This window comes from Arachis hypogaea, chromosome 5 (assembly GCF_003086295.3).
Source record: "Arachis hypogaea cultivar Tifrunner chromosome 5, arahy.Tifrunner.gnm2.J5K5, whole genome shotgun sequence".
Classification (NCBI taxonomy): domain Eukaryota; kingdom Viridiplantae; phylum Streptophyta; class Magnoliopsida; order Fabales; family Fabaceae; genus Arachis; species Arachis hypogaea.
Genome location: NC_092040.1, coordinates 35018404 through 35134613, shown reverse-complemented (window position 1 = coordinate 35134613; position 116210 = coordinate 35018404). Strand labels below are relative to the sequence as shown.

The following is a 116210-nucleotide window of genomic DNA, read 5'->3' as shown; positions in this document are numbered from 1 at the left end:
GATACAACATTTTACCTCTTAGCACCTTGTGCACAGTATCCAACTAAACGTACCAAATTCTTATGAGATAAGCCTCAATATAGTCTCTGAAGTTGCACTCGAGCCTCAAAGTAGTCCATGAACTTAAAAGTTCCTCAGAGTCATCCCCGAACTTGCACTCCGGGACTCAAAGTTGTCCTTCCGGCAATTTCAGTACACGTGGCGCAACTGGAAAGCTTAGCTGGCAGCGTTGGTGACACGTGGGACTCACAACGGCTAGCTGATGTGGCAGAGTAAACTCTTCCGACTCAATTTGGTCCCTCAGGGTTAGTTAAAACCCTAATCCCCAAATTTGAAGGCCACATTGTTCACTCTGCTCTCTTCTCGTTGGTGCTGTGTTCTTCTCTTCTCCCTCTCTGAAACCCGCCGATTATGGCTACCACGAGCAATGCAGCTGGGAGCTCGAACAACCCACGATCATTTGGAAGCATCATGAGGAGAATGAACAGAAACAGAGAAGCTCGTTTGCCAGAATGGTGTGCCTGCGGGTCGAGACCGGTGCTCCGGTGGTCAGGGACGGATTCTAATCCAGGGAGACCGTTCCTGGGTTGCCCAAACTACAATGTAAGTGTTGTTGTTGTTGATGCTGTATTGGAGGATATAAATTTTGCTGATTGAATTTTCTTTGATGTGCAGACCGTTGGGAAGAAATGGTGTGGATTGTTTTTGTGGGTTGATAAAGTTTTGGAAGATGCCATGCCATGTGATGATAGAACAAGACATTCAGTTGATGATGAAGAATGGAAGATGAAGATGGCTTGGAAATTTGGTAAATTAGAAGCTGAATTTAGGGTTCTAAAAATGGGGAGAATTTTGATATTTGTGTTCATGTTGCTGATTGTAATTGGTGTTCTTGTATTAAAGCTGGATAAAGAGCAGGGTCAACTATGTCTAGCAAAAAACAAATGACATGCATGTTATATGCATTCCTTGTTCATGTAGTTGTTCCTATCCTTTTGTTTGAAAGAAATGAAAATTAAGGTGTTTGATTATATGCATACTTCTGTTCCTGGACTTCTTTTCAATGAAATAGAAATGGACAGCACTTGAACTAGTCTTAGATTTGTAACAGATGATAATATATAAAGAAAAGGCTGAGAAACTCAATTGAATAAAATCATAATTAATAATTCATATTCATATTGGTAATGTTTGATTCAAAAAAGGCATTATAAAGCCAAAACACTGGCAAAATAGATACAAAAAAATAGCCTGCTTTCCCTAAAATCCCCAACACTGGGACAATGTTTTAGGCATTGTAAACAACATCAGCAAAATAGATACAAAAAAACAGAAAAAAACAGCCTGCTTTCCCTAAAATCTCCAACACTGGGACAATGTTTTTAGGCATTGTAAACAACATCAGCAAAATAGATACAAAAAAACAGCCTGCTTTCCGTAAACATAATCATTCTAATCTTCATTTTGTGTGTCTGGGTGCCTTGAATCCAGGATTGGGCACAAACTTCATGAAATTTGCAAGCCTTGTAGCAGTTCCCTGTGTTGCACCTTGCATAGGGTTAGGTGGGGGATTCCTTGATGTATGACTACTTCCTGGAGGGGTAGCAGCAGGTGGGGTGGTTACTGGTGGATTGCTACTTCCTGAAGCTGGTTTTTCACAACCCTTGGCTAACTTTCTTTTTAAAGGGAGCTTTGGCGGCCTAACAGGTGAGGGTAGAACCTATCAGCCAAGAAATATAACATAGTTAGTAAACTAGGTAAGAATGTGAGTATGATAAATTTAAAATCATATAAGCTCGTGAACCTGTTGAGAGTCATCAGTTGCTTCCGAGGGTGGTTGACTTTGGTCAAGATTGATTTCGGTTGGGGCTTCTGGGACAGGGGCAGCAGAGTTGGCCTGACCTTCACCACCATTAGCAGCAGTGGGTTGTGCAGCGGCAGCCTCTGCAGCAGCAGCTTCTGCAGCTGCAACAGCCTCTTCGGCAGCAGCCCTCTTTGGACAGTTCCTTCTCGTGTGTTCTGCTTCACCACAACAATGACATCGACCTTTTTTATATATTCTTTTCATCTTTGTCTTTAACTTCTTACTCCCACTTGGCTCCTCATCAGCATCTTTTCTTCTTTTTTTTCTTGAGTGGTCCGGGCTTGTTTCTAAATTTTGGTGCTTGTGGTCTGTTATATGGTGACTTTTCCCATAGTGCTTGACCTGGAATCGGATTGATATGAAAGGCATATGTGTTGTTATATGCTTCCATGGTCAACCACTGGTGACAGTAGTCCTCCGGTCTCTTACCAGCCCTTGCCAGTGCAGCACACGCATGCACACATGGCATCCCTAAACAACATTCACACAACAACGAAGACAACAACAGTAAGCCTACAACAAAGGTTGATAATGATAATAAGACTAAGACAATGAATTTAAAAAACAGTACTACTCAATTGCCAGAAACCACAAGTGCAGAGCCTCTTTCCCAAGTCCACAACCATGTTGGTCGGCCAGCCATGTACTTCGAACTTCTCATAATCTGCATCACCAGACCACATCGGGACCCAATTTTTTGATTCCTTCCGTATCTTTTCTAACCTGCTGCGTTGTATAGGAGGTAGAACTCCAGTGTTCGAATTCAGCTTCACCTTATTCCTAGCTATCGATCTCATTGCATACATTCTGACTTCTTCCAAGAGTGTGATAATAGGCTTAGCTCTAGCATCTTTGATCCTGGAGTTGAAGACTTCACAGGCATTGTTGCAGATGTTATCTATTTTAGGTGCATTACTGAAGAATGCCCGGCTCCAAGAGTCTCTAGGCCACTTGTTCAAATACTCCCAGGCTTTCTTATTTACCCTTTCAATCTTTTTGATGATATCAAGGAAGCCATCTTGGCTAGTACACCTTGCACAATCCCAAAGTAGCCCTCTAAGCTGGAGATCCTTCCATTGCTTGTTGAAGTTCTTCCACAGATGCCAAACACAGAATCTGTGATGCACATCTGGAAAAACCTCCTTAACTGCATTTATAAGGCCCTGTTTCAGATACCAAAGAAGGGGTCAGATAGTTGTTATCGGGCAGCAAATCTGTCCCTACAGTTATATAAGTGACATCAAAATAGTCCCTAGACTTGTTCAAGTGACATCAAACTAGTCCCTACACTTATGTAAGTGACATCAAACTAGTCCCTACACAGCACTATTACAGAACATTATGTAGAACAGGATAAATGAGTAACAACAGATTGACAGAACATTATGCAGCATATAATCAGTCCAGGGTTAATTCTGCATATATAGACAGCAGCCCAGTGTATTAACATCAGATAGATAACTACAATAGATAGGTTGACACTAAATAACTTAGAATTCTTAAGTCACAACCACTGTATAAATAAGTCACAATAGATTAATTCAGCAACTATAGACAGTAGCCATGTGTTATTATCATCATGTTGAAACAAACCCAATAGGTAAATAATAAGTAACAACAAGTGACTTGTTATGACTAAGAAGTATTAAGTCACAACCAGTGTATAAACATCATTTTAAGTCACAATAGATTAATTCAGCATATATAATCAGCAGCCCAGTGTGTAAACATCATTTTAAGTGACAACCTATAAATATTGCATACCTTCTGCATATCTGAGATAAAACAGAGCTTGTTCTTCTTATAATCTCCTAGGTCTTGATGGAGTAATTCCAAGAACCATCTCCAGTTTTTAGTGTTCTCAACAGGGACAATTGCATAGGCAATAACATATATATGATTGTTTGCGTCTTGGCCAATTGCAGACAATATCTGACCACCATGCCGGGTCTTCAGAAAAGCCCCATCCAAGCCTATGAGGGGTCTGCAACCAGCCAGAAATCCTTTTTTACATCCCTCCAAACAGACATACATCTTCTCGAAAATTGGATCATCATCAGGGTTGGGCTGAGGTATAACTGATGAGCGGATAATTTATACGCTTTTTGGCATTGTTTTTAGGTAGTTTTTAGTAAGTTTGAGCTACTTTTAGGGATGTTTTCACTAGTTTTTATGTTAAATTCACATTTCTGGACTTTACTATGAGTTTGTGTGTTTTTCTGTGATTTTAGGTAAATTCTGGCTGAAATTGAGGGACTTGAGCAAAACTCTGAAAAAGGCTGACAAAAGGACTGCTGATGTTGTTGGATTCTGACCTCCCTGCACTCAAAATAGATTTTCTGGAGCTACAGAACTTCAAATGGCACGATCTTAACGGCGTTAGAAAGTAGACATCCAGAGCTTTCCAGAAATATATAATAGTCCATACTTTATTCGGAAATTGACGATGTAACTTGGCGTTGAACGCCAAGTACATGCTGCTGTCTGGAGTTAAACGCCAGAAAAACGTCATGATCCGGAGTTGAACGCCCAAAACACGTCATAACTTGGAGTTCAACTCCAAGAGAAGCCTCAGCTCGTGGATTAATCAAGCTCAGCCCAAACATACACCAAGTGGGCCCCGGAAGTGGATTTATGCATCAATTACTTACTCATGTAAACCCTAGGAGCTAGTTTATTATAAATAGAACATTTATCTATTGTATTAGAGGTCTTTGATCATTCGGTCTTGTGACCACATGGGGGCTGGCCATTCGGCCATGCCTGAACCTTTTACTTATGTATTTTCAACGGTGGAGTTTCTGCACACCATAGATTAAGGGTGTGGAGCTCTGCTGTACCTCAAGTATTAATGCAATTCCATTGTCTTTTATTCAATTCTCTTTTATTCTTATTCCAAGATATTCATTCGTACCCAAGAACATGATGAATGTGATGATAAGTAACCCTCATTATCATTCTCACTTATGAACGCACGTGATTGACAACCACTTCCGTTCTACATGCAACAAGAGCTTGAATGTGTATCTCTTAGATTCCCCAACAGAATCTTCGTGGTATAAGTTAGATAGATGGCGGCATTCATGAGGATCCGGAAGGTCTAAACCTTGTCTGTGGTATTCTGAGTAGGACTCTATGATTGAATGACTGTGACGAGCTTCAAACTCCTGAAGGCTGGGCGTGATGACAAGCGCAAAAGAATCAAGGGATTCTATTCCAACCTGATTGAGAACCGACAGATGATTAGCCGTGCTGTGACAGAGCATAGGAACGTTTTCACTGAGAGGATGGGATGTAGCCATTGACAACGGTGATGCCCTACATACAGCTTGCCATGGAAAGGAGTAAGAAGGATTGAGTTGAAGCAGTGGGAGAGCAGGCGTCCTTGAGCCATACAGTACCTCCATATGCTTATCTGAAATTCCTACCAATGAATCTGCATAAGTATTCTTATCCCTTTTATTATTTATTTTCTTATTTCTATTTTCGAAAACCCATGAACCAATTTAATCTGCCTAACTGAGATCTACAAGGTGACCATAGCTTGCTTCATACCAACAATCTCTGTGGAATCGACCCTTACTCACGTAAGGTTTATTACTTGGACGACCCAGTACACTTGCTGGTTAGTTGTGCGAAGTTGTGAATTGAATTTTAGACACCGTGATATTGAGCACCAAGTTTTTGGAGCCCTTACCGGGGATTGTTTCGAGTTAGAAAAGAATGAATCACAATTTCATGCACCAATAACCCCAACTGTGACAGTGGATCCTGGATTGCTCTTTAGTAGTGTCAGCCCATAATCTCTCACCATGCCATATTGGGCAGCTGCATCACCGTACACAACAGATCTAGCATCTCCTAAGGCCCTGGTTAGTGAAGACTTGTTTAGTTCCAGATCACATTTAGTCTTAAAATATTGTGCAGCCTCAGAGTGTCTCAGATTCGGATATTTTCTTAGTTTTTTCACCAATTTGCAGGCTAGCCACTTCCTATTAGCTAGTCTGTTTTTGGTCTCTCTTGCACAGGTGTGGTCATCCATGAATGTCTTGATCTGCCAGCAGTTGTTCTCAGTATTGTTAGAGGCATACACAAGCCAGCCACAACTCGCATCCTTACACACAGCTCTCATCCTCACGTTATCATTCTTCTTAAACCAAATCCTTCTACCCTCTTGTATGCAATATTCACGCACAGCCTCTTTGAACTCCATTTTTGTAGTGAAAGTCATTCCAACCTCTAGCCTAAGCTCTCCAAACCTCCCTCCTTCTCTAAATGCAGGGAATACATCATCTGAATCAACTTCCTCCAACTCATCCTCAGAGTTTGGAGGAGTCTTCATTTCTTCCGAGTGCCATGAGTCTCCATCATCAGAGTCATTATAAGGATCATCCTGCACATCATGATAAGGAGCAACTGATGATCCAAACTTAGGAATCGGTCCAAAAATGATTTCATCATCCTCAGAATCTGAGTCTGCACAAATAGGACCATCATCTTCAACCATAACAGACTTCTTTCCTTTTATAAGTTTCTTTCCTGGCTTACTTCTCAATTTCACATTACTCTTTACTGCTGACCTATCCGGAGGCAAGTCTTCTTCACTGGACACTTCATCACCACCAGGCCTATATGCTTCATCCTCTGCACTATCGTCACTGTCATGGCTGTCTGAGGATCCCTCTGAACTAGACAAAGCAACAAAGGCTGTCTTGGGCTGTTTTTCTTTACCAGTTGTTCTTGCAATATTTCCAGTAGCAGCAGCTCTTGTCAGTGGCCTCCTTCCACATGCTGTTGCTGCTATTTTTACATTCTTACAGCCTCTCTTTGTTTTAGTCTTCTTTGTTTCTTTTCCTTTGGACCAAGATTTCGGAATTGTTGTGGGTTGGAGCATTTTTTTGGTGGGATTTTGGGCTTGCTTTTACTGGGTTGGGCCATTCTTTTTGGTGGTGGATTGGGCTTAGGTCCAAGACTTGCAGTGGGTTGGGGGGAAATTTTTCCTGCTTTGTTTCGGTTACTAGCAGCCAATGAGGTATGTGGCTCCATTGGTTTTGTGGATTCAGTAGTATTCTTTGGTTCAGAAGTTGGATTGCATGGTGTTGTGCTGGGAATTGGTTCAACTGTGGCATTGGTGGTGAGTTTTGGGGTGGGGATAATGGTTGGTATCAGCATCAGCTCCTTGCCAGAAACCACTGGTTCTGCTTCCTCAATATACACAGGCTCAGATACTCCATGTTCGTAGTACACATGAATAACCCCCTTGTTCTGCTGAGCCAGGTAACACATCTCCATCAGCTCATTATCATCTGCTATTGCTCTTAAACCAGTTTGCATAGGCCGATTAGGCACCAGCCACCAACTTTGGCTAACCTTGTCATACCCAATTTTCTTGTGATAGTCTCGGACGAAGAATACATCCAGCGTGTCTGTATCAATATCCGGCAACTCACAAGTCTCTCCACCGTTGTAAGACATACTTCCATCGGCCTCTGTGATAAACGACCCTCCATGGTGAAATATAATCGTAATTAACGGATCACCCATCTGCCAATATTTACAAAAAAAAAATTAATTGATCACACCCAAAGAATGGATAATGAATAATACAATTTTTGTCTTTGTTCCAACACCTATTATTATGTTGTGCTTTTCATGTTTTTTATTTCTAAAAGACATAAAATTTACAATTCATATTTTAATGTTTAAATTTAAAATACTAATAGATATGCCTTAAACAAGATGTATTAAAAATATATATAAAAAGAAAAAAGTTTTCCAAATCTCAGTTCAGTTAGCCTTGTTATTCAGGCTCACACTTGGCTAACTACACTGAAAAAATATATAAAACCAAAACCAAAAATAACGGGGGCAGCAAAATAATATTTTAGATGCCATAACCATTAGAATGGATGCACAATTGTAGCATTACTTTATTAAGAAAAGGGTTGCCAAAACCTAGGCAGTTGCCAAAGTAGAATAATTATTTTGATAAGAAATTATTTGTAGAATCTATCTGAACAAACCCGTGGAATTTCAGAAAAATATTCCAAAGACTTAGCAGCCAATATTTACAAAATTAATTTTTTTTAGATAGTCTGTACAAACTCAACCCAAAACCAAAAAACAAAAAACAAAAACCTTTAATTCATTATCCATTCTTTGGATAATGTCTACGAATCACATGATTTTATCAAATCACAATAATTACACTTTAAACTACAACAACTATGACACACAAAAGAGCACACACACACAAGATAAACCAACCACTCCTAACACTACTCATAGAATAGAATAATGTATATTATTATAAAATGGCATACACTAATTTTATGATTACTTTTGCATATATTGGTGTATAAAGCGGCATGCTTCCAGAAATGGAAATCAAAAAGAAAAATTCATACACTAATTTTATGATTACTTTTGCATATTTTTAGTGGTTTCTATGTTGAAACTATATACTTAAACTCACCATTTTTAGCTAAAAAACCACAATAAGAGGGATGACTTAGGAATGATACAATGCCCAACTTGATATGGAGGTTGCAAAATTCTAAACCAGATAGGTACAAGTGTAGAATTGATATAAATTAACAAGGCAATTCAAACCCTGCTACATCAAAGTTCAAAAAGTTAACCTTGGTCATTAAAGACAATCAACTACTATTATTGACCTAATTTCTAATTATTGTGGAATAAATTTTTTGGTTTAAAAAATTCGACTGAAAATTGTAAGGTGAAAATTATGAGTATTGAAAGTGCCAATCGCCACATATTCTAGTATTAGTGATAAATGTTTACTTAGTTTTACATAGTTAAAATGGACTCTCATGCTTTCACCAGGTTCTTTCCTAATGGAGGTGCTAGCTTTAAGTCATGCGATCATATGAGGCTAACTCATAGCTTATTATCAATTTATCAGAGTATTTTTGACATTTTTAATAGAACTCTAGAGATATATGATAATGGAGCTGATATTATATAAGTGCTGACTATATTTGTATCACAGGAACCATTTTCAAACACTAACTAGGTGTGCTTAACTATGAGTGAAGCTATTTATTTTTGGATAAGTATGGACATTCGAAACCAAAATGATTGATGAGGAAAATAGAATCAGAAAAAAGACAAAAGGATACAATTGTGCCTATATGCCATAAATAAAATGTTTGAAAAGAAGATCATTAACAAAAACCAATGTACCTGAACCTGCAATTCTTGAGCAGAAAACTCCAGCAAGGCACCTAAGAGTCTCCTCTTGAATATAGACAATGCTTCCTCACGCCTTCAAGACATTCAAAAATAGTAATAATATACATTAGGACCTTTTTTTCTATTAGAAAAAGTGTAGTCATTGGAAACTTTTTGGCAAAAAAAAAAAGTTTCCAAAAGTCTTCTATGAAAAGCTAACCAGTATCATAATTGTGTATTCCAAGAGAAAAATAGTTAAATGAAGCACATAAAGAACAGAAGCACATTTCAGCTAAACTTCAGATAATGGCTTATCATCATTTAAAACCATTCATGAATTTTCTCTTCTACAATTTTCATCATCACTCTCACTAATCAGTCAAGTTCATAATCCATTATCAGAGTTACAAAAAATTTCAACTCCCTAAAAATCTTTACTTCTACTGTGGTCATGCAAACTCTGTTAAACAAATACATTGATCAGAGTCATTCTCCTCAAACACATTAACAGTTTGGAAACTCCTCCACTAAGAGCAGTAAACCCTAACACATAGAGAACACGTTTTCATATCATCAAAACACAAGAAACACTCCTACTCTACAATTTTGCTTGGCCAAACCACTACGAAAGCCAGTAGTGATCAAACCCTAACACAGAGAAAAGAACAGAGGCGTTCATACCCACCAATTACAATCGAAAAAAAGGCCTGAACTTTGTGAATATTAGATGAACAACAACATCAAAAAACAGAGGAACCACATTTTTTTTCCATTTTTGGCTTACCTTTTTCAGAGAAACAATGCTGCCCAACTTTGTGTATGAAGGAGAGGAAAGCAGCGATGCTCCAAAGCCAACGTCTTCCACTGAAATCGGTCCGGTTAATGGAGGAGCACATGCGCCATTGGAAATTGACGGAGGGAGAAGAAGAAACCACACTCTATGTTGTGTTTGTTTTGTGTGTAGAGAGGAGGGAGACAAAACGTTATGGAAACGTTGAGGGAGGGACGTAGTGAGCGTGAAACGACATCGTTTCATGTCATTTTGGCGCCACAGCCAAAACGACGTCGTTTCTGTGAGTCCCAGGTGTCAACGACGCTGCCAGCTAAGCTTTCCGGTTGCGCCACGTGTGCTGAAATGGTCAGAAGGACCACTTTGAGTCCCGGAGTGCAAGTTCGGGGATGACTCTGAGGAACTTTTAAGTTCAGGGACTACTTTGAGGCTCGAGTACAACTTCAGGGACTACATTGAGGCTTATCTCAAATTCTTATGCCTCACTTTTCCAATGGCCTCAACCTCCACCTTAAACTCTTTCTCTGCTTGGCCTCTACGAAAATAATAGAATAGCCACAATAAATTTCAGTTGGCCTTTAATTTCCTAGGTGATGAGGAAGAAAAAGCACATTATAGATGTTGCATTATAGGTTATTTATTAAGAGAAATTAAGGCTGCATATGGATTGGATAATATCTGCATATCCGTAGTAATTATCCATATCTAATTCGAATTTTACGGATATTATCCGATTACAGAGCCATCGGATCCGATCCGATCTGCACTATGGTAGAATCGGATTGCAGATTTGGCAGATATCTGCGGATCCAATCTGTAAATCCGCATATCCGTACGTCTCATATAAATAGCATAGTTTAAGAAAATAAACCCTAATGTAATATGAATTTTAGTGTGTTGTTTTATGAATTTTATGATATTTTATTTTAAATTGTTTATGTTGTACTTTAACTTACAATAATTAAACTTAGATCTTGTGTTATTATTTCTTTTGTTATTCAAGAGAACTTTTATTGATAATATTTTAGGAATAAATAGGCTTAAACAGGAGAAAAAATAGATTTTCTAAAGCAAAAAAGGACTTTAAAATAATTTTTTTGAATTACGTGGATATACCCAATTTTTGATCCGTGAGCAGTCCTAAGAGAAATACTAGGTATTCAAGTATTTTTTAACAAAATTTTTAACCAAGTCTGCACTTTTTCTTTTTTTCTCTCCTGCTTCATTTTTTTCTTTGTCTTCCTCATTTGTTATCATCGTTGTCATCTTTCTCCCTTTTTTTGCAACTTTTTTTTTCAACGTCATTGCTATCGCTATCGTCATCGTCATCGCTAAAGTTGGAAGTGAGTTGAGTTGAGTCGAGCTGGATCAAGTTCAAGTTCGGTTCACAAAAATTGGGTTTGGCTCACGGCTCGACTCATTAACAATCGAACCTATTTCTTAAACTCAAACTCGACTTACCGAAAGCTCACGAGCTGGCTCGAGCTCACGAACTAGTTCAAATAATAGGAACATAATCTATAATTCTATATCAATAAATTATAACTTATATATTTTAAAAAATATTTAAACAAATCAATTTTATATATTTTTTATCTATCAATAAATGTTAAATTTTTTATTTATGTCTTTTATTAAAATTATATATAAAAAATACATATAAAATTTTAAATAATTAAGATCATTAATATATATATATATATATATATATATATATATATATATATATATATATATATATATATATATAATAGAGCTAGCTCAGCTAATGTGCTGAGCTTATCCAAACTCAAGTTTGACTCATTTAATTTATGAGCTCAATTTCAAACTCAAGCTTGGCTCACTAGTTCATGAGTTTAGTTTATCGAACTATTTAAGAGTCGAGCTTGAGTTGACTCATGAGCTGACTTGACTCACTTCTAGCCATAGTCATCGCCATCGTTGTCTTCTTCTTCTTCTTGATGTTGTTATTGATGTTATTTAATTCTTTTTTCTTTTTTTTCTTTCTCATTCTCTTTTATTATCATTATCATCGTTTTCGTCGTCTTCATCTTCTTATTCTTCTATAAATGTTAAGAAAAGTAGAGCACATAAATTTTCATGCATATTACATAACACATAAATTTTAGTATACATCACAAAATTTTTGAAGGATTACATGTCTAAAATATTGACATCAATCAATGAAATATGCACAATATATAAATTTTGTGTACAACACAAAAATCTTAGTACATAACACAAAAATTTTGATGCACAACACCATATTTTGAAACACTATATATTCGGAATATTGACTCACTTAACAAACAAAATACATTTGTAGCAAAATTTATGTGTTATGTGTAAAAATTTTTGTACTATATAAAAATTTTATGTGCTATATGCAAAAATTTGTATATTATACCAATGAAATACGCATAACGCATAAATTTTGGTATACATTACAAAGATCTTGGTGCATAACACAAATTTTAATGTGCAACACATAAATTTTTGAAGGATTACATACTCATAATATTGATTCACTCAACTAACAAAATATATTCACAGTAAAAAATTTTTGTGCTATGTGCAAAAATTTGTATACTATATCGATAAATTTGTGTTATGTGCAAAATATTATGTACTATATCAATAAATTTATGTACTTTTCAACAAAAATTTGTATGTTACAGAAAACGTAGAAGAGGAAAAATGGTACATTTATCTGACGTATGCTTGTTTTTTTTTTTTGCACTGATAAAAAATAGCAAAATAAATAATTAATTAAATAAAATTATAGATATTAAATATATTTAAAAATAAAAATGTATAAATGTCATTAGAAAAAAAACTTAATGGATAAAAGTTTTTAAATAACATACAAATATAAATTTAAACTCTCACCATTATATTTTATAATATAAACAAATTATATATTTATATATTTTTACTTCATAGACTTAGGTTGGCCTAACAGATTAAACAGGCTATTTTATATGTCTGAGCTTAGCTTACTTAAAAATTTAAACTTTTAAAATAGTTTAAACTTTTTCTGTCAGGTCAGCCAGACTAAACTAAACTAAACTAAACACAAGTTAGACTGTAGGCTCTTTAGCATGTTGTCTAACCTTTTTCACCTCTACTTCTAAGTAGGGGTGGTCTGCTCTACTCTACAATAATTCGCATCGAACTCGCCCCTCTTCTATCCGCGGATAGTAAGAAGTTAAATCCTACCCCGCTCCGCCTCTATAATTATTAAAATCCAACAAATAAAATTAAATTTTAAGATTTATATAACTATCATTACATACATAACATAAATTAAAATAAAAATTTAAATATGATAAAATATTATTAATTATTTTACTAATTATTTTATATATATTACATATATTATATACTAAAAGTATATATATTTATATATATTATATATATTGGGACGGATAGGAGCAGGTTTAACCTAAACCTAAACCCACCCCTACTCGCTCTGGATACCCATACTTTCGGGTAGTTTTGCTACCCCAACCCTTAAGGAGAATAGTAATATATAACAAAGCAAAACTTTAACGTAGTCCAAGCAAATCGGCTACGTTTTAAAGAGAGATTAAAACTAAGAGACAGAGACTAGAAGATAGAGATTAAGAAATCTCTGTATTGTATTTAGTGTAAAATATACTGGATTGAGTTATGTCTCAACATCATGTTTGATTTAAGATAAATAATTAAATGTGGAGACTAAGAAAGTAGATTTGAAATTTGAAAAGTTAAATAAGAGTATTTTTTGAAAGAAATATTATTAAATTTTCAGTCTCTGTCTCGAAAAATTTTAATTCTCTGTGTTCTCATTTTCTAGAGGTAATGAAAGAATTGAAATTTTGTGTCATGGGATTGAAATTTTAGTTCCAATTTCTGGTCACCAAACATAATACTCAGTCCTAGTCGGTTGTGCCTGAGCGTGACAGACGACGGCAGAAGAGCGGTTGAGCAGTCGAAGACCAGTGACTGACGACGAGCTCGAGCAAAACACACCGATTGTTGAACGAAGAAGAAGAGTGGACAACCGGACAAAGACATGACGGTGCCTGAGTGTAATGACCGACGACACTAATTCTCACTCCTTGCGGCGGTGCGGGAGATTCTGTGACCTAGGATTGTGATTTGAGGTGTGTGCGGGGGGGGGGGGGGAGGGGGAGGGGGAGGGACTGCAGTGTAGAGTTATGGGAGGTATCTAGGGCTTCACTGAGATGAGAAGAACCGGGCGCTTTCTATGAACAACACGTAAAACGACTTCGTTTCATGAGAACCGGTCGGATCTTGGTTTGGTCTGACTGACCAATTTTCAGCCAGTTCAGCAATTTTCAATCGATTTTGAGGATAGTGATTTTTGATGTTGATCCGAACTGTAATAATATCCAAGTCATAGTTGGATCATTCGGGCCACTATTCCAATCCGATTTTTAGAACTATGCTTATAACACTGCCATTATGTTCAGTTAGTACTAATTAAATCAACTTGCTTTTAAGTAACTGTTACAAAAGAGAAAAATAATTAACTAACTGCTATAAGAGGAAATTAGTAAACTAATTGCTGTAAAGGGAAATTAACAAACTATCTGAAAACTATGAGTCTATGACATAGTTTGAGAGGACTTGATAAGAAAAGGTATAACTTTATAAAATATGTACAAAATGAATGCAAATTAAATTTTAATAGTAGTTTCTTAAAATTTTAACAAAGATTGAAGATAAAAATAATGTTTTATCCAATAAATTAAGGCAATAAATATTATTTTAATTATAAATAAATTACTATTTTAATTTAAAAAATTTAACTTTTGACAAAATATTGTTTGAGAAAAAAAAAGATATTTTAATTGTTTAAAAATAATACTAATTTGGCAAAATGTAATATTTTTTTATGGGTAGAAAATAACTTAAGCATTTAGACCAAACTTTTTTTTTGGAATATTTGAAAATACATAAAAAAAGAGAAAATAATTTGATTTTTAGATATTTTTTCAATTTTTTTAATTATTTTGCCCAAAAGGGTTACCAAAAATAAAATTTACTTAATGTAAAATTATCAAATTTAACGAATGAAGACTTGTAAAAATTGTTTGAAATTTTTTATATATAAAAACCTTTTTAGTGTAATGTTCTAAAATGATATTTCTCGCTAAAATCCAGAAATATGAAAATAAACTTCTGGCATTTTGCGAGATTTTTTTTAAAAAAAGCTTGAAATTTTCTTAGTTCTGTTGTGATAAACACGATGATGTGGATGACCATTTAATACATGAGTGACTGATTTTTTCTATGAAAAAGTGAAGCTCCCAAGTTAAATTGAGAATTAATGAAGTTTGAAAATTCAAAACTTCACTCATGTATAAATAGAGACTTAAGCCTCAGACAATATCATCAATAACAACGTTCTCTCTCTTATGTTCTCTTTCTTTATTTTACAAGTATTTTAAATACTTCATTCTCTTACTCTTTATATATAATATTAGTAAATATATTAATTATCTCTATTATATTGAGATAGTAATTGTGGTGAATATTGTTATCTAATTATTCTTCCTTATTTTATATTACCTCTTATTTATTTATTTATTTAGTTATTTTACAACACGTTATCAGCATGAAATTCTAACGAAATTTTAGGAAGACTCCAGGTAACAAATTTTCATTATGTTGAAGCTCTCATCTTAAATTTAATACTCTAGATATATTTCGAAATAATTATTTATCATGGATATAGATGTTGAAATCCAAATTGATTCAATGGATTTTGGAGATACCATTGAGGCTGAAAATAATACATCCCAAAAGGATAAAGCCAAAGCCATAATTTTCCTTCGTCGTCATCTTGACGTATGATTGAAAAATGAATATCCCATATTAAAAGATCCTGCAGATTTGTGGAAAGACCTTGAAAAAAGGTACAATCATCAAAAGACGGTGATACTTCTTCAAGCCCGATATGTTAGAGAAAACTTTCTCGACCTTCTATGCCTCGAATGTGCTCCTACAGCAGTAGTATTGAGAAAAAAATTTAAATTTTTTTGAGCTAATCTCTTGCTTTCCTGTTGCTGAACGCAACAATGAGTTGCTCTTAAGAAATCATGAAGCGCGCCCAGCTGGCACCACCCCATTTTCTAAAGCAAATGCGGCAAATTATAACCCCGGAAGAGGTAAATGGCAAGATTTTGATAATAAGAAAAATTATGAAAGGAAAAAAATTATGTTCACAAGAAAAGATCTCACCAGAAGTGGGATAAAGAAAGAAACAATGGGCAAAGTATATCAATTGAGGATAAATATTTCCATTGTGGAGGAAAGGGCCATTGGTCACGTACCTGTCGTACCCCAAGGCACCTAGTTGATCTTTATCAAGTATCCTTGAAAAAGATGACAAAGGAAAGGAAACAAATTTTATTTCAAATGATGAAAATTTCACCATTCATTAATATGTATCTAATTTCTTTAAGGATTTTGAAGGAAATATTGGCTATTTGATCAATGATGGAATAGTTTGATATATGTATGTATTTGTTAAGTATTCATGTGAATAATTTTACTGTGCTTGTAATTCTACTCATTTTATTATTATTATCATTTGTTTTTGAAGAAAAATGGTAAGGACATATTCTGAACATATTTGCCATGCGGATAGTGTAAGTTCACACACTATTCTTAAAAGTACTATATATTTTATCCATCTTGTGCCAAAAAAAGAATATGTTAATACTATTATTGGCTCAGGCAATGTGATAGAAGGCTCCAGAAGAGCTACAATTTTGTTTCCTAGAGGAACAAATTTTATAATAAATAACGCACTATTGTCTACCAAGTCTCTAAGAAACTTGTTGAGTTTCAAAGATATTCGCCGAAATGGATATCATATTGAGACTATGAATGAGGAAAGTCATGAGTACTTATATATCACAACTCATGATTCAAATAAAAAGGTTATATTAGAAAAGTTGCCCTCACTTTCATCTGGGTTATATTATACCAAGATTAGTGCAATTGAATCACATGCCAAACCAGAAGTTTACCAGCCCAAATGAATTCATAACTTGGAATGATAGATTGGGTCATCCGGGAACAACCATGATGAGGAGAATTATTGAAAATTCTTATGGAAATTCACTAAAGAACCAGAAGATTATTAAATCTAGTAAATTTTGTTGTGCTGCATGTTCTCAAGGGAAGTTAATTTTAAAGCCATCACCAGTAAAGATTGGATTTGAGTCCCCTGAATTCCTAGAAAGGATTCAAGGTGATATATGTAGACCTATTCATCCACCATGTGGATCTTTTAGATATTTTATGGTCCTGATAGACGCATCTTCGAGATGGTCACATGTGTGCTTATTGTCTTCTCGCAACCTGGCGTTTGCGAGATTACTGGCTCAAATTATTCGATTAAAAGCACAATTTCTAGAAAATCCAATCAAAGCAATTCGCCTTGATAATGCTGGTGAATTTACTTTCCAAGTTTTTTATGCTTATTGTATGGCCAATGGAATAAATGTTGAACATCCAGTAGCTTATGTTCACACACAAAATGGATTAGCAGAATCACTGATTAAGCGCCTCCAATTAATTGCTAGACCCTTGCTTATGAGAACAAATCTCCCAACCTCGGTTTGGGGGCATGCTATTTTACATGCTGTATCACTTATTCGTTTGAGGCCAACAAGTTACCATCAGTTCTCTCCTATGCAATTAGCTTTTGGCCAGCAGCCAAATGTTTCCCATTTAAGAATATTTGGGTGTGCGATATATGTTCCCATTGCACCACCTAATCGCACCAAAATGGGACCCCAAAGAAAATTGGGGATATATGTTGGATATGATTCTCCCTCTATAGTGAGGTATCTTGAAATACAAACTGGAGATGTATTTAAAGCCCGGTTTGCGGATTGTCATTTTGATGAATCAAAATTTTCAACATTAGGGGGAGAGAATAAACTTCCTGAAAAGGAACTTAGTTGGAATGCATCATCGTTGATGCATTTAGATCCTCGATCAGGACAATGTGAACTAGAAGTTCAAAAGATTATACATTTGCAAAGAATAGCGAATGAATTGCCTGATGCATTTTCCGATACAAAGAGGATAACTAAATCTTATATACCAGCAGAAAATGCCCCAATTCGAATTGATGTCCCAGTAGGACAAGTAGCCACTGAAGTAAATTCACGCCAGAAGCGTGGCAGGCCTGTCGGTTCCAAAGACAAAAATCTTCGAAAAAGAAAAGAAGTAAATACAATTCCTGTTGAAAAAAACATAGCAAAGACACATGCAGTTGTCCAAAATTATGATATAGTTTTAACGCCAGAAGACGTTCAGGTACCTGAAAATTGTGAAAATGACGAGATCTCGATAAATTATGTCTTTACAGGAGAGAAATGAGACCGAAATAAGACAATTGTCAATGAAATATTTGCATATAATGTGGCATTAAATATCATGCATGAAAGTAAGGATCTTGAGCCAAGATCAATCGAAGAATGTCGACAAAGGAATGATTGGCCAAAATGGAAAAAAGCCATGAAGGCTGAATTAGACTCACTTGCAAAACGTGAAGTCTTTGGACCTGTAGTCCGTACCCCAGAAGATGTAAAACATGTTGGATACCGATGGGTATTTGTGAGAAAATGAAATAAGAAAAATGAAGTTGTGCGCTACAAAACCCGACTTGTGGCACAAGGTTTTTCACAAAGGCCCGGTATAGATTATGAAGAAACGTATTTTCTTGTAGTGGATGCGATAACATTGCATTATTTGGTCAGTTTATCTACATATCATAAACTGCATATGCATTTAATGGATGTGGTAACAGCCTACTTATACGGCTCATTAGATCAGGATATCTATATGAAAGTCCCTGAAGGACTAAAGATATCTAAACCAACCAATGAATATTCGCAAGGGTTATACTCAGTCAAATTGCAAAGATCTTTATATGGTCTAAAGCAATCTGGACGAATGTGGTATAATCGTCTTACTGAGTATCTGGCCAAAAATGAATTCAAAAATGATGATATTTTTCCCTGTGTTTTCATAAAGAAAACTGCATCTGGATTCATTATAATTGCTGTGTACGTTGATGATTTAAATATCATTAGAACTTCTGTAGAGATTCCAACAATTATAAAAACTCTAAAAGAAGAGTTTGAGATGAAAGATTTTGAAAAGACTAAATTTTGCCTCGGCCTGCAGATCGAGCATACAAAAGGTGGGATCTTTATTCATCAAACAACATACACAAAAAAGATCTTGAAAAAATTTTATATGGATAAGTCACATCCATTAAGCACTCCAATGACCGTAAGATCTTTAGATGTGGAAAATGATCAATTCCGTCCTAAGGAAGAAAATGAAAATATCATTGATCCTGAAGTACCATATCTTAGTGCCATTGGAGCGCTAATGTATCTTGCTAATAATACATGACCTGACATATCATTCGCAGTGAATTTACTAGCAAGGTATAGTTCTTCTCCAACCAGAAGACATTGGAGTGGAATCAAGAAAATCTTTCGATATATTCATGGAACGGTTGATATGGGATTGTTTTATCCCTATGGATCCAAGTCACAATCAGTTGGCCATGCAGATGCTGGATACTTGTCTGATCCACATAAAGGGATATCTCAAACAGGATACCTGTTCACATATGGTGGTACAGCTATATCATGGAGGTCCACGAAACAGACAATAGCAGCAACTTCCTCTAATCATGTCGAAATACTAGCGATTCATGAAGCTAGTCGCGAGTGTTTTTGGCTCAGGAGTCTGATCCAATATATTCTATCATCATGTGGACTGATTGATCATAAGATAGCTCCAACTGTCTTGTTTGAAGATAATACAACATGCATTGCTCAACTTAAATGTGGGTACATCAAAGGTGATAGAACAAAGCATATTTCTCCCAAATTCTTCTTCACTCATGATCTTCAAAATCAAGGGACAATTGATATCCAACAGATCTGTTCAAGTGATAATCTGGCAGATTTATTTACAAAATCACTCCCAAAATCCTCCTTTGAAAGATTGGTACATGAGATTGGGATGTGCCGATTTTGAGACATTAAATGATGTCGGCAAGAGGGGGAGACTGTACTCTTTTTCCCTTGGTCAGGTTTTTTCCATTGGATTTTTCTTGACAATGTTTTTAATGAGGCAGTCCCCATCACTAAAGGATATTATACGCTTTTTTCTTCACTAAGGTTTTTTTCCACTGAATTTTTATTTGGTAATATTTTAACGAGGCAATAATTCTAAATAGTCATCCAAGAGGGAGTGTTGTGATAAACATGATGATGTGGATGACCATTCAATACATGGGCGGCTGATTTTTCCTATGAAAGAGTGAAGCTCCCAAGTTACATTGAGAATTAATGAAGTTTGAAAATTCAAAGCTTCACTCATGTATAAATAGAAGCTTAAACCTCAGACAATATCATCAATAAGAACATTCTCTCTTATATTCTCTTTTTTTATTTTACAAGTATTTTAAATACTTCATTCTCTTATTCTTTATATATAATATTAGTAAATATATTAATTATCTCTATTATATTGAGATAGTAATTATGGTGAATATTGTTATCTAATTATTCTTCCTTATTTTATATTATCTCTTCCTTATTTATTTATTTAGTTATTTTACAACAAGTTTTAATGTGGCCAAATCCACCACATGCCCATCCCAAAAATGTTTCTCCATTTTTTTCGGTAGATTGAATTTGAAAAGAAAGTTGTTTTTCGACTTTAAAAAAAGAATTCTTTATTTTTTTTAATTCCACAACATGTATATCTTTTATAATAATCACTAATTTAACACCAATATTTTCTTGACAAGCATACTTAGGTTCATTTTATTTTGTTAATTAAAAAATAATTTAAATACACATTTAATTAGTAATAACTATGTTTTCATATGGATATCCAGAATATTTGGTATATATATATATATATATATATATATATATATATATATATACACCAAAGCTTTGAAATTTATTCCATTATTTTTTTGACTAAATTTATTCCATTTGAAAATCATATTTCTAGCGGTTTTTTAAAATATTTTTTTGAGTATTTTGTTGTATTTTGTTAAATTAAGGGTAGGACAAAAAACGAGTCAAATTAGTTCATAAGCCAACTCGAACTTGACTCGTTAATAATTCGATAAACTAAAATTTTGAGCTAGAGAGCCAAATTTAAGCCTGAAATTTAATTTATAAATTAAATGAGTTGAGATTGAGTTTGGATAAACTCAACTCATTAACTGGTGAACTAATTCGATTATATATATTTATATTTAATCTATATTTTTAATATTATATATATACATATAAAATAGTAATATATAATTATATGTATTAATGATCTTAATTATTTAAAATTTTATATTTAATTTTTATATACAACTTTAATGTTGAACATAAATAAAAAATTTATAATTTATTGATAGATAAAAAATATATAAAATTGATCTTTTTAAATTCTTTTAAAATATATAAGTTATAATTTATTGGTATAAAATTATAAATTATGTTCGTATTATTTGAGCTAACTCGTGAGTTCGAGTCGGCTCGTAAGTTTTTGGTAAATCGAGGTTGAGTTTAAGAAATAGACTCAATTATTAATGAGTCGAGTTATGAGTTAAGCTCAATTTTTATAAATTGAGCTTAAACTTGGTCTAACTTGCCTTAACTCGACTCACTTTCACTTTCAGCCCTTAATCAAAATACTTTTTTTTTTCCTCCAAAAATTATCTAAAAAAAGATTTTTTTTTTTTATTACACGGTGTAGAGTGCTAATTACTAAAACAGTTGAGGAGTGAGGAGTGAGGACTGACGAGAGAGTCCGAGGCAAGGGTAAGAGACTAAGAGCAGCTGGTCTCCCTTGGTGTCGGTTGTGGTGGCGATCAGATTCAGTTGGCATCAAATTGATTTATTAACTGTAAGCAAAAACATGAATACCTGCTCAAGAGCTGCTTTGGCGAAGTTTGCAATTGTAACTATAATTGCAATTTTATGCGGCCTTGGGTTGGGGATGGGTGCGGCGGAGACACAGAAGGCAACGATATTTGACATCAGCCACAGATACGTGGCGGAGATGCCATCGTGGGAGTCATCGGAGGGAGTGGGGCAGTTTGTGTGGCTTCAGCAAAGCATGAAGAACGGGTCCCTCTCCAACGGCTCCCTTATGAAGCTTCCCACTCACACTGGCACCCACGTCGACGCTCCAGGTCACGTCTTCGATCACTACTTCCATGCTGGCTTTGACGTCGACACTCTCGATCTGCACCTTCTCAATGGCCCTGCTCTCTTGCTTGATGTTCCCAGGGATCAAAACATCACCGGTACCAACTCACTCTGCCTTCTCATTCACCCGTTTTTCCATTTCCGTTCCTGACTCCCTTCTTCCTTCCCTTTCAGCTCAAGTTATGAAGTCATTAAATATACCACGCGGTGTACGTCGTGTGCTCTTCCGTACATTAAATACCGACAGGTATCTATCTAACGTATGCTGTGATGTACACCAAAGTCACACCCAATATGTATTTATACCTGCGTTATTTAATACATGTATTTGTGTGTATTTAATACATGATGACTGATTTGGTTAATTTTTGGTATGTACATAGCATTTTTTATTTCCATTATTGTAACTAGTGCACATAATGGCTTGGGTCTCGTATCAAATGAACAAGTCTCTCTTGTTTGGTATTGTACGATCTTTATGATAAAGGGGCTATCCAGTAGGGGCATATGCTTGATTAGAACTGGACTTGTTTCAACCTCGATCATCAAAGCAACCAATTTCTTTTTTACTGTCTCCAAAAATCATAAAAGTGGAACTAAAACTTCTTAAATTATAGGAGGCTTATGTTTCAGAAAGGGTTCGATACAAGCTATGTGGGATTCATGGTGGATGGAGCAACTTGGCTTGTGGAGAACACGGACATCAAACTTGTTGGTATGGTGTTAAATATAGATTTGGGGTTTTATCACCAAGGATCCTTTTTTTTATTATTCTTATTTTTATATAATTTTTTTACATACATGACAAGCAAGGAGATATCATTTCCTAATTTTAGTTGCAGCAGGCATTTGTGTACCACAATTAATGGCAATGGTGAACTTAACCTGCTCTAATCTTATGTATTAAAGAGGCATCTGAATTCTAAGGATATACCAAGTGGATACTGCCTACGAGAATTTTAGGATACAAAGTAGTTGTACAAGATTACTATCTTGATATTTGCCTTTATGCTGTACCAATTGGCATCTTCAGTGCATTTTTAGAGCTTTGTCTCCATTGAGGCTACTCTTTTCAAACATGTATGATTTTTTACTTTTTTTGCATAAATGCCATTACAGTGACACATCTTTCTATGATGCCATGTAGGAATTGACTATCTATCTGTTGCTGCATTTGATCACTTGATCCCATCTCACCTGGTTTTTCTAGAAGGCAGGGTAAGAGAAGTCCTGTCTTATTATTGTTTGAGCAATGACATGTGTTAGTTTTATTATTAGTTTATTGTCCCACCTTAGTTCTTTACAGCTTATCAGGTATCAGTAATTGGTTGTACTCAGATTGAACCTACAATGTGGATGTAGCAATTGAATTTTTTATTTTTATTTTTTAATTTTTTCATTATTGCCGAAGTATACTTTCCTGAATTTTAACTTCTGTCATTGCCTCCACAACAATTCCAATTAACTGTTGATCCGAACTTTCGTCAAGCGTTGTTATGAGATACTAATTTGTTGCTCCAGACATATTTCACTGTTTAATTTGAAAGACCGCTCAGTGTTGTGATCAGATTAGTTTGTGCATTTGGCATTTCCCTGTATGAACAAAGATATTCTTTATCTTTTGGTGGAACAAGAACTAACAGTTTAAATTGCCTTAGGAAATCATTCTCGTGGAAGGCCTGAAACTTGATGATGTCCCTGCTGGAATATATTCACTGCATTGCTTACCGCTTAGGTTGGCTGGTGCTGAGGGATCACCAATACGGTGCATTCTGATCAAATAATATGGTACATGTGAATTTGAGATGATGAAACCTGTTTATTGAATTCTAACGAAAGAATTGCATTCTTCTCATAACTTCTGAGTCAATGGCTGATTCATGGTCAAAACTGCTGCAGGTAACAGTGCATACTGCATACCCAAATGCCAGGAGATGTTGATCATTTTTGGTGTATGTTTGGAGTACGATGGGTGCAGCAACTTTAGTAGCATTACATCAATTGTAGTTTTCTTAGACATGAGTAGGTTCAAAATGCAATAAAAGCTCAGAAATGTCTATATTGAGAAAAATAGTATTAACGATTTGTGTCAAGGTGTTAACAATCTTATTTGGCTTTAATATATAGAAACATGCAATGGCAATCCTTGTACAGTTCCGCTGGAGATCTTGATACCAAATAATTGGTGGCCAATGCTTAGTGGTGAGGTGAAACAATGTTAAATTTTATAGAAGTACATTATTATGATCCCCCCCCCCCTTTTCTCTCTTATGATTGGTGTGAGCAGACAATTACCTAGAACATAGTGCTAGCTTTGTGTTGTTATTTATTTATTTTGTAAAAAGTTTCTTGCAACCATTAAACCTTACACTAATCTCTTTCAATGGCATTATTGTTCTTCTTGGGAGTAAGATGGTTCCTTTTTATACTTCTGAATCCGATAGAAACCATTAATTTTATGCAGAATTAACGGTAGAATGTATTCCGTTGGTTACATGACATCTTGATCTTGTCATGGACACCAAGTTTTACGTACCTGATATTAGAGCTAAGGAATTTTAAAAGAAAGTCAGTTTATAGTTTAACATAGAAAATATTTATTTATTTTTTTAAAATTTAGATCTACTTTGTTTTTATTATCTATAAGTATCGTATGATTATTTCTATAAATGAAATGTTTTTTTTTTTTAAATTTAGATCTACTTTGTTTTTATTATCTATAAGTATCGTATGATTATTTCTATAAATGAAATGTTTTTTTTTTCTGTCAAATAAAATAAACCGAATTCAAATTCGCTAACTCATGGTTAGACTTGCAAGTTTGATCGAGTCTATTTAAAAACGAGCTTGAAATCAAGTCAATTTGATTCTACTATTTAAAAACGTAAAATTATATGATTCTACGGATTAATTTGAGAGTTTGACAATCATGCTAATATTTAGATATAAAATACCAGAAAGGAACTCAGTATTTGGAATCATTGATGTGCTAATTGTATATAATCTCGGTTGGGTTTCTCATTATTTCCCAATTGGATGAGTTTCAAGTGACGATGAGGATAGAAGGCTTGGTTACAAAATATTACCAACAAAATCCATGATTCCAAATAAGTTGTAAAAAAAATGGAAAGAATTGTAATAGTTGGGAAATGATCTTGGAGATGAAATTAATTAGTTCTAACTTCTAATTGTCAACAGACTAAGAAAAACAATTCATTCTTTGTCATGTATTTTGTCATATATATATTTTTTCGTATTTATATTATTATATATCCATCACAAGGTCTGCATTTGCTGACAAATTCAACAAATTACAAAAGCGACTAATTTGCATCTTAGATTTTGGCCGTAACCTGCTCCTTCATTTCGAGTAAAGCATCTTCAAAGCACTTGGCAAGAAACTCTGGGTCGGGAATAATGTCTTTGGCTACCTGAACTTGCATGTCTGCCCGTCCGGCATAGCTCACCATATTCAAAATGAGTGCCTGCATTATACCAATAGAAATATCAACCATTCACAAACACAACATTAACAAAAGAAAGATACTATTCACATACTAAACACTCTTGACACTCGTATAAAAACACGATTGTTACTAATTAATTGTGTATTTAAATTATTTTTTAAAGAAAAAAATGTGTGTTTGAATGTTAAGAAAACATTGGTGTCAAACAGTGTTTATTATAAGGTGGAAACTTAAGTACAATCAAGACGTTAGATGAAAATTTAGTCAAATCATTTAAATCATTTAACAACTTCACGTGAAGTTGAAGAGTTTAGAGGGCCGTACATGAGGCAAGGCAGAATTATTTGCCCGCAAGTATGTTACTGGATTTTCTACCATCATGATATCTTCTTGCGGTCCGACCACGTTTGAGATTGTGAAGGTAGTGTTACAGAGAATCCGGTAATTTAGCCAGCTAGCAAACTGCATTGTATAAACAGCAAACAGTAGTACATGATAGCTGTCCCTGTAATGAGCACAAGTAGCAAAAAGTAGACAAAGGGGGAGAAATTAATTAACCTTTGGACCAAGAGTTGACATTACTAAATCTCCAACTTTGTATGAGAAATGGGCCTCCAAAGACTGTTTCTTTCTGTCGATCATTGCTTTAGCTCTCTTGAGATATGCTAGAGGATCTGAATTGTTGCTTCTGTGATAATATACAGGCAGGAGAAGCATACCGAATTTGTTACCCCACCTTGCTCCTGAATTGCTTTTCATCAGATTGGATAGTTCCTGATCATTTTGATCCACCCACAATATTATTATAGCCTGAGTAGCAGCAACTAAATAAAGTGAAATTGGGCAGAGTAGCTAAACCTGCAGTCCTGGCTGTTTTCTCAGATTAACCATAGCTAAACCTGTTAGCTGAATCCCCTCTTGCACCCCTTACAGAAAGGAACTTTTTAATTAGTTGTCATTGTGTATTGTTGGATTCTATCTCCAAGATAAGAATACAAAAATAGAAAGAAGATAAGTTTTAGAGAGATTCTAGTTTCTTTCATGAGATTCTATTTTTTATTTACTATCCCTATCTCTATAACCAAATGAAGTTCTATCTGGAATGTCTGTGTATTTCTACCTAAAAGCAGTGGAATATGAAAAGGAAACATGTTGAAAATAGCGGTTTAAACAATTATACAAGTGACGTGTACCATTGGGTGCTCGGAAATCCAAGTATCTTGATATCCCAGATGATATAACAGCAAATAGAACATCATTTATGGTCTGCAAAACAGCAAGTGCTCGAAATATTATATCTGAATGTTCATAGTGGTCATATACATAATAAATTTATGGTTCATTGGTTATTATGGGTGTTGACAAACACTGCATTATCGTATATTCCCAGTCCCCTGTTCAAATCATTCATCCAATAGTAAAATCTTTAAGTCTGCACATTTCTTAAAATTTGTGTACAATATAATTAAGATTTAAAATTTAAAAAAGGTTGCACTTCTTAACTTTTCCAAAACACATTAGCATTTACTAATTTTTTATCACAAAATTTTTAAATTAGAGAGATCTAATCTAAACAAGGATTATAATAAAAACTTGATTGAAAATGTTTAAACAACAGATACTAGATTAGCATTTTTTGTATAATATAATAATTTGATTAAAGATTTTTAAATTATAAAAAATAGAATTAAATTATAGAGAACTTCATAATAATATTTGATTTTTTTTTTTTTGCAAATTGTAATGGCTTGCTTATAAATTTTAAAAATTGTAAAAAATTAATAAAATTATAGAATTGTTCATAATAATTAGACCTATTAACTAATATCTAAACCAGGAATCAGTAAAATGATAATAACTATAAAATGATCAGTTTCTGCTTATTCTAAGTTTTTAAAAAAGTTGCTTGAACTTCAGTACTTGTAAGCTATTTCCTAGCTTAGAGTTAACAGCTTTCGAGTATAATCCACCTTCATATTTTATCCAAACATGTTTAATCTTTAGTCAAACCGAGAAACAATTTTATAAGTTGGTTTAATTTTTCGATAAATTTTCGTTTTCCGAAAAAGAATTATTTTGTTGCTGTCATGCCTAAACTTTGGCGGCGGGGCAGAGTCAAATAATCAACACAGGTAATGTAATTCAAAATTATTATGGGCCATCAAAATTCAGTCATTATATTTTTATATATAAAATAAAGTGAAAACTATGGTGAAATCGACTTCACGTCAAGTTGATATCTAAGAATCGTTAAATAAAAATTTAGTCAATCAAATTATCTAACGACTCTCAAGTATCAACTTCACGTGAAGTTAACTACACTTCAGTTTTTACTATAAAATAAATATATATTATTTTTTTAATTTTAAAAATTAATATTTTTTAATAAATTCTAATTAATATTTGACTTTCAACATTCTATTGCATTTGAATTTTTGTTTGAACTTGTATAAAAAAAATATTAATATTAACTAATAACTTAAAATAATGAAATATGTTAGTTTTACAATACTATTATTTTATCTTCACACATATTATACTATAAACAACGATAGATTAAAGACGAGATAGATTCATAAGTAATTTTTTTTTACTTTTAACTTATGAAAAATTATAATATTAATGTTTAGTGTTATTTTTAAAATTAAATTTTTTTAAAAAATTATTTAAATACTTATGAATAAATTAAAAAAAATTTATAATTATTTTTTATTTTCTTTAAATAACTATTTTTAAAATAAAAAATTTAAATATAAATAATTTATTTATAACTTTTTTAATATAAATATTTATTATTAAATTTTTTTAAAATTTAATTAAATTATTTATTCAAACTGAACTTTAAGACTAGTTAAAGGACTATTTTTTAATAGAAAACTCATATAGTTGAATCTTGAATGTAATTATTTAATCGATCCCATATCTTTGGGACAAGTCCGCAAAAGTGTTTGTTTCAAAAATTGGGGAAGCATGGCATGTGATTGGGCTTCTATATTTAGATAAATGATTTTAACAACTTATCGGCTATTACAATTGGGTAGTTTTCAATAAGAAGCATATGTAGCAATTAATATGGATTTCTTTTTGGGTGTCTAAAGCAATTAATATGGATTAATTGTGTTATATTAGTAGTTTGAAGGATATAAAAGAAAGGAAAGGAAATAATTATTATTAATTTTACCGCAGTGGGAACAGCCGTCTTGACGGTCTTCATGTCTTGGAGGGAAAAGGAGGCAGTAGCAATCTTCCTGGGCCACAACTCAACGCCGGCGCCGCCGCTGAGCGGAGTTTTGCGGTCACGAACACACAGACACCGCAGGATGAACTCTAGGGCAAAGACCAAGCAAAACCAGAAGGTAACCGCAAGATTCCAAAGAATATTCGGCCAGGTGGTGTTGCGAGAGCGAGAGGAGGAAGAAGAAGAAGAAGAAGAAGAGGCTATGGTGGGGACAGAGTGTGGATCGTGGAGCTTCCTACAGCAGGCGAGGAGCATAGACATCAAGGAGATGCCGTCGCCAAGGGAGTGGTGGATTCGGAAGATGGCGCAATTGTGAGCCATCAGGATGTGGAGTTCCCACAAGGGTTTCTCCATGCTGAGTCCCTCCGTTGACAAATCGGCAAGATAGGAGTTGACGGCGGAGTCGTGGTCGGCGTCGGAGAGAGGGCGGTCGATGATGAGGACGTGGCGCTCGATGTCAACTTGGGTGGGGCGCCAGTGCTCCCTGCCGCGGTGGTCGCGGACCAAGAGACTGGTGAACCGCGGGTGTTGGAGCATGGCGGACTTCCGGAGCTCAGATTTGACGGAGTCGATGTCGAAAGGGTTCTTGGTTCCAACTACGCAGTGGATTATTTGCCTCATCTCCGGTTGCGCGAACAGCCTCCCCGCCGGTGTTAGAGGTTCATCCTCCCATTCATTACTACTCTCTCTTTCCATCTCTCTCTTCCCTGCTCCTCTTCTGTTCTCTTGTTCCTTTGACCTTTAATATCTCTCTAGTCTTTACCTTGCAGATAACCATGCTAATAATAAATAACAATTCATATATATACATGATATTATTTTTGAGCAACAAATTAAAAAATTAAATTTTAGCAAAAAATTCGACTCACAGCATAATTATTAACAACACTTTTTGAGGTCGACAAGAGTTAGCTAGAGTCAAAGAAAAAAAAAATTAAGGTCGAACTAGAAATGTACAAATAACACATGGGAAATAGATTTGAGATAATTAAACTTGTAGAATAAATAAAATAAAATAAAAATGTGAGTAAGAGATCAATAACTATTTATTATAGTATAGTTTTATTTTTCTATAAATAAAAAAGTCAAAGAATTTCAAATGAACTTTTATTTAACACTTTAAATTATACTAAATTTTTACAAATTTTCAGTCACATTGACATTGAAAAAAATCGTAGAATACTAGTACACGAATGTTTGAAGTCAATTTATTTTGTTATTTTCTTTGGAGCATTATCTTTTTCTTATTTTTTTATTTTTAATTTTGTCTTATTTTCAATTTTCTTCTTTGTTTATTAGTCTTTTGTCTAATTTTATTTATTTATTACATCTTTATTTAAAAATATTTTGGTAGCATTCTTTAAATTTCTTTTGATATAAAGTTTTGATTCATTTGTATTCACATAATTATATTGTTTGTAAAACTAGTTTCGACATTACAATTATTAACTCCCAATTCGAACTTATTTTTTAAAAGGAGACGTATCTACTTTTTAAATTGAGATCTTGGATAGAAATTTGATTAACCTCTCGTGTGTTAAAATTAAACCAAAATCAAACGAACGAATTAGCATATTCGATGGAGTCTTAGGTTAAATTGTTATCAAATTTTGCATGCAATTATAAAGTGAAAAGTTAATAAATATATCTGATAGAACTTACATTTCGACTGATACGTCAAATAATAACACTGGACAAACTAAAAAAAATATCACGAGAGGTTTAGAGGCTGAATCAACCTCTCTAAGAGTCAATGTGAATAGAAGAATAATTCCCATAGTTGTTACAAAAGGAATTCCCTCGACTACCTTTACTACATGGCATATGTATAGGTTACAATTGAATTATTCTGCCTTTTGTGAAAATTAAAATATTGTATATTGTGGAGGAGGAGCAACAATAAGATATAACCCTTTGTCTCCTCGAAGATGCCCTCCAATGAATACACAAAGTGGTTACAACGTGATTATAATCCTAATGTATTTAATTACAATGCTTATTATCACTTGATGACTAATCCTCTATATTTAGAGTAAGTACCCATGTCTATATAGTCTAATATTTTGTATTTACTCAAATAAAATTTCATGTTCTTTTGTTAGTTTGAAATCTAAAACAACCGTTAAAATAAGATAAATATATAATTGAATATTATTGACTAATTCATGTAAAATAATAAAATAAAATTTATCTAAAATCTCTACTTGGTACAATCAATTTTTTTCAAAGACAAATCTTTGGTACATGTCCAAAAAAAAAAAAAAAAAAACCATAATATCGTTCAAATATTTATCAAGTGCTTCATATTAATGGTGACAATAAAATGAATTCTTATTCTACCTTATTTTATTCCACCTAATAATAACCTATATAGAATCTGGCTTGCTCTTAACCATATGTATTTGCCCTGTCTTATAATTATTAAAATTTAATAACTAAAATTAAATTTCAAAATTTATATAACTATGATCATATATTTATAAATTAAACTAAAAAAAATGATACAAAAAATATTGTTAATCATTTTATTAAGTTTTTTTACATGTTTTATATATATTATATATTAAAATTATATATTATATATATTTTCTCACAATTTGTCGTATTACTAGACGAACTGTATGTGGACATTCAGTTCATCACGGGGTGAATTGGCACAAATAAAAAAAATAAAATACTTGTATTTAAAGTAAGAATATCTTTTTTTTTTTAGAAAATAATAATTTTTTTTAATTTATTCTAAAAAAATTTTAGATTTTATATTACAAAAATGTTCAATAATAAAAAAATTAACCAAAAACAATAAAAAGTTAATTTATTTAATATTTATTAATTATTATTAAAATTAATAATATTAAATAAACAAATTTTAACTGTTTTTTTCTCTTTAATATTACAATTATATTAAATAATGGTTAGAATTTATTGTTTAATTAATTATTCCTGATTAGTTAAGTTACATTAAACAGGAAACATAATATAATTGACCAGTAAAATAAATGACAAATAAGGCAAATAAATAATTAATGTTGTTGCCTTAACTAAAGTATTTTTATATTATGTACAATTTCAATTCTTATCATTATTGTACCGTTACAAAAATATTATTAAATTCTTATTATTTTCTATTATTCTTTGTTGAATTGTTTTTTTTTTTTTAATTCTTATGACTTGAATTATTTTCTTGCCTTGTATGTTTATCATTTATTTTAAAAAATTAATAAAGTTTTGTTTTTTTTTATTTACAAGAGATATATTGTAGTTATAGTAGTTGCTAAATTCATTTTTAGTAGGTGCAAGGAGTTAGGAAACTTTGTTTTCTTTATTTCTTTTAAAGTAGCTTTTTGTTGGGTTCAAATTATTTAGTGTTTTTTAACATTTTTTTTTGTTTTGAGACATCATAGAACTTTATTAGTAAAATTACATAAATAATAAAATTACATCATTTTAAAATTAGAATATATTAACTGATATATTTTTAAAACAAAATATATTTATATTTTGGTGTGTTTATTTTTTATATTCTACGATATATAATATATAATATCATGAATTTTATATTTATATAAATCTTGATTTTGAAATTTGATATTTTTTCTATTTAAGTCTTGTATTTATATAATTATACGAGCTTATGAAACTTTGATTGGTATTGCATTTTTAATTGATATATTTTTAAGATTTATATTAAAATATATCTATATTTTTGTGTATTTATTTATAATTTTATACATTGTATTACTATAGTCCAGTTATTTTGGTTGAATTATAATTGAACCGGTTGAACCATTAAACTATTAAACTAGTTGTCAGATTGGTTTAATGACCAATTCACTTTTTAGAACTTTAAATATAATTATTTAAATTAAAGTATATAAAATTCTCATTATTTTTTAATTATTAAAGATTTTACATCAATAATAAGAAAGTACTCAATTAATATAAAAATTTCTAAAAATATATTCTCAAATAAATAAAATAAATTATTAAATAATTTATCTAATTTTCAAAAATTTGAGGTCTTACATCTTAGAATAATATAATATTCTCGCTATCAGAGTAGCGCAGCTGAAAGTGCGACATTCTGATAGTGAGGGTGTTACATTAATTATATCTTAAATCATTTCTATTGCCGATTCATTTTCAATATCAAATTAACTCCAAAACCAAGAAAACTACTTTTCATAATATTCAATAAAATCAACTTTCTAAATCAATTTCTTATCAACAACCGGATGCTAACCCAAACAAATCAATAATTCAATCAAACAAATAATTTCATTCATCCAAAGCAACTCAAATCAATCCTTAAGAATCACGTAATCATAAAAATACATTTTTCATATTAATATCAACTTGTAACAATTCTTGAAAGTAAAATGAGTTTAAGAAACGCGCCCCTACTTCGCATAGTCGAAACTCATAAACTAAACATGCCAAAGAAACCCTTTTATTTCGTCCCGCAACCAGCGACAACTGCAACCACAGCTCCACTATATCTGTAGCCACAATAGCAACTTTAATTCACCAACATGTAATAACCGGACTCTATCCTAAGGCATTAACATCGCAAAACTTTCAACAATATATAATAGAAATAGGGACAAAAAGGGTTCGAAACAAAGGAACAGTTTACCGGACTTACGAATAATCGAGAAAACGGAGCAGCAGCAACTTCGGTGACAACGCAACAGCTTGATGTTGTATGTAACAGCCACTAAACTCAACACGCAAGACCCGAAACGCAACGCTATGTTACCAACATCTCAGAAGCTTTAGCAACTTAGAGCATAATACTGATTTCAAGGTTTCGGAAACGAAATCACTTACCAAGAAGACAGGGGGCTCCAACGGCGGTTTCTGGCAGCCAGAACGGCGGCGACAGTGACAAAATGTAATATTTTCGCTATCAGGGTGGCGCAGCCGAAAGTGTGACGTTCTGATAGTGAGGATGTTACATTATGATATTAGAGTGAGGTTTCGATCCTAGGACCTGTGGGTTATGGGCCCATCTCACTTCTGTTGTGTCACTCTGATAGCGAGAATATTACATAATCTAGATAAGCTTTGCCGTCAAGGACCTTATACTGATCCGAAATGCCATCGAAACTCAGAAGTCAGGCGAAGAAAAGTTGGCAGCAAACTAAAGAGGGCCTTACAAGGTCATCGAGGTCTTAGAGAAAGGTTACTATAAGGTGTCCGACCTAAAAGGGAACGAGCTCCCGAGGTCATGGCATGCATATAACTTAAAAAGGTATTACAGTTAGAGAAGCGTACCTTACTCCCTGATGTACTCTTTTTCCTGACTTCATGGTTTTTTTTTTCGAAAAGAGTTTTCCTAAAGGGATTTTAATGACGCATCACAGCAAGCGCTAGGGATTATAAGAAAATCTTTAGCAGCAAACTTATGTAAACCCCTTTTCTCTTATCAAACAATAAGATATTTCTTCTAGCAGGTTTTTCACGCTCAAACACATTAATTTAAGCTCGAAAAATTGGAAAAATCATTGACCGACTTGTATGGTCGACAAGATGAAGTGACGAGATACAAATTAATGTAAGAAGTTATGTAAGTAATTCATAAACCAACCTAAAAAATAAGTCGAAACAAAAACAAAATACAAAAGTAACTTGGCAAAATTTTGATTATTACACGAAGTCGGAACTTACAAAGGAAAACATAATATGTGTGTATGAAAAGTCTAGAAAGGACCAATCACTTCGCCGACCTCATTTCTAAGCAAAAAATAGCATCAAAAGTTGTGAAAGTAAAATTTTTTAACTAAACAACTGTATAAGCTAAGATATATTTCAAAAAGAAGCAATCACTTAAAATCTAAAACCACTATCAAAATGAAGAAAGATTTTTAACAAGATTCTAAAGTTGTTTAATACTACAATTAAGGTAAAATAAAAATTGTTCAAAACCAACTATTACAAAGACCCATAGATTGGGCCATTCAAAAGCTACGAAAAATGAAGTTTACAAAGGATTAAGTTGTTTTCTAGTGACAGCATCCTCGGCGAGAACGGAGGAAGTCGGATTGTATTCAGAGACTGGCACGACGGAAATTAGACAAGTTGAAAGAGGAAGGAGTTCACCACCAACAAGCTCGCCTCTAGATTGAAGCTCAGGATCCTGGGAAGGCGGACCAACCTGTGGCCCCGAGGCCTTCGGATTGGGCAAAGGGGTATCATCCTCATCATCCAAAGCAGGAACGATCTTTCCGTCCATCACTATGTTGTTCGGGTTGATCGGGGAAAGGTCCGCCTCAGAAGCAATCACTTGGAACTGGTCTTCAGATTTTCAACCATCTCATCCATACCTTCGGCCACAGACTCCTCGAGCTACGTATACTTGTCCCAGGCTTTAGTAACCTCATATACCCGCCGTCCGAACTCTACCTCGAGCTAAGAGCTGAAGGTGACTTTTGATGGCCACGTCATCCATGCTAATGTAGCTATGAGAAAGGATGTGCTTTTCACTCCATGCAAGGCCGTTAAAGCCCTGCTTATATATGCTTCCCGACTCCGTGGTCTTGCGTCTCTTAGGATTCGGCTCGTCAGTAGGAAGTGGAGGCACAGTTACTTATTTGGTCGGGCCAGGAGGAGGAGTGGATTGAAAGGTTGTATCGGAAATAATCTTTAAAGAAGACGACCGACCTAAGTCCGATTTTGAGGGCAAGGACAAGTCGATGGCTTCACCAGGTTCTTTTAATTGCATGTTCTACGCAATGTTTTTCCTCGTAGAGTGGAGCGTTTTCATGGCAGCTGACTTAGGAGATATCATTTCTGCAATGCCCAAATGAAGAAACGTTAGTTATCAACAAAAATTTACAAGTAAAATCTATAAAGGGAAGAGAAAACTACCTAGCTCGGACTGAAGCTGGCTCGGGTTTCTTAAATATCTCTTTGTGTCCAAATAAGGAGCTCAGCCCCATAACTCCTGAAACACCCCGACCACACTCGACTCTACCTCACCTAAATCATTCGAGTTATAGTTAACTATCACGGGGCTTTCTTCCCAATACAAAGGGAAGATGGATTCATCCTCATCATTCAAGAAAAAAGGTCAAACACCCTCTACAGTTCAGACCTTAAAGAAGTGATTTTTTAAGTCATGAAATGACTCATCAAAGATAGCGAAAACTTTCCTACCCTAGATAGCACAGAAAGATAGTCAACCTTGTTTTTTATAACTAAAGGGTTTGGTAAGCACAAAGAGGTAAAAGAAGATATTAAGAGAAGGTCGGACATCTAGCTCTCGACAAAAAAGTTGATATATTTTCAAGAATACCCAAGAATTGGGATGCATTTGGGTGGGAGCACAGTTGCAGAATCTAAGAATCTTGGACTCAAAATTGAAAAAAGGAAAGGTAACCCCTAACTTTGCGAAAAAACAATCATAGACGTACATGAAAAGCCGCTCCGACCTATCAAGTCGGCAGAAGTAGACTCTCTCCTCAGGGTCAGCAACGACAATATCATACTTCCTCTCATTCTATTGACTTAAAGATAGCCTATGATGTCTATGAAAGGCCTTGGCATATTCATGATCAATTACAGGAACAGGAGTAAGAACAGATAAATCTACCCATTTCAACACAACAAAATAAAAAATAATTACTACAAATCGGACAAAGCAAACCAAGCAATTAGGATTTTGGGTTAATATCACAGATCGACATTTATATCCCGTACTTAAAACAACAACAGCACATGCATAAACAAAAGGAGGTCGGGTCAACATTGTAAAACTCTTCCAGAACACAAACAGATATGCGATACCTCTAACATGTAGAAATAAAGCCATCTTCTATATGAAAATGCCATCATTTGGGAGCATGATAGAAACCCTACAAACAGGACTACAGCAACAGTAAAAACCTTTTCTCTTTTGAATAGCCAAAATCATATTCTCAAGGATGCAAAGCCCTAAAATCAGAGTGGCAACCACAAGCAACATTTTACAACTACCATTCATTCACACATGAATAGGATCCAGAATACAGAAAAATAAGAAAAGATAGATAAAGAGCACCAATCTTGAAGAAGCGTGAAAACGGAAGGGCACGTCAAACCGCAACAACGCAAACAGTCCTCTCCTAGAGCGCAAGCAAGACCTTCGAGAACCTCAAGATAAATAAATCTTGAAAGAGAGAACAATTACACAAACGAAGAATGAAGGAAGAAGACGAAGAAGTGAACGAATGAACGTTTCGCAAATGGACAAAGAAGAAAGGGGGAAGAAGTAAAGTATTTATAAGACACAATGGACAAAGAAGGCATTTTGCACCCCTCACTAAAGACGTGCATGGATCCCAAGAAAATTGCAACGTAACGCACAATGTATCATTAAGCGGTACAATGTTTACAAAATTTTGAAATACGTCGAATACCTGATCTCTTGAAGGTGATGTGCCCGACAAAGAAAACTGAAGCTACAAATGCTCGAGCCCAACTTTATAAAAGTTCGGACTCAAGTAGGGGCACTATTCATACTCTGGCCCAAAAACTTAAAGCCAGGCCCAACAAAGGCAAAGGCCCACCAAATAAGGTTGCCTCGTCCGCTTATCTGACCTCATTTAGGTCGGACACGACACGAGAGGTCCAGCCCTACTTATCTGAATAAGTAACTACCTCCCTAAATATCTCATACTATCTCTACCTCATCTAGAAGGTAGATCTCAACAAACTCTCAAGATAAGAGGAACGGTTATCCACCAACAAGGGTAAAACAACTCCAAAAGGTGGTTGTCTATTCTACTACAAATACACTGATACTCCTCAGGTATATTCAAGTCCTAATCTACTAAAAACATGCTTAAAGTCCTTGTTAACTTAAGCATCGGAGTCTCTTGCAGGTACCACCTTCCGGCTCTTCACGAGGAACTCAAACGGTGGCACCTCGACACCAGTACAAGTCGAACGCTTCCTCAAAAGGAGTTTGGACCTCACGTTCAGGTTCAAATCATCGTTTCAGGTAACCCTCAGATCAAATGGTAATATATAAATTGAGACAACAATTTAAATTTTTCTATAACTAATTTAATCAAAAACTAATATTAGAACTAAATTATTTAAATAATATTTAAACTATTCTAGTCTTTAGACACATAGATTAGAGTCATTTTCGTAATGGCATCCAACTGAAATAATGTCATCAGCTCCAACATTTAAAATTTATGCAAATGCAAACAATTCTCTTGTTAAATAAGCTTTATCATCCGTTATCCATGTATTGCGGCAAGGTATAGAATAACCATACCAAGAAATTAAGTTTACCTTTGTTCATATCAATGGCATTGCATTGACGCACTAGAAAACCAATAGTTTTTTTAAAAGAATCATAATATGTTATAAAATTACTTTTATTGCGAAAAGGTTAAAAGAAGAAAATTTAAATACAGTACCAATTTTTGGAATTGCATCTCCAAACTTGACACACTTATAGCAAAACTGAACTTAAATTGAGAAAATTCAATTTCATTATATATTCTACTTCAAAGATTTTTGGACAGACGTAGAAAGTATGGAAGAGATGGAATTTGATCTTGGCCTATAAAGCTCCTCCAAAGCAATTACTCGATAAACGAAAAGAATAAGTTTGAGTAAGAACAATTATCAAAATAATAATAATAGAATGACTACATAAAAAAATCATAAAAAATTATAACTTGTACTTTAAAATGATCAACTTTAATGAAAAATAAAAACTACATTCTTATTCTATGAAGTAGTCAAGGAAGAATAACAAACTAAAAAATTAAATAAAATGCTTTGACTCTCAAACTTAGACTCATAAATCATAAAAGAAACGCTATATATAATCTTTAGTAGCACAAAATTAATTATAAAAGTTAATTATTGATATCGATATCAATTTGCCATTAATTAATACACATGTGCATTATAGAGCATTTTAACAAAACTATTTATGTTAGGATGATATTTATGACAATTAGAATTATAAATATTTAATTTTTTATTGTTGATATCAATATCAATTTACCATTGATTATGTTTGATTAAAAATTATATCATAATGATTGACAATTAGAATGATTAATAATTAATATAATTAGAATGATTGAAAATATTAATAATTGACAATTAGTCTAATTATGCATTAAATGCTAATTTTCTTATATAATTATAAGGAAGATATTTTTTAAAAATAAATTAAAAAGAGAGAGATATGCATACTAACACCAGAATGCGCCACCTCAATATTCTTGGCGCCAGAATATTATTCATTGTAGAATAAAATAATGATAATGATATCAGTTTTGGTAGGTATTTGAACTATTAAAAAAATATAAAACTATTTATAAGTACAAATATAACTATTTCAACTTAAAAATAGACAAAATATATTGATAAGTTTCAACAAGTAACAATGTTGATTTTATTTCTTTGATTTCAATAATGAATATGATACAAGAATATAAATCAGTTCTGGATAGATTTTAACAAAAATAATTCTCCATAATAGTTTCTTTTGCTATGATAATAAAAAAGATAATTTAAAGACAAATTTATCTCATATTCGATTGTACTTGTTTAAATTAATTTTAAATTTTAATATAAGATTAAGAATTTAAATATTTTACTCATGAACAATAAAAAATATCTACAAATTAATCACTAATATTGTTTAAAAAAATAAAAAGATAAGATTTTAATATAAATATTTTAATTTATTCACAAATTATATATATTTACTATAATAAATAATTATTATATTTTGAAAACAAATAAAATTAATACTCATTGATTTTATTATTGTTAATGTTAAAAATAGTCAAATTTAAAATTTAATTAATTTTGTATAAAAAATATCATGAATATTTTAGTTTAAAAATTAAAAAAAATATTTTATATAATTTTATATTTTAATTATTCCGTGATCATATATACTAGTTTGACTATAAAATTCAAGTTTGTATTTATTACTTGATGGAGTCTTCGGCAACAACCACCCCGTTGCGGAGTTGCCAATTTTTGAAAAGGAAAATTAGGCATGTCATATATCACGTGTAGAAGGATAGATATTGTTTCAAAATATTTTCTTTTAATTTTTCTTTCTTTAATTTATTTTTTTTAACAGAATTTTGGATCCATAAAAAAAAGTGTTAACTACCTAAAAGTCTCTTCCAATAATCAAGGGCACGGATTCCATGTGCCAAAGATCTTTGGCACATCAGTGCGCATAGCACTTATCTTTGGCTGACCGGTGCACTTTTAGATGTTGTCCGTCGGATTTTTCTCGTTTTTTTAATCCAATGATAGAGATCACCTTTTTTCTTTCCTCCTTTGATTGGTTAATGGATATCTTATGTCAGAGAGGCTATTTTTACAAATTTATTTTGTTGCTGGTTAGTTTTGTTAGATCTGAAAACTATCTGGGTTTATGTAGAATTAGTTAACGATTTTTAAGATGGAATTATTTGAAGTTAATGATTCTGCGTTACGATTAATCAGAAACGATGGGATTGGACTGGAAAGGAAGGAGTTTCATCGATGACGTCGTTTGACGCATAATAGAATCGCGCGGACGTTTACGTTTCTGTCACTGACCATCAATGAAGTTGCAGGAAGTTTCTCCCATTCCATCCCCTCGCGGAATCACACTGTAAAACTGCCTACTCTTCGAATGGCGCATCTGTCCCTGCTCGTTGGTTCGGAAGATGAAAATGTCCTCGCCAGATCTAAAAAAGATTACCGTCAGATAACAATGGGAAGTAAACAGTCGCGTGTCGTGATAAGTGTAGTTTGGTGGCCAGCAAAGCAAAAATTGCTGTAAACTGATAGGTACTAGTAACTGGCGAGACACAGACACACGTTACGGAAGACGTCTGTCATTTAATATATATAAAAAACTTGTTAGACACGTTAATTCTCACCATATTTTAAATGTGAATTTATGTATATTTACATTGATTAACCTTTGGCTTTTATTATAGATTTAAATTCAATTAAATATTAAATTTTGGTTTTCAAATAGTTTTAAATTTGATTTTAAATTCATTTTGGAACTAATTCAAGATTGGGATCATATTCATTGAACACATTGATATTTTCAATACTCAGCATTGATAATTACGTTTGCAGTTTTTTCGATATTCAGTGCTAACTCAGCGTTAATTAATCCTTTGGAATTCTAATGAATAGTAGTGTTCGATTTGTTGGATGATTATCATTTTAAATTTTTTGTTAAACAAAACGTCAAAAATAAGGTTGGTCAGGTTCGTCTACTGGTCATTAATTTTTAAAGTTTTGATAAGAATGGAACACTTTATGAAAAAAAACCATAAATGAATTTACATTTTAAATTAATTTTATATTCTAAACCAATTATTATAAGCTAGGTAATTCGGTTCAATTAATTTTATTAATTATAGTTATATGATATCGAAAATAATTTTATTAACTATAGTAAGATATCATATAAAATTAGTAATTTTTTAGAATAATTATATAGATTATAATAATATAATTTAAAAAATTAGTTATTTTTTTAGTAATTTATAAATTATAGAAATATGATATGAGAAATTAGTAAATTTTTAAAGTAATTTTATTAATTATATTAATATGATGAGAAATTAATAATTATGTTAAATTAATTTTATTAACTATAGTAATATATCATAAAAAATTATTAATTATATAGAATATTAATCATAGTAAGATACTATAAAACTTAGTACAAATAGAGAGTATAAAGAGAGGACAGAAAATACATAAAAATTTAATTTTTTTAATAATTTTATTAATTATAGTAATATGATCTAAGAAATTAATTTTTTTAAATAATCTTATTAATTATGTTAATATGATATGAGAAATTAATTATTATGTTAAATTAATTTTATTAATTATAAAAATATGTCATGGAAGATGATTAATTATATAGAGTATGAATTATAGTAAGATGTTATAAAAATTAATAAATAAGATAAATATATTTTAACTAAGTTAGACTAGTCTAGTCATCTAGTGGTTAGGTCAATAACTCCAAACCTTCAACTCTAACCCCTAACCTCTAATTCCCAAACTCTCATAATTAGTGTTTTGTTTTTTTAAAAAAAAATAAATATATTTTATTACACAAATAAAAACCTCATCAACCTTAACGATAAGTTCAAAATTAGTAATTTTAAGAGTAGTTTAATTAATTTTATATATATTGAAAATTAATAATTTTATTACATTAATTTTATTAATTATAGTTAAATGATATAGAGAATAAATTTATCAATTAAAATTTTTTAATATTTTCTAAAAATTATTTTGTTTTTCACAAAATTTAATAAAAGAAAGACAAAAAAATAATAAGAGTGATATTTGTGCTTATAATATTCTAATATTTGTGTCTACGTATATTTTAATATGATATCAGTATCATTTTAAAGATAATATCTAATATAAATTTTAATTTTTAATTTTTAATTTTAATTTTAAGTTATTTTAGTTATTATAAAAGTAAAAAATAATAATAAAAATTAATTCCATTAAACTGCTTAATAATTTATTTATGAAAAGATATAATTGTATTTGTATAAATGATAATTCATGGTTCAAAAGATATAATTCATGGATAAAAATGCCGAATCTCATTTTAAACTTTGACGGAATATTTGAAACCGCAGTTGACAGTAACAGTGTGGGTGTGTGGCCATGGCGAATCAGCAGAATTTGACAGAAGGAACAGAACATTCTAGAACAAGAAATTCTCAAATGGGTCTTCGTTGGTGGCAAAAGTGGCGTTGGCAAAACTACATACAGCTCAATACTCTCATTCCATTCTTCTCGCCACTATTCGCGACTCTGTTCTCATAATCTCCACCGACCCAACTCATAATCTCAGAGATGCTTTTCAACAACGATTCATAAAGACTCCAAATTTGGTCAATAGCTTCACCAATTTCTATGCTATGGAAGTGAATCTCACTGTTGAGCATGAGGATGTGGACACTTCTAAAAGGATGGACGGTTTGAGTCACTGAAATTTTTGGTAGAATGTGGACAATAGACTTCAGGCGTGCCCAATAAGAAGCTGCCGAAGCCACCATGACTGAGCGAGGGAGGAGAAGGAGTTGGTAGCGTGACGAAGAAGCGAGTAGGAGAGGTTTTGGGGATTCAGTCGTTGTTGGCGTTGGAGATAATAGAGGAGGCCGTGCGCTTACGACGGTAGGGAAAGGGGAAGAAGAAAACTTGGAGAAAAATGTTAATGGCAGTAATAGATAATTAAATATGGATATTTATTTAAAAAATAAAAAAATGACCCTTTATTTTATGTGCAATTGCAAAAAGAACCCAAAAAATAAATATTTTTATTTTGACATTTTTTGGCTTACCGGTACGCCAAACACATTTTTACTTTTTAGTGTTTCAGTGTGCTAAGAAGGAGCGCGTCCCGAATCCGTGCCCAACAATCAAACTAGTCAAAGTAATAGTCACCAAAAAAACTAGTCAAACTAATAAATTATTGAGTCAGTTATTTAACTATTGAATTACTAATAAAACTCTACAGAATAATCTTCTCTATTTTCTTCTTCTTCTCCTTGTCTGTTTTCTCCTCCTCCTCTTCCTTTTAAATTTGTGCATGTTAAGTTTTTTTTTTTCTTCTTTTCTTTTGTTATCGTCATCACTCATCACTAACAATACCAACATTTTGATATCATCTTTATTAATTCTGATTTTCTCTAGTGCCATCATTAAATAATTTCGTTTCATTTTTTAGTTTATTTCGATTCATTTGTGTATTAATTGAGGTTCACTTGATGCTGTTGATAAATATTGACCAAATTTTTTATTTCTTAAATAATTTTGGTTCATTTCTTAGTTTAATTGAAGTTTATTTGGATCCATAAATAAATTCTACTGTGTTTTGTTGATAATTGAATTAATTTCGGTTCATTTGTGTGTTAATTAGGATCCGCTTAATGCTACTGATAAGTATTGACACACAAATGAACCGAAATTAGTTAAGGAATAAAAAACCTGGTCAATACTTAACAGCAGCATCAGATGAACCTCAATTAACACACAAATGAACCGAAATTAGTTCAATTTTGAACAAATAGTCAAAAAGACTCAATCATCAATAAAAACACATTCAATCCATTTCTAGATCCAAATGAACATCAATTAAACTAAAAAATGAACCGAAATTAATTTAAGGAATAAAAAATTTAGTCAATACTTATCAAGAAACATCATATGAACCTCAATTAACATACAAATGAACCGAAATTAGTTCAATTTTGAACAAATAATAAAAAAGACTCAATCATCAATTAAAACATATCGAATTCATTTCTGAATCCATATGAACCTCAATTAAACAAAGGAGAAAAAGAAAAAACACAACACAACAACAATAAAAGAACGATTTACAAAAAACACACGAAGAAGAAAAAGGAAGAACGCAAAGACGAAGAAGAAAGAATGCGAAGATGAAGAAAGAATAATGCGAAGAAAAAGAAAGAACGCAAAGACAAAAAAAGTTTGCACTAGTGAAGCATATGTGTACATGCTGGTGTAATAAAAAGTTTCTGTTGAGTTTATGCCAACTTGGTTGGACTTCATTGCCAAAAAGTGTTAGATGTTTAGCTGAACTGTAAATTTAATTAAATAATTATATGAAATAAAATTTAATTTGGCTGGCAAAGAAATCGCACAATCCGTAATGATTAGTGTCTAACCCACGGTGCGGAGGGAAGTTGAAGGAAAAAAACTGAGCTTATAACATTTATCATCGTTATTGTGTATCGACATTTGCAGGACGTGATCTTTTCTGCGGTGGTGATTTATTTACAACGGAGTAATCGGTCTTAAATGCTGCTACATTCGTTGAGATGCCCTTGGTAATTCCAATAGAATGCAGTTTTTCCTTTTCAAAGGTATTGGGAGAGGAAGATGATGCACAAGCAACACCAGAAACGGACCGCAGTGACAATTTATTATTATCCTCAGAAAAAATAGCGGGCTTTCGTGTGAAGCGAAGCTTTAACTTGGCTAATTCCTTATTAGTTTCCTTTTGCCGCGGTGCGGAACTGCTTGTAGATTCAATAGGTACCAGCCGTCCATTAACTTGATTTGTGAACACAAAGGTCACCTGAAAAAATGTATTATAGAATTCAAATTGACTGTGTTTAATTTAATCTTTTATATTGTATATTCTATACTGAATCCTAGAAGCAGTAAGCTATGGGGCACAAAAAGACTTGCAAACCATGCATTAAATACATTGAGTTTAACAACTTTCCCAGGAACTAGAGGAGAGCAAAAATGTCAGAAAGCTACAGCACACCTCATCACCAGCTGAAGCCTGAAGGATGGCATCCGGTACAGAAGCCGAGGAAAAGTGATGGCCCCAACTGCCTAAATCTTCTTCCAATGGTGTCCCCACCTGATCGGAAACGCATTGGAATCAAAATTAGAATGATATGCTCTTTATCTCCCCTTGACCCTTCTATCAAGAGGCAAGATGGAGTGTGGAAGGTAAAACAGGAGTGATAAGTAGAATAAAAAATTTACGCCCTAAATAGGAGAACCTGTACAAATTGGCTCATTTATCCAACAAATATACCTGCTTTTCTGACCTTTTTAACTTCTCTATGCAGCCAGCAATTTCTGCAAATCCACCTATGTCAGTGGTTTCTTCATCAGATTCACAATCAGGGGCTGCGTATTTCTTTTCAGTAGTTTGAGGTGCATCATCTGTTTGACATCGAGTGCAACACATCTTTTCATGAATCTCCGACCTAAATACGTGATAGAGCAGACATTAGACTGATAATTATTTATATAAGATCACTTAAAGATGCCACTTGAGTTTACACTCTCACAACAAACTACTACTCTCGCTGAACACACACATGCATGTCAGCATTGTAAGTATTAATTGTATTGCACTGGAATTTGAGCTTTGCAAAACATAAGGTAGTTTGCCTTCCTGAGGTCACAGATTCAAATCATGAAAACATCTCCAATCACAGGAGTAAGATTGTGTACAACTACACTCCACAGATGAGAGCTCATACAAAAGCCACCCATCAGTTGTACTAAACTTAATTTAACCGCAATATTAAAGATATAAGAGTATGGTGCATGGACCAGTTTTTTTATCACAGCAAAAACGATTACTCATATACCTATGGATTGAATATATGTTTCTAAGTCACCAGTAAATCTCATCCATATTGCTTTCCTCTGTATTCTATTGCTTAGTTTCTAGCGGTGGTGATCAGGTTTCATCCACTAGTCATTTTGGTGTTTCCTTCCCACATATGTATCTTGGGTTGTTCATCAAATTCAATAATTTCAGAAGCATTGGGATTTAGACATGGAAAGATCATAATAAGAATTAGAATATTTCAATCTAGTCATCAGTCAAAATCATCAGAAGACCACCAGTTTCAGCACAAAATTCAGGGTACTAATTCATTGGAAATCAATTAGAAAAGATTTCATTGGAAATCAATTAGAAAAGATTCTCTCCTTCCCAAGTTTCTACTCAAATCCAGATAACATATGCAAATCTGAGCCAATACCCTAACTATATAAAGATAAAAGAGTTGGAATACATTACTTGGCATTCTCATGAAAGGTGAACAAATTGCGAAGATCCTCTGTTGAAAGGAAGTTACCCTAAAAATCAGTGTGTGGATAGAATTGTGAGACCCAACTAATAGCATCAACCAAAGCACATGACCATGGTAGAAGCCGAAATTTTTACCTGTGCCGCAAGGCTATCAGTTTGCTCCTTCTGAATGACCTTTTGCAACCCTTCTTTTGACATCTGACGCTGGTAGACCTAAACATGAGTTTTAACCGTTCAATGGGGGTAGAAATGTAAACAGAAATTTCTCAGTGTGTGCATTGATAATAAATGAATATAAATGATAGTTTTTTTGTTTAATAAATCTTTACAACAATCTAACCTTTTCTTCTATTGTTCCAGTACTCAAAAATCTATAAATATATACTCTTTTCTTCTGTCCATCCCTCCAGACTCTTGCTGCAGCCTGATTATAAGTAAAGAAAAGTTGGAAACAAAAGCATGTAAGATATAGACAAAAATGAAAGAATGCATGTTAAAATTCTAATAAAAGAATACTGCTAAACCCAGGGCATTACTTGTTTATCATTTGCTGGGTTCCAGTCAGGATCAAACAACACAAGTCGATTTCCACCAATCAAATTGAGTCCACAACCACCAGCCTTGCTGCTTAACAGAAAAACAAATTCGTCCTGCAGTATGTCAACCAAGGAATGTGATAAAGTGATAGATGAAGCGAGAATAATAAACCAAACACCAGAACTTTGAATTGAACCATAAACTGAAAGTTATTTACCTTAGATGGGTCATTAAAGAAGTTGACCAACTTCTGCCTTTTTTTGATTGATGTAGCACCATCAAGCCTCAGGTAAGGGTACCCTTGTTCCCGACACAATTGCGCAAAAAGATCGAGTGTCTGTTTCGTGATAGAAAAATAAGTTTAGCAAACGAGAACCAGAAGGGTAACAAGACAAACATGAGAGATTCAATTAAACATAAAGGTTGAGAGGCACAAATATTCCATCTCTAACTGCAAGAGTGAGCATGAACCTGTACATAAGTGTAAGATAAATATAGGATTCTCATTTCTCTCCATTAGTCTTTGACGTTCTAGGTTCTGTATTGCCTAGCCTGTCTATTCAAGCCTAATTAAACCATGAAACAGTCAGAATGTTGCTTGCTGTATTTCCTTTTCTTGGGTTAGTATATTTATTTCTCGGATAACATTCTACCAGAGCTTGGCAAGATAAAATATGAGTATCATGGTTGGTTCATGGCAGAAGTTGACAAAACTCATTCCCATCTATGACTTCATTGTCAGTGTTCCTTAAATGTGTCTAATGCCAGCTTTGACAGCTTATAGTATGTATCTTGCTCCACATCAGGTTTTTAGGGATTAAAGGAGAAGATAGCATTGCAATAAGGAACAAATATATTGTGAATGATTGAAAGTTTTTCTACAGTGAACCTCATGTGTCAATAAGTTTTCGGAGTACAACATGTAATAAGATATCCAACATTATTCATACAATTTATAGAATTTTCATAGCAAAATTCCCTTAGATGTTTCATCAATATCTCAAGGGTAGGTTGCTTTTGGTTTTGTGAAAATTTACACACCCATAACTCTAAACATATCTCTTAATTTAAAAATTCTTCATTTTCAATGCAATCCAAGTTGTTGACCAGACCCAACTAGTCTGTTAAGGGTTAGATTGGGATGACCCAACCCAAGTATGAGATTAGATTGGAATGAAACCTGAAACCCATGTATTGTTGGGTTGAACCAACCCCTGACACCTTTAATTGTCAAGCAGTAAATCAGTAACCAATAAATAATATACAACAACAATACTTCCATTATGTTCTTTATATATGATATTAGAGATTTTATTTGAATGGCATCATTACTGACCACAAAAACTACAAATTTCCTTTAGTAAATTAAACAAATCATTTCACGCAAAAGTACTATAGTTTGAAGTTTGAACATCACGTAACTAAAACCAGTTATCTAAATCTAGTACCCAACACGAGTACCCCAACTTTCTATATTCTTTTTTAGTAATATACCTGAGTGTAGTTTGAGACCAAGACAATGCGATCAGTTGTTCTCTGACGTAAATGAGCAAGTAACCTTGCTAAGACATGCATTTTCCCAGATAGCTCGACCCAAGCTCCATGCTCTCCTGTCCGTGAGCCAGACCTATGAAGAACACCCCCCCAAACAAAATATGATGATTAAATTTAAACACTAAACATATAAATGAAACTTAGGCTAAAAATCTCTACCTTCCAGATAGCATTTGTGGAGGAAAGAATCGAAGGCAGTCTTCAAAACCTGAATTTCCGGGACTCCCGCTTTTTATGGTATCGTAGATCAACTACAAACACTATCTTCAGTTAGGAAGAAAATATGACTGAACTACTGAAACTTAATAAGCATGAATGGTTAAGACAGGATTGTGTAAAAAAATCCAATTGAAGGTCAAGGCTAACACAAGGAAATCGATGTGACCCCCTCCCCCCCCCCCCCTTTCTTTTTTCTTTCTTTGTTTTTTTTTTTTTTCAAAGAAGAAAAAATTTCCCTGCAGGAGAAAATCCCAAGCATACCTTTGGATGATTGCATAGCTTTTTGAGAGCTGTTATGTAGGCCAAGATCTTGGATTGCTTCTGTTCTTCATTAATTGCACGTCTAACCTGTGATTCGGCACACAGATTTAACAATTCTGGTCTGATGATATTGGTTTTGGCAAAATACAACAGATAAAGACCTATTAAAGATATAGATTTTCTCAAGCAAAACTGAACTTTACATTTTTGGATTGTATAAAATGTTTGTAAAGGTCGGACTGTAAGGGAGTCAACTTGCAGCAAACAACTTCAACTATCTGCATCAGAAGAGACAGCACATGGATAATTGGATATTGATCAAGTGTCACTTCTACACACAATGACCTGTGAACAGTTGTCTTTATTTCTTTTAAGGGCCTAGAATTTTATGTTCAAATATTATAATACTCAACAAGACACATGTTTCCTTTTACTTTTTAATTAAGAACATTGAGAGAGAAAACTACAGTGCTAGTTATTTATAAATGTAACATTTCAAAAGTAATATTACTGAAAATACAGAGAAAGAAATAATCCATTCATATGATTGATTCTTTTGAGCACTTATATGTAAGTGAGAAGTGAAATAGATCAGCCAGTTTGCCATGCAGATAAAGAAAACTATAATACCTTTGGTGGCAAGTGATTAGATAATAATGCATTAGTCCTCCTTAATATGAACTGCAACGACATACCAGCCAGTTAATAATAAGGAGATAAAGAGTATATTTTTAATCAGAGTACGAAAGAAACCAGGGGCACTATAATATGTATCAGTTCTAACTTTGTAATAATAACTTATTTGTTATCAAGCTGAATTACATCTGCAGTGACCACAGATGGATAATACAGAACTCTTTAAAATCAGGGGGTGATAACCAGCTCACATCTATAGGCGAAGAAATAATTAATACCCGATTTACTTTGGCACTTAATTCTGCAGAGCGTTCAGCACCTAGCTTCTTCTCTTCTTTAGTGGCATCTGGTTCTCTTCCACTGATGATTGGAGCCTTTAAAATGCAAGTAGGACACGTTTAAAATCAGAAACGCAAGAGAAGGGTATAAAATTCGTTTTCAGCATCATACTCTAAAAAGAGCTTTCATAGATTGGTTTGTTCTATTAGTTTGGGTACACTATAGCCTAATATTTAACAAGTGAATAGCTCTGCTTTCCAAATTAGCAGAACATTCTGACTAAAGAAGAGCTTGAGCTTTTGACTTGTATCCAAAACATAAAATATAAAGTGATCAACGCACCTCATAGTAACGTCGAAAATTGGCAATATCACCCAGTATTCCAGGATTAGTAAAATTAACCATCGCAAAGAATTCCTCCAAGTCATTCTGCAAAATATGTCCATAAAAGTATAAACATAAATGGTTATTTAGGATTGTAGCCCGAAACACAAAGAGCTATACATGCATAGAATCTCACCTGCAAAGGAGTTCCTGACAATAGAATTCTATGTTTACATGGAAGAGCTGCCAATGCCTGATTCAGGAAGTACAGGCAAGAAACTCAGAATCACAGCCATCAAGGTGCGTTGAACAAAAGTCAGAAACATGCCTTTAAACCGGAGAAATTTTGTACAGTACCCTGTTTGTTATCGTCTGATCATTCTTTAGTCTGTGAGCCTCATCACAGATAAGGAGGTCACAAGAGCCACTAGAGCTAAACTTTGACGAATGCATTCGGAATGTCTCATACGAAACAATGAGCACCTGTAAAATTTGGTAATGTGTACATATGTAGTTTAAGCTATACAGGCAAGCACAGCTAAAAAAGGAGGGGAAATTTTGCCTGTATAGTGCTGTGGGGCCTTGTAAACTTGTCAATCCCAGAGAGAACATCTTCTCTAGTGCTTTCACAGAGAGCAAGAAGACGAACTCTTTCTCCAATCCATTTCTTGATCTCAGCTTCCCAATTGCTGACAAGGCTGGTAGGAGTTACAATGATAGCCTTTCTAACAAGTGGATTCCCATCAAATCCTTGGCAAATTAGAGTATATAGTAATGTAATTGACTGCAATGTCTTCCCCAAACTGTTTTAAGCAAAAAACGTAGCATCACAGTCTGCCTTATAATGTGAAATTTTGAAAAGGAGTATGAAAAAGAAGAGCTTACCCCATATCATCAGCCAAAATGCATCCATCTATATTGTCTGCGCTACACAGGCCAGAGACACAATCAAACATGAACTGAACTCCTTCTCTGTATCAGAAAGCAGGATGAACAGTACACAAGATAATGTGAATCCATGGGTCCAGTACTCAAACATAAAAATGCAATATGAATATAGTAAGAACCTCTGATGTGGACGAAGGAAACGAACAAGCAACGGGTCAACTGCAATGGTGGTCAAATTGGAAATTTGATTCTCGTCGAGGGCGCGCCAGAGTATGAGAGGATCAATGCCAGGGGGCAAAGGAAGTTCGATTTTGTCGTGAGGCTGCTCGTCGGCAAGGTGAAAGGAGTTTGCATTTTCATTTGCGTTCAAGTCCAAGAGAGGGGGTCGGGGTGAACAAGTAGAAGAACCCCAAGGGACAAACCTCTTGCGGGCGGAAAGGCGACGGGTAAGCGCATTATCATTATCGTAAGTGTGATTGGACGACGGAGGTTTAAAGGGCTTTCTACAAGCACCTGCTCCTCCCACTGATAGAACTCGAGGTAGCAGTGACTGCCTCTTAACTATGAGGTTGCCCCTATAAGTACCAATTTCCGAAATTCGAATTGATTTTGAAAAATTATGACTCAGATTCGTATCCTAAACATAATTATGCGAAGCAAACAACTCTTGAGATGACTTACCTGAGGAGAGCATCCACATTCTGCGATTTGCGTTGGTCGTCCGCCGGAGAGGAACATTCTTCGTATTCCTCATCGGAAGAAGAAGAACATGACACCACTTCATCTTCATCTTTCTCTTCCATTCTCACTCTCTCCGCCCCCGCCTCGCCAATTCAAGTTTCAACTTCTTACTTTGCCGCCGTATATAGCTTTTTTTTCCTTTTTCTTTTTCTTTTTTGGTACAAAACAGGACTTTTTTATATTTTTTTATATAAATAAAGAGTAAAGGACATTTTTGTCCCTGACCTTTTTTTTTTTGCGGACATTTTCGTCCTTAATCAATGGAAAATACATTAAAGTCCATGACCCCTGAAAAACGTGGACATTTATGTCCTTCCGTTGAATTCAGCCGTTTGCACTAGACGGAAAAGGCTGAGCTGGCAGAGGTGGCGTTGAGGTGGCACGTAACGGAGGCCATGTGGCATAGAGCATTTCGTAATAGAACGTATAAGTCCCTGGAGACGGAGCATTTCATAACAGGACGTATAAGTCCCTGGAGACGAAAACGACGCCGTTTCGTCTCCTCCCCCATCTGCCCTTTTCTTCTTCCTTCGTCCATTTTCCCTTCCATTCTTCTTCCTCAGCCCCTGCCTCCATCACCGCCGCACAGCCGCACCTCCGTCAACCACCATCAAAGTCGGCGACCTCCTCCTTCCTCTCTTTTTGCGTCTTCTTCCCTTTCTCACTCCCTTACTCCCATTAGTCTCTCTCTCCTCACCCTCCTTCCACCTACCGTTCGTCCGCGACAACCTTCTCGGTGACCCATTACCGCCGCGCCGCCGTCTCTCTGCAAAAATTAGTCTCAAATCTCGAGGGGTTAGGGTTTTCCTCCAACCTCGACGTCATTGCCAATGGTTTCACATACTTGAGGGTCCTCAATTTGCATAATTGTAAAGGTGAACTTTTTTTCCCATGTTGTTTTTGTTTGCTTTGCGAGAAAACTGTTGAAATTGCCCTTTGGGATGTTGCTTTTCTTCTGACGGGGAGTGAAAATTTCAATTAGATTCACATGGAATGATTTTTACTTTTCCCCCTTCATAGATCAAGGAGAAGGACACTGCGTGCTTTGTTGTTGATCTTGTTTTTTCCACTATAGTTGGACATGAAAATCATAAAGTTTGCATCTTTGACTGCCAAGAAGAAAAAAAGTGTTTTGAAATTTTTTTGTGGGGGGTATCTTACCATAGTGTTAGGGTTCCTCTTTGGTATCAGGTAAAACTTTTTCAACCTTGGATCCAAGAACAGGGGAAGTGATTGCTCATGTTGCTGAGAGTCACTCTGAAGATGTTGATAGAGCAGTTGCAGCCGCAAGAAAGGCATTTGATCAAGGGACATGGCCTAAGATGACAGCCTATGTAATTTATACCATTGGACCTTTATTTTATTCTTTTTATTATTATATAATCTTTGTATGATTATCCGGTTAAAATCCCTTTATGTTTACTTTGATTTTGTATAAGAAAGGCAAAGGATATTGTTGTGAGCTGCCGATCTGCTTGAGAAGCACAATGATGAGCTTGCAGCACTTGAGACCTGGGATAATGGGAAGCCATATGAACAATCTGCTCAGATTGAAATCCCAATGCTTGTTGATGTTTTGTTACTAAAATAAGTTTCTTTTGTAGTCAACTAGATGCCAAGAATATACTTCAGACCATGTCCCCTGTAGTCTCATGAAATTCTAAAACAAATTTTATGTGTGATTCTTTACTGTTTTATCTAATTATCTAAACAGCCATGAATGAAGAAAGGTATTCTTTAACTCAATGAAAAACATCATGGCTTTTTTTACCATCAATTATTAACTGATTTATCCACTTAATTATTTATTTGTTTTACTTGCTGGATGCCTGTATTATCTATTCCCCATTGCACTCTCACCCCATGTGTTAACCAACGTTTGAGGGAGCATTAATAGATCGAATTTTAAGTTTACATATTTTTTGAATTGCCAGGTTCAAGGGATGTTGATTCATTGAAGAACTTTGTTTTGGAAGAAGCTGATAAGGCAGCAACAAATGCACAAGCACAACAACTAGATAGTGATAGAGAACTATAACTACTTTTTGAGGTATATCTTTTGCTTCAGCTTTATATTCTCTGTCTGGACCCTCCAGTGTTATCCCTCGACACATGGAATGTTTTTTGACAAATTGACATTTGGTGAAGGCTGGCAAGAGAGAGAGACTAATGGGAGTAAGGGAGTGAGAAAGGGAAGAAGACGCGAAAAGAGAGGAAGGAGGAGGTCGCCGGCGTTGATGGTGGCTGACGGAGGTGCCGCTATACGGCGGTGATGGTGGCAGGGGCTGAGGAAGAAGAATGGAAGGGAAAAGGGACCAAGGAAGAAGAAAATGGCAGATGAGGGAGGAGACAAAACGGTGTCGTTTTCATCTCCAGGGACTTATACGTCCTGTTACGAAATGTTGCGTCTCCAGGGACTTATACGTCCTGTTACGAAATGCTCCATGCCACCTGGCCTCCATTACGTGCCACCTCAGCGCCACCTCTGCCAGTTCAGCCTTTTCCGTTCAGTTCAAACGGCTGAATTCAACGGAAGGACATAAATGTCCACATTTTTAAAGGGTCAGGGACTTTAATGTATTTTTCATTGGTTGAGGACGAAAATGTTCGCGAAAAAAAAAGGTCAAGGACGAAAATGTCCTTTACTCATAAATAAAAGAGTAAAGTGACAATTAGTTTCTTGAATATTTTGACTTAGGATTAATTAGTCCTAAAATAAAAAGTATTAATTTGGTTTTTTAAGATAATAAACAATGGACACATGATGTCCTTCTATCTAAAACTTAACGGTATGCTTATATATACTATTAATTGTCTATCTATGAAAGATAACATGTAAATAATAATTTTTGGAATAAAACTTCACTTGTTTTGATACGATTTATGATAAATAGAGAGAAGCTGATAAAATGTATTGAAAAACTCAAAAGATAATAAATATTTCATTGTCCAAAGCTACTCGTTTTTCTGCTCATGTGGCAATAATAAAATATACACCACTGTAAATATAGAAATGTATGGACAATTCAGTTTTGTTTAGGACTATTTATTGACAGAATATCTTAAAAGACTTAATTAATATTTTTTTTAAAGACTAATTAGTTCAAGGTCAACAACATCTTCAAAGATCTAATTGTGATTTTACTCTAAATAAAATAAGATAAATATTTTATTCAACAATATAAGTAATATCTAAAATATTTATCGATTTAAATTCTGAAACAGAATACAGTAAAATGTGGATACAAGATATATACATATAGTCTAAATTTTTAATTTTATTATTAAATTCTTAATGATACTATTTTAATCTTTAAATTTTGACTCTAAACTCCATAAAAAATTAAAAATTCTCAATCTCATTTTCGGTCTGAATCATCAAATCAGAATGTTGATCTCACAAGTCACTACCACGATAAAAATAGTGTAATTAAAAATTTAAAGATAAAATTAGTACAAAAATTTAATTTAAAAGACAATTTTAGAGATACATATATCATGATATAAAAAGAATTTTAATATACATTTGAGATTTAATAAAATGATTATATTTTTATTTTTTTGTTTATAATATATTAAATAAAACAAAATAATTTTTTAAAAAATTATAGAAAAGAAAAATTTGATAGAAAGAATTATTTATGTTGATATTTTGAAAATAATTGAGATTAATGTACTTTATAATTTTTATTTTATATCTAAAATAATGAATGACCCCCTAAATTACTTAACTCATATAATTTGTATTCATTGCATTTAAAATATATTTTAAAATTTAAACTGCTAAATATTTCATAAATTATATATATTGATAAATAATTTAGTTTATTTATATATAAAAAAGCTCTACAGGACATGGATAATTTTTCAATATATGTGAATATTTTGTGAAATTTAAAATATTGAATTAATTGGAGTTTTGCCAAAATACCGGGTGAATTTAGAAAAATGAAATTGCTGAGGAGCATTTGCAATTTTTTGAAAAAAAAATAAAAAGTTAAATTGTTAGGATAATTTTTTATTTTTTCAAAAAAATACAAAAATTATTGGATGAAATTTTTAATATTTTTATTTTAAAAAATAAAAAAACGCCAGAGACAATTACAGTATTTAAAACTTAAAATTTTTATAAAGAAAAAATCAATATAATATTTTTTTATTTTAAAAAATATATAAAATATATAAAATAAATCGATGGACACAATTTTTATTTTTAAAAAATTAAAAAAAAATTGTAAGTTAAGATAAAAGATATTATCCTAACTATTACAAGAAGTTCCACTAAAATTATTCACCTGACTATCTATCTCATTATATAAAAGAAGCTCTCAACTATTCCATATATGATTATTCGACCCACACATACTTAAAATCTTAATTTATTAATTGTTTTATTCCAGCGCCAGAGTGTCATTATATGTATCCCCAAATACCTCAAGCACCGAATTCTGCGCTGTTGAAACTCATTGGAGTCATAGAATTTTCGAGAAATTATAGGAAAATCAGGTTTTTACATTCTACTCTTATTAAAAAAAATTTTACCTTCAAAATTTTAGTTCTTCTTGTTAATATCTAATTTTCATGTGTTCTTTAATATTATCTCATTCTCAGGCTATTTTTACTAGAAAAATTGTCTTTAGAGATGTAAGTTATCGAACTGAACTGAAAATTATTACAAAATTGAATCGAAATTTATAATAATCGAATAAAAAAATAAAAAAACCAAATTTTTTTTCGAATTAAACCGATCGATTTGGTTCGATTTTCAGTTGACTTGAAAGAAACCAAACTCAACCGAATCGAGGGAGGTGCTCAGTAGTTACTTCTTTTTATATGTTTACCCTTTAACCTAGTAATAAAAGAGTCCATCAATCCAAATTCCTAACTTCCTTTCCCTTTCACGCGTAGTCACCCACTCACCCATAACTCACTTCCATCTTCCATTCTTCTTCCTCCGACCTCCATGGCTGAGAGAATGAGAGCCTGAGAGAGCCAGAGAGCATTGTCCACCATCAAGGAAGTCGTCGCAAGTCGTCCATTCATCTCCGTCGCAGGCGTAGCGAAGAGCTGGAGAGAGAGCGCCGTCGTCTAGGCCGCAGTGTCGTCTAGTTCGCGCCGTCATCCAGTCCATGCTGTCATCCAGTCCGCACCGTCGCAACAATCCCTAAGCCGAGCAGTCCAGTCCAGTTCGTCGCTGAGCAGTCCAATCCGAGCCCTCTCCTGCAAGCTACAAGTCAACATTCAACAATGTTTCCTTGAGAGGTTAGAATTTGATTTTCAAATTTTTGTGGTTGATTAAAGGCACATATATTGTTGAGTGTCGACAAACGCTCTCTGTACTTTGTACATTAAAAGTGTCTCTTACATTTTCAAAATAAATCAACTTTAAATAAATTAACCAATTTAATTTGTTATCAAGTTATCAATTTGTTATCCACTTATAAATTGTCATAGGTTATAAAATTCGGCAGCCTAAACAAGTATATTATCCTGCAGAACTTGCATCCTAAACAATTAATTACATTGAATAAAATTTTTGAATAAAATGACTATTCCTAATTGTTGTTGCTGGTCTCTTCTTAATTAGGAAGATGCGTTTGACTAAAACTATTGTCCCTAATTGTTGTTGCTGGTCTGTTCCCTAATTGTTGTTGCTGGTCTGTTCTTGATTACGAAGATGAGTCTGACTAAAATTATTTTTCCTAATTGTTGTTGCTGGTCTGTTCTTGATTAGAAAGATGAGTTTGACTAAAATTATTGTCCCTAATTGTTGTTGCTGGTCCTGGTTTGTTCTTGATTAGGTTGTCAGGTTGATGAGTTTGAATATAATTGTTCAATAAAATTGTTGTATTTTGTTGTTAATTGTTATGTTTATATGCAGTCAACAAGCAATGAACAACCCAATAGTGATTTAAATTCTGTTTATTAGCTTTAAAAATACTGAAAAAATCGACCGAACAAAACTGCTGTTGGTTTGATTCGGTTCGGTTGTGTCACAAACAGCAAACCGAACGGTTGATGTCATCAGAAAACCGAACAGATCGGTTGGTTGGTTTTACTGAAATCTGTACTCAGTGAGTGATGATAACAATGTATGGTGATGTAAAAAGTGGGTTACTATCTGTTCTTTAGAAAAGTATAGGATACCAACATATTATCTGCTAACTTATTGCCAACAATAATTAATTATTATATATTTTAAACACATATATAGAGACACATCCAGAAAATATATTTATAAAGACACATCTATTAAACACAACTATAAAAAAGATATTTTTATTAGACACATCCACAAAGACACTTCCATTAAACACAGTTATAAATAAGAGTTGGTAAAAGTTGGCAGAAATGCTGTTGGTAACGTAGCGGGATTGCTGTTCTTTTTATCTTGTTTACCAAACCCTGATCTCTCTGTTTTATCCAATAAAAAATTAACAATTTTTCTTAGTTTCTACTAAACAGCTTTAATTATTTGGTTAATTTGTTTGCTGACATGGTGTCTAAGTGGTTATAGGAGTTCATATTTGTTGCTCCTATTCTTCATATAAAACTATATTATGAGACATGGTTTTAGAATTGATCTTACCTCATGCTTTATATTTATGTTGCAAGATTGGAGTGTCTAGTTTATTTATAGTGTTAGGATAAGCTTTTGAAACTTTAAAAGAAAAAGAAAACGTATATCCAATACAAACCGTAAAATTTGAATAGAAAGAAAATATCTATTTGCTTCTAGTAAAACACAGAAAATAGATTATTCCCAGATTATATATATATATATATATATATATATATATATATATATATATAAGCCAACTCAAACTCAAGAAGTACTTGTATTTTTCTTTGAAATAATATCCATTATGAAGATACAGTAAATATGAGTGCCTTTTCTTTGTTTTCACATGGACCATGTGATTTTATGTGTGTGCCTTTATTTTATATGATTTTATATGGCTGCATATATATGTCTGTCTTTTCTTTGTTTTCACGTGACTTATATATGTGGGCCTTTTCTTTGTATTTCTTTGTGCATATATATGTGTGCCTTTAATTTGTTATGTTGTTTCATAATTTGTTATTTAATAATTAATATGTTTTACAATTTGTTGTTGTGGCATAAATGTTGGAAACAATATTTTTTCACAAGTTTGAATGCTAAATTTGTTGATGGGAACAATACTTTTGGTGCTGTTGACGAGTTAACATGCTAATTTTTTATTGTTATGTTTATATATATGCAGCCAACAAGCAATGAACAGTCCAATAAACCGACGCCTGAAGTTGGGGTAAAAATGTTGAGTCCGTGGTACGTTCTTCAACGGACAGTGACGTGCTTACCAAACCCCTGTCCCATCCTAGATTAAAGAAGAGGAAGGTTGATTCAACTAATGTGGGTGCAACTCCGGGAGCAACTCCTACAAATCCAGCTCCAAGCACCGTGGAAACTGATGAAGAGGATGGCAAGGATGATCCCAATGAAAGTAACAGAAAACCTTCTAGACCTAGATCTTGGATTTGAGAACACATTATTGAGTGAACTATTTTGGCTTGAAGTTAGTTAATAGTTCACAAAATTGATACTAAAGATTAAAGATTGTGTTACATCAAACCCCAAAAACAAGAGGGTGTCCATCATCTTTAATCTTTTCGTTCAGACTCTCTAATGCTATTCTTGCAGCATCTTGTCGGAGAAAGGATGCTGAACAAGATGCTGCAAGAATAGCATTAGAGAGTTTGAATGAAAAGACTAAAGATGATGGATGCCCTCTTGTTTTTTAGGTTTGACGTAACACAATCTTTAATCTTTAGTATCAATTTTGTGAACTATTAACTAACTTCAAGCCAACATAGTTCACTTAATAATGTTATGTTGTTACCTAACTTTCTTTTTTGCCATGTTTTCTCTTTGTATTTGTTAATACTACTTGATTCAACTTATCATGATTGCTAATCATATACAAATTTAGAGACCCTATTATATTTTATATTCTTTTCATGTTTTTCATCACTTTAGACATAGTTGAATGGTAGATTCAATTATGCTATTCTTTTTCTCCATTTTTGTGACATGATTGTGAGAGCTCAGTGTGCTTTGGGAGTAAAAAATAATCACTACAAATCGGAAAAAGCAAACCAAGCAATTAGGATTTCGGGTCAATATCACAGATCGACATTTATATTTCGAACGTAAAACAACAACAGCACAGGCATAAACAAAAGAAGGTTGGGTCAACATTATGAAACTCTTCTATAATGCAAACAGATATGTGATACCTCTGATATGTAGAAATGAAGCCATCTTCTATATGAAAATGGCATCATTTGGGAGCATCATAGAAACCCCACAAATAGGACCACAGCAATAGTAAAAACCTTTTCTTCATAGAGACCCCACAAATAGGACCACATCAATAGTAAAAGCTTTTTCTTTTTTAAACAGCCAAAATCATATTCTCAAAGATGCAAAGCCCTAAAATTAGAGTGGTAATCATAAGCAACATTTTACAACTATCATTTATTCACACATAAATAGGATCCAGAATACAGAAAAATAAGAAAAGATAAATAAAGAGCACCAACCTTGAAGAAGCGTGAAAAGGGAAGGGCATGTCAAACCGCAACAACGCATACAGTCCTCTCCCAGAGCGCAAGTAAGACCTTCGAGAACCTCAAGATAAAGAAATCTTGAAAGAGGGAACAGTTACACAAACGAAGAATGAAGGAAGAAGACGAAGAAGTGAACGAATGAACGTTTCGCAAATGAAAAAATAAGAAAGGGGAAAGAAGTGAAGTATTTATAACACACAAGGGGCAAAGAAGACATTTCGTACCCCTCACTAAAGATGTGCACGGATCCCAAGAAAACTACAACGTAATGCATACTGTATCATTAAGCGGTACAACGTTTAAACAATTTTGAAACACGTCGAGTACCCGATCACTTGAAGGCGGTGTGCCTGACGAAGAAAACTGAAGTTACAAATGCTCGAGCCCAACCTTATAAAAGCTCGGACTCAAGTAAGAGCACTATTCATACCTTGACCCAAAAACTTAAAGTCAGACCCAACGAAGGCAAAGGCTCACCAAATAAGGTAGCCTCATCCGCTTATCCGACCTCATTTAGGTCGGACACGACAAGAGCGGTCCAGCCTTACTTATCTGAATAAGTAACTACCTCCCTAAATATCTTATACTATCTCTACCTCATCTAGAAGGTAGATATCAACAAACTCACAAGATAAGAGGAGCGGTTATCCACCAACAAAGGTGAAACAACCCCATAAGGTAGTTATCTATTCTACTATAAATACACTGACACTCTTCAGGTATATTCAAGTCCTAATCCACTAAAAACATGCTTAAAGTCCTTGTTAACTTAAGCATCGGAGTTTCTTGCAGGTACCACCTCCCACCTCTTCACGAAGAACTTAGACGGTGGCACTTCAACATCAGTACAAGTTAGACACGGTCTCAGAAAGAGTCTGGACCTCACGTTCAGGTCCAAATCACCGTTTCAGGTAATCTTCGGATAAAATGGTAATATATAAATTGAGGCAACAATTTAAATTTTTCTATAACTAATTTAATCAAATACTAATATTAGAACTAAATTATTTAAAAAATATTTAAACTATTCTAGTCATTAGACACATATAGATTAAAGTAATTTTCGTAACGACGTCCAACTGAAACAATGTCATCAGCTCCAACATTTAGAATTTATGCAAATGCAAACAATCATCTTGTTAAATAAACTTCATCATCCGTTATCCATGTATTGCGACAAGGTATAGAATAGCCACACCAAAAAATTAAATTGACCTTTGTTCACATCAATGGCATTGCATTGACGCACTAGAAGGCCGATAGTTTTTTTTTTTTTTTTAAAAATCATAATATGTTATAAAATTATTTTATTGCGAAAAGGTTAAAAGAAGGAAATTTAAATACAGTTTCAATTTTTGGAATTGCATCTCCAAACTTGACACAATTATAACAAAACTGAACTTAAATTGAGGAAATTCAATTTCATTATATGCTCTACTTCGAAAATTTTCGAATAGACGTAGAAAGTATGGAATGGATGGAATTTGATCTTGGCCTATAAAGCTTCTCCAAAGCAATTTTTCGATAAACAAAAAGAATAAGTTTGAGTAAGAACAATTATCAACATAATATTAATAGAATGACTACATAAAAAATATCATAAAAAATTATAATTTGTACCTTAAAATGATCAACTTTAATGAAAAACGAAAAATACATTCTTATTCTATGAAGTAGTCAAGGAAGAATAACAAACAAAAAAATTTAATAAAATGCTTTGACTTTCAAACTTAGACTCATGAACTATAAAAGAAACAATATATATAATCTTTAGTAGCATGAAATTAATTATAAAAGTTAAGTATTGATATCGATATCAATTTGTCACTAATTAATACACATGTGCATTATAGAACATTTTAACAAAGTTATTTATGGTATGGCAATTAGAATTATAAATTTATGTTTAATTTTTTATTGTTAATAACTTTATATCAATATCAATTTACCATTGATTATGTTTGATTAAAAATTATATCATAATGATTGACAATTAGAATGATTGAAAATATTAATAATTGACAATTAGTCTAATTATGCATTAAATGAGAGGCACAAATGTTCCATCTCTAACCGCAAGAGTGAGCTTGAACCTGTACATACGTGTAAGATAAATAGGATTCTCATTTCTCTCCATTAGTCTTTGATGTTCTAGGTTCTGTATTGCCTAGCAGGGTCTATTCAAGCCTAATTAAACCATGAAACAGTCAGAGAATGTTGCTCGCTGTATTTCCTTTTCTTGGGTTAGTATCTTTATTTCTCGGATAACATTCTACCAGAGCTTGGCAAGATAAAATATGAGTGTCAAGGTTGGTTCATGGCAGAAGTTGACAAAACTCATTCCCATCCATGATTCATTGTCAGTGTTCCTTAAATGTGTCTATGCCAGCTTTGACAGCTTATAGTATGTATCTTGCTCCACATCAGGTTTTCTTAGGGATTAAAGGAGATGATGCCATTGCAATAAGGAACAAATAGATTGTGAATGATTGAAAGTTTTTCTACAGTGAACCTCATGTGTCAATAAATTTTCGGAGGGCAACATGTAATAAGTCAGAAAGACATGGTAATCTACATGAGACGATCAAAACTAATGTTATCACATCTTACATATGCATGGACCAATTATTAACACACTCAACATTATTAAGATATCCAATATTATTCATACAATTTATAGAATTGTCATAGCAAAATTCCCTTAGATGTTTCATCATTATCTCAAGGCTAGGTTGCTTTTGGTTTTGTGAAAATTTACACACCCATGACTCTACACATATCTCTTAATTTAAAAATTCTTCATTTTCAATGCAATCCAACTTATTGACCTGACCCAACTAGTCTGTTAAGGGTTAGATTGGGATGACCCAACCCAAGTATGAGATTAGATTGAAATGGAACCTGAAACACATCTATCGTTGGGTTGAACCAACCCCTGACACCTTTAATTGTCAAGCAGTAAATCAGTAACCAATAATAATATACAACAACAATACTTCCATTATGTTCTTTATATATGATATTAGAGATTTTATTTGAATGGCATCATTACTGACCACAAAAACTACAAATTTCCTTTAGTAAATTAAACAAATTATTTCACACAAAAGTACTATATTTGAAGTTTTTGAACAATCACATAATTAAAACCAGTTATCTAAATCTAGTACCCAACACGAGTACCCCAACTTTCTATATTCTTTTTTAGTAATATACCTGAGTGTAGTTTGAGACCAAGACAATGCAATGAGTTGTTCTCTGACGTAAATGAGCAAGTAACCTGTGACCTGTGATATTTGGATAATTGGATAATTGGATATTGATCAAGTGTCACTTCTAAACACAATGACCTGTGAACAGTTGTCTTTGTTTCTTTTAAGGACCTTGAATTTTATGTTCAAATATTATAATACTCAACAAGACACATGTTTCCTTTTACTTTTTAATTAAGAACATTGAGAGAGGAAAACTACAGTGCTAGTTATTTATAAATGTAGCATTTCAAAAACAAATAATACTGAAAATTCAGAGAAAGAAATAATCCATTCATATGATTGATTCTTTTGAGCACTTATATGTAAGTGAAAAGTGAAATAGATCAGTTAGTTTGCCATGCAGATAAAGAAAACTATAATACCTTTGGTGGCAAGTGATTAGATAATAATGCATTAGTCCTTCTTAATATGAACTGCAACGACATACCAGCCAGTTAATAATAAGGAGATAAAGAGTATATTTTTAATCAGAGCACGAAAGAAACCAGGGGCACTATAATATGTATCAGTTCTAACTTGGTAATAACTACTTATTCCAGCTATCAAGCTGAATTACATCTGCAGTGACCACAGATGGATAATACAGAACTCTTTAAAATCAGGGGGTGATAACCAGCTCACAAACATAGGCGAAGAAATAATTAATACCCGATTTACTTTGGCACTTAATTCTGCAGAGCGTTCAGCACCTAGCTTCTTCTCTTCTGTAGTGGCATTAGGTTCTCTTCCACTGATGATTGGAGCCTTTAAAATGCAAGTAGGACACGTTTAAAATCAGAAACGCAAGAGAAGGGTATAAAACTCATTTTCAGCAGCATACTCTAAAAGGAGCTTTCATAGATTGGTTTGTTCTATTAGTTTGGGTACACTATAGCCTAATATTTAACAAGTGAATGGCTCTGCTTTCCAAATTAGCAGAACATTCTGACTAAATAAGAGCTTGGGCTTTTGACTTGTATCCAAAAAATAAAATATAAAGTGATCAATGCACCTCATAGTAACGTCGAAAATTGGCAATATCACCCAGTATTCCAGGATTAGTAAAATTAACCATTGCAAAGAATTCCTCCAAGTCATTTTGCAAAATATGTCCATAAAAGTATAAACATAAATGGTTATTTAGGATTGTAGCCCGAAACACAAAGAGCTATACATGCATAGAATCTCACCTGCAAAGGAGTTCCTGACAATAGAATTCTACGTTTACATGGAAGAGCTGCCAATGCCTGACTCAGGAAGTACAGGAAGAGCTGCCAATGCCGTATGTTTATCTTGCATGATGGTTGATCTTAGGTCTTAAGGGGGGGTTGCCATTCTTAGTGTAACTTTGTTTGGGCCTTTTATGTTTTTAACCATGTTTAGCCTTAGTTGGGGAATAGTGTGGGGGTAGCTTCTGTATTCGCTCCGAGCACCCGACCTCTTAGACTGACTGGATGGTCCCCTCATGTAGGTATGGCTCGCACCGCCTCCCGGGCTTCCCCTTCTCCCGCGGCGTACGACCCCTACGCCTGGGTTGTTTCTGATGTAAGGGACTCTCCCAACCAAATGGGCGAGGAGGAGCTCACCGAGTTCCGTCAAAACGAGTACTTATGTGGAGGGACCGACGAGGAGGCCAATTACGACGTCTTCGTCCCGGCTCCTCATGAACGCTTGTACGAGCTCAACTTCCACGCTCCCCGAGTTGCCGATTGGATTTGGTTCTACAAATCCATGTTTACTCAAGTGGGGGTCCGTATACCATTTTTCGCTTTCCAAATGGCGCTTCTAGGTCGGGTTTCCGTGGCGCCGTCGCAGTTGCATCCGAACAGTTGGGCTTCAATCCGCTGTTTCGAGATGGTTTGTGAATATCTCGAGCTGCTGGTGTCTGTAGATGTTTTTCTTTTCTTTTTCAATCTTACGAACCCTTCGAAGGAAGGGAAACACAAGAAGGGGTTCATGTCCCTCCGGTCTGCCCAAGGTCGGAGGATTTTTGGTCTGTTTGAGGACTCCTATCACGGATTTAAGGATAAATATTTCAAGGTCCGCCCTGTCAAAGGTCGTCATCCCTTTTGGTTGTCGTTGGAGGGGGCACACCTCATCCCGACTTATTGGAGCTTCGGGGCAGGGTCCAATGCCTTTGTTAAAGTATCCTATAAGGGCATATCTGCGGTGGACAAGAAGATTGCCGATGTGTTGTTGGCAATCTTTGGGAGGAATCACGTGAATCCTCACCTCCTCATGGGTGACCGGGAGGCCGGTCGGAGCTATATTTGTCTTTTAGTTTCTTGCTTTTCCTAATAACTCATTGCGACTAACGGACTTCTTTTTCTTTTACAGTGGGAATGTCTGCCGAGATAACGGGTCTCCCTAACTTGTTCCAAACCTTCCTATGTGCGAGTGACGACGAGGCGGGCAATGAGAAGTCTGCTGCTCCCCCGGAGGACAAGGCCGCTTCCGAGCAAGGGGCTGCGACCGACGAGACCGGTACCTCGGCTCAAGGTGCCTTGGTTCAAGGTGACAAGGAGGTTCGCGTTTCCCCCTTCTGCGAGATGGTCGGCACTGGGGGTTCAACGTCCAACCCTGCTGCCGATGACGAGGTGGAGGAGGTACCTAGCCTCAAAAGGAAGAGGAAGATGTCTAGCAGTCCTGAGGGGGTTCTTACTGTGATGGAGAAGAATTTTGACGCCGGGAACTTTATAGATTCTCAGCTGATTCCTGGTACTGAAGAGCACTTTCATAAGTCATCCCTTGCCGGGCAAGCGACGTGGATGTATCGTACCCTCTTGCGCGGCGCAGTGATAGCTCGAAAAGCCGAGTTCGAGCTGTCTGGGATGGAATCTCTCCGCAGGAGATTGGAGTCTGCTGGAAAGGCTAATAATGAGCTTAAACGCGAAGTTGAGACTCTCCGGGAGCAGCTAACCCAATCTAATGAGAAGCTTGACGCCGCCAAGAAGAAAGCTACTGCTACCGAGAAGAAGGTCGCTACCGCTGAGAAGAAGTTGGAAGAGTCGGACGCTACGGTTTCACGTCTTGTTGAGCGCGAGATGACTTTAGAGAGTCAGGTTAGCGCGGCACAAGGGCGGGTGGCCGCGATGGAGAAGGAGAAGCAAGCTGTCGAAGCTGAACTGGCAGCGTTGAAAACAAAGTACAAAGACGTCGTCAAGCAGGGGAAGGGCGCGATCCTGGCAACCGAGGAGGCCCTTAAAGCTCAGGTCAAAGTTGTTGCTCCTGACTTTGATACGTCGGCAATCGGGGTCTTCAAGGTGATCAAAGACGGCAAGATTATTGACGTTCCCAAAAAATGATTCCTTTCGTCCTGTATGAAACTTTTGGTTGGCCGTTTTGGCTTTTGCGAACTGTTGTTTTACTGGGTTGTTTGCCCGTGTTATTATAATCAACACTTTTTTATTCGACTGGTTGTGTAGTCGTTTATATTCACCGTTATTGGTTTGCGATTGTCATTCGTCTTGCCGTATTGGTGGTATTCCGGCTAAGTTGGTTGAGCCGGGTCGTGGCTTTTTGTATAACCGTTTTGTATTGTGGTAATTGATGGGCTTCCGGGGTGATCAGTCCCGGGGCCGCGCGTTGTTGTTGAGTTGGGGGGTTTTCGCTTGCGTAGTGGAACAAAACAAAAGAGAGAAAAATTTGCACAAGTATATCTTATTCGGAAATTGCGTAAAAGGCCCTAACGAAAAGTACAATTCAGACGCATTAAATACTTAGCTCGGTTGGTCGGTATGTCACCTCATGTGCTAGGAGTAAAACCTTCTCAAGTTGTTCGCGTTCCACGTTCTTGGGACTTCTTTGCCATCGAGCCTTTCCAGCTTGAAAGCGCCTTTACCCATCACTTCTTTGACTCTATAGGGGCCTTCCTAGTTTGCGGCCAGTTTGCCTTCTCCTGGGGTCAGCAAGCCGATGTCGTTGCACCTTAGGACGAGATAGTTTGGTTCAAACTCTCTTTTGAGCACTTTGGCGTTGTAGCGTAGGGCCACTCTTTGTTTTAGCACTGTTTCTGTCAGATGGGTCATTTCTCTGGCTTCATCTATCAGGTCCTTCTCCACGGCTTCCCCTACTCCTTTCAGGAGTAGTCGCGGGCTCGGTTCCCCGACCTCTACGGGTATTATTGCATCTAACCCATATGTTAGTCGGAAGGGGGTCTCCTTGGTGGAGGTCTGTTCAGTTGTTCGGTAAGACCAGAGGACTGAGGCAAGCTCGTCTGCCCAAGCGCCTTTTTTATTATCCAGTCGCTTCTTAAGCCCTAACAGGATAATCTTGTTCGCGGACTCCACCTGTCCGTTCGTTTGGGGGTGTTCTACCAAGGAGAACTTCTGTCTTATACCCAGGCCGGTGAGAAACTCCGTGAACTTCTTGTCGGTAAATTGTGTGCCGTTGTCTGAGATAACGATCTCCGGGATCCCGAATCGCGTTATCACCTGTCTCCACATGAATTTCCTGCAATTGGATGAGGATATGCTAGCCAACGGCTCGGCCTCTATCCATTTGGTGTAGTAGTCAATGGCGACTATGAGGTACTTGACTTGTCCGGGGCCAACTGGAAAAGGTCCCAGGAGATCAATTCCCCATTATGCGAATGGTCGGGAGGCCGTTAACAGGCTTAGCTCTGAGGCCGGTGCCCTGTGAAAATTGGCGTTCTCTTGACACTTGGTGCATTTTCTGATGAATTCTTTAGAGTCTTCCATCATTGATGGCCAATAGTACCTAGCCCGGATTAACTTTCTTGCTAAGGCTTTGCCCCCTATGTGATGTCCGCAGCAGCCTTCATGGACTTCCCTGAGGACGTAGTCCGTCTGGTCGGGGTGTAAGCATTTCAGTAGGGGCTGGTTGAGCCCTTTCTTGAATAGCTGTCCTTGAATGACCGCGTATTTAGCCGCTTCTCTTCTCAGTTTCGCGACATCCTTTTCGTCGTCGGGGAGTTTGCCATTTTCTAAGAAGCTGGTGATGGGGTCTAGCCATGAAGAACCTAGCCTTGATAGATGCAGGGTGACCGCCGGCTCCCTCGCCATACCTTGGATGAGAGACCGGTTGCCTTCTCCCGGTTTAGTGCTGGCCAATTTTGATAGGAGATCTGCCCGTGTGTTCCTTTCTCTGGGCACGTGGTGGATCGTGACCTCCTCAAACTTTTGGCTTAAATCCTTGACTTTTTCCAAGTACTTTTGTAATAATGAGTCTCTGGCTTGATAGCTCCTATTTACTTGGGAGGTGACGACCTGCGAATCGCTGCATATTTCCAGCCTTGTTGCTCTGACTTCCGCTGCTAGGGTTAAGCCCCCTATGAGGGCTTCGTATTCTGCCTGGTTGTTCGAGACGGGAAATTCGAACCTGATCGACTGCTTGTATACAACTCCAGCTGGGCTTTCCAGGATGATCCCGGCGCCCCCAGAGGTCTGGTGGGAGGCTCCGTCCACGTGGAGCTTCCATCGTGCGCTCGTTTCTTCGGTTGGGTCTCCCGTTACTTCTACTAGAAAATCTGCCATTGCTTGCGCCTTGATTGCTTGCCGGGGCTCGTACCGTATTTCATATTGGGAAAGTTCGATGGATCAAGTCATCATCCTTCCCGCCAGGTCGGGTTTTTGGAGCACTTGTCGGATCCCTTGGTCCGTTCTTATGACGATTCGGTGACTTTGGAAGTATTGTTTTAACCTCCGTGAAGAGGTCAAGAGTGCTAGAGCTAGCTTTTCCAGTTTGTTGTACCTTAGTTCTGCCCCTTGTAGGGCTCTGCTCATGAAATAGACCGGTTGTTGAGCCCTCCCTTCTTCTCTTACCAGAACCCCGGCCAGGGCTTCTCCTGTTATGGCGAGGTATAGGTACAGCGGCTCTCCGACCTTTGGCTTTCCGAGAACTGGGGGTGCCGCCAGGATTTCCTTGAAATGTCTAAAAGCTTCCTCGCACGCGGGCGTCCACTCGAACGCTATCCCTTTCTTCATGAGATTAAAGAAAGGCAGGGCCTTTGCTGCCGAGGCTCCGAGAAAAAGGGATAACGAGGTCAGTCGTCCTGCCAATCTCTGGACGTCCTTGATACAACCCGGGCTCTTCATCTGGAGGATCGCTTGGCATTTCTCCGGGTTAGCTTCTACCCCTCTTTGGGTTATCATGAATCCTAGGAACTTTCCAGCTTCCATAGCGAAGGCACATTTGAGGGGATTGAGACTCATGCCGTGTTGTCGGAGAGAGGCGAATACATTTGCCAGGTCACTCAGGAGGTCATCAGGTCGCGTTGTCTTTGCGAGGATGTCGTCCACATAGACCTCCACAGTCTTGCCTATGAGGTCGTGGAATATCTTATTCATCAGCCTCTGGTATGTTGCTCCTGCGTTTTTTAGCCCGAAGGGCATCACCTTATAACAGAAGGTTCCTCCCGGCGTTATAAACGCTGTCTTGTCCTCGTCGGGACAGTGCATCGGTATCTGATTGTAGCCGGAGTAGGCGTCCATGAAGCTCAGATAGCGGTAGGCTGCCGCAGTGTCGACGAGTGCATCTATGTTGGGAGGGGAGAAACAATCTTTTGGGCATGCCTTGTTAAGGTCGGAGTAGTCTACGCACATTCTCCATTTGCCACTGTGCTTTTTTACTAGAACTACATTCGAGAGCCATGTCGAGTAGTCTAGTTCTCGTATGAAACTTGCTTCTAGGAGGCTGGCCGTCTGCCTGGCCACCTTCTCTGCCCTCTCCTGCGACATCTTTCGTCTCCGTTGGGCTACCGGGCGCGCATCCGACTTCACGGCCAGGTGGTGTGACATAATTTCGGGGTCTATGCCCGGTATGTCAGCCGGGGTCCAGGCAAACAGATCCCCATTGGCCCTGATCATTTCTACCAAGGGCTCCTTCAATTCATGTGGGAGGTTCCTGTTGACGAACGTGAACTTTTCCTCCGTGTCGCCGACCCTGAACTTTTCCAGGTCCCCTTCTGGTTCCGGTCTGGGCTTGTCGTCTACCCTGGCGTCTAGGTCAGCTAAGAACACCCCCGACGCTTCCTTAAATTTCTTCCTTAAGGACATGCTGGCATTGTCGCAAGCGACTGCCGTTTCCAGATCTCCCCTTATGGATCCCACGGACCCATCGTCGGTAACAAACTTCATGACTAGAAGCTTCGTGTTGATTATCGCTTCAACATCATTGATCGTCCTCCTCCCTAAGATGATGTTGTAGGCTGTGGAATCTCGGAGAACCACGAATTCGGCCATTGCCGATCTTCGGCCCTGTGCCTGTCCCACAGAGATCGGCAGGGGTATTACTCCGTCTGGCTTGATGAAGTGGTCGCCTAATCCGATGACCCCGTGTTGGTGCGATGATAGGTCAGTGTCCCTTAATCCTAGAGCGTCGAAGATATTGCAAAACATGATGTTCGAGTCTGCCCCCGTGTCGACAAGGATCCGTTTGACGAGGCCGGTTCCCACCCTGGCCGTGATGACCATAGGTGGGTTTTCGGGTGCCTCGTCGAACCATTGGTCTTCGGGGACAAAGGAGACGCATGGGGGCTTCTTGGAACTTCGCATTGGGGCGGAGGAGACCACCAGAATTTTGGCGTCTTTCCTGTGAGCTAACCTAGACCTCGGCGCGGTGTTTTTGGCGGTTACTACGTTTATCACTGTGAGACCGTGGTTTTTGTCTTCTGGCTCTTGTCGCCGCTTTGCCGTTCGGGTCTTGGCCTCTTCACTGTCTTGGTCGCGTTGCTATCTCCTCGGCTCCCGTATGAGATGGGAGAATTCAGAGAGTTTGCCATCTCTTATTGCTTGCTCTAATGCATCCCTCAGGTCAAAGCAGTCTTGTGTTTGGTGTCCATAGCCCTTGTGGTAGTCACAGTAGAGGCTCTTGTTCCCCCCGTACGGTCTTTGAGTGGTCGGGGCTTCGACAAGATCTCTCTCTCGGCTATTTGCTGGTAAACTTCCACGATGGGAAGAGCGAGTGGAGTGTAGTTGGTGAACTTCCCGATCCGGGGAAACGGTTTGTGTGCCCTGGTCGGCCCTCCCTCCTTAGCTTGTTCTTTGTGTCTCTCCCCATTACCCTGTTGCCTAGGTTGATTGCAGCTGGAGTGCCGTTTATTGGCGGCCACGACCTGGCTGACTTCTTCGTCGTTTATGTATTCCTTAGCCACCGTTTGGATTTCGTGCATCGTCCAAACCGGTTTCGTGGTAAGGTGTTTTCGGAAGTCCACGTTCAGGAGGCCGTTCGTCAGGCAAAGGCTGGCCACTGAGTCGGTTAGGCTGTTAATTTCCAAGCATTTGTCATTAAAGCGATCCAGGTATTTTCTGGTCGGCTCACCGGGTCTTTGGGTTATCCCGAGCAGATTGATCGGGTGTTTTGCCTTTGCTATTCGCGTTGTGAACTGAGCCAAGAAGGCACGGCTGATGTCCGAGAATCCATAGATGGATCCCTGCGGGATGCCGTTAAACCATCGGATCGCGGGTCCGGCTAAGGTTACCGGGAAGGCCCGGCACCTCACCTCATCCCCTACTCCCTCTAGATTCATTCTAGCCTCGAAAGCCGTGAGGTGTTCCAGAGGGTCTTGGGTTCCATCGTACCTCATGTTCGTTGGTTTGTCGAAGTGCTTCGGCAACCGGACCTCAAGGATGGACCGATGGAACGGGGTGGTGCCTATTATCACGGGTTGCCACGTCCTCACGGGCCTTCCTTCCCCGCCTTCGCGATCTCGTCCCGTGTGGTACGTTTCCCTACCTCGGGAGTAGATGATTGTGTCATTTCGTCTTCTCAGAATGGGAGAGTCTTCTCGGGTGCTTTCCGCTTCCGTTTTGGAAGCGGAGGCATGCCGAGGGTGACTCCGGTGGGAATCTCTCTCCCGGCTCTCTGAGGACGGGGAGTAAGTAGGATCGGTGATCCGTCGATCGTGCTCCTGATCAGCTAGTTGTCGTTCCAGGTTCTGGACTCTGTGGCGTAGCTCCTGCATTATTCGGGCGCTGTCACCGCCAGTTCCTCCGAAAGGTCACGTCTCTTGCGTCCTTGTGCGCGGTTCGATGCGTTGCCGGGGGGGCCTTCGCCGTCCTCCCGGTGAAGCGACAGAGGCTGCCGCCTCTGCGCCGGCTGCTCGGCCTTGGTCTCCAAGGCCCGGCACAACTTCCATAACAGAGTCCCCACAGACGGTGCCAATGTTCGGTAGGGCAGTTACCGGACAGTTCGGGTGGATATTTGAGGGGGTGAGAACGCTTCAATCGTGGTCGTGCTGGATTCGGATCTGCCGGATAGCTGAGCTCTCGTTGCGGAAGGAAAGAGGGGGTGCCACCTGCAATGACACTTCGACGCTCTAGTCAGCTAGTATGTAGGTGGGGAATAGGTTAGGTGGAATGTGTGACGTACCTTGGGGGAGGGTAGGACCCTTCCCTTATATACCATGTCAGGTGTGGGTCCCAGGAGGGCGGAGCCCACCTTCTTCGAAACTTCCTTGTACAGCTATGGTGGCCAGCTGTCCCGGAAGGATGCGTGGGTCGGATAGGTTCGGGTCACCTGACCGTTGAGGTCGGGTGGTGATCGGGTCGGGTAGGCCCAAGTTCTTTCTTGGGCCAGGCCGTAATAGTAATTGACTGCAATGTCTTCCCCAAACTGTTTTAAGAAAAAGACGTAGCATCACAGTCTGCCTTATAATGTGAAATTTTGAAAAGGAGTATGAAAAAAAAGAGCTTACCCCATATCATCAGCCAAAATGCATCCATCTATATTGTCTGCGCTACACAGGCCAGAGACACAATCAAACATGAACTGAACTCCTTCTCTGTATCAGAAAGCAGGATGAATAGTACACAAGATAATGTGAAACCATGGGTCCAGGACTCAAACATAAAAATGCAATATGAGTATAGTAAGAACCTCTGATGTGGACAAAGGAAACGAACAAGCAACGGGTCAACTGCAATGGTGGTCAAATTGGAAGTTTGATTCTCGTCGAGGGAGCGCCAGAGTATGAGAAGATCAATGCCAGAGGGCAAAGGAAGTTTGATTTTGTGGTGAGGCTGGTCGTCGGCAAGGTGAAAGGAGCTTGCATTTTCATTTGCATTCAAGTCCAAGAGAGGGGGTCGGGGTGAACAAGTAGAAGAACCCCAAGGGACAAACCTCTTGCGGGCGGAAAGGCGACGGGTAAGCGCATTATCATTATCGTAAGTGTGATTAGACGGCGGAGGTTTAAATGGCTTTCTTCAAGCACCTGCTCCTCCCACTGATAGAACTTGAGGTAGCAGTGACTGCCTCCTAACTATGAGGTTGCCCCTATAAGTACCGATTTCCGAAATTCGAATTGATTTTGAAAAATTATGACTCAGATTCATATCCTAAACACAATTATACGAAGCAAACAACTCTTGAAATGACTTACCTGAGGAGAGCATCCACATTCTGCGATTTGCGTTGGTTGTCCGCCGGAGAGGAACATTCTTCGTATTCTTCATCGGAAGAAGAAGAACATGGTTTTTTAGGTGTCTTATGTGTAAGGTATGTATGCATTCTCAATAGGGGAGACAAATGAAGCAGAAAATTCATGCGTACTTTTTACAGAGGACACCTGAAAAATTATCTCTCTGGATTTTTTTTCGTCTTCGACTTCAATACCATCACTTGAAGACGACAGAAATATGTCCCGTTATATGACTTGTTCTCATATTCTTCAAGTCCTTGGGAGCTACCATTTTTTATTGACTTATGTCTTTCGATTATTATTGGACATACTTCTGCTTTCACCATACATAACAATGGTTAGGGTTTTTCTTTTTGATAAAATTAGAAAAAATGTTCTCTCTCATTTCCATATAAAGGATAAAAGAGATTGAAACTCTTAAAAAATGCTAAGTTAGAATTTCGTCTGCCACATCACTAGAGCTGGAAGTGAGTCAAGCCAGCTCATGAGCTAGCTCGAGCTCAATTCATTAATAGCTCGATAAGCTAAGCTCATGAGCTAGTGAGCCAAGCTTGAGCTTAAAATTGAGCTCATAAATTAAATGAGCCGAATTTGAGCTTGGATAAGCTCAGCTCATTAGCTCGTGAGCTGACTCGATTATATATATAGATAATTATTAATATACAAATCCTATAAGCATTTAATCTATATTTTTAATATTATATATATACATATGAAATAGTACTATATAACCATATATATTAATGATCTTAATTATTTAAAATTAAAATTTATTTTTTATATATAATTTTAATATAGGACATAAATAAAAAATTTATAATTTATTGATAGATAACAATATATAAAATTTATCCTTTTAAATCTTTTTTAAAATATACAAGTTATAATTTATTAATATAGAATTATAGATTATGTATTTATGTTTCTATTATTTGAGCCAGCTCGTGAGCTCAAACCAGTTCGTAAGCTTTCGATGAGTCGAGATTGAGCTTAAAAAATAGATTCGATTGTTAATAAGTCGAGCCGTGAGCCAAGCTCAATTTTTGTGAGTCGAGCTTGAGCTTGGTTTAGCTCGACTCAACTCGGCTCATTTCCAGCCCTACACATCACCAAGCTCTGTTTAATCGAAAAGGATTCTCCTCATAGTTAGACAAATTTGTAGCATTTTTATTTGTAGCGTTTTTAAAATTTTGAGAATACAATTATCGTTAACAAATATTAGAGTTATTATCGTCAGCGTTTTATAAATTTGGGGCATAATTAGTAATTTACTTTATAAATAATATTTAGAATATTTATCGATTTAAATTCAGAAACAGAATACAGTGGAATGTGGGTACAAAATATATACACGTAGACTAAATTTTTAAAATGATCTTTTTGATTAGACTCTTGTACCAATTTTATCTTTAAATTTTCAATTACACCATTTTAGTTTTTGAAATTGAATTTTGGGTTCCATAAAAGTCCTCAAGCTCATTTTCGCCCTAAGTCACTAAATAGAAATGCTAATCTAATAAGTCATTGCCACGGTAAAAATGATACAATTGAAAATTCAGAGAATTAGTACCAGAATCTAATTTAAAAGACCATTTTAAAAATTTAGTCTATACATATATCATGATATGAAAACAAATTTTAATATGCATTTAAGATCTCATTCATTTCACAAAATAAGTATATCTCTATTTTTCTTTTGTCTATAATATATTAAATAAAACAAAATAATTTTTTTAAAATTATAGAAAAAAATTTGATAGAAAGAATTACTTATGTTAATATTTTTAAAAATAATTGAGATTAATGTAATTTATAATTTTTTTCATATCTAAAATAATGAATGACTCCTAAATTACTTAACTCATATAATTTGTATCCATTGCATTTAAAATATATTTTAAATTTTAAACTGATAAATGTTTTATAAATTATATATATATTAATAAATAATTTATTTTATTTATATATAAAAAAGCTCCACATGACATGAATAATTTTTTAATATATGTGAATATTTTATAAAATTTAAAATATTGGATTAATTGGAGTTTTGCTAAAATACGGGGTGAATTTAGGAGCATTTGTAATTTTTTGAGAAAAAAAATAAAAAGTTAAATTGTTGGGTAATATTTTATTTTTTCTAAAAAAATATACAAAAATTATTGGTTGAAATTTTTAATATTTTTATTTTAAAAAATAAAAAATAAAAGGCCAAAGACAATTACAGTATTTAAAACTTAAAATTTTTATAAAGAAAAAATTAATACAAATATTTTCTATTTTAAAAAAATATAAAAATTATATAAAATAAATTGATGGACATAATTTCTATCTTTAAAAAATTAAAAAAATTTTGTCAGTTAAGATAAGAGATATTATCCTAATTGTTACAACAAGTCCCACCAAAATTACTCATCATCAGATTATCTATCTCATTATATAAAAGAAGCTCTCAATTACTTCAGGTATGATTATTCGACTCACATATACTTAAAATCTTAATTCATTAATTTTTTTATTCGAGCGCCAGAGTGTCATTACACGTATCCCAAATACCTCAAGCATTGAACTCTGTGCTGTAGAAGCTATCGGAGTCATAGAATTTTTGAGAAATTATTTCAAAGAGAATCGGGTTCTTACATTCTACTCTCATTAAAGAAAATTTTACCTTCAAAATTTTAGTTACATGAGAATAGATGTGAAAAATATGTTCTCATGTTAGTCTCTAATTTTCATGTGTGTTCTTCAATACCATTTTGTTCTCAGGCTATCTTTACTAGAAAAATCGTCTTTCCTTTCAACTGCTTGACGCTCCATTCAATTATTTTTACTGGTGGTGCTCGAAATGTCAAGTCATTTCGTAACTGTATTGTCTCAGGCTCTACAACATGATTCTCGTTGGGATCGTACTTTCTAAGTTAGGAGACATGAAATACATTATGAAGTTTTGACAGATACGGGAGAAGAGCTATCTGGTATACTACTAGACCAATTCTCTTGAGGATCTGAAAAGGTCCTATATATTTAAGGTTTAGCTTTTTGGTCTTAAGACTGCGACCTACCCTGGTGGTGGATGTAACTTTAAAGAAAACGTGGTCACTCTCCTCGAATTATAAGGGGCTTCCTTCATTGGCATAGCTCTTCTACCAGCTTTGTGGTGTCAGAATCTTATCACGAATTCTCTTAATCTATTATGTGATTTTATGAACTAGTTTCGGTCCCAAAACATTGGATTCTCCTTCTTCATACTAGCATAGAGGCGACTGTCACTTGCACTCATAGAATGTTTCATACGATACCATCTCGATATTTGCATAATAGCTATTGTTATATGCAAACTCTATAAGTGACAAGAACCTATTCTAACTGCCCTTTTGATCCAAAGCACAGGATCTAAATATATCTTCTAGAGTTTGGATGGTGCGTTTTGATTGATTGTTGATTTGAGGGTGATATGCAGTGCTGATGTACAAGCCGGTCCCAAACGCCTTTTGAAAATGCCCTCCAAAACCTCAAAGTGAACTGCGAATTTCTGTCTGACACAATACTGAAAGGTACACTATGTAATGTCACTAACTCCCAGATGTAGACTTGTGCTAACCTTTTTAGGGAGTAGTCTATTCGAATAGATAAGAAGTGTGCAGATTTGGTCAATCTATCCACGACTACCCATATCGCATCATATCCTGACACAGTTCTCAGTAGTCTTGAGACGAAATTCATGGTGATCGCTTCACATTTCCACTGTGGTATTTCAAGGGATTGGAGAGTTTCTTATGGCTTTTGATGTTCGATTTTAACCTTCTGGCAGGTGAAGCATTTCAATATGAACACTGCTACATATTTCTTCATTTTCGACCACCAAAATATCTATTTTAAGTCTTGATACATTTTGGTAAACCCTGGATTTATCGAGAACTTACCTTGATGAGCCTTTATCGGAATCTCTCGGGGTAACCTTTCACGGTTTGAACAATGTGTTCAACGAAATCGTGATTTGACTAGGTAGATGAATTCAACATAACTGGACCATACTAGATGGTTTTACTAGACCAGAGACTTAACCACTAATTTTTTTTTTCAAAAACGGACCCAAAATATCCAACAAAAAGTGAAATAACAGCCCCAAAAAAACCATAAGTTTTAAAAACCTTAAATTATAAGAATTAGTATTATTAACTAAATTTTTACAAAAAAATACAAGATACATCTAACGATCCAACTTTCAGTACGTCATTATAGTACCAAAAGTAAGGCATTACCAACCTAATTCCTTTATTATCTATTTAATATTGAGCCTTTATGCGTTAATCTATCGACAATTTTACTAAAAGTTAAAAACTTTTACAATAAGAACAGAATAACACATATCCACATACTTAATATTAGTAATACATTATAGTATAACATACAAAACCAATTACAAAACATACTCCTCTGAATAAAATTCCAACTAACAATGCGAGGAAAAAACTAAATTCTAACAAAGACTCAACTTGCAAACATATTCTTATATACTCCTGCAGTTTCGCAATAAGCCTTTGCACCTGTAGCTGAAATGGGTGAAAATAGAGGGTAAGAACTGGGGAGTTCTTAGTAGGGTCAGGGTTAAAAGTTAAGTTCATTTTATTATTTATTATACTTAGTCAACAGTAACAAATTCTAGAATACAAACAACTTTTAACAAACCAAATATACAGGGGGAAATAAATTAGAAAGCACACATGCACAACCATAACAAACCACAGAATGCAGTGAAATCACAAGTTAAGAAGCACACACACACAATTACAGAATAGTATGTGCAAACAAGTATGATGCATGTCTAGCTCTAGTGCAGGTACTGAGCTCATTTGTCAGTTTCGACCTGCACCCGACACAATTTGACTCGCAAGTCAGATAAGGCATTCCAGCGGCATAACCTCTGCAAGATTCCAACCTCTTGCAGACGCTGATTCTCCAGCTAAAGTATGCCGAACATGACATCTGCAAGTACTTGCAGGTGCTGATTCTCCAGCTGAAGCATGTGACTCTTTCTCCTGAAAGCCATTCCATATTTACGGCATCCCTGCAAAATCATTCACAAACAAAGCCCACAGCTTAACATTTTCACATTAGCACCATAACTATTTACTTTCCATTATCCTCTCGTGACCTTTCAATCATTCTCATAATCACACGTGCCGATTTATCTTTTCTCTTTCATTAAGGGCCAAGTCTATCTTTATAAAACTTTCCCTGAGTATTTTATGAAGAGGGAATCAAAATATTCTTATATTAGTTCTATGTTTTTGAAAATTTTAAAGGTGCTTTTTTTTACTGTTCTCTGTTCTGTCTTTCAGAAAAATACTATTATTATTAAATAATAACAGTAATAATAATAGTAGTAGTAATAATAATAATAGTACTAACTTACTTTAAAATGATTTAGATAATCTAATATTTAATATGTAAAGCTTTGCTTGAAAACTCAGCTCCTTTTAACGATAACTCCAAAACTTTTATTAATTACGTTTTAAACCACAAAATTTAAAATATTTTATTTTTAACCCAATATTTTTATAAAATTATACTTTGAATTTTATGTTTATAAAAGTAATCCTGAGTTTTTATAAAACATCCATCTTACCCACTGTACTTTATTTATTACCCGAAATACCCGAAAACTCATATAATTACCAATTTAACCTCAATATTTCTATAAAAATACAATTATACCCTTTAATATAAAATTTTCAAACTGAATTCTTCCCCTTCTCAAAATCGAAACATTACTTCAATTTTTATCAAAATACTAACTTGAGATTTTATCCGTTATCAAGCGTTTCGCTCACCGATTCTTCGTAACTTTTAATATAATCTCTCGACCATTAAACCTTTTCAATTTTATTCAAAAACTAACACAATGAAATCTCCAAATCAGCCACATCATCACAGTTTGGACAGCACCAAAATGACCGAACCACAAGCTTAATATATCACATACAATAATATATCAACAAAATTCAATATAAAGACAATCAAACTCCATCAATAATCAATCACAACAATCATTCACTCATTCAACACAAATTTAATCGGTTAGATTTTTTCGAAATCCTACCTCCGTACGAAATCAAAACAACAAAAACTCCGAAGAAGCTTTTTGACCGAGCTGCTGAAGAGAACGTCAGAAATCGTCTGTACCTCCTAGAACTCCAATAGGCCGAACTCGAGGAGTAGGAGAGCTACGTCACCGTCAAATTCTACCGATCAAAAGTGATGCCAATGTGTAGAGGAAGAAGATACAAACACTTTTATCGGATTAGATTTTTTATTGGAGTTACGAATTAAAAAAAATCGAAGTTGAAAAACATGGAGGTGTCACGTTTCTTTTTCAAGGACACTCAGTCTCTTTCACTTTCTTTTCCCCTCTAAGTTCAATTCAGTGGTGATAATGAAGATAATCAAAGGTTGAGGGTAATTATTTAATGATTTGTGGTATTGATGAGTAGATATTTTGTACCTTTTTTAGTACCATTTTCTTAGTATTTTTGAGCACATTTTAGCAAGTTTTATTATGTTTTAGTAGGTTTTAGTACAAGATTTACATTTTAGATGCTACTTTGAGTTTTTGTATTTTTCTTATGATTTTAAGTAATTTTTGGGTGAAACTGGCAAGTTTTGGCAATGTCTGATTCAGAGGCAAAGAAAGGATAGTAGATGCTGTCAAATCCTGACCTCTATGCATTCCAACAAGCCTATCTTGAGCTATAGAGGTTCAATTGACACGATCTCAACGGCGTTGTAAAGCTCACTTCCAGGGCTTTCCAACAATATATAATAGTTTACACGTTTTTATGGAAATGACTGCCCAAAACGGGCGTTGAACGTTCAACTTACCCCCTCTCTGGCATTCAATGCCCAAGAAGGACCAAGGCCAGTGTTGAACGCCCAAAACTGGCGTTCAACGCCACCAAAGGAGCACAAGGCAGCGTGGACACCCCCTAATGGGGGTTCAATGCCCACTCACCCAAGTTGGATGCCAGGCTTGGACAAAACACTCAACCAAAGTGGGCCCAGAAGTGGATTTTCGCACTCCTTAGCTTAGTCTATCTCATTTTTATAATTTCTAATTATTATTAATATCTTTTTAGGTCTAGTTATTAGTATAAATAGAAGGAAGATCACTCTTGTTGATGATCTTCGAACCTATCATACATTTTTCTCTATTTTTCTGTAAAGTATGAGCAACTAAACCTCCTGAGTTAAGGATAGGAGATCTGCTCATTCCTATGGATTAATATCATTACTTTTCTACTTTAACACATGTTTGATCCTATTTTATGATGTATTGTCATTCTTCATCTTTTTGAATTTGGGGTGGAACGAGAGTATGACCCCTTATTCTACACGAGCTCTTGCGAAGCCTTAGCCCGATAATATTGAGCTACAGCTTGAGAATACATCACAGGTTCCAATAGAATATCTGGGCTAATTGGGATACATGACATGAAATCTCGTTAGTCATGGGTAATTGAGGTCTCTATAGCGTTAATGCTAGAATAATGAGCATCATTCTCCGATCCAAAAGATCCGACCTTGTCTGTGGCATTTTGAGTAGGATCACTAGAGATTGAATTACGTGAGCTTCACCCTCATTCATATTGGATGACTATTAGCACTAGCGTTTGATCTGGATCAAAGGAGATTAATTATCACTAGCCCCAACTTTAATCACTTACAGCCTTGCCATTGAATGAATCACTCATTGTTAAAGTAGTCAGTAAGAAGTATTAATCCAGAAAGATAAGCATCTCCAATGCCTTAAATGATTTTCCATCATTGTTTCCATATCAGTTCTTTATTGATTTGTTTTATGCGCCTACAATAGCAACAATTATCTTTCTATTCGCCTGACTAAGATCTGCAGGATAACCACATCTTGCTCAATCCAACAATCCTCGTGGGATCGACCCTCACTCACTTGAGGTATTACTTGGACGACCCGGTGCACTTGTCGGTTCAGTTGTGTGAGTTCAAATTTCATGCACCAGGTATAAAACTTATTAGGTGTCATGGTTATTGACAAACCCCATTTTGAGGGTTTATCTTGTGCTAATTTCAAAGGGGTTTATCAATGATTTCACACACTTTCTGTATGAAAATACGAGGAATTGCATTCTTTTCCTAGTTTTGCTTCATGAATGAAAACATGCTTATTCTGCACTAAAATAGATACATTTCTATTTTTCTCTTGATGCCATTCGATGCCGTGACTCGTGTGCTAAGTGGATTCAGGATACAGAGTAGGAATGGACAGGAAAAGAGAAGGAAGACGGGTGCAAAGGAAGGAAGCATGAGAATTGAGCTTTGGAGATTTCCGCATGGGCGCGTGCGTGCACCTGACGCGCCCGCGCAGATGAGAGCAACGTGGAGCCGAGACTAAGAGCCAAGCCACGAGCCGGCTTGAGTAGCGGCTAAGCCAGGATCCTCATGGACGCGCACGCGTACGTTCTGCCTCCGCGCACACTCCAAAACCGCATCCATGGCGCGCACGCGTACCTTGCGCGTATGCGCCGATGTTCGAATATGATTTTTTTAGAAGTCACGTGACTCAGGCGTGGAGTTGGTTAGAGATCCTAACTTTTGAGGAGTGCTTTGGCGGGAAAAGGCTTAAGAGGACCAAGGGGGCAAGGGTAGAAGACACTTAGTTCATTTTCTAGTTTGAGAGATATTTTTGGGGGAGAGAGGAGAGAGGACTCAAGTTCTTACTAGGGTTCTTCTTCATCAAAATTCTGGATTTCTACCCATTCCTTGGTGAGATCCATTGCAACTTTCATTCCACTTTGTTCATGTAATAGGTTTTCTTTTCCAATTTCAAGTTGTAGTTGTAATTGCTAAAATTCCTTGGATCTAGGATTCAACTTTATGATTTTTTGGATTCCATTGATGTTTTGAGATTTTGATCCTCATTATTGCTCCTTGACAATTGTTTGTTGTTAATTCCTTGTATTGCAATATCTTTAATTCTACTTTTCTCTTCATTTTACTATGACCTTCCTTCATGCTCACTACATGTTTGATAAAATGTCAACACTAGCTATGGAGTAGAATTTTTACACTTGGCATAGGGTTTGGTCATTGGAAGAAATTGAATAGTTGTATCAATAGTTGATTGAGAGTTAGGGATTGCTAATTGACTTGGAGTGCACTAAAGCTAGATTCCCATGAGGTGAAGCTAGGACTTGTGACTCAAGTTAATTGTTTTCATTTGATTTTCCTCTATACTTAGGGGATGACTAAATGAAGCAAGGCCTAATTGTTGTCAACATTGAATGGACTATAAGGATAGAAGTTCTAATGCCAACCCTAAGCCAAGCCTTTTGATAATTGATTGCTTGTTTCTCATTACTTTGCTAAAACCTTCAAAGAATTCCAACGAGGCTTACTAAGTCAATAAGATGCACACTTTGGCAATTCCAAGGGAGAACGACTCGGGAGACTAGTACTCTCGGATATAGATTGTAGATTTGTTTGATGATGGATTTTGCGTTGGTTTAGACTATACTACGATTGATCACTTGATAAATTTTATACCGACAAAAATTCATTTGTCAAAATGGCGCCGTTGCCGGGGAATTTGCTTAGTGTGCCATGTTATTGTTTGGATTAAGCGTGTATATATGTACATAGTTGCATTTCATTGTAAATAATTCAAGTGACTAACCCCTCATTCGTTACAATGAATTTTATTTTCCCTTCATTGCATGACGCGTTCACAACCGAATCCGAGCTTAGTCCCTTTTGATCCGGAAATAGAACGAACTTTGCTTCATATTAGACAAGCTCGGAGGCGGCTTAAGTTTGGAAAAGGGGAAGAGGCTTTCACCACCTCAACCACCTTACTAGAAGTGAACATTGAACCGTCACTCAAAGAAGGCATTAATCCTACTTCCATCAATTTCACTAATAAATCTTCTTTTGTTCTAGGTACTAATACCATGGATGCTCCGAGGAGAGTTACCATCAAGGAAGCGGGTGCACCGGATTATGTCCTTCAACCCCTTCATGTAACTCACCCCAACTTGAATGCTAACTTTGAATTGAAGACCGCTTTGATCAACCTCCTACCCAAGTTTCACGGGCTTCCCGCACAAGACCCTATCCGACATCTCAAAGACTTCCATCGCATATGCTCGACTACTAGACGGGAAGGGTCCGATGAAGTTGCTATATGGTTGTTTGCTTTCCCTTTCTCTCTTGAGGACAAGGCTAAAGAATGGTTCTACACCCTCTCTAGTGAAGTTACCTCCGATTGGGACTTACTTAGAAGGGGATTTTTGGATAAATTCCTACCTCCGGAAAAGATGGATAGGCTAAGGAAGGAAATGTCTTGTATTGTGCAAGGTGAGACGGAACCACTCTATGAGTATTGGGAACGGTTTCGCAAACTACTAGATGCATGCCCAAATCACATGCTCGACACTCAAGTATTGCTTGGATACATATGTCAAGGGATGCGAGAGCAAGATAGAACCCTCTTGGACACTTCTAGCAATGGTTCTTTGTCCAAATATAAAACCGCGGAGGAGGCATGGCAACTTATTATTGACTTAGCCGAATCCAATCAACATATGAGGCGAAGAGTCAACCGTCCAAGGACCGTGAATGAGGTATCAACTAGTAGTGAAACTACCGCTCTAACTAAATCCTTGAATGAGATGACATCCATCTTGAGGCAACTCTAATTGAACCAACAACAACCACAACCTCAATCATACCAACAACAACATCCTCCACCACCTCAACAACACAACCAACAATTGGTCCCTCAAAGAGTATGTGGCATTTGCTCTTGCTACTCTCACTACACGGATGAGTGCCCAAGCCTTCAAGAAGATAATACCTTGGCAGCTACCCACAATTTCTATGATCGCCCCAATCAAGGGTACTACCAAGGCGGTAATCCTAACCAAGGGTACTCTTATCAAGGAGGAGGAGGCCACAACCAAGGAAGTGGACACAATAATCAAAACTGGAGGGACAACCATCAACAAGGGAATAGGGACAACAACAACAATGGAGGAGGTCAAAGATGGGGTAACAACTTACAAAACTTCTCACAAAACCGACCATACAATTCACAAAATCAACCATACAATCAACAAAACCCACAAAGAAACTACCAAGCATATCAACCACCACATCAAAGACCACCACCCAACCAATCACAAGCTCCTTAACTCACATATGCAACCACCCCCTCCAACCAAGACGAAACACTCCGAACCATTATCCAAGGCCAAAAGGAACTACAAAACACACTTGCTTCCGGTCTCACCGGTCTCACCTCTACACTACAAGCTCTTCTTGCACGCATGGATACACCATCAACTCCCACTCCTCAACCCCCAATCCAAAGTGTCATTCCTTCTCAACCTCAACCAAATCCAAAGGGGGGCCTCAATGCCATCACCCTTAGATCCGGTACGCAACTAAAAGAGAAGGAAGCAAAGGACTCAAGCCCTATCACAACCGCTCAAGAAGAGGAGAGAATAAATATAGAAGAAGTAGTGGAAGAGGAGATACCACAAGCCATAGTTGAGGATGAGGTCCAACCAACAAGGGAGACAACCAAGGCCAAAAGAACCTTGGAAGAAGAAGTTGCTCAACCACTTCCATTCCCAACACTTGCGAAGAAAGCTAAAAAGCGCATAGAACTCGACCCCAAAATGGTAGAAACGTTCAAGAAAGTTGAGGTAACCATCCCCCTCTTTGATGCTATCCACCAAGTTCCTAGATATGCCAAATTCCTCAAAGACTTATGCATACATAAGGATAGAATTCTTGAATTGAAAACCATCCCATTGGGGAGCTCTATTTCCGCTTTAATGGGAACATTGCCCGAGAAGTGTGATGATCCGGGCCCTTGTATGGTCACTTGTACAGTCAATGGAGTTCAATTTAGAGATTGCATGTGTGACCTCGGAGCATGTGTTAGCATCATGCCGCTCTCCGTCTACCGGGTATTGAAGTTGCCACCATTAAAAAGGTCGACGGCAAGATTTGTCCTAGCGGATAAGAGCATAATAACCGTAGCGGGTGTTGCGGAAGATGTATTGGTGAATATAAAAGGGTTGGTGTTTCCGATTGACTTCTATGTCCTTGAAATGCCATCAAGCGAAACCGAGAGAGCATCGTCTATCCTACTTGGAAGGCCATTCTTGAGAACTTCTAGATTTAAACTTGATGCCTACTCGGGGAACTACTCATTTGAAATAGATGGGAGAATTGTAAGCTTTAGCCTAGAGGAAGCAATGAAGCATCCACCGGAGAACCACTCTTTATTTCGGTGTGATCCAATCGATAACATAGTGGCTGAAGTGCATCTAGCAAAGTTAGATGAGAAGTATATGGTTGAAGAAGCAAATGAAAAGTCAAGTGAACTAAATACCACACATCATACAAACCATCCGGAAACTCAAACCTCAAAGAATGACAAAAAGATGGAATTGAAGCCACTACCACCTCACTTAAGGTATTCATACCTTGATGAAGCCCAAGAGCTACCCGTGATAATTGCACAAGAGCTAACCCCTCAACAAGAAGAGAAATTGCTGAATGTATTGAGAAAAAACAAAAGGGCAATCGGGTGGAGTTTGGCGGATCTAGTGGGAATAAGCCCCAAAGTATGCGAGCACCGCATATTCCTTGAAGAAGGAGCAAGACCGGTCCGACAACCTCAAAGGAGACTTAATCCAACCATTCTTGAGGTAGTAAAGAAAGAAGTTACTAAGCTACTTGAAGCGGACATCATCTATCCTATCTCGGATAGCGAATGGGTAAGCCCGGTCCAAGTAGTGCCCAAAAAGTCCGGAGTGACAACAATAAAAAACGAAAGTGGTGAACTTATAGCAACAAGAGTGCAAAATTCTTGGAGAGTATGCATAGACTACCGAAGATTGAATGCGGCCACAAGAAAAGATCACTTTCCATTACCATTTATTGATCAAATGCTTGATCGATTAGCCGGTAAATCATATTATTGTTTTCTTGATGGCTACTCCGGATACTTCCAAATTCATATTGCTCTAGAAGACCAAGAAAAAACCACATTTACTTGCTCCTTTGGGACGTATGCTTACAAGCGTATGCCATTTGGCCTATGCAATGCACCGGCAACGTTCCAAAGATGCATGATGAGCCTATTTGCGGACTTTCTAGAGCAATCAATGGAAGTTTTCATGGATGACTTTAGTGTGTATGGTGATTCATTTGAGCATTGTTTAGGTAACCTTGAAAAAGTCTTAGAGAGATGCACCAAAACAAACCTTGTTTTAAATTTTGAAAAATGTCATTTCATGGTCAAACAAGGAATTGTTTTGGGACACATAGTATCAAAGGAAGGCATCTCCGTAGATCCGGCAAAGATAAATGTCATATCCAGTTTACCTTACCCCTCCTCCGAGAGGGAAGTCCGTTCTTTTCTTGGACATGCAGGATTTTACCGGAGATTCATCAAAGACTTTAGCAAGGTGGCCTTACCTCTCTCTCGATTACTACAAAAAGACACCGAATTTGAGCTAAGCAAGGAATGTATGGAAGCATATGACAAACTCAAAGTAGCATTGACACAAGCTCCTATAGTGCGAGGCCCCAATTGGACTCAACCTTTTGAAATCATGTGTGATGCTTCGAATTATGCGATAGGAGCCGCGTTAGCACAACGCGAGGGTAAGATTCCCTATGTCATAGCTTATGCTTCCAAAACATTAGATGGAGCCCAATCCAACTACACTACTACCGAAAAGGAACTACTAGCTATTGTTTTTGCTTTGGACAAGTTCCGGGCCTATCTTCTTGGTTCCAAGGTTGTAGTGTACTCGGATCATGCGGCACTAAAGTACTTGTTGGCCAAAAAGGAATCAAAGCCGAGATTAATTCGTTGGGTGCTTTTGTTACAAGAATTTGACTTGGAGATCAAAGATAGGAGTGGTTCCCAAAACCTAGTGGCGGACCATTTAAGTCGCCTCGAACACACAAAAGGCGACACCACTCCTATCAATGACTCCTTTCCTTTAGATGCTTTGCACGCAATCTCGGAAGTGGTTCCTTGGTATGCCCCAATCGCAAACTATTTGGTTTCACGCACCTTCCCTCCTAATCCCGACAAAAACAAAAAGGATAAGCTGAAAAGCGAATCCAAATACTATATTTGGGATGATCCCTATTTGTGGAGATGTGGAGCGGACCAAATAGTGCGACGATGCATACCCCAAACCGAATTCCAAGCAATCTTGGACGCTTGCCATGCTTCCGAAGGAGGTGGTCACTATGGGCCCCAAAGAACGGCAAGAAAGGTCCTTGATTGCGGATTTTGGTGGCCAACTCTTCTCAAAGATACTTCTCTCTATTGCAAATCTTGCCCCCAATGTATTAGGTTTGGAGATATTTCCAAGAAGGACGAAATCCCCCAACAAAATATGCTTTTTTGTGAAATCTTTGACGTATGGGGAATCGACTTCATGGGACCATTTCCAAATTCCAATGGCTTTCTCTACATCTTGTTAGCCGTCGATTATGTGTCAAAATGGGTGGAGGCAATCCCCACCCGAACGGATGACGCTAATGTTGTGTGCTCTTTTGTGAGGAGTAATATCATTTGCCGCTTTGGCGCCCCAAGAGCAATCATAAGTGACCAAGGATCACACTTTTGCAACAAAAAAATAGACGGCCTCATGAGGAAATATGGCATCATCCACAAAGTCGCCACGGCTTACCACCCTCAGACAAACGGCCAAGCCGAAGTCTCGAACCGGGAAATCAAGCATGTCTTAGAAAGGGTTGTAAAGCCGAATAGGAAGGATTGGAGCATTAAACTCTCCGATGCACTGTGGGCCTCTCGAACGGCTTACAAGACACCGATCGGCATGAGCCCCTTCCGGCTTGTATATGGTAAAGCATGTCACTTACCGGTGGAGATTGAACACAAAGCGTATTGGGCCGTAAAGGAGTGTAATATGAACTTGGGTGGGGCCGGCGTAGAGAGAAAGCTTCAATTGGCGGAGTTGGAATGTTTGAGATTAGAAGCTTACGACAACGCTAGGCTCTATAAGGAAAAGTTGAAGGCCATCCATGACAAGAACATTAGGAGAAGAGAGTTCCGACCCGGTGACCTAGTTCTTCTCTACAATTCAAGGTTGAGATTACTACCCGGAAAGCTCAGGTCAAGGTGGGATGGACCCTACCAAGTGGAGAAAGTAGAACCTTATGGGGTCTACCACTTGCGCCGCCCAACAAGCCCGGACATCTTCAAGGTAAACGGGCACTGTCTCAAATTGTATCATGGCGAGCAAAGAAAGAACTCCAAGGAATTTGAAGTGTTCCTCTTGAGGGATGCAACTCTTGAACAAGCACAATGAGCTACTGAAAGTCCAACTTAAGGACGTTAAACAAAAGTGCTAGGTGGGAGACACCCCACCATGGTAAGATCTTCCTTTGAGCTTTGTACATAGACACTTGACTTCATGTTTGTTAGATAGATTTTAATGTCGATTCCCCATTTTTCTTTCTTGTTTTGTGTTAAATTCATTGATGGCTTACCAAGCAAAATGCCCTGCTATAGTGCTTAAGCAGCTGTTTGGAGGGGGGAAGTTGAAATATCAAAAGAGATGTAAACACATGCAAATTTAGGAAAAGCAACCCCTCCCGCGCGTGCGCGCACCAGGCGCGTACGCGCCCTTAAGGCACTCGACGATCACCTACGCGGACGCGCACCGTGCGCGGACGCGTGGATCGCGTATAACAACCCTCCATACATTTACCCGAGAGTTGCGCCCACACCATGCCAGGACCATGCCTGAAGCACAGGAAGCTCGCGCGTACGCGCACATGGCGCGTCCGCGCACTTGGGCGAAATCTGCCAACCGACGCGCAAGCGTACTGTGCGCGTCCGCGCCGATCGCCCTGCTGCACTCCTGGTACATATTCCAGAGAGTTAAGCCGTTCTCAGGCCTATATCAAGCCACCAGCCCAAAACCTCTGCCGCGTGCGCGCACCTGGCGCGCACGCGTCCATACACTGCGAGCACAAGATGCGCGCGCGCCATAGCCGCGCACGCGCCCTTTGATCCTGCACTCCTCCCTGGGCCACTTCACAGAGAGTTGAGCCCCCTCCAGGCCTTTCTCATGCTTGGGGCACAACCGCGTTGACGCGTACGCGCACTGTGCGCGCACGCGCCAAAGGTCCTGAAGCAATCTCTGGTACATATTCCAGAGAGTTGTGCCACCCCTGTGCCTCCCTTGTGCCCCCAGCCCAAGCGCATGGACGCGCACGCGCAACGTGCGCGCGCGCGTCCCTTTCCACCTCGCCTCCCTGCGCGAGCGCGCACTGCGCGCGCACGCGCGGATGATCGGCGCAAATGTAAGAAGGGGCACACTCACCCCTTCACTTTCACTTCACATTTTCTTCCCCCTCCCATACCTTCTACTACACATCCAACTTGAAAAAGGGGCACACCCCCCCTTTCACCTCATCCCTCCATTCCCTCTTCTACACTACCTTCTACCACTTACTACCTTCTCCACCACTCCCCATCAACCCACACCACAACCTCCTCTCTCATTTTCTTCATCATTTCACAAGGTACTATACTAAGCCACCATCTTTTGTGATTCTTATTCATTTAGTCTCACCTTCTTTTAGTTAGCTTCTTTCTTCTTTTATTTTAGTTACCTCTTTAGGAGTTCTTTGTTTTTGTTTTCTTTTTCCTTTTTCCTCTCCCTCAAATTAACTCTTCATGGGCATTTGGGTCTCCACTTCACTTGCATTAGTAGATGAGTTGTGTTGCTTGCTTTTCTTACAATCACTGTGCAATGTAATCATTAATAGTGGATTGTGAATTACTACATTGCTTTCACCATCTTCTAATCACACACTACAAAAGAATGCACACCAAGTGTTCGACGAAAGGCATACTTGACTTTTGAGCCCACTTTGACTAAATTGCCTCTCAACTTATCACTTTTAGGCGCATCCCCATTTCCTCCATTCCATCCACTCACATTTTTCTTAAACTTGCTTTCCATTTGTGGTCCTTAAGGGTATGTGCCTCTCATGCTTTCTTACTTGCATGCTTAAATTACCCTTACACCACACGAATATGATTTGCCTTGCTCTCCCCATGTTATCTTAGTTACATGTTGCAGCTGTCATGTGACAATGATACCCATATTCTACGGCATAACTTTTCATTGCATAATCACATTTACTTCCACTTATTTGGGTTTGATGTTTTTTTTCCCTTTCTTTGTTCTTATAGGATGGTCATCAAAAAGAACAAAGGGAAAGCCCCAAAAAAGCCAACTTCCAATAAAGCGCACCACGACTTAACGGCCAAGCCACTCTTAAAGAAGACTAAGGGCCCCGTTGATGTTTTAGAGAAGGACAACCCTCCTAAGGATTCAAACAAGTTTCCCAACCGTTACTGCGAACTTGTTTACTCAAGAATGATCGAAAGAAATTATCATCCGGAACCCCTCCTAGTCCTACCGGCTCACCTCCGTCCATTTGTGATGCCACACATTGACCGGAGGCAATAGAGGTTCCTCTTGAGGCAACCAAAGGAGGCCAATCTCTCATGGGTAGTGGAATTCTACTCCAACTACCACTCTCCCCTTCTCACATCAATATTTGTGCGCCGAAAGCAAGTCTCGGTCACAGTGGAAACCATCCAAGAAGTCCTTGGGATTGAACCATCAACGGATGTATATGACGCCTACGAAGAAGTCTTGGCTACATGCGATGACCGTGCATTCGATTGGAGCGCGATCCTCTGTGTCATTGCTTTACCCGACGCTTACTGGATTCGGGGGACCATAAAGCAAAGACCCAGAGGTTTAGATGTCCGCCACCTCACTCAAGAAGCCACGGCATGGGCCCAAATTCTAGCTCACTATGTGCTCCCAAGTACACATGGGTCATCCATCACCGCCGAGTTGGCCTTATTGATATGGTGCATCTTAACCGAGAAGCCGGTCAACATTTCGCATGTCATCCGCCAATCCATGGGGCGCATTCATGCCAAAGGCAATCTACCATTCCCCGCTTTGGTGACAGAATTGGTTGCAAAAGCCGGCGTCAACCGAGAGGCTAAAGATAGGAGAACCTCAATTCCGGTCGATGGTGATATAATTCCGACCAAGAGATGCCTCAAGCCTCCGGAAGCCGCCAAGGACATCGGACTACCCACACCAACTCGCAACACCACCACTTCATCTACATCACAAAAATCGGCCGCCCAACGCCTTGAAGACCTTCACAAGAAATTGGACCGTTATGAGAGGCGCAACCAACGCCGTTATGCTCATGTGAAGAGACTTCTAAGCATAGTCACCCCACCTATGGAGGAACCCGATATCTCCACATCTACGGCAACTTCAAGCGGAGAAAGCGATGACATCGGAGATGTGGGACACTCGGAGCTCAACCAACCACTGCGCCTAACCTATAGCACGGAGGACCGTGCTAAGTTTTAAGTGTGGGGAGGTCGACCGACCGATCTTCATAGGTAACATCTGAATAAATCTAAATACATTAGGATAGGTTGCATGATTAGGTCTTAGTTAGCACCATTCGCATGATAAGTCTACTTGGTTGGAACAATGAAATTCTTTCTTAGGAAACCAATACTTTGGGGCAACCATGGGGCATTGCAAATTTTAAATGCTGTAATGCCAAAAAAATTGCATGAAGAATTATATTTTGGAACATGGTTTTGAGCTAAGAACACAAGCAAGTGAGTTTTGAGCCTAATGGTGTGGTTACATCTTATAACCACTTATTTTCCTTCTTGTGTGCACTATTCTCCTCCATGATTGCAATCTTTGATTTGTTTGATCCTTTATGTCCATTATTTCGTGTATACATGCATTTATGTGATTGAGGCCATCAATTCTTTAGCTCACTTATCCAAATAGCCAGCCCTTTTATATCCCTTTGTTAGCCAATTTGAGCCTACGATTAACCCGCTTGTTCTTAATTTTAGCACACTACAAGCCTTAAAGCGGAAAACAATAAATATCCTTATTTGGATCTTTGATTAGCTTAGGCTAGTGTGAGTGAGAATCGTTCAAGTGTGAGAGCCTTGGGACATTGGGTGCATAAAAGGGTAGTTTTGTACTTTCTATTGAAAATGTTGGGAATTGGGTACATGCTCATGTATTGATCAATTGTATAAACCTTATGCATTGATGTTCTTGTATGTAGAAAGAAAAAAAATGAGAAAGAGAAAAGAAAAAAAATAATATGGAAAAGAAAAAAATTTTTAGAAAAAAAAAAGAAAAAAAAAGAGAGAGAAAAGCAATAAAGGGGACAAAATGCCCCAAAGTAAAGTTCAAATAAAATCAATGCATAAGTGTTGTGAAATGAATAGAAAATACTTGAGTATGTGGAAAAGTGAGGAATGGGTAGTTAGATTAGCACTTAATTGTATAAGTCATTATATAGGTTAGGTGGAAAAGTTTAAGCTTATCAAAGATTCAAAATTCAAGCTCACTTAACCATATATACATCCTACCTTAGCCTTAACCCCATTACAACCTAAGGAGAAGACCTCATGATAGATGTATGCATGCATGAAATATATGTTGATTGTTAGAAGAAGAACAAATCTTGGAAAGCATGATTAGGGGAGAATTGAGAGAATCAACCCTAAACACTTGAGCGACCAGAGCGCAAACACTTCCGGTGAGGGTTCGATACTCAATCATTTGATTCCCGGCTCTCGCGAGCATTCCTCATGCAAGGTTGTATATAGGGCATTTGATACTTAGAAATTGGCAAGTCCTATGCATTGACCACCATCGTGCCCCATGTGCTAGCATAAGTCATAAGAAAGCTGATTTGTTCCTAACCAAGTAGATAACAGCACTAGTCGTAGTTGCATGCATATAGGTATGTTGCATTTCATGAGTCCTATACGTTTGTGACCCCTCGGTCTTCTGTGTTTCTTTGCATTTTTCTAAGCATGAGGACATGCTAGAATCTAAGTGTGGGGAGGTTGACAAACTCCATTTTGAGGGTTTATCTTGTGCTAATTTCAAAGGGGTTTATCAATGATTTCACACACTTTCTGCATGAAAATACGAGGAATTGCATTCTTTTCCTAGTTTTGCTTCATGAATGAAAACATGCTTATTCTGCACTAAAATAGATACATTTCTATTTTTCTCTTGATGCCATTCGATGCTGTGACTCGTGTGCTAAGTGGATTCAGGATACAGAGTAGGAATGGACAGGAAAAGAGAAGGAAGACGGGTGCAAAGGAAGGAAGCATGAGAATTGAGCTTTGGAGATTTCCGCATGGGCGCGTGTGTGCACCTGACGCGCCCGCGCGGATGAGAGCAACGTGGAGCCGAAACTAAGAGCCAAGCCACGAGCCGGCTTGAGTAGCGGCTAAGCCAGGATCCTCATGGACGCGCACGCGTACGTTCTACCTCCGCGCACACTCCAAAACCGCATCCATGGCGTGCACGCGTACCTTGCGCGTATGCGCCGATGTTCGAATATGATTTTTTTAGAAGTCACGTGACTCAGGCGTGGAGTTGGTTAGAGATCCTAACTTTTGAGGAGTGCTTTGGCGGGAAAAGGCTTAAGAGGACCAAGGGGGCAAGGGTAGAAGACACTTAGTTCATTTTCTAGTTTGAGAGATATTTTTGGGGGAGAGAGGAGAGAGGACTCAAGTTCTTACTAGGGTTCTTCTTCATCAAAATTCTGGATTTCTACCCATTCCTTGGTGAGATCCATTGCAACTTTCATTCCACTTTGTTCATGAAATAGGTTTTCTTTTCCAATTTCAAGTTGTAGTTGTAATTGCTAAAATTCCTTGGATCTAGGATTCAACTTTATGATTTTTTGGATTCCATTGATGTTTTGAGATTTTGATCCTCATTATTGCTCCTTGACAATTGTTTGTTGTTAATTCCTTGTATTGCAATATCTTTAATTCTACTTTTCTCTTCATTTTACTATGACCTTCCTTCATGCTCACTACATGTTTGATAAAATGTCAACACTAGCTATGGAATAGAATTTTTACACTTGGCATAGGGTTTGGTCATTGGAAGAAATTGAATAGTTGTATCAATAGTTGATTGAGAGTTAGGGATTGCTAATTGACTTGGAGTGCACTAAAGCTAGATTCCCATGAGGTGAAGCTAGGACTTGTGACTCAAGTTGATTGTTTTCATTTGATTTTCCTCTATACTTAGGGGATGACTAAATGAAGCAAGGCCTAATTGTTGTCAACATTGAATGGACTATAAGGATAGAAGTTCTAATGCCAACCCTAAGCCAAGCCTTTTGATAATTGATTGCTTGTTTCTCATTACTTTGCTAAAACCTTCAAAGAATTCCAACGAGGCTTACTAAGTCAATAAGATGCACACTTTGGCAATTCCAAGGGAGAACGACTCGGGAGACTAGTACTCTCGGATATAGATTGTAGATTTGTTTGATGATGGATTTTGCGTTGGTTTAGACTATACTACGATTGATCACTTGATAAATTCTATACCGACAAAAATTCATTTGTCAGTTATATATGTATATATGTATACATATAAGCCACGTTTTTTATTTCTTTTTTAGTAAAATATTATTTTTACCCCCAACGTTTGGGGTAAGTCCTATAATTGTCCCTAATGTTTCATTCATCCTATTTATCTCCCCAACGTTCCAAACTTGATTCAATGTTATCCTCCCGCTAACTCCACTAACGGGACACTAACGGAGCTACCTACGTGGATGCCTTTGTCCAACGTGGCAAACTTTTTCACCTGGTGACCGTTACTTAGAATTGAAAAAGAAAAAGAAATATTAATTTAAAAGGGTGATGAAACCATAATTTGAGATTTCCCCTCTTGTAGCTTCTTCTTCTCACCATCGTCGTCTCTACTGCAGTCGTTGCTAACTCCATGGCTTCACAGGGCTCCCAGGCGGCGCGTAGTAGCAGCGCTTTGGGTCGAAACAGCAGCCAAGGTCGTCGACGGAGAACAACTTATTACTGTGGGGAGAGACCAGTGCTTGCGACTTCATCAACGGCAGAGAATCCGGGACAGAAATTCTGGGGCTGTGTTAACTTTGGGATAAGTAGAAAATGTAATTGCTGGGTATGAGTGTTATTTGATTATCTGATTTGAATTTTCTTTTGGTTTTGGCCTAGATTGGAGAAGAGTGTGGGTACTTTGTGTGGGTAGAGTCAAAGCAAGAGCGTCAAGTTGCTCGATTGAAAAGAAAAATCGCAGGCTTGAAGGGTAAAGCGACAACAGTTGAGAGGATGTTGACAATGGCTATAGCAGTTGCTCTGGTTGAACGGACATGTGCTATAATATTACTATGTGAAAAAATGTCATTGACAAGAAATGGGAGGTTTTTTTGCAAAAAGGCTGCACAACATAGGAAAATTGGCAATATGTTGTCTGTATTTTGGGGTGTGGCTGTAGGGATTGGGTTGGATGAAATGTAAGCTGTTGATTGAATGATTTTGAATGAAAATTCATTGTTAACTAATTTTATGTGTTCAATTTACATTCTCATGGTACATTATTCAGGTAACTATCTGCAGATATGATTAAATGATACAGTGACCCAGGAATAACATAAACTAGTAACCTCAACATTAGGCCTAGAAAGGCAGTAGTTCAAAACTTAACCAACATAGATGTCATGTAGATGTCCAAGAACTTGAAATATAAATCAATCTAGATGATAAACAGTGTTTTTGAAGTAGCAGCACCACCAAATACAAAAAGTAAAACCAACAACCATAGTTTTTAACCTAATACAAAATGCAAAATATAAAATGCATCACAAGTCATAGAAATTCACAGAAAATCACTCTACATTCTTCCATGCTCTTGATGGAGTCCTGGCCATGAACCTGAGCTGGGACTAGGTCACCCTCTTCACTGGGCTTGGCAGAACCCTTGGAGTTGTTGGGGCTGGTGCAGAAGCAGTTTGTGAATGATCCACTTTAGCCCTTTTCGAAGCAGCTTGTGATTGCTGGGAGCTGACAGCTGGTTTTCTCTTTGGGTGTGAGGGTGGTTTGTTGTTGTTTCCCTTTTGCTTCCTACTTCTACTCTCAGTAGCCTTACTTGAAGCTGTCTTAGTAGAGAGTCTGGCACTTTTTCTAACCCCTCTCCGTGACCTCCCCTTTGAAGAAGAATTAGCAACATTCTTAACCTGTGCACAAAACAGATGGGCAGATAATTCAATGACCAAAATGATGAAGACACAAGTAAGTACAAAACAAAAGATTAATGACATAGTCTTACAGTAGGGTTTGGAGTGACTTTGCGCTTCCTCTAACCCAGCATTCACAGCTTTATACAATTATATCACATCGCAGCAAATATCCCTGACTACTCACTATTTCATAAACCTCAATCAAACTTCATTCATCCTCATCACAGTAGTCTACAATGGACGTCTCCCCACCCAAATACCTAATAACACCTCCTTCAAGCCGAAACCTCCCCTGGTGATAAATTTTTACACTAAAATGACTCATCACTTCCGCTTCTTTTCCTATTACAAGTTTCAAACATCATAAAACAACGGTAATCAATGTGCAGAGCAGAAAGTGTAAATCAAACATTCTACTTACATCAACAATCCCAAACCCTAACAGCAACAACATTGCAATAACAGAAACTCTATACATTAACATCTTTACTTGCATGAACTATTCCATTCAAACGAAAATCAAATATAGATTGCACATACCTTTTCACTCTGTGCTGTTTTAAAGTTTTTAGTGCCACTAAGATGGGGCAATGCTCTCGTGTGTAGGAAATACTAAAACACGAACTCGCTTCAATCCGTCTTCTTCCTTTGTAATCAAGCGCGAAGAACAGAGGAGAAAAAATCGATAGGGTTCAGGGAGTGTCGGTGGAATATGAAGTGTTACGTTTTCCTTTGTCTCCTCTGAATGCAAGTGTTTCGTATGGTAAATGAAAACATTATGCGCGAAGGGAAACTCGTGTCAATACACACGTTTGGGGTTACCAACGTCTCGCGTCCACGTAGGCAACTCCGTTAGTGTTCCATCAGTGAAGTTAACGGGAGGGTAACATTGAATCAAGTTTGGAACGTTGGGGATATAAATAGGAAGAATGAAACGTTAGGGACAATTATAGGATTTACCCCAAACATTGGAGACAAAAACAATACTTTACCCTTTCTTTTTTCTTGGTTCCTTTTTGGCTTCGACCAAGTAAATTAAATGGAACAAGGATTATTATTATAATTATCACTGATCATATGCTAGGTGTCAAGTTATGGGGCTGCTGAGTTAGCGGTTCAAGTTATAAATATCTTAAACGGATAATTATGAAACTGAATATATTAAAACACAAGTAATATATATATATATATATATATATATATATATATATATATATATATATATATATATATATATAAGTTACTAATATAAATGACATTAGTAACTTAAGGATAAAAGATATTTGATGAAGTATTAGCAACTCTAAGCTCATAAAAAAAATACCGATAATTACTTATATCGACAAATATTGGACTTAATAATAATAATAATATTATTCTTATTATCTAGACTCTATTATAATTATAGCATGTAAAATAAATTAATAACATAATAATAAAATTATATTATCATTTAGTTTACTTTGAAATTCGGAATTAACTCATCGAAATAAAACCAATTACTGAAAATAGCATTTTTCTAAAAACATCGTGTCAGCATAAAAATTCGAGTTGTTACAATACACTTTGACCGTGGATGGTTTACTTGTATCCGGGTGCCTGACAGATTTTGAGAAGCTGATGGAAGATGGCCGACCCGCTTGGGAGCGGTTTCAGGAACTCTTTGGCGAGCTTCCCCCACCGAATAAAGTGAAGCAGTTTACAGTTCACTTCACCTGGTTTCATGAGAGATTCAGGGTGCTGCCCCAGGATGCCATTGAGGATACTGTACGGATATATGTACGGTGATAAGAGTGGAAATTGGGTTCATATTCGATGGATGCCCTTTGTGGTGAGACTTGATGACATAGGTAGTTACAGTTGGGCTTCGACAGCATTAGCCTGGCTATATCGATGTATGTGTCGGGTTGCGAACAGGAATGTGACGAACTTGGTCGGCCTGCTCCAGTTACTGCAGTCGTGGATCTTCTGGCGGTTTCCCAGTCTTAGACCGTGTGGATTCGACGATTTTTCTTTTCCTTTGGCTTCCAGGTATCGATACTCAAGAAAATTAGAACTTCAGTTTTCATTTTTTTAGGTTAAAGTAATTAAGGTATCTGTTATCAGTTTATTTGATTATTTAACCACATCTTCATTCAAGTGGGCCATGTATTTACCGACATCCGACCGCAGGGAGGAGAGAGTCATCCAGTGTCGGCTTTTGTTGGACCACTTAGGTGATCGAGATGTAAGTTTTGTGTTTTTTGTTACCTATTTTAGTTCTTTTTTCGTAATTTATAAGTATTCAACAGACTAATTGATCATGTTGTACACATTTGTAGATTGTCTGGGGGCCTTATGATGCACTGGATGTGCTGGCCGTTGTTCATTCGGAGATTCTAGCTGAGGAGCATAGTCGATTATGGCACGCATGTACTAGTTTTATTTACTTCGCCGTCATTGAGTAGCACCAGGTGGATAGGGTGTTGCCGCAACTCAGTGGCGTTCAACACGTGCCTGATACGGCATCAAATATTGACTGGCTCCATGCCAAGGACGATAGGGGAGGTGATAGGTGGTTTCCGTCATACTATCAAGTGTGGCATATGAGTTGACAGAATAGAGTGGACGCTGTTTTGACTATCCCCTGGGTGGCTAATCTCGGGCCGTCAGCAGAGTTTTTGCACTGGTGGTACAATGTAGCCCACCGATTTCTGTCATCCGATTTATCATTTGCCAATCCCAGGGTGGAGGAGATCACTCAGGAGGCCATCCAGAGAGGGTCTTCACAGACCCCCTCGCGGGTACCGATGCCCCATGTGCGGTGTGCCTGATAATAGGCGCGTGGAGAGGCGACGACGCGTTGGTACCCGGGCGACTGACCGGGAGTGGCGATGGCTGGATGCGATGATTCAGGATGAGGACGCCCACTGTGATGGAGGAGGACAGGCTGCCCATCGTGTCCATCGTGGCCGAGCGAGACGGCGGGGGGAGGGGGGAGGAGGGGAGGGGGTGGAGCAGGGATCGATTCTGTTGGGCCTGCTGAGACATCCACAGCACGGGGTGAGGACGGTTCCCATGAGGTTCCGGTTACCCATGTCTCGAGCTCTCAGATTGTGTATGACAGTGGCCACCAGATGTATGATGACCTAGCGCGCCTGACGTTCACTATGGATATATATGGATGCTCATGTCGGTAGTTCACAGTTCTTCGCCAACTTCGTAGATATCATCGCGAATGATGTTCCTCATCATTTTCAATATCAGCCTTCACAAACACCTCAACCCCAGATGGATGATGTGCAGGGATACCGTCCACACATGGACGACATTCAAGGTACCCTGTATCAGCCTTCACAGACACCTCATCACCAACCCCAGTTTCATGTGGACCTGAACGAGCCAACTGGTACCCCGTATGATAGTTGGTTCAGTATGGGAGGAATACCTCCATCTGCATATGGTGTGGGTATGCATGTTGATCCTCTTCTAGAGCAGCCTCAGAGGACAGTCGGAGTGAGACGGGCTGCTCGATGCGATACATGGTCGCACCTCGTTGGAGTTTTTGGAGACGACAGCCACATGTCGGAGGAGGACCACCAGGATCCGTAGCTATGTAGTAATTTAGCTTTTGGTTATTTATGTTTATTATCCCCGATTTTGTGTCATTTATATAAGGTTAAGTATGAACATGTTTATTTAATGTACGCGGTTTATTTATGTTTATGTTTAATTAATGAAGTCAGTTTCGTGTACTAGACATAACCACAGAGTAATGGTGAATCGAGTTTACCAAAGAGAATCACACGTGACATAGAAGGCCATTAATGATAACCACGTTACATTAAATGAAATCAACAGAATATACAAGGAACATAATGATAATACCAAAATATCATAACCTAACAAATATAGAAGTTACGTAATCATAACTACAAACTACAACAAACTAGCAAATATAGAAACTACATACCTATGACACCAATATATGACAACCTAATAAATATAGAAAATACATAATCATGACACCCATGGATCGGCCTCGGGTGCTGGTGCTCGCTGAGGGCAAGACCTGCGAGTGTGTCCTGTCTGTCTGCATAGCCCATAACGTTTCGGCCTACTGGTATCGGTCTCGTCCATCGTGTTATGGATTCTGGTAGATCTTGGTCGACCTTCTCTTGCACGTCTCATGTTCAGATCAGGTACGACCGTCGGACCATCATAAGGTGGCCAGAGACCCTCCGGAATAGGAGGTAGAAACCCCATCTGGTATACACTAAATACCTCCCTCATGGTATAGACTTCATGCACGTATGTAGCCCAATCAAATCGAGATTGGGCGCAGCATGCAATCGCATGGCAACACGGGTATTGAAGAGCCTGAAAGTACCTGCAGTCACAAGTGCAATCCCTGTAGGAAACCCAATACGTACCAAGCGAAAAGTTACCGGTAGGAGTCGTCTCAGCCACAGTGTACTGAGACTGATGCCTGTCAAACAGAGTAATGGTGAAGCATCTGAAGTCTCTCAAGTTTTGCTCTATGGCCTTCACCAGTGCCTGGCAAAATCGTTGCCCAGATCCCAACTGCGCCTCTGCGGTCTGTCCTCTAACGACAAAAAGCTCTGCCAGCCTCCCATATGTCGACTTCACCAGTGTAGTAACTGGTAGATTCCGTGTCCCCTTCAATATAGAGTTTACACACTCAGATATATTCGTGGTCATGTGGCCAAACCGTCTTCCTCCATCCTGGTGTTGGGTCCACTTATTGTACTCCAGTCAGTTGGCCCATTCACACATGGCCGGATTCTTAGTCCACATGATATCAAACCAATAGTCAAACTCTGCCTCAATCTTGGCGTACGCTGTATTCACTAACAGCCTCCTCACATCCTGACCCTTGAAACTTAGGGCAAAGTTAGCAACAACATGTCGAATACAATATGCTCGATACGCGTAAGGTGGTCGCCACGAACTATCAGTTGCCTATAATGCATCCTTTATGCCATTATGCTTGTCGAAAATCACCAGAATGCCTTCTTGTGGAGTCACATGTTGATGCAAGTGGGATAAGAAAAAAGCCCAAGACTCCGCATTCTCCACCTCCATGAGAGCAAAGGCTATGGGCAAGATGTTCGAGTTTCCATCTTGCGCGATTGCTAGAAGCAAAGTCCCACCATACTTCCCGTACAGATGAGTCCCGTCGATGCTAACTAGTGGCTTGCAATGCCTAAATGCTTCAATGCATGGAAGGAATGTCCAGAAAAGATGATGAGTTGTGGACTCATCAACCTGATCACCAACATGCACCGGAGAATTCTTCAACACTGCCACGGTTCCCTCCATCATGGCTTGTACCCCTAGCATCCAACGTGGCAACTCGGCATAGGACTCCTCCCATTCCCCATATATTTGTGCAACAGCCTTCTATTTTGCCATCCACACCTTCCTATAACTTGATCTGAATCCATACGTTGCCTCCGTAGCTTCTTGCAGCACCTTTATCGTAACCGCTGCATCTGCCCTCACCAAGGAAATATCCTGGCACAAATGACATGGTGATCGAGTTGTCGATGGTCGCTGGAAATTGACGTCGCCAAGCAAGTGTGAGGTCCGTTGTACCTTCTAACCTCCCAAGTACCCTTACGCTGTCGAAGTGTGATGCGAATCAACCACGTGCAGCCATTCCCAAACTCCTTGTATCTCCCATGAAACTTCAGATGATCTGACTCCATCACCCGATACTGAACTCCACGACGGATGCTATAATCCTTAACACTCAACACAGCTTCCTCCTTAGTCTGGAAAGATTGGCCAACCTGAAAGTCTCTAGAAGGATTTCCCTTGTGTAACCCCTGCCTCCCGGAGGTGGGATCTATGTCCGGGTGTTGGCCGATTGCTTCCACGTTCAACGTGGAGAAATGTGGCGGGTGTTGGCCTGAACCAGAACTCGATGGCCCCAGACGTGCTAGTGGCGTCCTCGGAGTATCCTCCTCACTGTCTCCCAATATGTGATCTGGCTCATCATCCAGATCATCCTCTCACATCGCATTCTCAATATGATCCAGCTCACTCTCACCAAACATTCCAAGAATCAAACCAGGTGACCTAGCTTGCCACTGGTTGAGCAGATGGAGGTTCAGCCAACAAACCACCAGCTGCAACGACAGGCATCAAAGTTGACGCTCCACCCACCGTCATCGACTGAGGATTTGGCGCCGATGCACCAGAACTATCAAAACCATCTTCCAACTTGGCAAAAAGCTCGTGTATTCTCACCTCCAGAAAATTGCGCCGACAATGAAATAAAACCGGTATGTCTTCGTCCGACCCTATCACAAATGTTTCATACTGCACCCCAGCTGAAATAACTGCAATCAGAATCTTGTAAAACAGCTGCTTCACCCACATGTACCCACACAAGCCTGCCTTTTGCAAAATGCTCATCTTTAGTTCTGACAGAGTCATCGTGGAACGCACAAAAACACTGACCGGTTCTTTGTCAGTGAACTTAACTCCATGTCTTTTGCTTTTTTTTTTTTAATTTTCCCATAGTAGTAGTCTAGGACAAAAAAACTCTCCTCACTCATTTTTGAACAAGTGAAAATGACTCTCTACGTCACAATAGTTCTCCTGGGTGGGTATTTATAGGCAAAATAGGTCCATGCATAAACTGCTGAACTCCTACAGCGGTTTATGCTCATTGCACATTCAAACAGAAATCGTGGAACCTCTACTACGATTTACGTTCAATCAGAATCCGTCCTATCCCTCCCACAGATTACATAGAATTAGGAAAAATTGCATTTTCGTATCAAAGATTCAAAAGTTGTATTCTGGTAATATTGAAACTCAAACATTTTATTTTGGTAAATTGTCCTATTTTTTATATTTACTTACATGATAGATAAACCCTAATAATAATAGAAACAAAGTTTTTACAAATCAAGAACGTGAAAATATGAAGGTAGGACTCACTGCTCCATGGAAACATGAACATGCGCCTCTTTTCGCAACAGACACGGGTATCTTCCTTATCCCTTAATTGCACAAAATTACAATCTTTTATTTTTTGTCTGGATTAACTCAATTGAATCACAACAAGTACCAAGAATCAATTCATTTCTTTAATGGAGATTTTCTTGTTTCAGAGAGCATGGAATTTTCAATAATGGTCACAAAAAAACCATCGCAAAAAACACATTCAAAATCTAACCACTATCCCTAATATCAATAACATGCAATTTCTATTGAATTAAAAAAAATAAATGCCAGGAAAAACAAATAGATGATTCTTTAAAGAAAGAAAAACAAGAAATAAAGATAGGACGGCAATAGTGAAGGAGTAGTACAGAGTCAGCAGCGATGACGCTGATGGAGGGAGGACTCAGATGTCTCAAAGGTGATGCATCACACGGACGTCTTTAGTAATGGAGGAGGCGATGCAAGGGGGCAGAGACAGTGGCGACGTCAGCCCAAGGCTGAGGGTCAGAAGATGCGAAGCGAGGCCACAGCAAGACAAACGGGACGGGGGGATGACGACACGAGACAACCGCGGTGGCCAAGGCGGGAACAACGCAACAGAGACAACAGCAGAAAAGTTGACCGCGACGGAAGGATTGAGAAGCAGAGAGTGGGAGATGGTGAAAGTGTGGCCGTTAAATAGAGAGACCACAACAACAAAGCCTTGTGCCACTAAGTGGGGTTGGCTACATGAATCAAACGACGCCATTGAGCTTTATCATGTATCATGTTTATATAGAGACCGTTTACATGTAGATCTCATTTGACCACTTCAGGATGGTCTTCTTAGGTCTTCCTCTACCTTTCACCCTTTGTCTATCTTCCATCTTATCCACCCTCCTGACTGGGTGTTCTGTCGGTCTTCTTCTCACATGTTCGAACCACCTCAGACGCGATTCTACCATCTTTTCCACAATAGATGCTACTCTAACCCTCTCTCTTATATCTTCATTCCTTATTTCATCCAATCTTGTATGACCACTCATCCATCTCATCATCTTCATCTCTGCCACACTTAGCTTATGTTCGTTCTCCCTTTTGGCCGCCTAACACTCTTTACTATAAAGCATAGCCGGTCTGATAGCAGTGCGATAGAATTTACCTTTAAGTTTTAAAGGCACTTTTTGTCACATATAAAACCAGACGCACTCCGCCAAAGTTTGACCAACCTGCTTGGATCCTTTGATTTACATCCTGTTTAATCTCTCTATTATCCTGTATGATGCACCCAAGATACTTAAAACTCTTAACTTTTCGTAGGATGTTATCTCTAATCTTCATGTCTATATTAGAGTTTTTCCTTCGCAGGCCTAACTTACATTCCATATATTCCGTCTTGCTACGGCTTATGCGCAGACCATACACTTCTAGAGCTTCTCTCCATAACTCCAACTTCTTATTTAGGTTTTTCCTTAACTCTCCCATAAGAACGATATCATCAGCAAAAAGCATGCACCATGGATATGCTCTGTAAGTACTTTCAAGACTAATATGAAAAGGTATGGACTCAAGGATGATCCTTGCTGTAATCCTATACCAATAGGAAATTCCTCTGTCACACCACCTTGAGTCTTCACACTAGTTGTAGGCCCATCATACATGTCTTTAATTGCACGAATATATGCTATCCTTACTCTCTTCTTTTCTAAAACCTTCTATAGGATCTCCCTTAGTACCCTATCGGAAGCTTTTTCCAAATCAATAAACACCATATGTAGATCCTTTTTATTACCACGATACCTCTCCATCATCCTTCTTAACAGGTATATCGCTTTAATGGTGGATCTGCTTGGCATAAAACCAAATTGGTTCTCTCTTACTTGTGTCTCTTGTCACAGCTTCCGTTCTATCACCATTTCCCATAACTTCATGGTATGGCTCATGAGCATGATCCCTCTATAGTTTTCGCAACTTTGTATATCTCCTTTATTCTTGTAGATAGGTACCAAGGTGCTCTTTCTCCACTCATCTGTCATCTTTTTAGACATTAAAAAACTTGGTTAACCAACTGACACCTTTCTCTCTAAGGCCCTTCCAAGAATCCTTCGATAGTAGTCGAAGTTTTGATCTTCTTCCCTCGTGCATAACCGACCAAGGCTCAGAAGAGTCTTCTGTCTTTCATTAAATAACTCGTAGAATTTTCTCTTCCACCTTTCATTGATCTTCTCCTCTTGAGCCAACACATCCCCGTCTTTATCCTTTATCCACTTAACCTGATCCAAGTCTCTCGTACTTCACCAAAACTTTCTTTTGTTGTTCTTCTAATAACTTTTTCCATCTCTCTCCACATCTCCTTCGTGCTTCCGTTCTCATCCCACTTTGCCTCTTCTTCTACCTGTCTTAGGAAGCTTCTTTGTTCCTTACCTTTCATCCGCCACCACCTCGTCCTTGGGTTCTTCGTATGATATATTTTTCTCAACTTTTGTTCAACGCAAAAATCTATGACAAGCATCCTATGTTGTGTTGTTAAACTCTCTCTCGGAATAATTTTACAATTAATGCAAAATTTTCAGTTGACTCTCCTCAACAAGAAGAAGTCAATTTGAGAGCTTGTCATGCCACGCTTGTAGGTTATAAGAAGTTCTTCTCTCTTTTTAAAATATGTATTTGCAATGAAGAGATCAAAGGTTGAGGAAAAGTCCAAAATAGTTTTACCTTCGGTATTGACCACCCCAAAACCATGGCTCCGTGAATACTTCCATACCTAGTCACTTCTCTTCCAACGTGGCCATTTAAATCTCCTCCTAAGAAAAACTTATCTCCCAAAGGTATGTCTTGGACCAAACTCTCGAGATCCTCCAAAAATCTTATCTTGTGTTGCTCTTCCGAACCCACTTGCGGTGCATAGGCACTAATCACATGAAAAATACCTCCTTCCACCACAAGTTTGATAGAGATGATCCAATCTCCCACCCTCTTGACACCCACTACATCCTTCTTCCATTGCTTATCTACGATAATACCTACTCCATTCCTATTCTTTACCTTTTTCGTATACCAAAGTTTGAACCCGGAAGTATCTAACTCCCTAGCATTTGCACCAACCCATTTTGTTTCTTGTAGGCACATGATGTTAATCTTCCTCCTTGTCATGGTATCCACCACCTCCATGGATTTTTTTGTTAGGGTGCCTATGTTCCATGTCCCAAATCTCAACTTTCTGTCGCCCCGATCTTTACCTTTTTCTTTGTAAACTAGCTTATTTACCCTCGTCCGTTCAAGAAAACGCAGGAATCCTTACTCATTTAACACTACACCCAGACACCGATGCAGCGGTTCTTTCTCATTTGATCCATGTCATAACGTCTTTGATCCATGTCATAACGATTTGACTAAGTTTTTATGTTGGTTGTCAAGACCTAACACAACCCTCCTCCTTTATCCGGACTTGGGACCGACTATATACCACAAGTGTAACATAGGTAAGAAATTGAAAGAGGGTTTTTGAGTTGAAGAAACGGTTACTTTTTGTTCATATATATCTACAACAATATTCTATAACAATATTATCATCATCATCATCATCATCATCATCATCATCATCATCATCATCATCATCATCATCATCATCATCATCATCATCATCATCATCATCATCATCATCATCATCATCGGCTCAATAGCCAAGCTCAATGGCTGTCTTTCATCATGCATGACCTTGGACTGCCCCTAACTGAGCCTATTGCTCTCTTTTGTGACAACAGATCCGTTATTTACATTGCTACTAATCCTATTTTTCACGAACGAACAAGACATATCGAGGTGGATTACCACATCGCTCTGAATTAGCACTTTTTTCTTGCCTCACTCACTTGATGCCAGTCTCCTCGTCCAATCAGCTCGGAGAATTTCTGACAAAACTTTGGCACCAGGTCCTTTTGCGATTAATCTTTCTAAACTAGGATTTCTAAACATCCACAACTCTAATTTGTGGGAGGATGTACGTTGAGTCATAAGTTGCTAATTATGTACTAGTTGGCATTTTGGTTTGTTACCCCTAATACCTCGGCAAAATTAGTTAGTCAATTACTATTATTATGTACATATATATACAATATCTATTAGGGTATTCAATTTAATTTTTTTTAGAATTCATTCGGCCACTTTCAATATTGGTTCTCTGTTTGTTTCCCTTTCTTTCTCTCTCTCGAACCATCTCTTTTCTCACCTCTTCTCTACCCATTCTTTCTTTGTTCTGAGACTCATCTAATAGTGTTTGATGAGAGTGAAGTCTCTTTTTCACCAATTTTTACGTAGGGGTATTCAAATCCAAATCGATTCAAATTAAACTGTTCATCCAATTCAACCCAAACCAAAAACTGATTAAAATCGCACAAATTTAGATTTGATTAGATTCTATTTTTTGCAAACCATTGGATCAGATCAGATTTTCGATCTACTTTTCATAACTGATCCAATCTAATTTAAACCGCACAATATACTATAATATTATTATTTTATTATTATACTTACAATCATACTTATAACATGTTCAATTTATTATATATTTTTATAGTATTCATGTATTATTATTATTTAATAAATATTTTATGTTCAAAATGTGATTTATTTATTTATTTTAACTAACCTATAATTTTATTTCTATTGTTATGTTATTGCTGATTTTTAAAATATTGTTGAGATTTGTTATGACATTGTTGGTTATTTAAAATTTGATGTTGAGACTTGTTATATATATTTAATTTACAAAACCGCAATTCTAATCCAATCCAATCCAAACCGCTTGAAATTGGATTGGATTGGATCGAATTTTTTTAAAAAATAATCCAATTCAAACCACACTGCAAGTAAAATTAGTGTTCAGATTGGATGAATTTTTTACTCAAAATCGATTCAAACCGCACCGTGAACACCTCTCTATCAGCAACGGCACGTTGTAGCTGTTTTTTTTTAAGAGATTAATTTTTATATTTTTATTTTTAAATATATAAATTTAATTACATAATTTAAAAAATAAGAATAAAAAAATTTAAAAATAAATATATAAATGTTATAAATTATTTAATTTTTAAAACATATAAAATTTATAAATTTAAATTGAATAAGATATTAAAAAAATTTACTGTGTTGTTTTTTTCTTTTTTTTCTAAAATAAAGAGTGAGACTCGAATAAGTGAGTACTGAGTATGGAGACACTATGCTATTTGAACTCTAACTCGTTGGCTTTATTGTGTTATTGTTATGTGTAACAAATCAAGATAAATATTTACAAAATAATTATTTATAAATATTATATAAGTTTTTTTTTTTAACCATATTTAGTTTGAAGTAAAGACAAAAATTTATATTCAAAGTATTTTTTATCTTCATGCATAATTTTAATAGATAAAAAATATTTTATTTTTTAAAATTTTATATTTATTTTATTAAATCATCTCTAATTTTATTACTTTTTTAAAATTATTAATTTATACTTTTATTATATCCCTTCATTATATCACACGCTATTATTTTCTTATTATTATTGGATGTACACATACCTGTAATTGTCTCACCGCTATTGTTATATTGTCTTGTTTTCTTTTCACATTTTCTTCTCTTCATTCGATCGTGTAATTAATTATCACCAAGTATCTTTATTGTAATTTTCAATCTTGTCTATCACTTTGATCTATGAAAAAGTCAAAGCAACCAGCGCAGTGATCTATGAGAAACGACAGGGACCAATATTTTTATTAAAATTTAGCCAACACTTAATCATAAAAAAAAAGTGAATAATCCCACATCATTATATATAATCTTACACCATTAAAAACACTAATAATGACTAATTAATAACTACAAATCACAAAACTTGTTAACCCCCTAACACTCCTTTGATCTATAACCATCAATTTTGTTAACTTTTATGAGTTATTAAAGTGTTATTAAAAAACTCATTTTTATGTCTATTAAATATCTAGATGTATAAAAACAATAATTTTTTCTTGATGTGCATTAAATCGTCTTATTGTTCTATTAAAAATAAAATTAAGACATGAAGCATTCAAAATTTTCACTCAAATAATCAAAATTTGATGTCAATAATCCTAAAAAATAATACATTATTGTAAGTTTTTAACTAATAATTATAAATTTAAAGATAAATACCATTTTTTGTCCGTGGCATTTTCTATGTGAGATAGTGCACTTTAATCATCCTTAAATCTCAACTAGACTCCATCTATTAGGAAAAATAGACAGATTGACCTTGCTACCAAAAGTTTGTCCATATACTAATGAGCCACGCATGGCTCATGATCTAAATCCACTTTAGATCAAAGTGTTTTTCCCCATTCTCTCTTCAATTATTAATGCGTTCCATGAGATTGGGAACATTAACAAAACAAGGAAATGAAACACACACAGAGGAATGCAATCCTTGTACAACTATATATAGTCTGAATCTGGATCTCTCCGGAAATGTTGCAAATCTGGATGAGCGTCATATCCTGGCCTACGAGGATTCCTGCAAAAAAAGGCAAGGCAACGCACTAGTAAAAACCCATCCAATTTTGTAATATCTATAGAGTATATCAGTTGATTCATTGTTCAACAAAAGATGTCCTTAAACAAGTTTAGATTACCAGAAGGTGATGCCCACAATAACAGTATATGTTATGTGTTTTAGGGAGCATATGTGCTAATTCTCCTGTATTTGCTTCAATGAATCGGATTGCCTTTAAGACTGAAACTTCTTGTTTCACTAAGCAAAAGCAAAACAGTGAGAAGTAGCTCGTGTAAATGTGACAAATGATCCCTAGGGTTATTAGTTTCTCAAATTATTCGCAAAAGTGTTTTGAGTGACAAATTGATTTAATTAGCAAGAGCTTTCGAAAGCTCTTACTAATTAAATTCAATTTGTCACTCAAAACACTTTTGCGAATAATTTGAGAAAATAATAACCCTTAAATTTATAATATAAGTCCTTCATAAACTTGTAATTGGATTCCCAAAAGTTCAGGGTTAACATTCCATCCATCTTACAAATAATTTCCTCCTCGAAATTTCATGTCACCACCTACATCTTATCCGGAAATTCTTTTGCCTTGTGTCCTGCTTTCCCACAAGGATAGCAAGCACTCTTCCCGGTCAAACAAGGATTGTCTCCAAGGTTTCTCTTACCCTTTGGGCATTTCCTAGCAAGTTATCCTGGGGTTGCTTTCTGCAACTTTGAGCATCATTCGTAGTGCAGATACTTGGCTCCTGTCAAAAAAATATGGAGATTGATCCACATCCTTGAACCTTTGGCTTTGAGGGGCTAAACTCTTATCAAAGTCTTTCTGTAATTGCCTCCTCTGACTAGCCTGAGCCATTGCCCACTTCTTATAACACTCTTCAACTATCTGACTCTTGTTCACTAACTCTGTGAAGTTTATAATTACCATCGGACCTACTGTATTGAGAATCTCTTCTCGCAATCCTCCTTGGTACTTAATACGCTTCTACTCTTCGTAGTGCTCAGGGGCTCCTTGACACGCCTTAGAAAAATGACAGATTCCTCAAATTTGTTCGTATATTCGACCACAGACATATGACCTTGCTTCAGCTGCAGTATCTCCACTTCTTTAGCTGCTTGGACTGAACTCGGGAAGAACTTCTTATATAACTCCCTCTTGAAATCCTCCCAGGTAATCTCGGCATCATGTCGTTGAAGTAAAGGCCTCACACCTTGCCACCAAAATTGTGCTCCTCCTTTAAGCATATATGTGGCAAATTCTACATACTGATTCCTGGGGACATGTTGGGCTTGTAGTGCCCTTTTGATATCTTGAAACCAATCATTGGCATCCATGGGATTAGTGGTTCCTCTGAACTCAGGCAGGTTAATCTTCAGAAAGGTAGCTAAAGTCATAACCTTCCCTTTTTTGAGACCGTTTCTCCAATTCCTGTCCTGACGCTCCAATTGTTCCACCATTCTATTTGCAGCAACAGCTGTATCACACATGGCGGCAGCCATCACAATCATAGTAACCATCAAATCGGGTGCATCCTCTCTAAAAGTCCCTTTATTATCATCTCGCATGTTCGTGTCAATCTTAATCCTATTCACATCAAAGAACCACTATGCACACAATCATACGTCATCTTTAAATCCTCTTATCAATCTTTTTCTAAAGTCAACTATACATAAACAGTAATCATTAGTTTTCATCATTATCATTCCTTATTCATTTACTAAACCGTCATCGCTTATTTAATCATTCCAACTTTATTCCCTAAATCTCCACAATGACCAACCTCTTTCAATAAGAATTAAGACCTCATCTCGTAGTTATCCTCTATGACTTCTTCCAAACATCAATAACCATCAAACTTATTACTTAAGCATACTCTTGAAGATAGATTATTACAATCTATACTTGGAATTCAGGTATCCTCCTCAAAGGAAACTAGTCACCATTGATATCGACACATCTGAGATCGCTAAATGTTCGGGAGTTCCTCGATTCAATCCTTTTCCTTCTTCTTGTTGCTGGATATCTCGTTTGTACACATCTCTTTCATTACATCGATGTGGATTACCTTGCGAAATAGCAATAGAACTTTTCCAGACATTTGTAATTCATTAGTATTCTATAGTTCTTAATTAACTAAACATTGTTATCCATTCCCTTTAAATGTCATATCGATATCACCATGGATCATAAAGTTTCTCATCCAACTCCTTTTCATCTAATAATAATTCTCTTGAAAGAGCTCTACGCTCTCATCATGGTTATGGTTTAATATTACCAGGCAATATATCAAAACCCCACTTATCTCATAATAATTATTAGGGACATGGTTTACGACCTAGTTTTAGCAAAACAAAATCTTAGAAGGATCTATCCTCATAACAAGTTTGTCCTAACTCGAACCGAGTTCTATCAGAAAGTTCAAATTGGTTCTAAGTTCACCACCTTTACTTTGGGCAACAACCCCTTAGAATCCTCAAAATCCATACATGAAAATCAAGTAAACTAGCTCTCTAGTTGCGCAAAACTAGGCACATCCACTCCTCTGAGTGTCAAAACCCCGCATAAAATCAAGCAATTCAGTCATTACAATCAATCATCACAGTCAACATAATAGCAATTTTTCAAACAAGTCCTAATTCCATCCAGCAAACCCAGCATTCACACAAGCATATTTTCCTAACTCCAACCTCCTTTGACTCGTTGACTTTTAATGCTCCCAACCTAGTACCTCTAGCCTCCTAGCATTTTTAAGTTGTCTTCGACAATCTATCAGCATCCATATACACACAATCCAACAATATTAAGTTGGCCAGACTTAATACCAATAGTGTCGATCAAAAGATGCAGATATAGCTCTAACTCTAGCCTCCTTGCCAAGGCCTAATGCATGACAAGCATTCAGAATATGCAATGAAACATAGTGAGTCCACTCCTTAGGCTCTAATAGGAAGGACTGCTTTGATACCATATTGTAACATGCTCACAATTAGAATACCATGAGCACAGTATTCTAATAGTAAGTGTGCTACAGTATTCTTCTTTGTCTATCTATTAACGTCATGGTCTTTTGGGTGTTTGCTAAGTATCAAGTTTAGAATTTAACTATTTGTCTACATTGTTTAGCACAAGACTCAAGTGTTGATTCATGAAGGGGAAAATGCTGAGGTGCTTTTGTATATGTTTTATGCTAAGAGTTTGAGATTTTATGTTTAGGATACGCCATTTTTAATCATGAATTTCATATTTTATCATACAAAATATCTAGGCTTGCCATCCCTTGTCCTTCACAAAAATGCACCTTCGTGTGTTGTGTGATCCAAATTCCATGTTATGTATTTGCAAACACAACCTGTCTTGTTCTCAGTGTCCTGTCTTTCTCTATTCTCATAACCGAAAGCAACCTATGTACTTCTAGCTCAAAAGCCTAACCAACCATTTGAAACCAGTACGTATTTGCAAAATCTATGAATATAGTTGATGGTATGACCAAGATGTTCAACAAAGGATCAAGTACATGTTTAAATTCTTTTTGTAATATTTTCTTTAACCTTAATCATTAACAACCCCCCCCCCCACCAAAAACAAAAAACAAAAAAGAAACAACCAAAAAAACATTGATCCAGATTGGACTAAGATTAATATATGAAAAGGAGGTGAAAAAGTGAGAAGGGTAAAATAGAAAAGAACTCAGAAGATATAAATGACATTTACTTTAATATATATATATATATATATATATATATATATATATATATATATATATATATGAAATATGATGTACGCCACCATACCTTGTAAACCTGTTAGGCTCAAAACCAGGAACACCAGGAGGACCATATGGATCAAATCGAGCACTGGGAGGAACACCCCTATTTCAATATATTTACATTTGGATATAATCTTTAATATATGCCATAGTTATTGATTAAAGTGCAAAAAAATAAAGTAATGGACTTACAGCTGTCCTCCAGGAAAGCCTGGTTCTCCGCCGATACCACCAAAACCACCGAAGAAACGGGGATCATTAGGCCCTGAATCCATGTGTTGAACTCAGCATTAATGATACTGGTCAATAGAATACCCACTCAGTTGCTTACTATTATTAGATCATGCCTTACATACCTACAAGCATGCTCCCACCAATGTTGTGACCACCTCTAAAGCCAATGATGAATGTTTCATGAAAAGAAAAGAACGATTAAGACCATGGGCTAACAATTGAGTACAAAGGTAATACAGGTAAACTATACCTTGAAGGATACATTCCAGCAGCCGTTCCCGGAAAAAGATCACTACCAGACCCAATGGAAACAGGAGGGAAGGCAATTCTGTTTAAAAAGTAACCAAATTTCCAGAGACACTCACATTAGACACAAAATGGACAACAAAGAAAATTTTCTTTTCATCTTAAAGGACTAATATAATCAGGGCATGCATGTGATACCTATAAGGGTATCCTTTGACTAAGTATGAATAGCAAACTTTTTGGATTCAACAAACTCCATTGGTAGAATAGCAAATTTTGAGTTCACCAAACTCCATTAAGACAAAAATAACAATAGAATCTTACCCAACAGGATGATTTGGGGGAATGGCAGGATCACCAAATCTAGTACCAGTCTCATGTATCTCTTGTCTTTCAGTTGTTTCTGACCTGTAAGTAAACAATGGAGGAAAGAAAAAAATTAATGAGGATCTCAAATTGTCAATTCATAAAGTTTTTGTGCCAATGCTTCATATACTAGTAGTGCAACATAGCAGGTCGACACAACTACGCTTTGCTCACACAAAAGTAGCTAAACCCAAGAATGCTCTTGCAACAGTAGTTTCCAAACATTTGATCTAGGAACTGCAAACTTAGGTTTTTCTTTAAACAGCATTGCTATAATTAATCAATTCAACAGTATACTTCATTTAGCTGTTTCTAATCAAAACAAACATGTACAGGTAAGTTGATTTAAATACAGAATAAGAGACACATAATAGTTTTCTTAAAAGCAATCATTTCTGTTTCTCAGTTAATCATATTGGTGCACTTATTAAGAGAAGTGAGTATACCGGTTAAGTTTTCGGGCCAACAATGAAGTTCTTAAAATTCTGATCTGCCAATATTAGACGAATATACATATGAAGTTTATCGGAGAAAGATTAAACTTTAAGGAACAGGTTTCTGCTAGAATTAAAAGTTCATCTAGTCATTTTGTGTAAAGCATTTATAGATAAAATTGTCCATGGAAATAAATAAGCCACTTGACCGGCAAATGCGAGAAACCACAAAACACATGCACATAAACAAATAAAGCAACACTACTTAGACACATAATAATATAATGTATACAAAACTAGAAAACAGGAATAGATCACTCATAATCCTCCACGCAGTAAAACTAGTTCA

At 36.8% G+C, this 116210-nt stretch overlaps 7 protein-coding genes and 2 long non-coding RNA genes across 12 annotated transcripts in view; 2 read left to right on the top strand and 7 right to left on the bottom strand.

The window, feature by feature from the left end:
• Positions 1-21664: 21664 nt before the first annotated feature.
• Positions 21665-24279, top strand: LOC112801184 (cyclase-like protein 2). Its single transcript, XM_025843771.3, has 6 exons — positions 21665-22224; positions 22301-22373; positions 22744-22841; positions 23274-23344; positions 23785-23914; positions 24026-24279. The coding sequence occupies exons 1-5, from the start codon at positions 21834-21836 to the stop codon at positions 23908-23910; spliced, it is 759 nt and encodes a 252-aa protein (XP_025699556.1). The 5' UTR covers positions 21665-21833; the 3' UTR covers positions 23911-23914; positions 24026-24279.
• Positions 24280-25265: 986 nt separating this feature from the next.
• Positions 25266-29788, bottom strand: LOC112801183 (wax ester synthase/diacylglycerol acyltransferase 5). Its single transcript, XM_025843770.3, has 6 exons — positions 28775-29788; positions 26787-26859; positions 26452-26519; positions 26152-26367; positions 25918-26055; positions 25266-25611 (listed from the first exon to the last, which is right to left on the bottom strand). Exons 1-6 carry the CDS (start codon positions 29525-29527, stop codon positions 25462-25464), a joined length of 1398 nt encoding a protein of 465 aa, XP_025699555.1. The 5' UTR covers positions 29528-29788; the 3' UTR covers positions 25266-25461.
• Positions 29789-44447: 14659 nt separating this feature from the next.
• On the bottom strand, positions 44448-52046 carry LOC112801180 (protein CHROMATIN REMODELING 25). Of its 2 annotated transcripts, none has more exons than XR_003201778.3 (21): positions 51825-52046; positions 51323-51718; positions 51141-51227; positions 50818-51058; positions 50613-50738; positions 50452-50508; positions 50274-50360; positions 49931-50026; positions 49647-49697; positions 49220-49294; positions 49017-49103; positions 48696-48787; positions 48477-48609; positions 47200-47319; positions 46982-47095; positions 46786-46869; positions 46581-46658; positions 46434-46492; positions 45445-45606; positions 45153-45251; positions 44448-44957 (listed from the first exon to the last, which is right to left on the bottom strand). XR_003201778.3 is itself a non-coding variant. In XM_025843768.3 (21 exons), exons 1-21 carry the CDS (start codon positions 51944-51946, stop codon positions 44601-44603), a joined length of 2736 nt encoding a protein of 911 aa, XP_025699553.1. In that variant the 5' UTR covers positions 51947-52045; the 3' UTR covers positions 44448-44600. The 2 variants fall into 2 exon arrangements, 1 of the variants encoding a protein (XP_025699553.1); XM_025843768.3 differs by having other exon boundaries at positions 45432-45606; positions 51825-52045.
• Positions 52047-56605: 4559 nt separating this feature from the next.
• On the top strand, positions 56606-59875 carry LOC112801181 (uncharacterized). The gene is made up of 2 exons (XR_003201779.2): positions 56606-57146; positions 59132-59875. It is a non-coding gene; the product is annotated as an uncharacterized lncRNA (long non-coding RNA).
• Positions 59876-63713: 3838 nt separating this feature from the next.
• Positions 63714-64851, bottom strand: LOC140184681 (uncharacterized). Its single transcript, XR_011881990.1, has 3 exons — positions 64764-64851; positions 64421-64516; positions 63714-64185 (listed from the first exon to the last, which is right to left on the bottom strand). It is a non-coding gene; the product is annotated as an uncharacterized lncRNA (long non-coding RNA).
• Positions 64852-67623: 2772 nt separating this feature from the next.
• LOC140184881 (uncharacterized) lies at positions 67624-69246 on the bottom strand. The gene is made up of 2 exons (XM_072238076.1): positions 68505-69246; positions 67624-68303 (listed from the first exon to the last, which is right to left on the bottom strand). Exons 1-2 carry the CDS (start codon positions 69244-69246, stop codon positions 67624-67626), a joined length of 1422 nt encoding a protein of 473 aa, XP_072094177.1.
• Positions 69247-101354: 32108 nt separating this feature from the next.
• On the bottom strand, positions 101355-102056 carry LOC140184880 (uncharacterized). Its single transcript, XM_072238075.1, has one exon. It carries the CDS (start codon positions 102054-102056, stop codon positions 101355-101357), a length of 702 nt encoding a protein of 233 aa, XP_072094176.1.
• Positions 102057-102110: 54 nt separating this feature from the next.
• Positions 102111-102677, bottom strand: LOC112803432 (uncharacterized). Its single transcript, XM_025846926.1, has 2 exons — positions 102360-102677; positions 102111-102317 (listed from the first exon to the last, which is right to left on the bottom strand). Exons 1-2 carry the CDS (start codon positions 102675-102677, stop codon positions 102111-102113), a joined length of 525 nt encoding a protein of 174 aa, XP_025702711.1.
• A 7683-nt stretch (positions 102678-110360) lies between these two features.
• Positions 110361-116210, bottom strand: part of LOC112801179 (probable proteasome inhibitor) — a 7297-nt gene continuing 1447 nt past the window's right edge. Inside the window, exons 4-9 of one of the 3 annotated variants that reach the window (XM_025843761.3) lie at positions 115386-115469; positions 115066-115143; positions 114938-114972; positions 114774-114846; positions 114607-114684; positions 110361-110823 (exon numbers count right to left, since the gene is read on the bottom strand). In XM_025843761.3, the coding sequence (XP_025699546.1) occupies positions 110745-110823; positions 114607-114684; positions 114774-114846; positions 114938-114972; positions 115066-115143; positions 115386-115469 (427 nt within the window). In that variant the 3' untranslated portion in view covers positions 110361-110744. The remainder of the gene's footprint in view (positions 110824-114606; positions 114685-114773; positions 114847-114937; positions 114973-115065; positions 115144-115385; positions 115470-116210) is intronic. The other 2 variants (XM_025843763.3, XM_025843766.3) reach the window with 2 other exon arrangements.

Excerpts from the sequence above, each read along its gene's own strand:
- LOC140184881 (XM_072238076.1), bottom strand. The coding sequence starts at position 69,246 with ATGGCAGATTTTCTAGTAGAAGTAACGGGAGACCCAACCGAAGAAACG. Across the intron at positions 68,304-68,504 it reads CTGCGGACATCACATAGGGG|TTGGCCCCGGACAAGTCAAG; the intron begins GCAAAGCCTTAG and ends GACCTTTTCCAG.
- LOC140184880 (XM_072238075.1), bottom strand. The coding sequence starts at position 102,056 with ATGACCACGAATATATCTGAGTGTGTAAACTCTATATTGAAGGGGACA.
- LOC112801184 (XM_025843771.3), top strand. The coding sequence starts at position 21,834 with ATGAATACCTGCTCAAGAGCTGCTTTGGCGAAGTTTGCAATTGTAACT. Across the intron at positions 22,225-22,300 it reads CAGGGATCAAAACATCACCG|CTCAAGTTATGAAGTCATTA; the intron begins GTACCAACTCAC and ends CTTCCCTTTCAG. Across the intron at positions 22,842-23,273 it reads CACGGACATCAAACTTGTTG|GAATTGACTATCTATCTGTT; the intron begins GTATGGTGTTAA and ends GATGCCATGTAG.
- LOC112801183 (XM_025843770.3), bottom strand. The coding sequence starts at position 29,527 with ATGGAAAGAGAGAGTAGTAATGAATGGGAGGATGAACCTCTAACACCG. Across the intron at positions 26,860-28,774 it reads AGACGGCTGTTCCCACTGCG|ACCATAAATGATGTTCTATT; the intron begins GTAAAATTAATA and ends GCTGTTTTGCAG. Across the intron at positions 26,520-26,786 it reads GGATTTCCGAGCACCCAATG|GGGTGCAAGAGGGGATTCAG; the intron begins GTACACGTCACT and ends CCTTTCTGTAAG.
- LOC112803432 (XM_025846926.1), bottom strand. The coding sequence starts at position 102,677 with ATGGAGGGAACCGTGGCAGTGTTGAAGAATTCTCCGGTGCATGTTGGT. Across the intron at positions 102,318-102,359 it reads CTCCACAAGAAGGCATTCTG|GCAACTGATAGTTCGTGGCG; the intron begins GTGATTTTCGAC and ends GATGCATTATAG.
- LOC112801180 (XM_025843768.3), bottom strand. The coding sequence starts at position 51,946 with ATGGAAGAGAAAGATGAAGATGAAGTGGTGTCATGTTCTTCTTCTTCC. Across the intron at positions 47,096-47,199 it reads TCTTTAATGACCCATCTAAG|GACGAATTTGTTTTTCTGTT; the intron begins GTAAATAACTTT and ends GACATACTGCAG. Across the intron at positions 46,659-46,785 it reads CTGGAACAATAGAAGAAAAG|GTCTACCAGCGTCAGATGTC; the intron begins GTTAGATTGTTG and ends ACTCATGTTTAG.